The following is a 143,849-nucleotide window of genomic DNA, read 5'->3' as shown; positions in this document are numbered from 1 at the left end:
ACGGGGAAGTAGGCATGCATACATGTATTTATTTCTCTCTGCTCTTGACTGCAGCTGTGATGTGAGTAGCTGCTTCAATTTCTCCCTGCCTTGACTTCTCCATTATGATGGACTGGAACCTGGGGGAGTGAGCTGACATCAAACCTTTCTCCCTGAGCTGCTTTTTGTCAGGGTGTTTTATCATGGTAATAGGAAGGAAAATGGGCCAGGAAAAAAAAAATCACTCAGAACCCACCTCTGCCAAGTGTGTGAGTAACACTCCTGCAAGCACCCCTAATATCATGTAACCAAGGAGCACATTGCCTGTGGCACTCTTCTCAAAGAAGAGAAGAATGTTGCCTCAATCTGACCAGAGAAGTCCAAACAACAGACCATTCTACAGAACACTTAATAGTCCTCAAAGCTATCTAGAATGTGAAAGAGAAAGGTCAAAAAAGTCTCCCTCACATACGGTGGTACAAGCCTGAAATCCCAGAGCTGGGGAAGTAGAGGCAAAGGTGAAGGAGAGCAAAGCCTGCCTTCACCATGCAGTGAGTTCAAAGCCAGCTCGGACAACTTAATGAGACCCTGTCTCAAAACTAGAAGCAGGGCTGGCAAGATGGTCCACTGGGTAAGTGTGCTTGCTGCCAAGCCTGATGACCTAGGTTTCATTCCCAGGACCCACATGATGAAAAGAGAGAATGGACTTGCGCAAGTTGTTCACACACACACACACACACACACACACACCATAACACAAACATGTGCACACTCATAAATGAATAAATAATAAAAATGTAAACTAGAAGTAACAAAGGAGCTGGAGATGCAACAGAGAGGCAGAGCACTTGGCTGACAATGAACAAGAACTTCAGTTCAATCCCCAGTACTAAAAAATAAAAAAGGCTCAGCTCAGAAAGCGCTGGAGTCAGGACAACTAACGCAATGCACTGTGGTTGTTTCTGGGAGGAAGGGAACGTCCCTGGGAAACAGGTAATATCCCAAGGCTATCCAGTCCTCTGCCCATTAAGGTCCCTGTACCAGCATTCCTGTCTTGGTGCTGGTAATCGCCTGGTGACTGTTATGTAAGCTGTGATACTTAGGGGAAGAGGGACACCCAAGTCTCTGCAAATGAAAAATACTCCAAAAAACACACTTCGAACGATATAAAAGTAAAAACAAGCTTTCTCTCTAAACTCAAGCTTTTTGGTGGGCATTTCATTAGTTTGTAACGCCATTTAAAAATGAGGGTTGCCCAAGGATAGTTGGGGACCACGCTCCTTCTAAACAGCTTGTGGCGATTATCCTTAGAGCCTATACCTTTGTGAACACCATGCTCTATGAGCCCTGCAAGCTGCTCAAAACTGGTTCCAAACACACAGCATTGTCCCCTGTCCCGATGGGCTGCCTGGGGTTGCATGTGGCCGCTTGTTTAAGGACAATGATCCCAGGTTGCTTTTAATTTTTTTATTTATTTTTTTGTATAGGGCAACAATGCTGCAGCTGAGTCTCTGTGAAAGAGAATGATATTCTTTCCATTTAAAAAGGAAAGAAAAGGAACAGTTAAAAATACACGTTGGTGCATACTGCAATTATCATGCAGAATAGATGCAGGAACAGTGACACTAACTAAGGGGATCGCGGCAGCTGCCGGCTAATTGAAAGGCATCCTCAGCACTACATGGAGGTGCCCAGCGCTAATTGCTAATTTTGTGTGTCTGTCTGATGACAGAGAATGCACAGGGTAGGAGCACAGCCTGCTTTCTTCCTCATAGCCAGGGAGGGTTTGTCCTCAGCAAGGTGTTCGCTAGGGAGGAGATGATACGGTACGATCAAGGCTTTATTCGCGTGGGGCATGCCTTTGATTCACTGTGGTCATCCTGCAGAAGACAGCTCAATGAAAACTGGCAAATAGACAGTCATTAAAGAGATGTTGACATTAATGGAAAATAAACCACATGCCAGACGGCACTCAGCACTTGAGAGTGTCTTTCATTCTCCGACCCACCTGCTGGAATGTAGTAGCACACACCTCCTATGATCGGACTGCAGAGCTGTGAAGTCCTGGACAAGCTCTCACTGCTGCAGGCCCGCCTCTCCAGACCTGCTCTGCACTGCACCAAAGTTTCATTGATGGGTTGGATGTCATGTCAGAGTGGGTCACACTCCCGATGCTTGGGTGATTGTTACTTTCATTGATCAGGGGACAAAGGTGCTTGGGGCTAAGCCTGATGACCTAAGTTCAATACCCAGAGCCCACAGGGTGGAGGAGACCAAACTCCTGAGAGTTGTCCTCTGACCTCCACGTGTGTGCCACAGCATGCTCCTGAGTGAAGCACACACACATAGGTAGATAGATAGATAGATAGATAGATAGATAGATAGATAGATAGATAGATAGATGTCTTAGTTAGGGTTTCTATTGCTGCAGTGAAACACAATGACCAAAAAGCAAGTTGGGGAGGAAAGGGTTTGTTTGGCTTATTCTTCCACACTGTAGTATATCATTGAAGGAAGTCAGGACAGGAAGTCAAGCAGAGCAGGAACCTGAAAATGGGAGCTGATGCAGAGGCCACAGTGGGGTGTTGCTTACTGACTTGCTCCTGATGGCTTGATCAGTCTGCTTTTTTATAGAACCCGGGACCACCAGCTCAAGGATGGCACCACCAACAATGGGCTGGGCCCTCCTACATCAATCATTAATTAAGAAAATGTCCTACAGCTGGATCTTATGAGGACATCTTCTCAGTTGAGGTTCTTTCCTTTCAGATGACTCTAGCTTGTTTCAAGTTGACATATAACAAGCCAGGACAGACATACATACATACATACATACATACATACATACATACATACATACAGGTAAGTTTTAAAAGTAAACCTACTTTGTGCTGTTTGTTTGTCTGTTTGTTTGTCTGTTTGGTTGGTTGGTTGGTTGGTTGGGTTGGGTTCAGTTTTGAGATAGGGTCTCACTGTGTAGTCTTGGCTAGGTTAGAACTTGCTATTCAGACCAGTCTGGCTTTGAACACACAAAGATCTGACTGCTTCTGACTTCTGGGTGCTGGCATTGAAGGCATGTGCCACCACACCCAGCTGTTTAAAAATCAACTCTTATTTATCCTTCATTTCCAAAAAAAGAACTGGGATGATTTATGGAGCCTCAGCAAAACTAGACGGAAAACCAGAGACATTCCCCCAAGGAACAGAGCAGCAGGAAGGAGAAGGGGATTGAGAGAAAGAGTAGAAGACACGAGGGGAAGAAGAAAAGGAGTAGAGAAAGTGGAGGAGAAAGGTGCAAGGGGGAAGGGAGAAGAATGAGCGAAGAATAATAGATCCGAGTATAAAGAAGAGCTGACATACCAAACTATTCCAGGATGGGGATGGAATGTCTGTCTCACCTGTCCCTTCTCCAGGTCCAGCATCTGTACCCCTGTAAACCTTTCTATAATGCTGCCTCTCCTCCTCCTAAGCCCATCTCTGTTTCTCCGTGTTCATGGATGTAAAAGTGCTCTTACTCCTAGTAGTCAGGAAGGGCCAGTCCCCAGCCCTTCCCATTTTCTGGACTCAAAAATGCTGTGGGCAGTTGGTGGAGCAGAAACAGAGGAGACTTGTCTAGAGGAGCCGGTGGTCCATTGGTTGGGAGGGGGCAAAGAATTGGACATTACAAGAGTATCCCAAGCCTGGGTCAGACATGGAGGCCCATGAAGAGGCCCCCAGAGAACACAGGGTGGCATGAAGGACTGTGACTCTCATGGGAATAAATACCAACAGCTGCCAAGAGTAGAATCACGGGAGAGTATACATCTATGAGGCATGAAAAAACAGAACATGGCAGCTTTTAGAAACCTTGAGATAGGTTTCTAAAAGCCAAAATGTTCCAGACAATGTTTAGAGTTAGGAGGGAGACTGAAATCTGAGGTGGGAGGGCCTTGTGGAAGACACTGAGAAATTTAGGTATGGAGAGAACATACTGTTCTTTGATATCTCTTGAGTAGAGATAACAGGGTCCTTTGGTTTTTCTAGAGTCCGGAGACAGAAGGACCATGTTGGCAAGAAGACAGTATGAGGAGATTGACACAGAATGTTACAGAGGACTGCAGATGAAGAGGTCCCAGAACTGGATCTGTGGGAGCGGGTGTGGGATACAGATTGAGCTGAGAAGGAAAGTGGGAAAGGCACAGGTTCCTGGGGATTTCTGTCACTGTCCAGGAAGCAGTGACTCTTAGGAGAAGGAGAAGGAGTGATCAGCCTACACATAAAGAGACAAGGTTAGCTCACTGTTTAGTCACAGCTTGGGGTGTTCCAAGTCCTGATCAGTTGACCCCTGTGATGAGGAACTATCTCATGGTAGGAATGTATAGCAGAGCAAAATCCCTAACAACATCTGCAAGCATTTGTCCTTATACCTACAGACAAGTGTAGTCTTCAGCCCCTCATCAAGAAAACTTCTCTTTGCAACAGCTGGAGACCATTACAGAAAACACAACCAATCAATAGGCAGAGTTGTGACGCCCAGACCCAATGGGTATGTCTATAAAACACTCTTACACCTGAGGCTCAAGGAACATTTTAAAAGAAGGCATAGAAAGATTGTAAGAGCCAGGGCATCGGGGAGTTTGCTGTGAGATTGTGTCTCTACACCCATGAAGTCTCTCCAACATGATGGCCCAAATGTGAGCTGGAAAAAATGTGACACCAATGGACATGCCAAAGCGGATGGGGAAAATTCCACAAGACCTCAACACTATACAAGGACTATAGGCCACTGGGTAAAGCTGGAAGATGGAGACATTGTCATCCCCAGGGAAGACCAGTGCCAAACAGTCAGCCCTGAAAACATACATGCAAGTAACATTATACGGATTCAACAGATTATGTTTAAGAATGTGTGTGTGTGTGTGTGTGTGTGTGTGAGTGAGGGGGTGGGGGAGAGAGAGAGAGAGAGAGAGAGAGAGAGAGAGAGAGAGAGAGAGAGATTGGATACAATAATAATTATTGAAAAAAGAGACCATGAATTGGAAAGAGAGCAGGGAGAGGAGGGAGCATGGAAAGGTTTGGGGTGAGCAAAGAGAAGGGAGAAATGTTATAAGTATATTATAATCTCACAAATAAAACATGAAAAAGAAAAAAACAAAAGAGGAAAAAGGAAAAGATTTTTAACAGAACCTTCCTGTGACCTAAAGGTCTCCCACCAGACCCATCTCCTAAGGCCTTAGCACTTCCCAGTAGATATACCCTGGGATCAGGCCTTCAGCACACACATGGGCTTGAGGTGCCCAATGTCTGTGCCAGAGAAACTGGCCACACTATCTCTACTTCTTCAGTCGTGGAAAATAGTCAGGACCTCTTGGCTTTTCACACAGAAGGCAGATCGTTGTAGATTTTCTGCCTTCCTGAGAGTATGCTTCACCATGCTCTCCTGCTTTTAAAAGTAAAAAGCTGGCCTTCCCTCGAGAAGTGGTAGATAGAAATACAGGACATACATCTTTGTTGTCCTAAGCCACATCATAGTATCAAAGTGGACATGAGTCACTGTGCCTCGCATTTTCAACCTCTCCTTTGATTTCAACTGCCTGTGGAATGGATATTTCCCAGATACCTTGACATGCTTTACACTTGCAGAGTCCTACTTAGAAAGTGCACAGCATACCAGTATCTCTGCCTGAAATGACACCACCTCTGTGGGTATGTTCCCCTAACTGACAAGGACAAACAGACGTAAGGCAGACAGAGTAGGAGTAGCAACTTACAAGTCCTTCAAGAAAGAAGGGGAGATGGAAACTGAGATCTTCTAGTCATTCCTGCTGAGAATCCTAGGTAGGGTCCAACGTGCATCTCATGTTGGCCTAGCTGGATGAGGTCTGACTGCATAAATTAGCATCTCCCAACATAGCCTCACATTGACTTTCCTTTTTCCCATTTCCTTAGTTCTAATCCTTACAGCCAATGCAAAGTAAGCTAGCAGAATATAGTAGCCTTTTCTAACTCAGTCTTCTGTGGACTCTAGCTGGGGCCCTATCTCTGCAACCAATTGTGCCATCTTACTTTGGGCCAATGTTGGCTCTGTACCCAATGAATTATTGTCACAAATCAAATTCTCTATATCTCTGCAACCAGAGCAATGCAGATGGGTGAAAAAGATGTTAATGAACTTGAATCCTGAACACAGTATGTCCCTGAGAAAGTCATTCCTTTGGGAATGACTAAACTACAGCTAAGGTTTCTTGTGGGGAGGAGTGAGGAATGAGGAAGTATTACATAGAAATATAGACAGAGTCTATGAGAAAGACAGAGACACTGCATAGCTTCGGGAGGCCCTAAGTCAATATCCAGCCACCTTGCTTTATTCATGATGGGCATTTTATACATCAACAAGAGGAGGGGCAAAAGACCTCCCACTTTCAAGGTCGAAGTATAAAGTACCAACAAGTGTAGACCCTTCAAAACATGGTACTCATCCATGCCTTTGGCCAAATTATCCTATTATGAAGCCCTGCTGGGCAAAGCAAGTTCAAACTTTCTGACCTTGAGTAAGGCCTTACTAGAGAGCCTCTGTGGGCCCCCAAACAGTCAAATTTGGTGATGCTGTGTAACAAGTCATGCAGATTCTTAGTGATCTAAGCCTATGAAATTGTGCTCTCATCTTCTACTGGATATCCATCAAGGGAAAACTGGAGGCTCTGCCCATGCTGTCAACACCCCAGAACCAGGCTCATAGAGTAGCCACTGTCTGATTTATGATTTGCTGGGGGGGAGGGGGAATCTAGGCAAAGCACTGACAAGTCTTTGTTTCCAATTAGACAACATCTGCCACTTCTGCTCATGGGTCATTGGCAAAAGTCAGCATCCTGTTCACACCTGAAGAAGATCAGTAGGTGCAATCTTACCAGAGGGCAGAGGGCCAGAAGCACCTGGCAAGGGGTGTTGCTAACCACTACAAGCCTCATTTGCTAGGACATCCTAAGCCTCCAAAGAAAGAGCTCTTGAACTGGGCACTAGGGACACTAACTGGATATTAGGTATGAAAAGTCATTCACATTTTGGTTATCTCTGGTCCATCTTTATTATAGTAGTAATGTTTTATTGATAGATGCATGTGTATTTTAAATACATAGTAAGACTTTTATGAAATAAATACATTTTTTAATTTTTAAAGTTCAATTCATATATTTTAAACCAAGACATTCAATGTTTTACTCAAAAAACTTCAACCACCCTCACTCACTCCTACAAATTCTATATCCCAGAATCATGCATTTGCCTCTTTTGGGTAACTTTATGGCTCCTTCGTCATCTGGCAAGAGGCACTATATCACAGAAATCAATTTCACTGTCCTGACTTATGGAGAACACATCTAAAGGGCAAAAAAAGACTGAGTGGAAAAGAAGAAAATGAAAAGTAAATAACCGAGAGGGTCAGAGTCAAAAAACTGAGAGGGAAGGGAGTTGACAGATTGTGGGGTCCTCCTGCACCTTTGTGCATTGTGGGGTGGTTGGAAGAGCTGGGCAGCCCCAGGGGCCATTCCAGCTCACCATTAGAGACTTTTCTTACTCCTTAGGAAACATGTAAAAGGAGCAACTTAATAGCAGAAGAGTTTGTTCCTGTTCGTGGTTTGAGGTGACGTTGCCCCTTTGAACCATAGCAAGTTCTCTTGGCACTACTGGATAATAGAAGCTTTTCCCACCACCCTATCAGTCCCAGGCTGTGTGCACCTCAAGGAGGAGGTGGTGCTCAGGAGTCAAGGCAGACTTGATACGTAGTAGAGACAGTCACAGACACTGAGGGCCTGTGGGAAGCCCAGGGGAATCATGGGTCTTGCTTGTGTACCTGGAGGGTGTCTGCCCCAAGATGCCTCCTGCCAAGCGCCTTCCAAGGTTCCCTGGTTACTTTCTCCTTCCATATCAGCATCAGAGCATCTGCTCCCACAGCCCTTCCTCTGGTGCTTCTACACCCAGCTCAACATGGAAGCAAGGAGGACCTCCTGCAGGGAAAGAAAATCTTTTCATCTTCCTTTGTTTGGTATCTGGATATATCTTGTTAATAACTGAGGAACAAGGGCCTTCCAGAAACTGCATTTCTTTCTAGGATCTAGCCTGTGAGTTTCCCCAAGATTCAGAATCAGGAAATAAAAATTAGGTCACCTATTTTCCAAACACTTTGTGCTCCAGGACGGGAGATACTCAGAGGCCAGTCCTGGCTTTGGCCAACCACTGGCCATTTGTCTTTGCATGAGTTTGCTCAGTCATAAAATCCAAGTAGAAGATGGATAGAGGCTGCCAGATAGCCCTATCTGGAACTCTATCTCTATGGAACTGATGTCCTTTCACGGATGCCCAAACCTAGGCCCTGTTTACATCACTGCAGGAACTTTGTAAATGCTTTATACCTCATCCTTGGCATATAGCATCTATTTGACCTATTTCCCAACCAAGGAGAAGTCCTTGAAAACAGGTACCAGGCCTTTGGTCTGCCTCCTGTGACTTCTAGGAGTTGACATGTGTGGTAAACACTTTAGCTTATCCTTTGTGACTGTGTTCATACGGTCAGCCTCTATAGGCTTAAGGGTTCCCAACTCATGTTGTCTTTATTGGTATCTTTTATTCTTTCATCACCTCATATTTTTTAAACCCTCCCTCCATCCATTCCAAACACTGTTACAACACATTTGAGTCAAAGGCTAGTTGTCACTAAGTAGGATGTATTCATTTTACAAAGGACTCCACTGAGGTACATCACGGTCAATAACTTTCCCTGTGGCCACCCCTTTAGTGAGGGGTGGAACCGAATTCCATTATGACCACCTGGCCACAGAGCCAGTCTGGAGGCTTTCACCCTCCATCCACTCATTTCGGGGACGCAGGGCTTGGTGAGTACAAAAAGGAAGGAAAATGGAAGAGGAGGAGCAGTGGAGGAGGGGAAGAGGGGAGGGGGAAGGGAGGAAGGGAGGAGGAAGTTCTCTACTCACTCTCTATAAGCCTCCTCCTGACTATGCCAGTTCCTTTTTCCTAAAGGCCAACCACGGTCTCTCTCCCCTCTTTTACGAGGCAGCTATGATTTCATCACAACAATATTCTTTTATTATCCTTGCCAAACAAAAGCCAACATTGGACAGAGGGCAGAAAACATGCCACCTTCTTAATACACATGTACAGTGGGTGAAAAGTGAGATCTGAGGCCCAGGGCAGTGTAGTCCTCCCAGGTGTGGCTGAAGCAAGAGCTCCACCATGGCCCCTACTCCAGTGCATCCACCAAAACCTTCATCCCCATAGCTAACGACCTGCTCTGCCACTGGGAAACCCCACTCCGCCTCGGCAGCTAGTTTCTAACTCCACCTTCCCGGGGTCTTCAGTTCAGCAGCAAATCTTCTCCAATGACTATTGTTCCAGAAGCATTTTCAAAGATGAAATGAAAGCGGTGATCGCCAGGCTAAAGAAAAAAAAATTGCATTTTATTCAGTTATAGAAGGTTATAGAAATGAGGACCTCAGAATCCCTCCCACCGAGGAAATGTGCACCAGATCCAGGCTTCTTCACCTCCCGCATCTTGGCTGAGAGCAGCGGGTCATCCAAGCCGCTCAGTGATTGTTGGCTGCCCTTGAGTAAGACCTCTGTTTGACAGATACCCCCCCTAGAAGAGCTGACCTTCTGGAGAGAGTTGCCTTTCCAATCTGTCAGCCGGTGACACTGCTGAGTGACTCGAGGGTGGCTGTGACTGAGAAGCTCACATGCAGACAAATCCACTGGGAGCCTGGGGTCTGCACGGCACCTGTGACTACTTGCTGTGCTCAAATCACAACAGGGCTGGAGAATGGATGTATGCTACAGACATGGAGTGGGCGAACTCTGGCACCATGTGATGATTTAGATGCTTCCGAGCAAAGAGAACCATCTATCCACTCAGTGATTATGGAAATGAATAAGACAAGCGGAGCGTTCAAACAAGTGGTCCTAGACCATGGAGACTTGTCTGGCTGCTCTAGACATGACTGCATACTTTCTCCTGTGGTTGTTGAGTACATTGTATATGGGGACTCAGATAAATGTCAGAGGGAGAATGTTGAGGAAGCCCACAAACATAATTCTGAGATCATGATTCATGATCACCAAGTACCCTCAAGTGCCAGACATGGTATGCACATTGACGCTATAAACCCCATCGACCCTTGTGCTTCTGTTGTGGTTCAAATGTGAAATGTCTCCCATAGGCTCATGGTGTTTGAACACTTGGTCCCCAGGTGACCACTGCTTGGGAAGACTGTGGAGCCTTTGGGGGTGGAGCCTCACTAGAGGAAGTGGGTCACTGAGGCTGGGCTTTGAGGCTTTACAACCCAGGCCCATTTCCTGTTCACTTTCTGCTTTTTGAAAGTAGAGGTAGTATGACCTGTCAGCTGCCTGCTCCTGCAGCCATGCTTTCCCTACCTGCCACCATGTCTTTTTCCACCATGAAGAAATTATCCTTTTGAATTATAAACTGGAATAAAGGCTTCCTTCTCTAAACTGCTTCTGTCGGGGTATTTTGTCACAGCAATGGGAAAAGTAACTGTCTTAGGTACTATGTTGTTGCTGTGAAAGAGATACCATGACCAAGGCAACTTACAGAATAAAGCATTTGGCTGGGGGCTTGCTTATAATAGTTTCAGAGGGCTAGTCCTTGATCATCATGGTGGGAAGAAGCATGGAGGCAGATAGGCTTGTTACCTAAGAGCTCACATCTGATCTGCAAGTTTCAGGTAGAGAGTGAGAGACTGGGCCTGGCATGGGCTTTTGAAACCTTAAAACACACCCTAGACTTACACTTTCTCCAACAAGGCCACGCCTCCTAATCCTTCCCCAAAAGTTCCACTAAGGGAACTAAGCATTAAAACATACAAGCCTGTGAGGGGCATTCTCATTCAAACCACCACAGTAACTAATGCCATTTCCCGTTGCATAGAGGAGGCAAATGAGCCTATAAGTCTTGCAACTGATTGGAACCCATGTCCCCAGAGTTTATTTATAAGGAAGGTCATTAGTTCTTTCCCCAGATGAGAGAGTTGGAGGGACTTGTCAATGGTCCCATGTGATATAATCAGTGATGGAAGATATGCTTTATTAGATCTTTGCTGCCTCTATACCCAGTCACATCAGTGTCTTTTCACCAGCATTCAGTCTGTGTACAGGACCCTAACACCTAAAGTAGGTATACGTCACCAAACCAAGAGTGAGCTGAGGGAAATCTGAGGGAAATTCAGCAAGATGCTGGCATCTATCCTGAAGCTCTATTTCCACACAGCAGCAAAGAGTCTGGGTGTTGCTGAAGAAAGAAGAACCCAGGAGCAGAGGTACATAACATAGTCAAAGGGTGTAGAGGAAATCAGGGAATCTGAGAAGATTGTGGAAAGGGAGGGAGGAAGCTCACAAGACCGTGAAGGGCTTGACCAGGAATCATGCACAGAAAAAGCCTGGGTAAGTGAGCACTGTGGGTCGACTGGAGTAAGCAATCTATGATAGTCATCAAAGATTAATGAATGATTAAGAGAATGCTAAGGCCTCAGTCCCAGAATTCCAAACCAGAGTCTTCAAAGGTTCTCCATCTTGTGACCAACAGATACCTAAGACCCACTTCAGAAGCATGGTGGCTTGGGATAGTGAGCATGGCCAGCTGGATTAGTTAGTGTTCAGTCTCTGTGAAACCAGTACTTTGGGAGAAACAAGTTAAGAGGTGAGTGATAGTTTGGGCTAATGACTTGACAGTCAGAGCCATGATCATGAGCCAAGCAATCAGATACCATCTTAGAAGCTGGAAGCCAGAAGGAAGCTTCTAGAAGGCATGCAGCTCTACCTTAATTATACTCATCTCCAGAGTTATGTAAGAGTGAATTTGTGCCCCTTAAACTACTATACTTGTAAAAATGTGTCACAGAAGCAAGAAGAAGACCCTCCCCCAACCTTGGCCGCCCACTAAATGGCTTCAGGGATCACCTCAGACTTCTTCAGTCCCATTTCCCTCAGCATTGCTAGAGATTCTGAGAAACCTTCAGAATAATAACCAAGAGGAAATGTGGAAAAATGAACGGTCTGATTCACAAAGAACGGAATTTACTTCCTTCCCGACCTCTTTGCTCTCCTTCCATACACCGTCTCCAAAGAGCAGCATTCTAGCAAGTTCTCAACAACCTTTATTGACACAAAGGCCAATTGAGGAAAAACTAAAATGTTTACAAGCTAAAGCTGTGTTTTTCCCACTGAAGATGAAAATAGCTTTTCTGGGCCCCAAGCATATAATATATGTTTGTACAACACAGGTATCTATTAGGACTGAGCAACACCTGTGGAAAATGGGCACTTCCAGCCTCTAAATTAACATGTGGAAGAGTCATGACGGAGCATTCGAGAGACAGCTTTCTATGCTTTTGTTCTCGGTTATAAATGTCCTGTCAGGGTCTATAGAATGTAGACATACATTTCCCATTTAATCTTCAAAGCACTTAGATCAGAAGAATAATGCCTCGTGTTCCATATCACAGCAGGGGAACTATGGTTAGCAACAGTTAATTTTATGCTTCAGAATAGCTAGTGCAGGGGATTTCAAATACTCCCTACACAAAGATACGATGTTTTAGATGATGATCTGATCATTATGCTTTGCATACATGTACTGGTGCAGAGAATAAGAGACTAAAGGAATCCTCAGCCCTAAATGGGACATCTGTATCACATCCCTCCTCCCAAGGCTCACAGATTATTGCAGAAGAGATGTGAGAATCTGTAAGAGCCACAGGCAGTGGAAGCTATAAGGAAAGAGTGTTTCCAAGACTCGGCATGGAGATTGCGCATATGAACTCACATTGATTGGGAAAGCATGTACAAGACCTACTTTGTCTGGCTTGGCCAGACCAGGAGCATGGGGGTGGGGAGCGAAGGAGCGAAGGAGCTATTGGCAGGTGATAGCCACTGGAAGAAAGTCAGTTTTCTTTAAAACTGCACCAGGGTGCAGATCCTGGTGGGTTGACCGTCCTCAAGCGAAGGCCATACATCCAACAGTATGCGGGCTGCGCCAAATGTACTTGATAGGTTAAAGGAAAAGAACACAAAGTTGGATAGATGTGGAGGGGAGAGGTGAATAGGGGACGGGAGTGGTGAACACCTATTGAAATACATGATGTGAAATTCTCAAAGACCTAACACAAGATGGGGGGGCGGAGAAATGTCAGATTTTTATCCCATAGCTACATGCACTGATTATGTTTATTAAAGAGAGAGAATGAAGGGTGGGAGAGAGAAAAAGAGGGGAGGGGTGAAAAGGAAGGAAAGAAAGAATGAAAAAAAGAAGAAAATAACCCTCAGAACACTCCCTGTTTGGTAGTAGTAGCATGTTCAACTCAGAGATGGGAACAGTGAGGCTTTCTTGAGATTATGAAAGAAGCTGGTGGCATGCCATAGTCTAGATCAGCCAGTCTAGATCAGCCTGCTAGATCAGCCAGTCTAGATCAGCCTGCTAGATCAGCCAGTCTAGATCAGCCAGTCTAGATCAGCTTGCTAGATTTCACACGATGTTGTCGGTTCACTTGGTATGTACCTGGTTCCATGAATCGTCATCCCAGAAAACAATGAAGCTCCCAGCCAAATATCTCCAGGCCTGTGGCTTTTGGTGTCATTTCCATGTCAATTGCTCTGATCAACTGAGCTGTTAGCTTCCAGCACCTGCCAAGGAACCGTTTTCCCAAAGCTTGAAGCTCTCATAGAGACCCCTGCCCCATAACTGTGGTCTAGGGACTGGAGCTTGCCCATGGTTTGTTGAGGGGGAAAGGAGGTCTCCTGGGAGAATGTAGATGCATCCACCCCAATCTGTCTACTGCACATAAAATCAAAAATGTTTCAAGTATCAGGAAACGTTCTCCTCTGTGCACCATGGGCAGCGATCCCTGCATTACCCTCTTTTTATAGCACCTTACTGTGGAAAAAAATAAGAAGAAGAAAATTTAAAACATAGAAAAGCCAGCCCCTTTTCTTTGCTAGGCTCTCTGCTTTTTTAAAAAATGTCCCTTTTCCCAGTGACTAACAGGTGACACCTACCGCTTCCACCCAGTTGTATGGCATGGCCCTTCACAGACCTGAGAGCAAAATCCCACCGGGATGACGTCATCACCAGAACATTTTGGAAACAGGATGTGTTACCCGTGCAGCAGCAAGAAGTGGAGGCTTCCAGCCCTGATGGTGGAAACAGGATGCCAGGCAGATGGAGAAGGAAAACAGCAGTACTATGACCACAGAAGAGCAGGACACACAAAGAGCTAAGGCCATCGGTCCTCAGTCACTGGGCGATTTTGTAAATTTCCTATCACAGATGCTAGAAGGAACTTCAAAACCACTACTGACATCTAGATGAAAGACCTGGAGTTGGTTCAGTCCAAGGGTCACCCATCATGAGCCTCGAGGACTCTACCTATTCATGCACACTCTAAGCATACAGGGGCTCTATGGTCAGAAACCACTACTCAGATTGGGGTACAACATATCTACTTCTCAAGAAGCTCATGGGAGCCCACTTCAGAAAGATGGGGGCTCCCTTCTCCCTCCAGTCCTCTTTCCTCTCGCTCTCTCCTATGATCTCAGGGACAGCAATATATTCTGTCCCCCTTTACTCCCTGTGCCTTGGAGTCCTACCCCACCTTGGGATCTAACCTGGAGAGAAACAACAGATACACGTGTCTCCATAAGACACTGTCCACTTTATACCTTTCTACTTAGACCTCATCCTCATCTTTCACCATCCCAGGCTGCCTCCTCACCTGCTTGGAGCCAGGCTTACCAAATAATGAGAGTCACCTGCAATAAGATATTCCTTCCAAAGCTCCTCTCCCTCCCTGACTCCCTCTGCTCTGTGCTCCCAGAGTGTCGGCAGAAAGGAGTCTTGATTGAAACCTGTGAGCTGTTCTCAGGACCCCTGCCACCTTCTAGACACCAAAATCTGGATGGCCAAGATTTTATTTATTACTTTATTTTATTTGTTTTATGTACTACTTAATGCCTTCTATAAAATACTGTGGTGTTTGCATATAACCTCTGCACACTTCCCATAGACCAAGCCCTCTCTGAACTCCTTTTAATAACCAATATAATGCAAATGCTAAGCAGGTTACTGTACTATATTGTTAGTAAATAGTGACCAGACAAAAATCTGCATATGCTCAGAACAGATGTGTCATGCTTTCTGAAGATTTTAGTCCATCACTGGTAGACCCCAGATCAGAAGCGTGGCAATGACGTTTCCAGAAGAAACTTATGATTATGTGTAAGGAGCAAGGGCACTTCTGAACGTGCTACAATTTGTCAAACAGCCCCCGTTCTCCAACAAAGAATGAACTGACCCAAAATGCCAGGATTGCTAAGGTCAAGAACTCCTGTTCTTCGCTGTGTGTGTTCCTTGAGGATAGAAATTTCAACTATCCAGTCAGCCCCCAGGTCTCAGTGCAAGTTCTGAGCAGAGCCATCTTCCACTGTGCTCCTGTGGCCGGTAAGCAAATGTATGAGAGAGTAAATTTTCACCTTGCTGAAATCCTGTGCATGTTCCACTACTTGCATCAGGTATATTGTCAGACCCATGAATGTGCACATAAATGTACCTGCACACATGCACGGACTACAGAGTCATGCACACATGCAAAGACAGGTATATACATACAAGCAAGTAAGCAACCATTGCGCGCGCGTGCGCGCGCGTGCGCGCACACACACACACACACACACACACACACACACACACACACACACTTCTTCCTGATTCTGAAATCCAACACCCATCTGACTCTAGTCACCAGCCCCCCCGGCTCATCAGAGCATCAGGTCTGCCCACTTTGCCCCACTCCAGGCAAAAATGACCTCGATACAGACACCTAGGTGGAGGCATTAAGTGCTCTCCAGAATTTCACTGACTAGATGGTTTTTTTCCCTCTGTGGCTCCATTATTAAATAAGTGGTGAGCCAAAATGGAAAATGAACGTTTTGCAATTACACACGCAGAAGGCAACTGGATAGCAGGGACAGCAAAATGCCAACTGTGACAATGGCATAATGGCCCAGAAGTGCAGCAGGCAGGTCTGATTCATTAAATCCAGCGGCGGCAGTGGGTGTTGTCATGGAGTGAATGGGGCTGGAGGGAAGGCAGAGGGGGGTCAGACACCAGCCAGCTGCCAGAACCAGCTGAAACAAGCTTGCTCGGGAAGGTGGTGGGGGGAAGGGCCAGATGCAAAGGCACTGTCCTTTCTTCAGTAGCCTTTCCACCACTGGGGACCAGAGGACCCTCCAGAACGGGACAGGCATATCAAAAAGAGACAGGGGACTGATGTTTTCTGTGTCAATTCCCTGTTTTGTTTTGTTTTGTTTTGTTTTGTTTTAAAGGGAGCATAAAGAAATTGCTGCTTCAGTTCAGGAGCCAAATCAAGTTCCAACTGGCCTCACTCACTCCTGCCCTGAATCACCCTACGAGGCTTTCAAAGTTTGGCATGCCTGTGAGCACCTGGATCTTACCTTTATCCTGCTGTTTTCTGCCTTCCAGATAGTCCAGATAGTTTCTGATTGCTCGTTTGGCTCCCCAACAAGGCTCACGCATGTGTCTTCCGTGAACATACTCCAATCAGATAAATCTGTCTGAGGGTTCAGACTTCAGTGGGCAGAAGGCAAAGGTCAACTGACCCCAGGTCACCCCTGATGGGTCTGGAAGTTTGGATTTACTTGAGATCAGCTAAATGAGCCAGTGGAGAAACGGCGAACTTCTGGTGCATGAGAGAGGTGTTTTACTAAGGCAGTCACTGCAGCTTCAAAACAGCGGACCCCACCATTGCAACTGGATTTCTAAAATGTTCTATAGGACAAAGTGAACATTGAATCATTTAATTCAAAACAGACCCTAGAGAGCATTTCTAATGTTACCAACCCCTACCCATAAAGGTGATAAACATTTCAGGCAATAAATATGTTATAACCCTGATTGTATGCACAGTGTATGCTTAAATTTCACTCTGTGCTATAGATGCAAACATTCATAATGTGTCAACTAAAAACAAACAAGTACACACACACATATATCATGTATCTATATGATACATATAGACCCACGTAAATGTATCATACATATATACATATATATTTTACATATACATATATACATACACGTACACATCACATACACACACATATATATGTGTATATATACATATGTATGTATTATATATATATATATATATATATATATATATATATATCAAAGCAGTTTTAAGCCATCAGCAGCAATCAGCAGCAAAGCTCCATCTACATTGCAGATTAGCTTTGGATTTTAATTGGAATTACGGATAAGCCCCTTTGTGCTGACTATTATCTGAGGACAAATCACCTTTTGCATATACTCCACTGATAACCGAATGGGTCTGTGTTAGCAGTACTTTACCTTAATGTATGTGATACACTTTCAACCACATAGAACACAGCATTCAAAGTATGAAATAGAACCATACACCAGATGATTCTGACTGACCCCTCTTGGAAAAGGGGATCTTTGTGCTCTCCATTTTCCTTCTCATTGCTTTTCTTCAAATCTAACCACTCTCCAAGGCACACATGTTCCAGGCCTCCAAGGAATTGGCTGCCTCACCTTCCGGTCTCTACCTCACCAGCCTGCATCATAAGAATTGCCTTGAGTGCTGAACCTCCACACCCAGGCAGCAGCTGAATCAAATGCTACAAAATTACTATATCTTTGTTCAGACAGGGTTTCATACAGCCCCAGATAGCCTTGAATTTGCAACATAGCCAAGGATAACCTTGAACTCCTGATCCTCCTAAATGCTGGGATTACAGGCATGCATAACCATGTCCTATTTTTGTGATGCTAGAGGTCAAACTCCGGCCTTCCTGCATACCAGACAAGCACTCTGTTAACTGAAGCGCATTCCCAGCCCCTCTGGTTTTTGGGAATGAAAAGGAGCCATGCATATCCATGGTGGCTGAAACACAAATCCGGAAACTTGAGAGTTGATGGCAGCTGCATACGGTTGGAGCAGTGAGAATTAGAAAGCGTGTCTACGGAGGAAGCCACAGGGAATCTGCTTCAGCTCTGGCTCCAGCCGCCCTGAGCTCCGCCATAGTCCTAGCCCTGGTTCTAGACACTGCCTCCATTTCCTCGCCATCATTTTTTTTTTCTTGCTTTTTAGACAAGCTCCAGTTGGATTCGTCTCACCTGCACTCCAGCCAACTGTAATTAATTCAATTTGTGAATGGATGTAATTTACAAGCTTGCCTCTTTCACCTCTAATTTCAGAGCATTGCCGTTTCAGCGGTGGCCAGGCCTCCAACTTCATTTGGAGGGGTCTCCCTCAGAGCGAACTGCGGAGAATCGGTGCTTCCAGGGCCTGCCAAGGAAAACAACTTGCTCAGATGACCCTTACCCACTGTCAGCCACCAGCAGAAGCTATCTTTTCATCAGCAGGCCTACAGGTAGCTCAGCCAGGAATCTACTCTGTGGCTGAGTGGGAAGATGTTGGCATCAAAGAGATCTGATGAACAGGAATTACCACTCTGCGTCAGTTGAACTGTACATGTAAGTGACTAATTGCTCTAAGCCTCCATATCCTGATTTCAAAATGTTGCTAATAATAGGCATCTGCCTTCTAGAACCTGAGGGGAGATTCAAGGCCATGATGCCTGTGATCTCACTTGGAAGGCCTCCTGGCACATAAAACTCTGTGTAAGTGACGCTTCCCATTGCCTGGAAAGAATCTAGTCTTCCAGACTACTTAAGCTAATGATCACGTCTACAAGTTCAGACTTTCAGCATGCTCTACTCACAGCCACTTGTCCCCTTGGACTGAGTATTACAAATATCTTGCTATGGTGTTCCTGCTCACAGCATTTTTTCCATGGTGTTCACCTTCCTTGGTTGTAGCCACACAACGGTCTATCAGTCAGCGTAAACTTGTGCTGCAGGAACAGAGGACCACAAAAACCTTGGAGGATTGTAGCAGCCAAGATTTGTTTCTCATTATAGCACTATCCCCCCCTGACCTAAGACAAATATGTTCCAAGGCTCCTACTGGATGCCCAAAACCACAGATGGCACCAAACCCTATCCATACTGTTTTTCATATTCATACCAGCCTATGAGGAAACCACATCTATACATCAAGCCCACTAAGAGGGTAACAATTGTCATCAATGATTAAAAAAAAAAATCCTTATCATAATATAACCTAACAAAATGTATTTGAAACTTAAGGATTTATTTCTGAAAGTTTCCATTTAGTGTTTTCAAAGTATGGTTGGTTGGTCATCGGTAACTGAATTTGGAAAGCAGAAGCACGGATAAGGGTGGATGGTAACATCCATTTGCAAACAGCAAGTAGGAGTCTGTTTCATGCCTCTTCATTCCAGAAGCAAGGAGCACCACCTATGCAGGACAAACACATAGAGGAGAAACACAGGGAACACTTCCACACATTCTCAGGCGCTCATGCATATCACTTCCACTGGATTACCTGATGAATTCTCTTTTCCAAAACATTCCAACCCATGGCAGATTGACTCCAACGACACTGAACCCTAGAGAGAAGGCTGGCTGTATTCCCTCTACATTAGCAAATTACCTGTTTCAATACTTCTGATAACAGAGCTTTTCAATGGTGGACATTTCTCCCCCTTGACATTTGGCTATTCCCAAGGGACATTTTTGATTGTGGGTGAGAGCAGGGACAATGTCGAACAGCCTATAGTGCCTCAAACAGCCCCTCTCTGCCAACAAGGAATGAACTAACCCCAAATAATGCTAAGTCAATGTTTTTCAGATTGGAAACATCATCTCTGGAAGCATCTAGTAGGGCTGTGCCCAGCATACTATTTATTATTATAATGTCTGAGAATGCCTAGGATATACCTTTTTTAGAACATTTAATTACATTTACTTATTTTGTGGCCATAGGTGGGGGTACATGTACCACAGTGTGTGTGTGTGTGTGTGTGTGTGTGTGTGTGTGTGTGTGTGTGTGTGTGTGTAGGTCAGTTTTTTCTTCTACTGTGTGCATCCTAGGGATCAAATTCAGATGGTCAGACTTGGCAGCAAGCATCATTACCTGCTGAGGCAACTTACTAGCCCTGCATGGCACATTCTTAACTGCCATAATTGAGGAAAGGATGCCTTATGTCACAGCATGATGCTGAAAACCTTCTTGCAGAGAATTGACTCTGGCAAATACTTAGAGTCATGGCTGAAATCCCAATTGCAGATCACCTGTATGTTACCCACCCTCTCCACCACTGAACACCAAATTTCTCTGCTTGTGCTGAAGCCACAAACCAATAACCTGCCCTGACAGTAACTCTGGCTGGGAATCATACAGTTCCATTGAGAGAGCAGTCCATGAGTGTTCCTTACCTCGAAGTTGTCAGTCTCCTGAGTCTCGATCCATATGTGCTTAAAATAGCGGTGGCAGGTAGTGTTTTGCTTAGGACCCTGTTTGACGGTTACTTAGAACAGCAGCTCTGGTCCATGGAGCTGTGGATTCCTGTTAGCTCCTTCCGGTTGGTACTACTGGGTTTTGTTGTTTATGGAAAAGCATTTTTTTTAAACTGCAAGGATATTTTCCCCAGCTCCTTATTTTTTTTAACCTGGATCATGACACATGATAGCAGTTAAATCTCTCTCTCTCTCTCTCTCTCTCTCTCTCTCTCTCTCTCTCTCTCTCTCTCTCTCCCTCTCCCCAGAGATGATTTATAATGCTAACTAGAGGAGCAATCCATAAAAAGGAAGTAGCAGTGTGGAATGGCATTTGCTTCTGACACCCAGCTTGCTGCTTCAGAATCCCGTTCCAAAGTGTCTAACTCTCTACGGAAGAAACCAATAAACAAAAAAGGTCCGGGTCAAAGATTACACAATTCAGAATCATTTGAAAACCTTTTAGAAGAGGGATTTCTACATAAAAGGGGAAATACAGTTACACTAAGCCCATGTATGGAAAATATTGCCCCTCTATGTTACACTAGAAATCTGTCAACATGAATATCAAAATCCAATCTTATTGGAGAAGTTGGGTCCGGGTGAGATTCAGCACAGCTGAGTCCAGTTCCACATGCAGTGGGTCTAGTCCCACATGCCCTGGCTCCCTGCCTTCCATCTCCACACACACAAGCCATGCTCCTGTAGATAACATTCTATTTGTTTTCTGTTTCATGCCTCTCCTTTTCAATCTCTTAGGTCCCTCTTCTCCGCACCCACAGGAGGAAGATATCACGTAGTGTTTCCATCACAAGGAAGAGCCCGGTGCTCTCTGCAAATCCCTTCTTTCCACAGGAAATGGATAAACAGTGCTTGCTTCCCAGCCTCTGCCTCCTTCACACAGCCTCTCTCCTGGATGGCCACAACTGCAGCTTGCGTTGCTCTATCGCTGGGCTGGGATTAACATCACTTCCTCACCTTCCCAGCTAGAGTGCATTTTTAGCAACGGGATCTGGCCACACCCAGGACCTTCATATCTCATCTACAACAGATGGGTGAAAGGAATTTTGAACAAAGTCTGTGAGTAGACATGGTGTTTCCCCATAGCTCACTTTTCTCACCTGTCCCCTCTTATACTTCACATTCGAGCCATGTCACGCTACTATGCCCTCACACTTCTATAGCTTCCTTACCTCCAAGTCTCTGTATGTGCTATACTCTGGAGAATTTATGACTTGTTGGAGATGAATCACCCCAGAAACCCACTCTTCTAAGAACCCTTCCCTGGCTGCACAAGGTGTAAGCAAGGGCATGTTGTCTCTGACTTAAAGCACAAAATACATAGGAGCCCTGTCTGTTGATGGTCTGTGTGGCCTGCACTGGTCCCAAATTTTATGGATAGATATACCCCTTACCATCTCTGTATCCTAGCGTGGAACAAGACACAGCACAGCATGGTCACAGAAAGTCATGACTTGGGTGGGCATCACTGTGGCCTGCAAAATGGCGGGTGCAACAATGGAACAGAGACCTGAAGGGTCCTTAGCCTAGAGCTGGAAGCATCCAGAGAGCACATTTGCTCCGGGCAGATGCCTTGATGATCCTCAGTCCTGCTGGTAATTGCTGCCTTTATTGGACAGCTAAATTTGGTCGGGTATAATTACAGGCTAGGCTTCTAAGACACAGTCTGCCATCTCTCCCTTCCCCACCCCTGAATGACACCTCTGATAGGCATCATAGCTTCAAGTTTGACTTCAGAAATAGTCAAGAGCCCAGAGTAAGGTTAAACTTCCAAACACATAGACCAAACCAGCCGTATTACCCTTGGACTTGGGAAGCAGCAAATAGAGTAGAGGAATGAGAGTGGCCTTCCAAAGCCATGGCACTGATCCCTCTGTTGCTCTGGATTCTCTAGGGTTAGCAGCAGGAAAAAGGATGAAGACAGAAGCAGATGTCTTTCTCTTCAGCTGTGCTTGGATTCTGTTTACAAGTCATCTGATTGGTGCCCCCTTGAAACAGTTCCCTCGAGACCAGGCGTAAACCATGTCCTACCTAATATTGATGACCTATTATCATCTTGTTCTGGATGGCCCAGACAGCCCACCTGCAAGCACCATCTTCTGGTCCCTGCACATCCAATAGGCAGCTGTCTTGAATGGACATCTAAGGAAACTTAGCTAGGCATCCTTGCCTAAGAAGCCCACGCACTTCCCAGCACTTCCCATCTCCTACTGAAGCGCCACACATCTGCTACCATCTAGCCACTGTAGGTATCTCAGGCAAGTGAGGTACCAGGGTCTTAGGTACTCTTCTGTCTCTGTGGAATGAAGAGTTTCCCTGTGCTTCCCCTCCAAGCTCTCTCCACATTCCATGGACATCGTTTTGGAGACTAATGTCTTGGCTTCATTCCCCATTCCTCTTGTCCATCTGACCTTCCTACAGAAGCCCCTAGTCTTCGCTGACATGGAATGGGTCCTGCTGTAGACAGACTTGCCATTCTCGCACTAGATAGCAATCCATTCTTAACTCTTCAGATTGGGGCATCATCCATATTCTCAGACAACGGGAAGATGTTTCTACTGTTTTGTGAATCACATTTTGATGCTATCAGACAGGTGGGGTAGACAGAAAATTTGCTTGATGCTTGATGCATGCCTCTTTGGCTACTGAACTATTTCTTCTCCCTTTTCCTCCCTCCAACCCCTCCCAGCTGCCTTTCTTGTACAACTCCTATGTCCTCCCCAGCTCTGAAGTTGATAACTTTCCTTTTCCTTACTTATTATTGTTATATACATTTGTGTGTGTGTGTGTGTGTGTGTGTGTGTGTGTGTGTGTAAATACAACCTACTAAGTCTGTTTTTGTTGGTGGTGTGTATATTATTTCAAGGCAGACCACTCTGCATTGGACAACCAATAAGAGAGAGGAATGCTTCCTAATGATGACATGCTCTGCTGACATACAAGCCGAGGGCCAAAGCCTTTGATTCCTGTAGATAGCCCAGGTCATACCCCTAGCAACAGTAGATAGTGTTTGTCACTTACCAGACTTGCTTTTTTGGTGATCATAGTTTAAAATGCTGGCTTTCATTTATACACATTTATGTCTTAGTTTGGTGTCTAGTGCTATGATGAAGACCATGACTAGAACCAACTTGGGGATGAAAGGGTTTATTTTGGCTTACAGCTTATAGGCCATCATAGAGAGAAATCAAGACAGGAACCTGGAAGCAGGAACCGAACCAAAGGCCATGAAAAAACACTGTTTCCAGGCTTGCTCACTAAGACTCCCCACACCACCCAAGACCACCTGCCTAGGAGTGGCATCACCCACAGTGGGAAGAACCCTCCCACATAAACCCCACTAAATCATTAATAATTAAATCATTAAATCAAGAAAATGTCTCACAAACCTACCTACAGCCAAGCTGATGGAGGCATTTTCTCAAATGATGTTCCCTCTTCCCAGATGGGTCTAGCTTGTGTCAAGTTGAGAAAAAAAAAATAAGCATCATGTCTATTGATTTAGGAATACTGATTCAATATGCTGTAGTATCTCAGGACCATTGGCTGTAGTGTACATAAAAGCACCTGAACCCAAGAAGTACTAGTCAACCACTCTGAAAGCTCCAAGCCTCACTGACATCCCAGGGAAATCCTCTTGCGAACCTACAGAGTGTGTGAGCCACAAGGGTGAGAACTGAAGCATCTGCTTGCTGTGAGGGGAAACGCTCCACTAAGGAGGGATGACTGCGGAACTGATGGGTAGGAGAGCTGGCAAGCCTGGGGTGGGTGAAGCAAGAATGAAGGAAGAGAGGAAGACTGTCTATGTCCTAGCACACATCCTGAAGTCCTGAGATGAGAAAGAGGAAGCTGAGGCTGGTGACTGAGCCCTGGCCCTGCACAGGGCTGACCATCTGCCTGACCCCTTCTTCCCCTCTGGTCATCACTGTGGTTGACCTCAAGCCAGTGACAGTTCAAATAAGGAATATGGTTAAAAGATAATCCAGAGACTAGAATCACACTTCCAGAGACTAGAATCACACTTGAACACCTGTAGACCCAGGTACGATGGTTTCTGAGCTTAGTGATCAAAGTAGATCAGCACAGCTTGCCTTTCTGTACTTGCTGAAGGACAAAATCTGCCTTGATTATGGGTCAGTGCAACAGGGATCACCAATTTACTTCTGAAGAGCCACTAGACCTGGCCCTGTTTCCAGACATTAATTAATTAATTAATAATTAATTAATTAATTAGAAAACCTAGTGTCCCTGGGCATTACAAAACATGGATGTGAAGGCTTCTCCTCCCTGGGGTCAAGAGCCAAGGCTGGCTCCAGGTGCCCTTAATGCTGTGAGTCAAGACATTAGTTGGTCTGTAAAAAGCTTAAGCAATTTTGTAACATCCTCCAGGAGGCCTCAAAATCTCCAACACCCATGAGTCACCCTTCCTCATCATTGAGAGGCTCCTCCTGGGGGGAGAAAAAGGCCCACTGACCATGGCCAGGATCTATGAACAGGGTCAAGGGAAGGGTAGAACCTGTGGGAAGCAAACTCTTCGGTGCAGTTGGCATCTATTCTGTGGCCAGCCCTGTTAAGGCCATGAAAGACATAAGATGAATAAAATGCACTCCTGCCCCTTAGGAGCCACAGTCAAGGAGAATACAGACCCAGGACACACAGATTTCTATGTCAGTGTCTGGCAGTGAGGGATGAGGTGGGCATTCTCCAACTCTGAGCCCCACGATAAAAAATAATTTTGGAGGAGTCAGGTAAACCCTCATAATGCGTGGTGCCGGTAGATAGGACAGATCTGTGGGCAAACTTCTAAGGAAGCTTGCAGCAGTGAGAGGCTGTATCATGTATGGTGCTCTGGATTATAAGCATTGTGTCTTATGGGATGTTCAGAAACCGAGGAAGCCAGACATTTGGGCTGCAGTTTAAGGAGTGCAGGGAGATGATGTGTGTTGGAGAGCAAAGGGACCTGCATCGGCACACTCCCCAAACCCAGCGCTGTGGGAGCTGCAGTGTCTGGCCAGGGGCTAAAGGGTGTGAACCCATGCAGATTACTGGTTCTCTTCCGCAGGGACCGCCATAGGCTCAGAGACGGAGCCAGCACATCCAGCGGCTCTGGAGTGTGATTTTATCAATTTCTACCCCAGCACTACCTCCATACAACCCCAGGGAGGGGACTGAGCCCCTTGCCTAATACTTCCTCAGCTCAGCACAACCCATACAGCTCTGCTGGTTCTCCTTCAGGCAGAGCTAAGAGATGGGTCTTCCTCCACAGCTGTGATTCATCCCGGTTCTTCCCAGTGCCTTACAAAGCATGTGTGCTCCTTCCCGGGTTCCTTGGAAGCTCAATAAGCCCAGTTCTTACCCTTTGTTCCCAATTACCTCTTATTCTGTGACTTTGAATCTCCTCTCACGCTACCCTGTATTGTGAATGTATTTCAGCCACTCTGTCTACTAAGTAAGCTAAGGGATAGAAACACAGGGTGATCCACATCATGGCAACAGAAGAAAGAAGGTGGCAGAAAGAAGAGGAAGTGGTACAAAGGTCCCGAGGCAGAGGCAGGCTCATGCTTTCTAGGAATAGTATGAAGCACCTTCAGTGCGCAAGCATGGGCGCAGCGGGAGAAGTGGGAAACTAAGCTGGACCAGCCTCGCGGGGAGGCAGAGTCCTGGGGTGACATTTTTAGGTTCCTGCTCTAAAGACACCATGCCGGGGGAAGGCAAGGGATGACACGAGACACTACTGAAGAGGTGATCCCTATGGTCTGGGAGCTTGACTCTCAGCCTGCCTGGCTCACAGATCTAGGCTACAGTTCCTGAAGGAACTTCATGGTGCAGGAACATCAGGGGCAGAGTCAGGAAAGTCACAGTACCCAGCACCAGCTCTGCTATGTATGTGCGTCTCTTCTGTTCCAGGCTAGGTTCCAATGTCAGTGTCACAGGGGCCTTGACTCACCTTAATTTTCACCACCTTTGTGTGGGGCCAGGACCTTGTCAGGATTAGGTCTCCTTTTACAGCTAGAGAAACTGAGGAACAGGAAAAGAATGATGAACCCTGGCTTCCTGGTGCATGAAGCCCTTGAACACACAATCCCACCCCAGGCAAAATGGTAGGGTTTAAGGTCAAAGGTTGCTTCTGAATTGTGGCTGTGTTGTCTGCGGAATTAGTTCCTCCAAGGGTGATTGAACAAACCAGTTCCTTCAAGCCACAGTTGGAGTGATGGAGAGAACCTGACAGAGTCAGCGTTCAGAACCTAGACTTGACAACTGCCAGGTCATGTGGAGACGGAAACAACACTAGACCCTTCAGCCCCTGGCATGGCATTGGTACTGAAGATGATGTGGCTAATGCCCTCGGTCTCCAAGGCTGAGGAGAGGTATGGCTCATGACAGATTAAGCCCCCAGAGTCTGCAAGACTGATATTCGAGATAGGATTTGGGTTTAGAAGACCTATGTATGTGCCAGTGTCCGAGGACACTCCCATCTGGTGCATCCTGGGTGTTAATTGGAGCTTCTATACCTCCACTGGGATTGAATGGGAAATACATGACACAGTTTAATTCAGTGGACAAAAGAGGCTGTTCCTCCTTGAAGTCTCCTTTGCTTCCAGGCTTCGGCATCTGGACAAGTTCCTGGGGCAGTACCTGGAGCACTCGGAGTACACTGTCCAGATGGGTGACAGTCATGCAGTCTCTCTCTAATTAGAAGCATCAAGTCTTCTCCTGGCTCCCCTTAGCTTAGGTCAGATGAAAGGCAGGGTAATAAGGTTAAATCTGAACAATCAAGGCAGGGAAGCCCTTTGAAACACCATTTTTGACCTTGAGGAGGGCAAACGCCCATTGTGGTCTCCACTGGGAAGCAGGAGAAAGAACATCAAAATGCCCCCCTACCCATTTGGGTAAAGACAGACTGATATCAAAGGGCATGGCTCCAAGCGGGCTCTCAGGAAAGTTCTCCTTTCCAGTGCACAGTTCTAGAATATTTGGTTCCTATCTTCTGGGTGTACCTGTTTTCAAAAACAGCTTCATTCTGGTTCTACAGCAAAGGGCAGAGATATGTTCTGGTGTCATGGGGTGATGCCCTAGCCTGAAGGAGCTGATACTCAGGGACACTGGATCTTCTCCCCAGTTGCTAAGGAGTCTCCAAGGAGATGAAGTTTCTAGATGTCCACCAAGGGCTGAGCATAAAGGAAAGAGATATGGGGTTGAACTTGGCACTAGTTGGAGTCTAGCAAAGATCCCAAAGATGAGGAAGCCCTACTTTTTAACTATTTTGCAGTCTGTAACAGGTTGCCACTTTATTGGCTGTGGCATTCACTGTCAGGGCTCTTTCCATGCCTTCCAGGGGAGCGCTAACATTTTAAGGTATGCTGGCTCTTGAGTACTTGACTCTCAATAATACCTGCACATCCAATGGATTCCTTGGAAAGCTGCTAGGAGGTCACAGAGGCCCACTCTGCTTGTCTGTATTGAACAGTGTGCCTGGAAACAGCCTTAATCTTATAGGCTAGAGGTACTGCCATCATCCAGTTAGGACACCTCTAAATAATGACCCTCATTCTTCCCCAGAAGCCTTCATCTTCTGTATATTAATGTTCCCGCAAAATATTTTCTAAGTTTCTGTTTAACCAAAGAAAAGTGAAAAGCTAAAACATTTTGTTTTCTCTGTGGGATAACAATGAAGCATAAATGAAAAGATGATTGCAAAGTGCTTAGCATGGAGTTCAGCCCCCAGCACCAGGATAATAAATGTTGGCAAATAGGATTATATATTTATAATGTACACATACAATTTATATGTACTTGTTATAAACATGCCATCCATAATTTAAGGAAACAAATAATTTATGCATTTCCAGGAGTTGCAAAGACTCTCAATGTCTAGTTAGTAGAAATAAATTCTAGAAGCATGCAACGTATCCATGCATTATTCCTGCATATTCATTTAGTTTGAGATTATAGATATTGCTAAGATGTGTGGGGATGGGTTGCATGGGGTGATTTCTGAATCACTGCTCCTTAAGAATAGGGCTAATTATTGATGGTGTAGTAGAAACCAGAGGCCTCAAACCAGACTAATGACTCTTTGCAATGAACACTTGCAAGTGGGGATATACGGACAAAGGGATTTACTGTGTGACTCACTGTGTCACATGGCGGCTTCCAGAATGAGATTTTTAATTTTTTTTCTATTTTTCTATTAAATTTTGTTTTATTTTGGAGGGAGTTGCAGGGGCAGAGGGTGGATACAAAGGGACTGGAAAATGAATGAGATCAAGATGCATGATGTGAAAGACACAAAGAATAAATAAAAAGAGAGAAAAAAAGAATGGGCTAATTAAGTTAGGACAGTTGAGACACTACAACACTGACTGGAGATTGACATGGTGGCTGATGGTAGTGTGGGGTCCTGGATGAGCTCTGTGACCACAAAGAGAAGCCATCGAGAAGCCCAAGAAACCAGAGTCCTCTCTATGACTCAGTTAGTTTTGACCCAATGATGCCTCCTGCATTTTGGCAAAGACACTGTGGGCATATGCAATGTCAACACTATGGAGGCAGGCCAAGAGCTCATAGGAACATACTGGACTGTCTTTGTGACTCTCTGGTCAACCTAAAATTATTGCTGAATTTAAATAATATTAAAAACAATAAAAAAAACACACCATCTTGCATAGCTGAATTAGGAAAGCTGCGCTAAGAAAATATTGCTGTTGACTCCCTAGGCAGCTCTGGGGACCTTAAGTGACTTCACCTTGAAAGGCTCAGAGCTTACATAGTCTCAGCAAGCAGACAACTTTTGAGTGCTGAAAAAAAAAAAATCCTCTAGGCGCTGGCTGGCAGCCTGGGGTCCAGTGAGGAGGCCATTTACAACTGGGTTCATTCTGGACTCTTCCCTCACTGATGTTTGTGCTCTCCTCTGCTAAAACTCTCGTCTTACTTTACTACAATGCAATGCCTTGCCTTTTAGAAGGGGATTTGTGTATTTGAACCTATCTCAATCTCCATGCCAAGGATTTTTTTCCCCCCTTCAATAAATATGTCAGGAAAAACAGGCATACTTCAGAAGTTAAAGATGAATATACTCAGTGTTCCCAAGCAGGTCAGAAAAGACATTCCAGGAAAAAAAAAAAAAAAAAAAAAGGAATACTGGAACTGGTTTTGCAATATGGTAAGAGTTTATTCAGTAAAGAAGAAGTGAAATACTCCTAGCCCAGAGAAAAAAGTGTGTGTAAGTAAAATGAGGAACTGATAGACTTCTAGAGAGCTCATCAGCTAGACAGGCACAGTAGCTCATGGGTGCCAGTTGGGCTCTGTTCTGTGGACCTGAGGACATGCTAGGCCACAGGGAAACAAACTATTAAGTTTTCTTTGAGGCAGGAAGGACTAGCCAGCTCCTCTCACTGCAAAGCTATCTAACCAAGATCAGTTCTCTCTTTCTGTAGCTAATATATAAACCCTAATTATGAGAGCAAGATCCCAGTGGTGATAACATCAGACATAGGAGGGCACTTATAGTCGTTCCCCAGTTCAGTCCTTGACAGCAAGAAGATGGCTTCTGCTTTTCCTCAGAACACACAGGTCAGAAACAGACAGGTCAGCAGCTAGTCTTCAGAATCCCAGAACAGGGACCCTCTCCAAACTGTCTGTGCCTTGGACATTGTAGGTGAAAGATGAATGTGATTTGGCTAGAGGCATTTCTGTCCCATGAAAATGAAAATTACCCTGAATGGGCAAGGGATGGTGTTATTACACATACACACACACACACACACAACACACACACACACACACACACACACACAGAGAGAGAGAGAGAGAGAGAGAGAGAGAGAGAGAGAGAGAGAGAGAGAGAGAGGTATGCATGCACTTAGAAATAGTTCAACATGAGTCAGGGTTAACCAGGGCTTGCTGTTACCAGGAGTCCCTGAGAAGATGCTGGTCACATGAGTTCATTTCCAGTTTCCCTGAAGACTGATGGTTCTCTCACTGTCCCTGCTAAGTTGGGCTGGGTGTTGGAAGCATAAGGTTGGAAACGGACAGAACCATTTTCACTCTGCTTAAGCAGCTTTCAAACCAAGAGCTGCCCACTGCTGCGAGGTTCAAAATCAGCCGGCAGCTCCCTTGCCCTGCTGTCTCACAGGCCTGTGATTTAGAGTCACAAGGCAAGACTCTGTCACTAACATAGGACCCACTGTCACTTCCATGTACACACCTCCAAAGAGGATTTGCTAATGACACTTTGACCATGTGGACAACATTAACAAATCATGTTCCCATACCTAGCTTTTCTTTCATCCCACTTTGAAAAGTCAAATCAAGTTCAGAATAATGAAACAGCCCATGCTTAGATTCTATGTGTTTGAAGTAAAGTGTACTTTTTTTTAATCAAAAGGAATTTTTAATTGACTACAGGAATTGGCTAGTTGAACTTTGTCCATTTGAAATGCCACATTTTAAAATGGCACAGGCTGCTGTCTAGGAGGTAAACAAATGGTCAATCCAGCTACTTTCAGCTCTTGAGAAGGCTTCACACACTGAGAGAGACTTCAGAGAGTGAGAGGACCTTCAGCACCTAGGTTTTTGGGTCGAACAAGTCAGAAAATAGATGAATTGCTCCATGAAACTGCTCAGGTAGATGGAATGAGCTCCTGTCAATCACTCAGCTGTTTACTCAACAAAATATTCGCCAACCCCTGTACATAGGACTGCTTGTACACAAGCTGTCTAGAAATGACCAGCCCTCATTGAATGAATGCCTTAAAAGAGATGAAGAGTCCCACAGGCCAATTCAATGTCACAACACAATAATGAAAGGCATCTTGGAGAGACATGCAATATGCAGAGGAGGAAGAGTGCAAACAGACATGGCCTGCTAGGAAGTGAGAGCATTTATATGAGGGGAATGTCCTTTTACATCTGTCACTTCAAACACATAGACTCTAAGCGTGGTGGGTTGTTTTATTAAGCTGTTTCATTATCCTGGACTTGATTTTTCAAAATGAGATGGAAGAAAAACTGGGTTGGGAACATGATTTGTTAATGTTGTCCACGTGGTCAAAGTGTCACTAGTAAATCTTCTTTGGAGGGGTGTACATGGGAGATAAAAGGAGTTATCATAACTCAACTTGGCCTACATAGACAGAAATTCAGAGGTGGAGGTTCATTTATGAAGGGTATGGGGGGGGTGCGACTTAGTGGAGATAAAGGGCCACGCAAAGGTCCTGAGGCGAAGCTTTGCTTTCCTCTCAGCAAGCTTCAGCCTTGGGCACTGTTCTCCAATGTTGCAGGAAGGCTGCCCACAGCAGGGAAGCCACATCCTGTCAGCTCAGCAAGTCAACAACAAAAAAAAAAGAGCTGCTTTTCCCAGGACATCAGGAAGACCATCCCTGTTGCTGGGGAAAGGATGGGGATACCCCCAGGGGAAGCTTAGGCCCCTCGCCCATTGCTTTATCAGTTGACAAGAAAGGAGATGGATGTGTCAGCTTTTCCCAGCTGTGTATATTCACAAGTATGCACAAGGGAAACACTGAGCAGAGATAAGACAGCGCAGAAGGCCCTAGGAGCCGGAGGCTGCTAAGCTAGACTATTGCAGGAAGTGACGTCAGCATGACAAGTCATGGGAGAGGTATTTGGGTGTGACTACCAGTCTGCAATGATGTCCGCAAACATCTCTACAGGGCCAGGGGTTTTCACAGGGTCCATTGTTCCTTCCTACCAGCGATATGACAAATAATAAAATAGCCTCTCAAGTGAATATGTTTTGATCTTGGTATAATTGAAGGATATTGTTTAAAAGTGGAAATTTAGAGGGGGAACAAGTGGAATAGTTCAATTACCACTTCTTTCTAAAACCATAGCAAAATGCGTATTTCAAATGAGTACTACATGAGTACTACAAACAGCCAGTCTTTGTCTTACCTTCACAGGCCAGGGTAGAGGACATTGTGGAGCCACTCAGTGGATGATGGCATCATCGAAGCCCTGCCCACATGAGCATCATCAATGACATCATCAATGACATCATCGAAGCCCTGCCCACATGAGCAGGCACTCAGGAGCTAGCAGGAGAGGTTAGCTAGCACCTGAGGTTAGGAAACCCAGCACCTCCCCAGGATGCCACCCAGGCAGTACTTCAGGGGTGGGATCACTGCTATATCTTGGACCAGGAGCTAAGGTGACAGCCTCTGATGTGTGTCAAGACAGTCTCAGAAGGTAGAGGACATGGACTGTACTAGGTGGTTTTGGGTATCAACTTGACACAAGCTGTAGAGTCATCAGAGGAAGGAGCCTCAGTTGAGGAAATGCCTCCTTGAGATCCAGCTGGAAGACATTTTTTCATTTAGTGATCAATGGGGGAGGGCCCAGCCCATGGTGGGTGGTGGTATCCCTGGGCTACTCGTCCTGGGTTCTATAAGAAGATAGGCTGAACAAGCCATGGGGAGCAAGTCAGTTAAGTAGCTCCCCTCCATGGCCTCTGCATCAGCTCCTGCCTCTGGGATCCTGCCCAGTTTGAGTTCCTGTCCTGGCTTCCTTCAGTGATGAACAGCAATGATGAAGTATAAGCCAAATAAACCCTTCCTCCCCGACTTGCCTTTTGGTCATGGTGTTTCATCGCAACAATCGAAACCCTAACTACTGAGCCCCGCAGACAAGTGAAGTCAAATGCGAATGACCACAAGCCCCACTCTGATCTCATCATTCTGCTTCTAGAGCATTTTGGAAAGGGCTTCCTGTTAGGATTCTGTACATGCGCAGCTCGCTCGGGGTTGTGTCTGGCGCCTTACGTCATCAGCTGGCAACTTTGTCCCCACCTTAAAAAGCCACACAAGGAGCCCCACGCTCTCGCTCTCGCTCTCTCTGCGCTCCTCTTTCTATTTCCTCCCTGCTCGACTCTGCCTCTCTCTCTCTCTCTCTCTCTCTCTCTCTCTCTCTCTCTCTCTCCACTCCTCTTTCTATTTCCTCCCTGCTCTGCTCCTGCCATCTTTCTGTCTCTCCATGACTGGTTTCTTTCTAATAAAGCTCTTTCTAACTCTGGTAGTCTTAGCCGTGGCTCGTAACTTGTCCACCATGCCTGCAGATCCACCAGCACCGCCCATCCTTTCACTTCCTTTGCATGGGTCCTGATCCCACATAACAGGATGGAGCTGCAGCATGTGGGATATTGGCACTTTGGGGAATTGGACTTGGTCCTTGTCTCAAAACGTCAACTAACCCCAAGATGTCCTTCTACCCGATTTCTACATTCAAATCTGTATTCTTCATAAATTTATTTCTCAGAATAACCTGTGAAGTGGATACTGTAGGCAGACCCTATTGCAAGTGTTACAATTCTGAAAACTTGTCAGGAAGTCAGTCTATACCTGCTAATGTTACAGTTCTGGAAAGAAAGGTATCCTCATTTGTCAGGAAGTCAGGCTATACCTACAGCTGTGAAGGGAGGTATCCTGGATGCCTCCAGCTGTGAAGAGTGAAGTAGCCTGACTTGTTGGGAAGTCAGGCTATACTTGAAGCTGGGGTGAAGTGGGGGATGGTCTCCCTGCAGGATGTAGCAATCCTGCTCCTCTCTGAGAGACAGTCACACCCCACGCCCCCAAGGGAGCTTCCCAAAAGAGTTATCCCTTTCTTCTTCTGCTCTGCTCCCCTAAGGGAACATCCCAGCAGAGGTATCCATTTCTTCCCAGCTGTGGCCCAAGATGTTGCTTCTTCTGCTTCACTCTGCTAAAGTGGAAACCGGTGCAGAAATGTAGCAATCTGCTCTGGCTCCATTGAAAAGTTTTCACTTCTGCTCCACACATACACACACCCCAAGGGAGCTACCTAGCAAAAGTATCTGTTTCTTCTCCTGCTCTGCTCCCAAGGGAGCTTCCCAGCAGAGACTCTGCTCCTCACCAGCCAAAGAAGACCTTCACTCAAGACTCTTTCAAGAAAGATTTATTTGGGAAGAGGGAATCCAGGAGAGTGGCTGCCTCTGCCTGGGTGGAGAAGGACAGCTGCTAACTGAACAGGTAAAGAGCTCCTTAGGGGCGGAGTTTTTCCAGGAAGAAGATTTCCTGCTCAGGGATTGGTTGGTTTTCCTGCTCAGGGATTGGTTGGTTTAGTTGGCCAGGGGCAGAATTGGCTCTGGTTTCAGGGCCAAGTGTGTTTCTTTCACTGGCCCTTTTTAGCCTGTTGCCACTAGTTTCAGGGCCAGGGTGTATTTCTTTCACTGGCTCTGGTTCCAGGGCCAAAGTGTGTTTCTTTGGCTCTGGTTTCAGGGTCAAGGTTCTTCTTTGGCTCTGGTTTCAGGGCCAAAGTGTTTCTTTCACTGGCTCAGGTTTCAGGGTCAGGGTGGGTTTCTTTGGCTCAGGTTTCAAGGTCAGGGTGTTTCTTTGGCTCTGGTTTTCAGTGCCAAAGTGTTTCTTCCACTGGTTCTGGTTTTAGGACCAGGGTGAGTTTCTTTGGCTGGCCCTTTTACCCTACCTACATCAATTGTTACTACAGTTGTTGGGGTCAGAACCTGTGTCCTGGAGGTCCTACCAAGCCAGGCTCAGAGGCCCATCCTCAATAAGCCAAATAAGGAGACAATTAATAGTGAAAAGACAGAAAAATGAATTTGTAGCTAAAAATGAATATTCAATGTAGCTTCTTGGGAGGAAGAAGAAAGAAATCCAGTGACACACCCTGTGAGTCCATCTTCAGGGGCTTGACATGAGGTTTAGATTTAAAAAGGTGACAAAGGGTTGGCATAACTAGGCTGTCCTGGTCAAGGTGTGGTCCCACCCTAGTCACTGCCTGTCATTGTCTCAGCTCCAGCCTCCCTTGCAAGGTAATATGACAAGCTGTCAAAACTGTGTGAAATCTCTCTTCAGGAGACAAGTTCCTCCTCTGCCTGTCTTTTCTTTCTCCCAGCATGAGATCCTTGAGAAATTCAAGTCCTTGGGGACCATTGTCTGAATAATTCAACAGTCAACAGGAGGGGTGCATCCGGCCCTTTAGAATATCTTCATTCCTACTAGCACAGTTATATCATCAGGTGATGGTGTTGACTGAGAAGGAGAATAAGTGAAGTGTTGTTTCAAGGTCTCCACCTACACTTGACCCCAGACTTCACGACTGGGAAATCTACTCTCTCTCCTTCCACCATGGACCATGACTGTTGCTCCCCCATCTCCTTGCACTGGGGTTTAAAGGTCTGGAGTTGACTGTGAACACCAATTTTTTTTTTTTTTTTTTTTTGGAGGTGCTGTTGTCAATGTCTACCACGGAACTTGGAGGCCGTGAGAAGCCCCACATTCAGACATAGGAATGGAGAACTGGAGACCTTGACTCACTTTGGTTGGAATGTACACACCCTTCGTGCCCATGGAAAGGGCTCACCACGGTACATCAAGACTTCCTTTTTTCTGTTCTCAATCCATGAGAGAAACCAGAACAACACGTCTTGGGATGTTCCGAAGGGGCAGGGCTTCCGTGGCCACCCTTCACTCCTTCACCTCCTCCCAGAAGCTGAAAGACTCCTGGGATCAGCCAGCTCACCAGCGTGGCCATGGCCAAAGACACAGCCAGTGTGACCATGGTTCAGCAGACTGACAATCAGGAAAGCTGAGAAGAGGCTACTGTGATGACAAGAATTGCTGAGCAAGACTTGAAGAGCAGGTTGGTTCTGTCCTAATGGGGACTCCAGTGAAATGGGGAGGGCAGTGGCTACATTGAAGAACTTTGCTGCACATAGTAGGTATGCCACCTGTGTGCCCAATTCTGCAAATTTGCATCCCCTCAAGATGGCTCTCCTCCCCGCCTCAAAATGGTTCTCCCGCTCCTGTGCTAGAATGGATGTGGATATGTCCCTACAGAGTATGTGAGTTTGTCCACTCAGAGTAGTACCACAGGAAGAAATGGGAAAAGTACCCAGAGGTTCTGATGGAACACTGTGTAAATAAGACAGATGCTGAAACATTTGTTTTTCTTTGGTTGACTGGCTGTGTTTGTAGAAAGGCCCGGTGGCTCCAATTTGAGAACTACCCAGTCAGCCTCCGGGCTAAGCCAGTCAGTCTTGTTTACTTTGTTTATATCCACCAAATGCCACAAAGGAATGCAGACGCCCCGGAGGCCAGCTGGGTAAGGTTCCCTCCTCAGGGGGGCTTCTTTCAAACTCTTCAGACCTAAATCTAAATGTGCTGATGAGGGGACCAAGGAGCCTGACTTGAGGGGTGGGGAGCTGGGACAGGGGACAAAGAGCCTACCTCCTTCCACTGTGAGCAACACATTTTTTCCCCCCGCAATGTGCCTCTGGGTTCCTCAGCAAGGTGAAGGCTTGGGTCAGAAATTTAATATCCAGCACAACATTAATTAGAAGAAATATTGTCTGAGCTCAGAGGAGCTGGCCATGTTATTAAAATACAGAGCAGACACCGTCTCGCCCCCACGCGATGTCAATCCTGCAGACTGGGGCGAGCTTCCCTGTTTTTAAGCTAAAGGTGGGTGTGTGATGTTAAATAGGGAGCCCACCATCGCAGAACGTAGGTCAGCAGAGATGGCTTTAGCCAAGTCCTGTGGGCTCCACTGCCCAGACTCTTAGACACGCTTTTCCTGTCACACCATCTTTTCCTACACGCCCTCTCTCTGACACCCCCACTCCCTGACATAGCATCTTCCTAATACCTAACATCACTCCCCTACACACCTACCTGCCTGAGTTACTTTTCTGTTGTTGTGAAGAGACTCCATAACTAAGGCAACTCATAAAAGGAAGCATTTAGGTAGGGCCAGCTCACAGTCTCAGAGGGTGAGTCCATTACCATCATGACAGAAATCACGGCTGGATTATCTGAGTGCTTCATGAAAGGATCCTTCCTCTGGAAGTTAAGAGGCATTGGTGCTCTGTCATCTTGGTCTTTGTTGTGCTGTGACCCTGGGCAGATGGCTTTCTTTCTCTCTCTTTCTGTGTCCATCTTGCTTCTTACTGTCAAGGTTGAATTCTCAGCTGTGCCCCTTGTAAGTCCTGAAATGCCTTAGAAATTGCTACTGGGTTTCCAGCCAGATGAAGAAACAGGACAATCACAAGCTTCCCCTACTTCCCACCAAAGCAAGACTCTGTGGTTGACTTGTTATATTCCATTTGTGTGTGTGTGTGTGTGTGTGTGTGTGTGTGTGTGTGTGTGTATGTGTTCATGCATGTGTAGGTGCACATGTTCAGTGGATACGAGGGGATCATCTTAGGTGTCTCTCTTCATGTCTTAGTTACTTTTCTATTGCTGTTAATAAGACATCATGACCAAGGCAGCTTATAGAAGAAACTGTTTATTTGGGGCTTACAGCTTCAGAAGCTTAAAGTCCGTGACCATCAAGGCAAAGACCACGGTAGTAGGCAGGCAGGCATGGTGCTGGAGTGGTAGCTGAGAGCTTACATCTTGAGAACCAACCATGAAGCAGAATGGCAGAGAGAGAGAGAGAGAGAGAGAGAGAGAGAGAGAGAGAGAGAGAGAGAGAGAGAGAGAGAAAGATCCTAACCCTGTGTGTATATTCCCCAGCCCAGGCCATGTGTAAGGAAAGTAGGGTACTTAGTTAATATTGATGGATGAATGGACCCACTGATAGACAAGATGGATGGATGGATGGACAGACCTGTGAGCACATACACAGAGCACAAACCAGGGTTCTTTTGGGGCCCATTTCTATTCACATGCTGGACCTTGCACCAAACTAAAAGTATGCTTCCTCACATTCCAGGAAGCCTTCACAGCACCCTGAGCACTGAATACTATTATTCTTTAATCCCATCACTATTCTGCACAAGTCAGGGCCACCCATAAAGCACTCCTCCATGCGTGTATAAATGGATCTGCATGTGCTTCATACACAAATACACAAAGTCACTAATTTATCTGAAAAATATATAAGAGTATCTGTGGTCAAGATTTGCTCAAGTGAAGATTTTGAGATTGAAATAAAGAACTGTAACAATGTTTGATATGCTGGGGCCACCACAGCACAGCTGCACACACTCACACACACACACACACACACACACACACACACACACACACACACACACTGGAAATAACTCTCTTACTTTATTTCTCAAAGCAGACATCCATTCATGCCAAGGATATGAAACAGAAATCTGTCTTGTGCTCTGCCCATCACCATCTTAGGAGGCCAGAGGAAGGACCAGGCAAGGTGGCAGTGGCTTAGCATGTCTGGAGTCTGCCTGGTTACCAAGTATTTTGTTTTGTTTTGGTTCTGTGGTTTTTCAAGACAGGATGTCTCTGTGTAGCCCTGGCTGTCTTGGAGCTTGCTTGTACACCAGGCTGGCCTCAAACTCACAGAGATCCACCTGCCTCTGCCTCCCAAGTGCTGGGATTAAAGGCGTGTGCCACCATGTCCAGCATCACCAGGTAGTTTTACAAACTCAGGAAATCGTGTCACTTCTCTGATCTTCAGTCTCACCTGCAAATCAGCTATGGAACAGAATAGAAAGTCATGTTGTATATGTTCGACTTTCCATCGTTTACTGGTGCGGAGGTGGGAGCAAGGGGGAGGGGGGAGACTGTGCACAACAACCCATGGAACAAAAAGACCCAGAGACAATACCTATTGTCAGGCGCAGGGACAAGAGAAGCAGGCAGCATGCTGTACCAGAAATAAAGAAAACAGTGAACCTCTGGCACGATCTGATTGGGGATCAGGGACAGAGCAAAATAACCTGCACTAGAGCCTGTCTCCTGCCAGCTGTGTGGCCATAGGCAAGTCCCTGGAGCTTCCTGGAGGTTCTCACTTCATCCTGTAAAACAGAACTAAGATCTGCTATATCTGCCCTCAGGATCTGGAACCAGCCATCCCCGCCTCTGCTTCATGCCCTGTACCTCTCTCTGCTCTCAGGCCTGTGTGTCCTGTAAGCCTGGGGTTTCAGCAGTGGGCATCCCCCTGGGTGATAGAGATTAAAAAGTCAGTTTCTCGATCAGTGAGGTATGAAACAGCCGAATCACTCACAAAGTGCAGCTGGAAATCACAGCCACTGTCTGCTGCTAATGACTGCAGCACCAACAGAGGCTGTGAATGTGCAACATGGACCTGTGTGGCCCCATGCCTTGGTTAGCCATGTAATGTACTAGAATACTCAGCACCAGGGGCCATGACCAAAGGCCCACCCAAGGTAGGAAAAATAAATGATTTTGAAGAGCCTCCTAACATGGAGCAACACACAGCACTGAGAGTGTAGCCTCCGTAGATACCAGACCAGGCACATGGACAGTCCTCGCAGACATTCTGAGCAACTGGAACCAACACAAGTCTCCCTGTGAGGCCATTCAAATACAGCACAGAAAAGGAGTAAAAGCCAGCTTGTGCTGGCAGTGTTGGGAAAGAGCCTCTGGAGGGGTGGGTGGCCATGTGCATCTTCATCTGGTTGCTGACTCCGTGGTATGCTCTGTTTTTGAAAGCTCCGTCAGCTGCATGTGCGCCGAAGGCAGCTTAGTTTTCAACGGAAACAATGTGAGCCAGGAGACAATGGAATGGCATCTTCAAAGCCCAGAAAGAAAATATCTGCCACCTATAATTCTATATAAGCAACTAAAAATATCTCCAAAAGAGAATGAGGCAAAATTTGATTTTAGGACAATCAGAGCAGAAAGGCAAAATAGTGTCTTTTAAACAATAGGAAAACAAACCTAGAAAGCTACGTGGAACTGTGTGAACGAAAGCACAAAGAAAAGGTGGATAGAAGGGAGTGCTGGCTGCATAAAATGATTATTAAAATGCTCTATGGAGTGCAAGCTATACATGGAAGCAAAGTACAAAAGGTAGAAACCAAGCCCATGAGAACGGTGCTGCTAGGTAGGGTTGGGGGTGTAGCACTGGTGTAGAGCACTTGTCTAGCATAAGTGAGGTCTTGGTTTTATCCCCCCATCACTGTAAAAATATTGGGTCACAGAAACACCTCCCCTTCCTCCACATGTAGGTGAGAAGCACATGTATTCCCCCAAGGGGAAAAAAAAAACATTGCATTGACAGGTACCTGTTGTCCAATGCAATAGACCCCACGTGCTTTCCAGACTCAGGTTTGCTGGGCAGGCTGCATCTGTATACTGCTCATCCATGTGAGCATACAGTAAGTCACAGGCAGGGAGGTTCTTCTCCAATATGACACAGCTCCAGGGTCAGTGACTGCAGAAATTGCTGCAGCCACGTCATTAAAAAAATGTAATCAGGATGTGAGGTTGATGCCAGTCTGATATGCTTGGGGTGGTAGATGCATGCTACACTTACCTGTCAATCTGTGATGTTTCTTTTATGTTGTGGGAACGGGATTGTCAGGCTTCAGATATGTCCCCACACATTAATTTGGCAGTGCCTTTCTTCATTCATTGGAAAGAGAAGCCAAGGCCCACAGATGTTCAGTAACTTCCCTTAGATCACAAACCAGGATGGAGTGGGTTGGAACCTAGACCAAGCAGGCCAGCTCGCAGGTCATCCCCAAGTCAATGCAAAATCTCACAAGGCCCTGATACTCATAGCAATGTTCTGGAACATTCTATCCTATGTCTCATTTCTCATCCAAAGAGATAGTGTGATTGAAATGGATACCTTCTAAATCTTGCCAAGCAATGAATTGAGTTAGGTTTCTATTTCCCCCTGTCTCATGAGGTAGTACTTTGTGTCAAGATGCTCTGCACCCCCACACCCCAGGAAGACAGTAAGGTGTAGCTGAAAAAAGAGAGACTGGGAGGGAAAGGCAGTTGTCTGTTGGCATAAGAGGGGAAAGAAGAGATAGTATCTTAAGAATTCCTAGAATGGGGACAGAAAAAGACAGCTCAGCGATTAAGAGCGCTGGTGGTTCTTTGAAAGGACCTGGGTTCAGTTCCTAACATCCAAGTGGCAGCTAACAACCATCTGTAACTCCAGTTACTAGGAATGTAATGCCCTCTTCTGTTTTCCATGGGCACTGCACACATGTGGTGCTCAGACATAATGCAGACAAAATACCCATACTCATAAAATAAAAACAAATAATACTTTAAAAAAGGAAAAGAATTCTCAGAATGGGGACTGATGAGATGATTCAGTGGGTGGGATGCTTGCTGCCACGCCTGATGACCTGAGTTCGGTCCTTAGAACCCACATGATGGAAGGGAACGAATGGACCCACACACACAGGCCATGGCCTGTACACTCTTCCTTTTATAAATACATACATGTATACACGTCTTAGTTAGGTTTCTATTCCTGTGAAGAGACACCATGACCATGGCAGCTCTCATAAAGGAAAGCATTTAATTGGGGCTGACTTACAGTTTCAGGAGTTTAGTCCATTATCATCATGTCGGGAAACATGGAGGCATGCAGGCAGACACGGTGCTGGAGAAGTAGCTGAGAGTTCTACATCTTGATCCACGGGCAGCAGAAGGAGACCATGTGCCACACTGGGCATAGCTTGAGCATATAAGACCTTAAGCCTCCACCATGACACGCTTCCTCCAACAAGGCCACACCCACTCCAACAAAGCCACACCTCCTAATAGTGCCATGCCTTATGAGATTATCAGGACCATTTTCATATAAACTACTACAATATAAATGTAAAAAAAAATGTTTTTTGTGCCAAGTGGTGGTGGCACACACCTTTAATCCCAGTACTCGAGAGGCAGAGGCAGGCAGATCTCTGTAAGTTCCAGGCCAGCCTGGCCTACAGGTGAGTTCTAGGACAGCCAGGATGGTTACACATAGAAATGCTGTCTCAAAAAGAATTGTTTGTGTAAAGAGAGAGAGAGAGAGAGAGAGAGAGAGAGAGAGAGAGAGAGAGACTCCCCCAAAATGAGCAAAGCTGAGTACTTGGGGCTGTGTCTAGTGAGGTCAAGGTGATATTTGCACATAAATGCATACTCGGGTAAGCTGTGTTTCCCTGAACACATCACAAATACCATAACACATGCTATACCAAAACAACAAGGGCCTCCCCCTCCATGTGTCTTCCTACTTCAGGTCCTTTTCATGTACCATCTGATTCCATCAGGTCTTTAATGACTTGGTTTAATGACACTCCTTGGTGAAATGGTTCACAGGTTTACTGCCAAGAGATCGTAGCCCTGCCACAGGCCTGTGCAAGCTCAGCCCACCAGCCAGAAACTTGTTTACCTTCAGGTCACACATAGACTGCCCCTCAGTCTTTGCTCATATGGAGGTGAGGGCACCTCAGACTCTGTTGTCTTCCTCCTACCCCTGGTGCCTCTGCCCATCACACTGAGTGCCATCGGAGTAGGCGCTCCTGTGCCCATGCTCACAGGCATGATGGTAGAGCAGCAGGTGGACTGCGTCCAGAGGGTGGCACACCCTGTTCCACGTACTCTGTGTGTACATCGGGGGTGTGGGGGAGAGAGACGGCAAACACCCCATATCTCTTTTGCATTAGGGCCTACGTACATGCCTTTTCTGCTGTGTTTTCAGCCTGAAAAAGGACGAGGACAAGGGTGTTTTCATGATAAAAGTTCCTCGAGTGGTTAGTTTGTTTGCTTGGGGCTTTGCAAGAGGTGTTATGATGAGGTCAGAAATTAGGACAGGGCCATGCTCTGTTCATCAGATCAGCCCCTGCCCTAACTGCTTTAGACTCCACACAGAGGCTAATGAAATTCTTGTTAAACTGACAAAAAAAAAAAAAAAAAAAAACAAAAAACAAAAAAAACAAAACAACAACAACAAAAAAAAAAAACACCAGCCCTCACCCCTTGTCCTCATGGAGAGGGTTCAGGCACACTGGGCTTCCCAAGGCAAATCCAAATCCTGAGTAAATTACCAAGGGCCTGCATGGGGTTCCTGTCTTCATCCCATTGGCTTTTATCTGTGGGAATAGCACATGTCAGGAGCTGGGCTGTGCTCTGGGATTGCTCTAAGAGGTAAATTCATAGCCCAGCTCTCCAGAAATTTCAGAACAGAGCAGACAAAAGCCAAGGAAGAGAATTCAGAGATCGCCACCAAGGAATGCGCCATGTGCAGGAAAGAGTCATAGCTGAGGCATCTGGCAGGGCGCAAATCAGTTGCAGGGTGATCTCAGAGGGCATTCAGAAGCTCAGCAGGGGAAAGGGAGGAGGCAGATATTGGCTGGGTTCCTAGGGTTCCTGGCTTTGAGTTTTGGTTGGGGGTTATCTCCAAGCTGCATGGTTGCCCTCCTGACCTTGTGTGGGAAGACTTTCCTCCCTTGCTGATAAAACACAAAGGCTGGTGATGTAAACCCTCAGGTGTGACTGGCTGAAGGTCATCCATCCAGCATACAGCTGAACCTATTTTTAAAGTGTGAAGTTCCTGGCACAGGCAGAGTCATAGGGTAATGGACGGTCCAGAGCCAGGTCCAGTAGCTCCTGCAAAAGGTTTGCACTTTATCTCTCAGGCTAAATTACTAAACAGGTGGTGTTATTTACCATGCTGTTTACCATGCAAGAAGCCACGAGGCACATCAAAACCCACTATAAGAGTTTATTAAGGGAAAGGAATAGAAAAGATGTGTATAGGCCTATGGAATGACCGTGCAGAAAGAGAGAGAAGGAATAGGTGGAACCGGCTTTTATAGATGCCCCCCCACCGCCCCACGTATGCGCATATTGGGCTTATATAGCCATAGATTGCATGATCATGGTGCACGCAGATTATGTGATCACCCACGGATTACGTAGGACATAAGGCCCTAGTATGACTAAGCATCTCGCCTGGCTACTGGACGATGCATAGTGGCCATGTAGCTGGGGGAGTGGCTAGGAATTTTAACAGGCAGACCACATGGGTTAGGGCACTTCTTCAGGGGCGAGACAAGCCTAGAGCATGGCTCCCACTGTCAGGAGTCTGGTCTGCAGTCACTGTGCCACTCCAAGTCATGTGTGACACAAGGAAAGACCCCAGACCTCTCTGAGCCTCATTTTCTTTGTCTACAAAACAGAGGTATTCGTGAGAATCTCTCTGTCTCAGGTCTACAGGGAAGGTTCAGGGCGACATGTCTGTTGTCCCACATTGAACTGTGCCTGGAACCTAAGAGGTGCATAAAGTTATGACAGACACTGGGTCCCTTCAACAACCTCTACCGGCCTCGAGGCTCATAGAAATCACACATTTTATCAATCAGTTCCAAATCTCTTGAGTACTCAGTTAACCTATTTTCCACTAAGGCAAAGAAGGCACATCACTGTCATGTAATGTGCCATTTTGAAGAAGGAGACATCCACTGATAAACTGAGTCTAAAGCCTTTTCCGATGGCTACTATCTCAGGACCAGTAGTCTACCAGGGACTGTGCTTCTAGATGTGCAGCAGAGGTAGGAAGGGCTTAAATGAGAGGTTCATGAACTGGTCTTGCTTCTTGTGCCTGGCTTGGAGATTGCTCTGAGTTTTCTTCCTCAACAGTGCTGTTTGGACAGCATCCAATTGCCCCTAGAAAAGCTAGGCTTGTCTTTAGCTCGCCACCCCCTCACTGCATCACCTTGGAAGAGTTCTGTCCTGTTAGTTTCTTTGATCTCATTTAATGGGTGGAAGAGAGACAGAAATTAATAGATGTACCTCCAAGTGGCAAGCAAAAGAAATCGTGAACCCTGGGAACTCCTGCCCACACCTGGAGGTTAAAGAAGCTCCTAAAGCCTGAAGAAGCAGGTGTATGAAGTTACCTGCTATCCTGGGTCCCTCGGTTGTTCACACTCTACCTGGTTTCTACACCTTGGCCCCCTTTTCACCCAGCTTTCCATAGCTCGGCCCCTTTCATTCTGACAATCTCAAAAACTGGTCCTTCAGGCTGGAGAGATTGCTCAGCGATTAAGAACACTGACTGCTCTTCCAGAGGTCCTGAGTTCAATTCCCAGCAACCACATGGTGGCTCACAACCATCTGTAATGAGATCTGGCGCCCTCTTCTGGCCTGAAGACAAACATGCTGTATACATAATAAACAAATAAATCTTAAAAAAAAAATTAATCAGTAATGTTTAAAGAGCCTATACAGAATCCACTTTGAATTATTACTGAATAAATGATTCTGTGGGAAGGATTTAAAGAAAAAAAAAAAACTGGTCCTTCTGCTCCTGCTTACTGAGACACACTGGAAGCCACATCGAGTGGCCTGGACTGACATCCCAAGAACAGCTTTGAGTCCACAGGGATTGAGTCGCAGGAGGAATTCCCTGCAACCACCACCCTGCAGGACGTTGGGGGAGAACACCAAGAGATGGGGTGACCAATGATCAGCCCAGGGACATGAGCTCCAACTCGTCCTCACTCCTCTTTTCCTGCACGCCCCCCCCCCAAGCAAATCCTCCATTTTCATCCTCCATGGGAGAGTAGAGTTTTGTAAAGGAAACTTGGAAAGATCTAGAAGATCCCTCTAAAGAGTCGCTTCCACTCCATTTTTTCATTGTGATGGCTCAGTGGGAGAGGGGGAAGGAAGAAGAGCATGAAAGAGGGGTGGAGGAAAGCAGAAACAGAGAGGGTGGACACTGGACTTCCGGTTGCTATCAAGGAAGAGTGAGGAGTGTCACAGAACAGAGATTGGGGAGGTGGCTTTAGGCAGAGTCCAGAGCCATTTTTATCAGGTCTGCCTCTTTATTCTTATAGCTACACAGTCAGAATTGTGTAGGTTAGATAGCGTTCTGTCTCCCTGCTATAAAGTGTGGCTAGGGACATAGTCATATCCCAGAGTTTCTGCATATGCTGATATTGCTGAACCTGGTGGCCCAGGCTTGCATCCAAATTATTGGGGCAGCTGAGACAGGAGGATCACACAACTGAGTTCTAAGCCATCCTGAGCAACTTAGTGAGCCTCTAACTCAAAGTAAAATATAAAGAGGGGTCAAGGTGGGGAGGTAGTTCAGTGGGAGAGTGCTTGCCTAGCATGTCTAAAGCCTCCAGGTACAATTTCCAGCAACACACACAAGAAAAAGTGCTAGTATTTGTAAATAACCTGAGCCAGTACTGATAAGCATGATCTAAGTATTTATTAAGAAAATAAATCAACACAGGACTCCATGTGCATGGATTTCCACTCAGGACTCTAAGAGGCAAGTAGTTTCTCTGAGCCTTGGTCTCTTCTGCAACAAAATGAAAGGTTTGAATGAGATGCCTGACACTGTGATGCCTGGTGTCATAGGTCCAATGCCAGCTTCTTGATACTGTGCCACGGCACTGTCACTGACAAAGTTCACACCCCCAATCAAGTTACAGAAAACTGGAAAAAACAAAGTTTCTTGTTTTGAGTACATTTATGATTTTGTGTTGGGCCACATCTATAGCTGTCCCTGGTCCCATGCAGCCCACGGACCACAAGTTGGATATGGAGGCATGTAGGGGAGCCACGTAGAGACACAAACCCAATATGTGGCTCAGGGGTCTAAAAACAATTATACAAACTATGTAGGGTGACTCCTCCCAAGATCCCTGGGAGGTTGAGGAGAATCCCTTGAATGGTACTGATGATGAAAAGAAGAAGCGGAGAGGCCATGGGAATTCCTTTCTGTGGTCACAGAGTGAACTGTAGGGTAAATGCACAGTTGGACCCTGCTCAGGCTAAGTGAACCAGTTTTGGTGCTGAAGATGTGCCTAGTGGGCTGTCTACATTATTTTTCTATTACTGTGACAAAATACCATGACCAAGACAACTTATAGAAGAAAGGGGTTATTTGGGGTTTACAGTTTCAGAGGGTTAGAGTCCGTCACTATCATAGCCAGGGGCATGACAGCAGGCAGGCAGGCAGGCAGGCACAGTGCTGGAGCAGTTGCTGAGAGCTTGCCTCTTGAGACACAACCACAAGGCAGAAAGACACTGGTAATTGAAACATAAAGCCTACCCCCAGTGACAGACCTTCTCTAACAAGGCCACCCCTCCTACTCCTTCCCACACAGTTCCACAAACTGGGGACCAAGTATTCAAACATAAGAGCTTATGGAGGCTGTCCTCATTCAGGCTGGTTGTCCTTTGTCAAGTTTTAGGTAATCCAAGGAGTACTTGATGGATCCTACCAAAAAGGTAACAACTGTCCCAGGGTCTGGGGCAGATGGAGACAGGATGGAGAGCAAATGCTTCAGTATAGATTAGGAGTGAGAACTCAACCAAGACTGTAGGAAACTTCAGTTGGGGTGAAAGCCACTGCGGTGTCTGTTCCTTTGCCTGCCACAGACAATGTCAAGTCTGGCAGATGGCAGGTGGCCAGCCCAGGTAGCCACTACAAATTTCCAATGATTCTGGATGGATGAGTGCTTCTTAAGGTTTTTGATCTTTGGCAAGAAGCTGTCATTTTATGATCATGGAGCATCTCATATTTTATTAAATCATTAAATGAGCACACAAGACAAGCAACATGCTTTTTGTCACCTTCAGAGAAGAGCGGCAATGGAGAACAAGGGACCTACACACTCCTTTGTTGATCAGGAGGGAAAGCGGACAAGAGGTCATGGCTAACAGGAGTTGAAGAACCTGGCACCTGCCACATTCTTTTCCGGCCGCAAGTCATGTTTCCGCTAATGTCCTAGCATTTCCCTCAGTCCAAGCTAATGGAATTTGCTATGCATTATTTTGACACTGAATGGTGCTGATGTTATCTCACTCACCTATTATAGAACTAGACACTACTGGTTGATACTCAGCCCAAATCATTTCATCGTGACCTGAGTGCTGGCATATTCCAAGGGCCATGCTTCTGCAGCTCACAGGCATTCCCTGAAAGACAAATATGACAGTCCAGCTGTCTACTTGGAATTAATCACCTTTGTCCTTAAGGTTCCAGCAGGGTTACACTCAGGGATTTGTAGGTTCGTGTATGCATCGATTGCTGTTGTATCTAAATAATGTTTGATTTAGAGTCTTCTTAATTTACTCATGTTGGCACTGGGGACTCATCACTAGAAAAGGAAGTAGTGTCCCCTCACTGAACAGAGCTGCATTCACTAAACCAATACCCTGCCCAGAAGCCAGCCTACTGGGAAAGGTTCTACCACCAGACACTGGAAGAAAATCTCCCTATGAGAGACAGCACGGCCGGGCAAAGGAAGTGCAGGAACCATTGAGAGGCATGGATTCCGTGTCAGGGACTAGACTGACAGCACAAAATGATGTGAAGGAATGGGCCCTGTGGTCAAAGAGGAAGCTGGGTCCATCTGAGGCCCAGTTAGCAGGAAACAATGAGATCCAATAGTGTGCTGGAAAGTCAAGGGCTTTATCCAGGGAAGAACGCAATTGAGCTGAGTCTGCCGAAGTTGGAGATAGAGATAGGATGGAGAGGGAAAGAAAGTGCCCAAATGTTTAGCAGTGTATGGAGCATGGATCAGTAGCATGCACTGAAGCTGTTTCTGCTGGACACAGGATGAGATGGAGTGTATGAGTTACTTTTCTGCTGCTGTGATAAAACATCATGACTAAAGGCAACTTAAGGAAGAGTTTGTTTTGGCTTATGGTTCCAAAAGGATAAGAGTCTATGATGGTAGACTAGAGGTAGGGCAATAAGCAGCAGACTTGGTGGTAGGAGCAGGAAGCTGAGGGCTCCCATCTTCAAACACAAGCGCAAAGCTGAGAGAGTAAACTAGAAGTAGGTGAGGCTTTATCTTTTCAAAGCCTGCCTCCAGCAAGGCTGCCCCACCTCAACCCCACCAAGCAGGGACCAAGTGTTCAAATTCCCAAGAATACAGGGGACATTTCTCACTGGAACCACCTCGAGGAGGAAGGATGAGTGGCTGTCTGAGGGAAGGGACAAGTGCAGAACACAAGAGTCTGCAGACATCCTGCTGAGGAGTGGTTCCCTACACTCCACAGATGAGAGAGGTACAGGGGTCCCAGCAGATGGTTCCATGAATGACTACAGGTACTTTTGTTCTCCTTCTCCTCCTTCTCTTCTTCCCTCTTCCTCTCCTTCTCTTCCTTCTCCACAACTTCCTCTTTATGCTCTACTTCTTCTTATATTGAGACTTGCTAACCAACCTTTCAGTTCAAGAGTTGATTTCCTGTCTTAACAAGAATCTTATGGACATCCACCCCTCATGCTTCCAGCCTGAAGACCCTGTTGCCCACGTGATCCTGTGGCCCAGAAAGACAGACATGCTTGGGCAAAGCAATCAGAGCCATGAGAGTGCATTAAACCAGGACCTCTAATGTCATCTCAGCCAGTAGGCTGAATGTGCTGCCTGGAGCCCTGAACCCTGTCCTGAGTAAGATTAGGGCAATAAGGCAGAGAGTGGGGTCAGCCTATGAGAAAAAGCCAGTGGCAGAGAGGAAGACTGGAAATGCTTGTCGCATAGACTGAACTGTGTTACAGTTTAGCATGCTCAAATGTGGGTTGGGTGAATGATCCCAGTGCCCTCAGTTCTGGAATGTTGAAGTCCCAGTCCTTTGTACAGCCTTTGCTTTTGAACCACTGATATTTCCCCGGCTCTGTTAGACTTCCTTCTTGGGAAGTGATCTCTGTTTATCCACCTCTCGCCACTCCCTCCATCGTGTACATGTATGGAGAGCAGAGGTCAACCTTGGGTGTCATGCCTCAGATACTATCTACCTTATTTTTTGGATATGATCTAACTCTTGCTGACTAGGCCAGCCTAGGTAACCAGCGAACACTAGGGATCATTTGTATCAGTCTCCCCAATGCTGGGATTACAAATAAGCATGGCCACCATGCCCATATTTTTTTCTTCTATTTTTGATATAAAAAGATAATTACAGCATTTCTTCCTTCTCTTCCCTTCCTCCAAGCCCTCCTGTATATCATTCTCTTTCAAATTCATGGCCTCTATTTTCATTAATTTTTGTTACATGTGTATATGTATATACTGAATGAAAGAAAAAGAAAAGGAAAGGAAATATGACTGCTCCTGGGTATGCTAAAGGGGAAAATTTATTATAAATATGTAGGAGAGTATAGCCAGAAGCAGGGACTTCTGGGAGAGTCCAGAGTGGACATGTTCAGACTGAGTTGTGCCATGTAAGGTGGGGGGAGGGAGAACCCAAAGATACAAAGAGGATGAGCAACCAAAATGGTTGAATTATATAGAGAAGGGCAGCTGGGGGAAGGGCATGCCATCCCAGGGATGGAGAAGTTTAGGGTAGGGGGTGGGGTATGCCAGCCAAGAGGTCCCTGTAACAGGTAGGGACTAAGGTATGCAGGGAGAATCTGGTAGTCTGCTTTGATATGTTAAATAGGAACCTCAGCCATTAGATTAGATTTGAAACTAACATTAATAATATAAATATAATATAATAAATAAATAAATAATATAATATAATAATTGTATGATGTGATGTGATATGATATGATATGATATAATATAATATAATAAAATAAATAAATATAATATAATATATCTAATATATATGTGTGTGTATGTGAATACATATATATGTATGTATGTATTTGTAAATATACCCGCTGTCTGGATAATGCTGCAGGCATGTATATGTTTTCAGGACGTGCCATTTGATATTGAATAACTGTTGATGGGCTCTTCCCTGAAGACTATTTCTCCCACTCCAAGCATTCTGTAGCTGTTTGTATAGGGCTGAGGACCTCTCTGGCATATCTATTGTTGTTGTCCTTGTTCTGTTCATGGTTGGGCAGCTAACCAGAGCTAGGGAAGTCATGGATCTTGGAGGAGAACCTACAACCAACACTTTACTAAGCCAGCATAATCCCTAAGTACACTCTAAATATTTATCCTCATACCCACAGATAAGTATAGTCCACACCTCTCACCAAGGAAACATCTCTTTGCAACAGGTGGAGACCATTACAGAAAACCACAACCAATCAAAATGCACAGTCCCGGAACCCAGTTCCAATGGCTACATCTACAAGGTAACTCCCACCCCTCAGACTCAGGGAGCATTGCAGAAGAGGAGGCAGAAAGATTGTGAGAGCCGTGGGATCAGGGAGTTTTCCATGAGACTTTGTCTCTTACTAATGTCAAAAGCTACACCCATAAGGTCTCACCAACATTTCTAGCATTTTTACATGAGCTCTAGACAGCCCACTCAGGTCTTTGTACCTACAAGACAAGCATTTTGCCACCTGATCTATCTCCTCAGCCCACAGAAGTGCCCCCTTTCTTAATAAGTAGTCTCTGCTTCTACCACTATCTACACATCCCTGTCTAAATATTGTCCTAGGATGTACGGTGCTGGAAAATCCCAGTGGATGCTCATCAGATCTAGATCCTTGCCCCTGACACTGGAGGGATCTTAAGTTGTTGCAGAAGTCAGAGGGAGTCTAGAGATTGGGCCTGGGCCCTGCTCCTACTATGGATACCGACTTGTACACAGCCAGCATCTTTAGAGCACTCTGTTTGCTGAAAGCAGGTTCAAAATAGGATGGGGGAGGGAGATCAGCAGAGAGAAAAACTCAGCAACCAGAGACCTTCTTTTACAAAGGTGACGTGGAAAAATAAAATCTGGAAATTCACTTATGTGCAGCAGACTTGGCTGGGTCTCTCATTGTCCTATGAGCATCCCACATATTTACTTGTTGTTTACTGATGACTGTAGAAGGATGCAATCACTTTCCTGTTTTCATAGATAAGGAAACAGAGACTCAGAGAAGTAACAAACCCAAGGTCACACAGCTAGGAAGCATGTGCGCTTGGTCCAAACACACAAAGTCTGGCTTCGGATCAGACACTTAGGTAAGTTGCTGAAGACAGGATGCAGGAAGGCCTGGGATCTGGAGAGAAGGTGGTAAAGTGATTGCTTCCAGCGAGTACCAGATATGATGGGCCTCACTAGGACCACTGCAAAAATGAAGAGGAGGTCTCCTGGCTACAAGCTCTTCAGACAACTTGCAACAGGGAGTGTCATTTCCCCAAACAGAATCAACACAGCACTTCACATAAAACAGCGCTACTTATGAAAGGAAAAAAAAAAAAAACCCAAAACCCAGAACCTTCTTGTTTTGTATATTAATAAATTAAGATAAAGGTAATTGTGTCAGTGTGCATTTAAAACAGAACAGACACCTTTGCTTGGGAGATGGCTCAATTGGTAATGTGGTTGCAGCTTGAAGACCTAAGCTTGATTCCTTGAACTCACATAAAAGGTCAAGTGTGATGGTGCATGCATGCAGTTCCAGTCAAGAAGGTGGAGACGGGACTCTTGCTGGTCAGCCAGTCTTGCCTCCATGACAATCTCCAAGCCAGTGAGAGACCCTGTCTAAAACAATGAGGACAGTACCTGAGGAACAACACCCAAGGTTGACTCCTAAACTCTGACACTACAAGTACACTTAACGCCCCCCACATACAATGTATACACACACACACACACACACACACACACACACACACACACACACACCACACACGTGCGCGCGCAGCACATCATCTATCCATGCAGCATCCATATATAAAAGATATTTAATTCAATTGTTACAAATGTATTAATGTGAAAATTATTTGTTTTTATTTTATGAGTATGAGTGCTTTTGCTTGCATTCATGTATATATGCCATGTTTATGCTATGCACATAGAGACCATAAGAGGATGTCAGAAGTGGTTGTGAGCCACTGTGTGTGTGTGCTGGGAGCTAAACCCTAGACCTCTGCAAGAGTAGCAAGTGATCTTAACTCCCAAGTTTTCCATCCTTCCAGTCCCGGAATTTTCCAAATCTAGCTTCCTTTTGGTCTTTGAACTCAACTTGCAAATCCTTGCCAACATAGATGAAATCTTAACTATTCCCCTTAAGGTCTCCTGTAAGTGCTCACTTTCAGCAGAGTTCAGATAACAAATTCATTAAATGTCCCTCTGTGTTTAAACTGTCAGGCCAAGCCAGAAGATTCAAGCCTAAAGCAAGAAAATAAGGAAACATACAAATGGAGAGGTTACCAGTTTCCTTGAATTAATGAAATGTGGCAAGGTTGGTAATATCTAATTTAAATTCCCTCGATGAAATGCTAGGTCTAAATTAAGGGACAACTCAGTCACATTTGAAATAGTTACGAAGACTAATCTACCTTGAGCCCATTGAAAACATCTTTAAAGACACCTTCCCCAACCCCAGAGGGGTTGGTTCTCGCCCACAGCCATCGCTGTAATTTCCAAATCGCTCTATAAAATTCTGAACTTTTCTAGTGTGGACAGGGTCTTGGAGCTGGAATAAACAAATTGAGCTTAGTACCACAGGCAAGTTCCATCCTGAACTTAGGACTTAACAGCCTGAGGGTTCTGGCTGGAGTGCAAGGGCAGTTTCCTTCCCCTTCACAGACTATTTTCTAGTTACTATGGCAACAAGAAACTACAAGCCCACAAGTATAGATGGGTCTGGTTTTCACACCCTTGGCCTTGACTTAAGTTTAGTGATTTAGCCTCTTGTACCATGCAGCACAGACTCATAATGCCCCCGCCCCATACCCACTGCCTTCAGCACCTGGATACTTGACATAAAAATGTTTATTCAGCACCCCTCAAAGGTGCAGAATTGAAACCAGCCCAAGCAGGGAGATATTAGTGCAAGTGTTTGGGGGAGCCTATAAGTAGTGTCTTTAAAAGATAAAGGGGGTGCTCTTCTCCCCAAATGTCCACAATAAAGAGCTGTCCACAATTAAAGCTAGAACAATTTGTACTATGAGGTAAACTTGTGGGTGGCTGGCATCTTATTTATTAACTCTTGTAGACCAAGGTCGATGAAGTCTGGGGCCCCAAACTATAAAATGCCATACCAACATTGCTCTCAAAACTGAAAAATGAGAAATTCACTTCTACATGACTCAGTAGTTATGGTTTGCATGGAAAACATCCTCCATAGTATCATGTGTTTGAATACTATTCTCCAGCTGGTGGCGCTGTTTTGGAAGGTTGTTGAAACTTCAGACCATGGGGTCTTGCTGAATGAACAGGGTTGCTGGACGACAGTTCTTGCAGTTTATAGTCCAGCCTTTCTTATAGCCCCAGTCTTCCTGCTTCCTGAGCCACTAGGCTGTGAGAAAGCAGTCTTAGAGTTCTGCTGCCACAGCCCTGCTGCCACACTTTACTCACTGTGATGGACTGTGCTCTTCGACTGTGAGCCAAAGGAAACCTTAAGTTGCTTCTTACCAGGTATGTGGTCTCCACAGTGAGAAAACAAAGATGCTCATTAATGTGTCATGATGCCGAATCTTCCTGGCAATCCTAGGTTAACTTCGTCATGCTTCATGTTAGAGGCTGGTTTGCTAGGTTCCAGACACCTAACCTGTGTAGAAAACAGTTCCACTTGACAGAGTAGAAAGTGACAGAGATGTCCCCACTGGTCCTCTGGGTACTGTTTCAGCTACGAAAAGGGAAAGGCAAAGCTTGGTAGACTCAAGGATAGTCAACCTATTCTACTGAGGTTCAACAAAACAAAACACCAGAGAATTTGCTTAAGGAGTTCTTATTTATTTTTCCAGGAACAGCTATAGATACCATCTACATCCCTTTCATGCATAGGAATCTTTTGTTACAGATTTAGATATTTTTTACACTTGGTTTTTGGCTGAAAAAAAAAAAAACGCTACCTTTCTTGTTGGCACAACACAAGCAAATAAAAAAAAACACACACAAAAACAAAAGGAGGAAAAGGGAAAATAGCAGTGTTGAGGCCACTACCATAGACAGATGCTATATATATATATAAATGATTGGAAAATTCTTTTCCCCAAAGAGATGCAGCCAGCCTGGCAGAGACCTGGCACATCTTGGCAACTCACAAACTGTGTACTTTTCCATTCTCATCTACAAAACATTCATAAATATGGTGACAAGCATAATATACATCAGAAAGATACTTAAATTAGTAATGGCCATTGATCATCCGAGGCTCTCAGAATACTTGGCACTGAACTAGTCAATTCTGTGTGTCATCTTTCCCCTTAGAGCAGCTGAGATGCCAGGTTTGAGGACGGAACCGGAAGACTCCAGTGTAAGGGACTGTGTAGATGCTTTCCTTCACGCTTCAGGCTATTGTCTAGACACACTGGTAACAGCAGGGATGGGCTGGCCCCTCTTGAGCCTCAGACTCAGTTCCCCAGGTTCAGGTGCTGGCTGTTAATTGTCAACAGAACTATGACACAGAACACTCTCACCCCTGAGGAGCCCCACCTCTTCTTCTCAAGAACGAAGGCATCGACCTGACAGTTTGGGGCAGATTCCAAATCCGGTCATTTCCTCTTGCCAGTTTTGATTTCAGTCAGGAGAAGATCACAGAACACAAAGGTTTCTATGGCAAGGGCTGCTACACCTCACCTCAGCCGGTGTTTCAACCCTGCAACAGTTCACCCAAAGAGTAGCACAAGTAGATGTGCACACACAACTGGCACATTACCCCTCCACCACCTTTGTCTCGGTCCACCTCATGCATTTGTGCATTTCCTCCGACGCCCTTTATGTTGACTGCTTTTGGGCTGGAGTGCCTCACAGCATCTGACTCCGAGGGCAGATGCTGTGTTTGATCTGTGTTTCTCTCTCTCTCTCTCTCTCTCTCTCTCTCTCTCTCTCTCTCTCTCTCGATGAACCATTCTGACACCCACATCCTCAGTATGCAACTGTCTGTGGCTTTATAAATCATAGTCACAAACTCCTTGCCCCTCCACCTGTCCAGGGGAACAGAGAGAGGATCCAAAAGCTGTATTTGGAAGATTTTTAAAGTATGTATCAGTACTAAACCCGCAGAGACCCTTTGCTATCAGTTCTCTAAACAATACAGCATGGTAACTGTGTTAAGATCTACAAATGGTTCGTTAGAATACAGAACGAAGAACACACAGGTAATGTGCAAACGTTATCCCATTTGATAGAAGGGGTTAGAGCTTCAGTAAGTACTTGGCATCCAAGATGGCTTCCTGGGCTCAGTCCTAGTACATGTCGAGGACAACTGTACCATAGCATGATATTATGTCATTAAAGATAGGCCAGAAAAGACATAGCTTCTTGCTGGCTGTGTGGTGCTGCCTCTTAGAATCCAGGCTCCTGATGATGCAGGGAACCCATCCGTATGGGGAAGCAACAGCATTCACTGGAGGTAGGCGGCACTTGACCAGCCTGGCACTTTGAGTCATCCATGGCTAGACTGAGTGGAGGGTCCTTGGCTACCTGAGTGTTGCTGAGATTATGGATCTCTCAGACATGGTGGGCAGATAAGGCACCCTACTGGGTTGTCCTGATCCCAAACCACAGGACCCAGGGTCACTAGTGGTTGTCTTCTGCCTCAGTGTTCTGAGAGGCTGTTATGTGAGACAGGTAGTTATGAGCCACACACAAAAACAAACAAACAAACAAACAAATAAATAATGAGCATGTGGATATGAGGACAGTACCTATCCAAACTCCTCTTTCCTGAGGTAACATACTGTGGAGATTGACACCCCCATTCTCACCCCCAATGTCAGTTGCATTTGTGATATAGTAACAGAAAACCTTAAGGGGGCATATTTTCTTTAACAGAGCAAGAGAGTCTGAGGTAAGCTTGCCTGCGTGCAATCCGATACCCAATGATGGCCTCGGAGTCAAGGCCTTGACGCTCAGGGATGGGCAAGATCTTTCTTTCTTTGATCTCTGTCATTCTGAACTTCTCATCAAAGAAGGCTGTGGCCTCTCCAGATGGTACACATGTTAAAAAACAAAACAAAGCTGGGCAGTGGCGCTGGTGCATGCCTTTAATCCCAGCACTCGGGAGGCAGAGCCAGGCGGATCTCTGAGTTCGAGGCCAGCCTGGTCTACAGAGGGAGATCCAGGACAGGCTCCAAAACTACACAGAGAAACCCTGTCTCGAAAAACAAACAAACAAAACCCCCCAAACCCCAAGACCCAACAGCGAGTAGTCTGCTGGTAAGACAAAAGTACTGAAATGCAAGCTGAGGTACTGTGACCATTCATGCATTTCTGCTTGATGGTGTAACAAGGATCAGCTCTTCCCTCCTCCTCTCTGCTCCTTCCGGCCAGGGATGTCATAGCTATTACTGTTTCATCTCTATGACCAGACACATGATAGGAAGCAACCCAAAGATGGGGTCACTTTGGTTTGTCAAACCGCCGTTCATCAAGGTGGGGAAACCACAATGGTGAGCAAGACTCTCCACTGTGGGGACAGACATTTGAGGCAACTGGTCAAATCACATCTGCATGAAGGAAGCTCACTTTCTCCTTCCCATTGGTCCCAGAACGCCAGGCCTTGGCATGGTGCCACCCACATTCAGGATGGGTCTTTCCTCCTCAGCTAAACCTCTATGGAAACACCCTCAGACACACACAGAGGGAGTGTTTCTTGAGTGACTCCAAATCCCCGGCAAGGGGAAAATGAAGATGAACATCTCAGTCCCTGCAGTACCTCCTTTGCTTGGCTACCCCTTTCTGGACCCTCAGGTGATCGCATTTGACCCTCAACACCATATCACAGTCCTGCCCAGAGTGCAGAACTGGCCAGTTCTCTACCAGTGGTGGATTTTCTAAAGGATGTCCACTTTCACATCCCCAGCACCCAGGACAGTAGATGGCACACAGTACAGATTTACCACATTTTTTTTAAAATGAAATATTGTACTTCTTCAAGTCTGTCCACTTACTGAGAATTAAACTTATGGCCCAGTAGCTATAAAGGTCCAAGGTCATACCAGAGTCTCAAAAGGTGAGCAGGATTTGGGGGTTGAAGGACAAGTGCGTAGGGGGCAGTAGTAAAAGGCAGGGATCCCAGGCGCCATCCCACCTTGCTTCAGCTGTACACCAGATGGGAAGGACTTATGAGGTTGGCGCCTTCCAGGGAATCAATGGTCCATATATACGGCTTAGTCATAGGTTTTCTAGAAGGACTGAACAGTGCTCTAATGATATGTGGTGTATATGGTGTCGAGGACACTTGGTTTACATGTTAGATGGTATCTCTCACATATTAACAACTTAAACCTGATGTCAGGATCTTCATGTTCTTGGCCTCAGAACTGCTGTCCAATAAACATGAGGAAGTGGCTGAGGGTCTGGCTTCTTGGAAACAAAAGAAAATAGAAAAAAAAAAAAAAAAAGACTATGTCCAAGCTTGGGCACCAGGGGCTGCTTTGGCAAGAGGAACCAGAGAAGCGCCGGGGAGAGGGCTGACAGGCGAGATCAAGTATCCTGGACACCGTGGGTCAAATGTTGTTTCTCCCAAATTCATGACCCATAGGAACCTTGGAATCTCGCTTTATTTGAAAATAGGTTTCTGGAAGTTGAATTAACTAAGTTTAAGATGATGTCATCCGGATTAGGGTAGGTCCTAAATTCAAAGACTGGTAGACTTACAACACACTCACTCACAAGCACACACACAAATGCACACACACACACCACACACACACACACACACACACACACACACACGTGCATGTATGCACATAGCCTTGGGATGCCAGAGGTAGGGACCTTACCTACTAGCCAAGAAATATCAAGGATGGCCATGAGTCAGAGGCATGGGTTGGTTTCTGTCTCATTACCCTAAAAAAAGCCCTGTTCTGTCTATGTGTTAGATCAAACTCTGAGCTTCCTGAATTGCTCTTTTCAGCATCCATGTCAGCACAAATAAGCTCTCTCAGCTGGGAAGGCCCTAGGATAAGGATGCTTCTAAACCATGGTCCCTGGACATCTTACGGCAGTTGGAAAAGCTGCAAAGGCAGTGAGGCCTACCAAGAAGCCAGACCCTGCAGGAGCCCTCTAGACATCCGGGGGCTGGGGAATCCATGCTAGCCGACACTGAAGTGTTCGGCAGCCCAGCGAACTGTGTTGCTGCTAGGAACACAGCATGTAACTTAACCAAGCTAACCTCGGATCTAAGAGTTGGATGACAGACAGCTGAGGAGCACATGGGCCCACACCAGGAAGGACTGCGACTGACGACAGGCTCTGGAAACTTAGACTTGATTCCCCCAGGTAACGGAGATCCATTCAGTTTTAAGGGTTTGGGATTTGGGAGTGACCTGGGAGAAGGTAGGGAAGTCGTTCTGAAACATAAACCGGGCTACAGTAACTCAGTGCTTGGTTGGCTGCAAGTCACAGAACTGTGACCTGCAGTAGCTTAGGCAAAACACCTTTATTCACTCATGCAATAGAAAGTCTGGACATAGGCTTTGGTAGTGTGACAAGGCCTGGATCTACTGGCGAAGTATGTAACTGCCACACAATACTTAACACGATTGACTTAAAAAGTGAAGATTGATTTATTTAGTCCCAAGATCAGGAGGTACCACTGGTTAGGCTGTCTGGAGAAGAAGGCTGACAGCAAGACTGTGTATTTAAATCCCAGGAGGGGCAGGCATAGGTCTAAACAGAACAGAGAGAATAGAGAGGATCCCACAGTCCTTAAGAGCACACTCGAGTGACCTAAAGGCCTAAGGCCCCACCTCTTAAAGGTACAGAGCACTTCTCACTATTGCCATACTGTGATCAAACCTTAACTTGGGATCCTAGGGGGGATAATTAAATGATGAACACCACCCAAACAACAACTGGTCTTCCATTTGGCTTCTTTCATGAACACAAGAGACCTAACAGGGAAAACGAATTAAGAGTTTCCTGTTCAGGCTGGTGAGATGACTCAGCTGGCAATGGCTCTTGCCACCAAGTCTTATGACCTTTTGATCCCAGGGAAGACATGGTAAAGATAATCAACTTCTGCGGGTTGTTCTCTTACCTCTCCGTGAGTGCCCCCCAAACAAATAAATAAACGTTGTAAGTGGGCAAGAGCTTTCTGAGTCTACTCCAAAGATTGTCTTCCTTCCCTCCTTCCTTCTTTCTCCATTTCTTTATACAGGACTATAAATTGAACCCAGACCTCACACATGCTAGATAAGTGCTCGACCATGGAGCCACATATCCAGCCCAGAGTTTACTCTTCAGAAGTGAAGCACATTTTGTCTCCCTTTTCTGATAGCTCTAACTAGTATTAAAGCTCATCCTTAATACTTTAATACTCACCACACACACACACACACACACACACACACACACACACACACACACAGCCAGCAATGAGCAATCTCTCCTTCCAGCTTCCCAAGCTGCACTACTTTGGACATTTCTACAAGAACCGCTTTTCCTAAGAAGCCTTCAGGAATTCCTCATTGAGTAGTCACAAATACCTGACACGAATCAGCATGCTTGGTGGGTCTGGGAATCTGACAGCAATCAGACACCGGTCTGGGAATGAGGTTGATCACACAGGTTTGGCTGGCTCAAACGCCCTCCAGGTTTCCCAGGATTGGAGGGGGTTAACATGCCATGTTCACTACATTCCTTCAAGTGCCAAATCTAGAGGGCTTTTCTTCCCCCGTGGTCAACTCGGTGATGGACACACAATGCTTGGCAGCCTGTGCAGGTTGCGTTGGCGACCCCATTACCTCCTGGATGGGCTGGTCAATTGGATTCCTCCCCTGAACAACGTCAAATATTGAAGGGATCACAGCCAGGGGGTGGGACTGAAATAATTGTCCCTGCTGTGACAGTGGTATCAGAGGCTGGGAAAACAAAACAAAACAAAAAACCCCAACTCACCCAAAGTATTAAGAGATATTCCAGAAGAGAGAAAAATTCACACACTCGCACACACACACACACACACACACACACACGCTGTTGTGCAACTGTTTCCTCCATATTGGAAACTTTCCCTCGAGAGGTGAGGGGAAGCTCATGAAACTCATAAGGAGTTTATAGGTCTTGTGGGGCCCCTCCCTGAGATTACATAAGCAGCTGGCAGTTGCAGGGGAGAGAGACTCTGGTGGAGTAACTATCTGCACATGGTGTAGGGAACTCCAGTGACGATATCTTGCTGACACCCAGGCTCCTGGTAAGTAACCCCATCAACGCATTGGTTCACTGAGCTAAACTTGAATGCAATGATTTCTTCAGGTTGTCAGTGACTGCTCTATCTGGGTGTGGATAGTTTCTGTGCATCTCCCTAGGAAAACTAATCACACACCACACACACACACACACACACACAGAGAGAGAGAGAGAGAGAGAGAGAGAGAGAGAGAGAGAGAGAGAGAGCGCAAGTGAGCCAGCAACAAGCAGTTTCTCCTTCCAGCTTCCTAAGCCGCATTAGTTTGGACATTTCTACATAAACCACTAAGGAGACTTTAGTAATTCCTTATAGCCCTGAGACCCAAGAAAGTACCACTCAAAACACAAAACAGCACGTGCTGGCCCCTCGGCAAGCCTCTGGCAAGCCCCGTCACCCTGCTCTTTTCTGCACAATCGCCCCGTGGGATTGGAACCCATTAGTACTTTTCCACTCTGGTGTGCCAACAAAGGGGGAAGGGGAAAGAGAAAATCAATTTCCTCAGCCATCAGACAGCTGCTGCTCTGAACTCATGGGGAGGTGGCAGTGTGCACTAAATCCATGTCAGGGCTCCCCAGGAGACCCGCTGTGCAGGCACTCCCAGTAATGACTACTTCCAGTGGTTCCCCAGCAGGGCATGTTGGGAGATATGATCAGAGTAACAAGAAGACATGCACCCCTGGTATGCAGCCTGTTTCCTTGCTTCTGGAAATGGTCCAGGGTGCTAAAGTGCTGCGTGCATGGAACATCACAACTCAGAAAAAAAAAATGAAGAAGAAAAAGAAGGAGATAGGAAGCTTGTTACCTAGAAAGAAGTTTGTTGTACCAGGCAGGGAGCAGGTAGATTAAAAAAAGGTCCCACCTGCATTTCCTTACCAGAAGTAGATGCATTTTGTGTAGATAAGGTAATGGTTTCATGCACAGTCACTATAGTTCATCAGAGTCATTTGTGAAATCATCCAGGGACCCACTAAGAATCTGGGGTGGAAACAGCTGGTGTGGGCTCTCCACAGCATAGTGTAACAGCTAGATGGCCTGGGGACTATTAATTTGCCTAATCTAAACCTCCCTCCACAGAACCCATTAGAATATAATAGCAGCCTTCTATTCACATAGTATGGTTCCATTTTCCTAAGTGATTCCCTATGCGCTCATGGTTCCTTGCAAGAATGTGACCATTAATTCATCCAGCACTTCCTTACTACCTTGTGAACCACAGGGAGAGGACTGCAGTCATCAGGAAGCAGTGTTCCTCAGCCAGACAGCCTCGTCAAATCAAGAGGCACACAGCCAGCAGATACAGCCTTGCAAACCACAGGGCGCTGTTCTTGGCAGTGAGGCCCCGCTAGGTGACCATTTAAACTGCATTTGATTGAGAGTCGCCAGGGTGTGCGTGCCTGCTCCAAACTGTGTCTCTAGGTACCAAGAATCTAAGTGGACCACACTAGATATGGCTGGAAGATGCTGAGCTATGGAGGGACAGTAGCTGATATGATGGGAACTCTGCCCTCCTCTCCCATACACACAAAAGAATTCCAGGTGCTGCGGTCTGACCAGTGTCTCAGAAACAACAATGCTTACAGAGAAACTTCCAAGGGACAAGGACCTCACCCCCTGTCTAGCATGGAAACCCAAATCAACATAGGACAGCAGGGCAGAGGATCCAGCACAGGTCATAGGCACCTTGGAGATCCCTCTCTCAAATTCCCTGAGGATACGGGCAGTCAAGTGGCAGGTAAGGTCCCAATGAGGCTTAATTGAAGGAAGGAGTCCTTGCACAGTACTCCCCAACCCCCTGACAAGTGGAACTTGTGGGTGTCTAGTCGCCCCCTCCTTTTTTTCTGGTAGTTTATTTTCTCTTTGTTTGCCTCCTTTCTAATCAATTCTACTTCCCCGGGTCTTACACAATGCCTGCACCCTATCTAGGCAGGTCAGGAGCACAGTTAAAACCCACTCCTTCCTCCTTCCGAAGCGGACTTGGACTGAGCTCTCAGACAGTTTCAGGAGCTCTACATTGCCTGTATCCACTTGGTCAGCACAACAACCCTAGCAAACAGAAACCGGTGACTAGGACTATTTGCAAGTGAGGACGTTAAGGAACCAAACCTAGGAAAAAGAGGACATCCCAACCAGCCCATGATCACACAGTCGTGGAGAAGCGCAGCAAATTCGCCCCTACATTACAATCTCCCTCTGATGAGTGAACAGCTAGGCAGCTCTAGTCTCATCCGCTGCAAAGGTTTATCCCTTGAAGCAGCCTCGACTGAAAACGGAGACTCCTGCACACCCTGTCTCACCTCTTAACATTCCACGAAAAAGTTTGCAGAAGAAATAGTCCCAGTGAGAGGACACGAACTGACAACCCAGATTTTATAAATGCTTTTTAAACCTACTATTTGGGATCTACGACCCGCACCCGGTAAATTCCGTATCCACTAGCCTCGCTTCCCAATTAAAACAGGGAGGGACAGAAAAGCTGCAAGCCTAATCCCCAAAGCAAATCCCCAGCCCCAAACTACCTTGGGGACCGCTCTAACTCAGGTTCTCACTTAGCCCAGCTCCGGACCGCGCTGCTGCCTGTCCATCCACCAGGGTAAAACCCGCGGCGAGCAGGCAGGAAGGGTGGGGGATGTGGATGCTTCGGCGCCGGACTCCGCGGCTCCGAGTCCGGGCTGCACTGACCAAGGCTCTGGTATCCGCGATCCCTAATCCCGCCATGCCCCTCCCCCAAACTCCCTAAATCCCACCTCGAGTCCCACGCCCTTAGAGGAATTGGTGGCTCTGCCGGGTCACCCGTAGGGGGATCGCCACCTCTCTCCACTGCGCACCCGACTGGGGCTCTTCTGGACACCTCCAGCCACATCTTCTCGGTGCATGGCCATCAGCTCGTCCCCGGGGTTGACCCCAGGAGCTTTAGGCCGCTCGGGAGTTCTTCCCTAGCCTCGCCCGCTGTTCCCGCAAAGCCCCTCTCCTGGGGCGGTGATCCAGTCCCTGCGCCGCCTCCTCCGGCATCTCTCAGGCCGGCCCGGCCTCCACCCCGTCCGCTGTGGTCCACGTGGCTCGGCAGAGCTATATTGGGCTCGCAGGAAGCCCCAAGCAAGGGGAAAGCCGAGCCGAAGCCGGCGGGAAGGGCGGAGGGGAGCCGGGGCTCCGAGGGGCGGGCGCTGGGCGGAGGAAGGGGAGGGCTACGAGCCGCGGAGGCGGCTGCGGGGCTGGGCGCGCCCGAGTCGCCGCTTGGTCCCAGCCGGCGGGCGAAGGTGGCCCCTCCCCGGACGCCCCGCCTCCGACTCCCGTTACACCCGGGGGAAGGTGTTCCAGAGGCCGCTCCCATCCTCACCCCGCCTCCCGCTTCCCCGGCGCTAGCCTCCGCCGGCGGAGCCCACTATGCCAGACACTTTCGACACTTTGCAAAGACAAAGAGCCCTAGACCGGAGGGAGGAGAGAGGAGGAAGCAGAAGAGGAGGTAGAAGAGGACCCGGAGGTGTGAGCTGCCCGGGGTGAGTATCCCGGACACATCTCCTTAGATACCTCTCCGAATCTCCCCAGTGCCCCCTAGCCAGGCAACTCCGGCGTGTCTCCGGCATTGGGTGAGTGCGCACCCAGCTGGTCGCTGTCCCGGTGCCCCCGGGTCGGCGCCCCTTTGCGAGTTGGAGCTCGGGAAATTCCGCATGTGTTCTCTGAGTACAGAGGTGATCGTCCGGACCCCGGAACCGAAGGGGTGGGGAAGGGGCTAGGAAGGTATGACAGTGGAAGTGGGACCGAAGACCCTTGGCGCCAAGAGGGAGACACGAGGAGGAGAGAGATCTCTGTCTCAGCCACGGCCACCACGGTGGTCTCAGGAAGAGTGTCAGGGAGGAGACTCCACCTCTGGGGTTCCAGGCTCTTTGGTGCTTACCGGAGAAGCCTCCCGGAGCTCAGTGGGGAGCCTACGGTGATTGTGGCAGAGATTGCCAGAGCGGCCACGGTGACATTGCACTCAGCACCGCAGTGGATCCTCGTCCGGGCCGTGGGTAGGCGACTCCATCAGGCGCTGATGGCCCACACTCTCTAGAGAAGCCGAGGTCTTGGCTGGGACACTGTAGGGACGCTTGGAGCCGTTAGTTATCTAGACCAGAGATAGTGGGACAGTATCCGGATGGAGTCTCCCAATCCGCTGTGAGCAGGCGCAGACCCGGGAGGAGGCTGTTGGCCCCCAGGACACCTCTAATCCCGCGCTGCTCCGGATCTCCGGGAGAAGTTGGCACTTAGGACAGGACAACTGGATGAGGTGTGTTGGAAAATGGGTGGATTAGCATGGGCAGAGGGAGCACAACGGTGGCAACTCGAAACTTGGGAGTCCGCCCCAACCCCGTTAGGCGCCGCAGCTGCCAAGAAATAATGTGGCAAAAGTTAGCAACTTGTCTGCATCTCTATAATGTGACCTGCGCAGGGCACGGTCCGCCCCTTTGATAAGTGTGCCTGGGTGGGAAAACGGTGACACCAGACAAGACGACTTGGTTCGAGTACTGTTAGCTCCAAATCGGACCTTTGCGCAAGCAACTTTCAGCCCTCGGAGTTTTTGTTTGTTTGGTTTTTTTTTTTTTTTTTTTTTTTTTTTCTACGCGTGAGTGTTTGAGCGTGACCTTGCGGGAGGCTGCGCAGCTGAACTAAAGATGGGCATTGAGTCAACCGGTGCCCCCCTCGTGGTACAGGTAAGGCGTCTTCGCCTTGCCGCATGGCGGGGTCTCTGGAAAGAGTGCCGGACCCACTGTCCCCCATTCCCCGTCTGCTGGAATCTGGAGTTTCTCCAGCCTCTTGCACAAGGGTCCTAGCCAGCCAGCTCCTACGGCCAGTAGGAATTGGTGGCACTCCATGAGAGGACGTGCGCGCCCAGGGGCGCGGGAGTGGGTGGGGGCTGGGCTGGCCACGGCATCTCGGAGGTTGAGTCCCAGGACACATCAGTGATCCCGAGGACTGGAACAAGCTCGCTCAGTCGCTACATCAGGCATTAGCCTGACTTTCACTGTGTTTGTGGGGAACCCTCTCCTCTCCCAGCTTATCACTGCCGCGCGTCCCCATGCCCTCACGGACTTGTGGTGAGATGAAGCACCCACCCCTCTCTGCAGCAGGTGAGGGGTGCTCCCCAGAAGAAAAACTGTTAGGAGCAGGGGACCGGGCTATGCAGTCTTTGCCGCCGCTCCTGGCACATGGTAGGTGCTGATACAGTACTCAGTGAAAAGGCCTCTAGGACGGAAGGCGCTGGCCCTCGGAACGCCCCTCATCCCTTACCACTACTACTAAATTTAAACTCATCCAGTGGCTTCTAGGAGCGCGCTGAGCACCTACTACCTCCCTCGCTAAACCGGTGTGCATGTTTCTGGAAACTGCGGGCGGTGTCCCCTGGTTTTCTTTCTTGGATTATGGCCCAGAGCGCCCCCAGGTTTGAAAAAGAGAGATGCACTGCCCCCTGCTGACTGCTTGGGAAACAACGGCTAGGCTAAGCTGTGAGAAGAGGAGACCAAAGACTGAGCCTGGCGGGGCCCCTGAGCCTCCACGCACTTCCCCTTCCTGCCCCAAACACCAAAGCCTTGTCATTTTCTGAACTTCCGCGACTGGCTGAAAAAAAAAAAAAAAAAAAAAAAAACCGAAATCCACCATTCTGTGTCTCCTGCGTGTGCCTAAAATTGGATGTAGAAGGATGGAGACTTTCGCTGTAAACATGTGATTGAGCCTCTCAGAGCCTCAGTTTCCTTATCTATAAAGTGGAGCCATTACTACAGGCTCCAAAATGAGCCCTGCGGAATAGATACTATGCATAACTGTGTGTAGATGTATACTGTGCAAACATATGCTTACAATATGCTTGTGCGTGTGAGCGTATGTGGACACGAGCTGACCAAAGGAACAAAAAGTGAACTTCTTCTCTGTCCTTTCTGACATTTCCTCTTCCTGCAATTTTTTGTTGAAGTCATAATGACCAACAAAACCAGGGCCTGGGCTTAGCAGGGGCTTCCCCACACTGGCTTCGCTTTAGGCAGGAACATCCGACCAGATCTGGAGCTAGAAAACAGGAAGTGTTGCTGGAGTTGACCACGGGGGTTTCTTTAAGGGTGTGAGCTCCATTCTTCTGGGCTCTGCAGCCCCAAGTTGACTTTTTCTGAGCTATTTGTAGACGGAGCTGGGTCTAACGGTCTAATCTGCAGGTGCCAGCTGCTACCACGCCCAGCCCACACTGCTCCTCAGGTTGGGACCTCTGTCGGGAGTACTTGATTCCTCTCAGGCTTGGGAAATTATCCATGTATGGGCCTGGAAGAAAAGGATGCTTTGGAGGTCCTAGATCCTCAATACAGCTTTTTGACAAATGAATCTCCATCTCCTTCCCCCAAGCAGCCTGTCTTGTCAGGACTCTACCCTAGAAACAAGTGTCAGGCAGACCTCTCCCCCAAAGGACTCTCCAGATGTTTGCCTTTGATACCCGCCCCCATCAGCTTTCCTGGCTACAGTTGCTGACTCAAGGGGTTTGTGTTTGGACAGAGCTTTGTGGAAGCTAAACCTTAACTTTTATCCCAAGCCCTTCCCAGTCTCCAGAAAGCAAACAGAAAAGAAAAAAGTAAAGTCCATCAGTCAACTTGTCCTTGTACAATGGCCTCTTATCAACAGATATTTCCCAAGATCCACATAGATATCCAAGACCTTGGCTACTGTGGAGTGCTATGACAAAGTCCAAATTTTTAAACTAAGCATATCAAAAGGTTAACAATAACTAACAGCGAAATAGAACAATTATAACAATATTCAGCAATTAAAGTTACTTTAAAGCCTATCCATTTAAAACTTCGAGAATTTTCTATGTAGTATTTTTTGGACTTCAGCTGATTGTAAGTTACTGAAAATTGGGAAGTGAGACCTCTGGCAAAGGAGACTTCTAGAGTACTTTCCCAACGGCTGCTTTGTGCATGGAGAGCTGGCCTGGCCAGAAGAAATCCACAGTCAGACTTTCAGAACCCTCTGAGCAGTTGCACATGACCCACATGAAAACTGCACTTCCCATCACTGGCCTGAGAACCCGAGAGCTTGTCTGTTCTCATTTGGTCAGAAGAACTCAAACCAAACGTGACCCCGGTGAGAGCCGGCCTTGGAGTCTCAGTGCCAAGGCTCGATTGCTTTGCAATGAGGCACCCAAGCTATTCCGGGTCCTGGGTCTCGGTTTCACTCTGCAAAACAAGAAGCTGTGGTGCCCTGCCGACAGTCACCTGGGGCCTCCTTGTGAAGATAGCCCCCACCTCCTCTATGCTTACTTAGATTCTTCCTCCGAACTAGTTGGCGGCTGGAGGAGACTGGAGCATGTTACCTACCCCCAGTCCACAAGCCCCTCCCTTCTCCCTGATAGGGTGGCTTCCTGTCTTTCTGAGTCCTCTCTCTCGGGGCTCAGCTCTCAGGGCTCAGCCCTCTCTCAGGTCAGATGTTTGCCAGCAATTCTCAACGCTGGGTTTTGAGATGAGTTCTGACACCCGACAGTGCATTTACTGTGATGTCTTGGGGCTCCTGTGTGCAGACTGCAAAGACGCCAGGGTGACCTCCTTGTCCACGAACGGAAAGTGACCTTAGACATTATTCTGTTCGATCCCTTTGCTTTAATGCAAAACTGTGAGCCCCAGGGGAACAGCACCAGAGTGGTGTGTTAACCTTTCAAGCCCCCTCATCTCCAAACCCACTCATTTCTATCCACTCACATCTTGATGTTCTAACTGGAGACCCAACATCATATATCATTGGAAAGTCTGGAAGTCACTGCTTCTTTGCTTACATTGGCAGAGATGGCTGAATTGCTTTGATTCCATAGGAGCCGGTGTTTATGGGGACTTTGTTTTGTTCCACATACCTCACAGGGTGCTGGAGATACCAGGAGTGGAAAAACACACGGTCCTTGAACTCTTGCTGTCCCAGAGGTCTCAGTACTCTGGGAGAGATGCATGGGATGATAAAGAGTCAAGCCGTGTGTGGTACTTATCACAACCAAAGCCACTGGTGCTGAAACGGCCACCAGATGGTGGGCCCCTCTTCCTTGAGGGGTCCACAGAGGGAATCCTGGGATGGTACCAAGCCTCAAGAGTGCAGGGTTTCTGCTAACTATTGGTCTGTTGCAGAACAGATGTCTTTCCTTGAATGGTGTCATGCAGATATCAAAAATGTTTTCCACCCTGGGTATGCAAGAAAATAGAGCTCCTGAGATGAGAGGCTGCCTCTGGCTTCTGCACAAAGAGGTGAGGGAAATGAAGGTCGCAGGAACTAGGTGATTGGGCCTCAGTTTCCTTCACTATGCCCTTTTCTCTGGCTGGTTTATATGCTAGAATGGTTAGAGCCTGGGGGGCCCTCACTGCAAGCTTCTGAGAGTATGATGATGGGCCTCGGCATGCTTGTGTGGGAAGCTGAGAGGTTGCGCTGGATTTGCTTTGAAAATACATCTTAATGCTCCGTTGTGAATGTCTGACTTCACACCTGCACACATTGCTCCCGTGTAGATTTGAACAGCAGATTTGGGAGGTGGAGTTAAAGCCTGGACCCAGCAGCCAGAGGTGGGAGGAAGTGCTGGCTTTCAAGGGGGCAGGGCCACAGGTCAGTTGTGTGAGCAGGTCAGGCCTTGCACCTCTGTGCTCCACGTTGAGTGGGGTGCGTGGGCCTCCCCACTGGACTGTGGGGATATGGAGAAGATGAAAGTGTGGATTCACTCATGGAAGTTCCAGAGCCTCCAAGTTCCCGTTGAACTAAGTCTATCGGAGAAAGAGATTGGGCCGGGGCATGAGCCTGTTCTAAATGGTGGAATGGAGTTCAAAGTTCTGGGAAACCTTGTAAAGAGGCAGCTGATTTTAAAGAAAAACAGCTCCTTAACCTCTCTGACTGTTCCTCATGCTGCCCCTAGAGGAGTCTGCCTTTCTCATTCCTTTGAGTTGTATAAAACCTTTAAAAAGCCCTTCTTCTGGGCCCCTGGCAGTGTGATCAGGATCTGTCCCTGGTGCGTGAGCCGGCTTTCTCGGTCTCATTACCTATAGTCGGACACTTTGCTCACTCCCGATAAAGCGGGGAAGGGGCTCCAACTGAGTGTACCAAGCTTAGCTGTCCCCCCCATAGGAGAAATTAACCTGTTGGAGGAAAGGATAAGGGGGGTAGTGGGGGGAGTGGGAGAAGGGATGAGAGAGGGATCTGTGGTTGGTATGTAAAGTGAATTAAAAAAATAAAAAACCTCTCTTCTCTAAAGAAGAACAAGAGTGCAAAATTACAAAGTGGTCAGAACAGGGACTGAGAAGCGGCCCCAAAGCACTGTTACCAGGGCCAGTAGCCTGTTTCCAGAACACTGTAGGTTGGCCGGGAGGAGAAGGATAACTTAGACTGAGTTTAAGGTGACCAGAAAGGACTGCGTCTAGCCACCATGATCCTGGAGGGGAGGTATGATGGCTAGTTTCAAATGTCAACTCGCCACATCTGGAATTAACTGAGAAGAGAGCCTCAGTTGGGGGACTGCCTGGATGGGGTTGGCAGTATTTCTTTTTGTCTGTCTTTATTGCTGGTTGATATAAGAAGACCAAACCCCCTGTGGGTGGAATCATTCCTTAGGCGGGGGGTGTGTGTGTGTGTGTGTGTGTGTGTGTGTGTGTGTGTGTGTGTCCTGAGCTATATGAGGCAAGAGAACAGTAGATGAAAATTAATTAGCCAGCAACACTTATGCATTCTACTATCCCTGCTTTAGTACTTGCCTAGCCCTTGCCTCAGTGGTGAACTGTAGATGAAAATAAACCCTTCTTGCTTCTGTGTTGCTTTTGGTCAGGGTATCACTCATGGCAACAGGGAGGAAAAGAGAGCAGGAAGGCTCTGGTGTCAGGATGTTTCCCAGGACAGAGGGCCAATCCACGAAGGGAAAGCTGGTGCCTGGGACTTAGAACTCCAGGGTCTTGGGTTTGTCCCGGCTCATATGCTAGACCTTCCATGTCCTAAGTAGGAGACAGCAAAGCAAAAGGCTCACCTTGCCTCTATTCCAGGAGTTAGGAGGGGCCTAGGAGACAGAAGTTTATGTAAACATGTCTTATTTGCCCCTCGAGAAGGATTTCAGTAGCATCTACTTTTTCTTAAGTGTTTAGTGTATGCCCCAAAGTATGTAGTGTTTTAAACATCTTGACATTTTGGGATCAGACAGGAAATTGAAGTGGAGGGTTGCATGAAGGACTTTTTCCCACCCCCAGAGGTTGGGGCAGCCCTTGGGGGAAATCAGCAGGAAATGGCAGGGTACCTTCTCTGCCTCTGAGAAGGAGGCACAGGAAGAGGCTGGGATCCAGGAGAGCATGGCAGTACAAATCTGCAGAGGTTCTGGGGAGAAACCATGGGCACTGGAGAAGAAGGACAAGCACTTTGTCCTGGTCCAACCTGCTATGTACAGCCTCAAGCTTCTGAAAATGCAGCCACCCAGAAGCCAAGGATGCAAGCAGGACATGGGACAGGGAATTGAGGCGGTGGAGGGTGGAGGGGGGGTGTCTTTACAGTATCCGCCTGAGAAGGGAACTGGATGGAGTCTGAATTGGGTCGACTGAGGAGATCCATCCCACATCTGCTGTCTCAGTTGACTCTGCCGCAGCCTGAAGCAGTAGTACTTGAGTCCAAAGATTCCCTGACTGTCAGTGAGAAGCCAGAGGGTAAATCCCTTAGGTGGAGGCCACAGAGTTCTTAGAAGTCTTGTTTAACCCATTGTATCAGATTGCCCCTGAGTCTATCAAAGATGAGATAGTAGCAAGGTCCTTTATTCATTTTCTGTTGATAAAGCAAAATGCCTGAGGCTGAGAAATTGTAGAGAAAAGGTTTATTTAGTTTATAGTATTGGGAGCTGAGAATTCAAGCAGCATGGCATTGACTCTTGGGACCTTCGCTGGGCCAGGTCCTAGTGAACACCATTAAGGGCAGTGCACACTAGGAAGAGATAACCAGGAGTCAAAAAGGGGAGCTGGAATGGGGGTGGGCTAGTCTGACGATCTCCCACTAGGGCCCCACCTACCTTCTTTTCACATTGTTTACTGGGGACCAAGTTTCCAGTATGAATCCTTAGAGGACCCATTAATACCACATCCACACCCTGCAGACCCTCAGCTTGTCTTATCTCTTCTCACTTCTCAATGGGAGATCTCACCTCAGCTAGATACTCCGTTCACGGACCAGATCACTCACCTGTTCCTTGCCTCAGTTTCCTCTTTTGTCACATAGATATACTTTGTACAACCAATATGAAAGCCAGTTTATGGTGCTAGGGAAATTCCCAGGAATCCACAAGGTTGACCCCAGCTTATACTACTAGCAGTAGTGGAGAGGGACCAGAGCTGCCCTACCATGGTAATCAGATCTGTGACTATCCTAACTGTCATCATAGAGCATTCATCCAGTAACTGATAGAAGCAGGATGCACAGATGCACAGCTAAGCACCAGGCAGAGCTCTGGGAGTCAATGGAAGAGAGAGAGGAGGGATTATATGAGCAAGGGGGCGGAGGGGCGGGGGTCAAGATCATGACATGGGAAATCTACAGAGACAACTGATGCAAACTTGTGCAAACTTATAAACTTTAGAACAACAGCTGTGGAGCCTGCATGGGACCAAACTAGGCCCTCTGCATATGGGAGATAGTTGTGTAGCTTGGTCTCTTTGAGGGGCCCCTGGCAGTGGGATCAGGATCTATCCCTTGTGTATGAGCTGGCTTTCTGGAGCCCATTATTTGTGGTGGGAGTCCTTGCTCAGCCTTGGTGCAGGGGGGAGGGGCTTGGTCTTGCCTCAACTGAATGTACCAGGCTTTGCTGACTCTCCATGGGAGGCCTTACCCTTTTGGAGAAGGGGATGGAGGGTGGGTTGTGGGGAGGAGGAATGAGAGGGGGATCTGTGGTTGGTATGGGAAATGAATAAAAAAAATTCTTAAACAAAAAAACAAGTTTATTTCTTAATAATTTCACTGTACATCTTTGGTTGTAAGAATTGCCCAACAAATGCTGGAGGTTTTGTGTATGTGTGCTTGTATATGTTTGTGGTGCATACATCTGAGTGGGTGCATGCCCATGAAAGCACATGCAGGGATATTTTTATGCAATGATATTTTTAGGCAGTGGTACCTTCATGAATGAAAGCAGGACATGGGTTATTTTCCTCTATCATTCTCTACCTTATTGCCTTGAGATGGGGCTCCTCACCGAGTCAGAAGCTAACTGTTTTGTCAAGGCAAACTCGTGAGGTCCACCAATCTCTGATCCCCAGTGCTGAGGTTACAGGTGTGTACAGTCATGCTTGGCTTTTGACCTGGGTTCTGGGAATTCAAACTCAGGTCCTTCTCTGAAAAAAAGGAAGCCTTTTTACCCATTGATCCATCTTCCTAACTCCCTAAATGCCAGCTTTTCACTCCTGAGGAGGTTAATTTCTGGACAGGTTGGTGTGGGCACAGGTTGTGCCCCCACAATGACATTTAAAAAACCCATTCCAAGATCACATAATAAGACTGGAATATTTGTATGTTAAAAATGTCTTCTAATTAGTCTGGGGTTATTTGGAACTTTTTATTTTCCTGATTCTTTCTATGTATGTTTTTGTTTTATTTTTTCCTCTAAAATACTGAAGTTATTCAACCATATAAGTATGAAAGGTTTTTTTTTTTAATTTGTTTGTTATTTTTAATTGTGTATATGTATGTGTCTCTGTGTGTAAATGTATGTGCACATGAGCACAGGTGCTCACAGAGGCCAGAGGCATCAGATCCCCCTGGAGCTGCAGTTACAGGTGGTTGTGAGCCTTTTAATGTAGGTGCTGGGATTTGAAGTCAGGTCCTCTGAAAGAGCAATATGTTCTCTCCCATCTATAACTTGAAATTTTTAAAGAGAATATAAAATAAGGGTTAAAAATGAAAATCAGGGCTGGAGAGATGGCTCAGTGGTTAAGAACATTAGCTGTTTTTCCAGAGGACCCAAGTTCAATTCCCAGTACCCACATGTCAGTTTATAACTGTCTGTAACTCCAGTTCCGGGGGATCTGACACCCACACGCAGACATACATGCAGGCAAAACACCAGTCAATGCTCATAAAAAGTAAAAAAAAAACTCGCCAGGCAGTGCTGGCCCATGCCTTTAATCCCAGCACTCGGGAGGCAGAGGCAGGCAGATCTCTGTGAGTTCGAGGCCAGCCTGGTCTACAGAGCAGATCCAGGAAAGGCACAAAGCTAAACAGAGAAACCCTGTCTCAAAAAAGCAAAAAAAAAAAAAAAAAAAAAGTAAAAAACTCAAAATCAATTTGACCTGAAATCACATGCCTTTAATCCCAGTAGCTGGGAGGCAAAGGCAGATAGATCTCTGGGTTCAAGGCCAGCCAGGACTATATAGTAAGGCATTTTCTCAAAAATAAATAAATAGATAGATCTATCTATTTATTGAATATATTCATTATATTACATTATTATTGAATAGAACATTAGTTCCAAGTGACTTGGTAGAATTAAAAGTGACATTGGGAGGGGACAGCTGGCATGTGCAGAGAAAGTACTTCCTCTAAATTTCACTAGATACAGTTAAAAAAAATCTAACCCAAATGATTAGATTGTGATAGATTTAGCTTCATTGAAACAAAACAACAAAAACCCATTTGAATGCACCAGGCACTAATGAAGCCAATTGGCTAAAAGTTACCTCCATGCATATTTACTTAGTAGAGAGCTCTTGAGAAAAAAAAAAATCATTAAAGTATGTAAGTAAATAAAACAAATAAATATTAAAAAAAATAAAAACAAAGCAAACATGTGACTTTTCTAACTGAGATGGAACAACTCCAAAATACTCATGTGTCATGCTCAACGGGCCCACATGAAAGATGGCAACTCATCTAATTGGCCATTTACTTTTTCGGAAATAAAGGGGTCAGTGGGAAGAAAATACAAACACAACTCTTTCTTTAGAGCCAAAGAACACTAGCTGAGCGCTTCAACTGAATCTTCTGATTTCACTGGTCATGTAATGAAGGACTCTTACATGGGACCCTCCCAGGCCTTGGTGAACTGTGGCTATCACAGGGCCTGAAAGAGCCTCTGGGGTCTGAGAGCTAAGACATCTTGGGAACAAAGAGCCCCGGCTCCCTCGGGCTTGAGTATCTGTACCTGGGTTACTTTCTGAGTGTGGCATTTCACAAAGATTCTTCTTACTCTGCTGATAAACATGCAGACCATGGAACTGTGAGGTAATAACAGTCAGGGGACAGCTTTCAGATTTCTATTCTCTCCCTCCACTGGGAGGGTCCTGGGGATCCAGCTCAGGTAGCCAGACTTGGTGGCAAAGTCTTTACCTGCTGAGCCATGTGACTTGCCTTAGATCTCCATCTTTTTTTCTACAAAGTAAGGAGACAAGGGGTCTGGGCTTCCACCTGGCCAGAGAGAGCCGTGATTATCACTCAACTTGCCCTAGCCTACAAGCAGGCTCCCTGGTAGGAGATTCTGACCCCTCTGACATCGCACCCCTCATCCTCACAGCAGCCTGGGTGGTCTCTGTATTTTTATTCTAACCTCATTTCACCAATTCAGAAACTGGAAGCTGAGAGTCAGAGAGATTAAGACACTGATGTAGATAGCGTTCCGTAGCCAAAAGCGGTGGACTTGGAATTTCCTGGCACTTTCCAAGCCCAGTAAATTTCAGAGCCCAGATCCAGACTACATGCAGTGTACTTAGGAGCATGATCCTGTACCCTGCAGCTGTGCATTGTAGAGATTTGGGGGGTTGGGGGATATGGGGAAGCAGAACTACATCTAACAGGACATCAGCTCCCAGCCCAAGCCCCCTAGATTTACCCCATCAGAGCCATGCTCCTTAGTGGCCATGGACTCAATGCTTTGACTACCTACCTAGTCAGATGGAGGTCCTGAGTCTCCCTAACCCGGGTCTAAGACCAGCAACCTCACCCTCTGGTAGACTGGTGCTTGCTGTCAGTGTACCCCAAGAGGCGCATTCCAATCAGGCTTCATGGGTTGACTTGATTGGTTCTGGACTCACTTGTCTTTGCCATCTTGACTTCCATCTTGTGCCTCTAATGCCTTTTTAAAAAATTTTTATGTTTATTTATGTATTTATTTGTTTGTTTGTTTGGTGTTAGCATGCACTGAATCCAGATAGCCTGTGGTGCCTGGGGACCTAGTGATGCCCAAGGCCATGGTGAGTCTCCCAGAACTGGAGACAGGACTTAGCAGCAAGGCTAAGCATCTAGTTTGCAAGCCAGCCTGAGAATGTCCCCCAGCTTCCTAGCCGAGCACCTTGGGAGGTCGACCTGTTTCAAGTGAACTGAAGAGTGAAAGCCTGTGACTTTGAAAACCCTCCTTTTAATAACATCTTCACAAAAGACAGGAAGATGTGCTGTGCCTTTTTGTGGAAGATCTGCTAATCCCACCACCTGGTGGAAGGTCAGAGGGATAAAGCCTGTTGCTTGGGAAATATATTAGCTGCCACAGCCAAGAGCCGCTCTGTGGGGTGCAGAGCTAGAAGTTTCAAAGGCTAATCTTCAATGTAAAAAAATGTGGTCTTTGGGCCAAAAAGGAAATTAAAATGAAGTGAGAAGATAAGACGGGCTGTTAGTTGTCCTTTCCACCCACTTAATAGGAACTTGGGATAAAAAAAAAAAAAAAAAAAAAAAAAATACCTTCCTGGAGCTGGCACAATGATCAGTGGGTAAAAGTGTTTGCTTCGGGCAAGCCTGAAGACCTGTTCCATCTCCAGAACCTTCGTGGAAGGAGAGAAATGACTCCCAGAGAAAAGTTGTCCTCTGACTTCCACAACATATGCCGTGTCATGTGAATGCTTGTGTCCACCCCCCCACCCCCCACATGCACACACACTAAATTAAAACAAAACAAAACAAAACACTATCTTCTGTAGTGGAAGCATTGGCTCTGACATAAAACCTTGTGCTGTTTCCCTATCTGTATCTGTGACCGAGAACCGACTGAAGGAAGCAGCTGTGTGCCCAGAAGTACGTACAGGATTTTACAGGTGAAACTGATCCCTATGCCATGCCAAACCCACAAGGCAGAGGAAGCAAGCCCTGGAGGCTGTGGAGAGAGTTTGGAAAATGGACAAGCAGAATATAGCTAGAAACCATCCTTGGCATGCAGTCAGAGAGGTTTCGTCTTTTGCCCTGAGCTGTGGAATCCTAACTGTTACCTGGATTGAGTGAGGGTGCTGTGAGTTGATGTGATGATGGCAAGTTCCAGAAGTTGCACGCTCTCTTAGAGTTATGAAATCCTAACAGGTGCCCTTGTTCAACCTTCTCCTCCCAATAGTTCAATTATTCAGCTGCTGAGTCACTCACTGATTCATCGGCTCATTTGGTAAAAGTATTCGCTCTGCCACTTCATAGCTGTGTGACCTGGAGCGAGGCGTGCTATTCTGTGTTTCCGTTTCCGCATCTGTAAAACAGAGGTCCTCATAGTAAGCGTCTTCCAGAAGGTGCTAAGCGAATGCCAAGGGAGCTGCTACTCTGGAAGTGCTTGGAAAGGGTTGCTGGAGCCGAGCTCTGAGTGACACCCTCATTCAGCATCGTAGTGCCTGTTAGAGCTGTCTGGCTTAGCCACTTTGGGGCCATTTCCTTGGCTAAACTCCCTGTGAATATCCTGGCCGGGCTTGCACACTCCACATGTAGGGACCTCTCTGTCCACAGAGGCTCCATGGGGTAGAAAACCAGGCCTCACACATCTTTTGAAAGAGGGGGACTTTCCAGAGGAGGCAGCAGGCAGGGGCCCTCCTGGGTTTAAGACTTCAGAGTGTGTTGGTTGACATCAGAGGCAGGAGAGAGGGCCCAACAGCCTCAGGGCTGCACACTTCATTCAGCTCAGGCCAGACCCTCAGGGGTGTTTGCTCTGCCCCTTTAGTGGTAGTATCCTTCCGTATGGTATCCCTGTCTTGACTGCCTCACACATCAGAGTGGGCCTAGGAGCAGACCTCATGTGGCTCTGCCAGGCTGCCACCCCACTGACCCTTCTCAGGACGCTTCCACACCCTGAGCGAGTCTGTGTTGGCCTTTGTGTGTTCCAGCCGGCTTCTGTCTTGCCCCTTATCTCTGTAAGCACCTACCAGGGAATGAATGCACTGGTTGGCTGTTCTGGTTCATTCCTTTCTCCTTCTGGTTAGGGTTGGGGACACACTTGTTATTGGTGTTTTCACAGTGAGAGGCTGAGGCATGGAAACCAGTCAAAACCCTAGTCTCCAGGGCAGGACAGGCAGTTGGGGCTATTAAGTACCTTCTCTACCAATTTGTCTCCTAACACACTCAGTCTGAAGGGGGGTGGGCAGTAATTCCGTCTCTTGCTGTATTGAGGTCCCCCCCCTCATTTCTCTATACATCTCTACCTCTCTGCACATCTCTACCTCTCTGCACCTCATTTTTTCAATCAGATAAGGATCAGAGACAAACAGCCCTCCTCCCCCATCTACTGAGCTGTACTGTTGAGAACCAAAAGTTGGATGGTGGTGGTGGCACTCCAGGAGACCTGCACCAGAGGCTAAGTCCAAGGTTTCCATGATCACAGGCAAAGCTTTCTTCCCTCCCCTCCCTCCCTCCCTCCCCCTTCCTTCCCTCCCTTTATTTCCCCATTCCTTATTCCATGTTCTCCCATTCACAAGATTGGCTTCACAAAGCTCCTCCTTTAAAGAGAGGTTGGCTAGAAAACATTGCCATGTCTCCTCTCGCAGCTCCCCAGCATCCTCAGGAGATGATGAGGACATACCCTGAGCTGCACCTGATGCCCAGAGAAGAACAACTCAGGCTGCTGCCACTTCTTCTGGAAACCAGCTCAGGTCAGGAGTGTCCTATTCGGAGTCTGGGACTAACTCCATCCCCATCCAAATCCCCGGGGAGGAGGTTGAGGCACCGAGGTTCTAGACCGTCCGCCTGCCTGCCGGCCAATAACAACAGAGAAAGGCATGCATCCTTCCTTCTTTATGACCACTGTTCTCACCTGTTCTACCTTGCAGACAAGAAAAGTCAGGCTTAGGAGGTAGGAGCAGTCAGAGGATGCTCAAAACAAGATTTAGAGACTCGGGTGCTGAAGCTGGGATCCTGCCCTGCTGCTGGAGGAACAAATGGGCTGTTTCACTGTTCTCTTAGATGGGCTGCCTGGCCAAGCGGTCTCTACCCACTTTCCTAGCACACCAAAGCCAATGTCAGCAGAATGATTAGGTAGGGTGGACACTGTACTCAAGGTGGAGGTCATGAGCTGGGGGATGAAGCAGGTTTCACTTCACAGCTGTGTTTCTACACATCTGTCTTTGCAATTGGAGTCAGGGTAAGGCTCAGGTCTCAATGTGAATGTTGGAGTATCCTATCCAGCAGAGCCCTGGCTTCGAATTTCACCTCCACCCATTTCTGTGTGGTCTTGAATAAATTATGGAGCTACTTCATGTCCTCAGTTTTCCACATCTCTGAAATAGGGGTGGACTAGAAAGGTTCAGAGTGATATAACGAAGGTGGAGAGAAATTATGCACATGACGTGTTTAGCATGGCGCCAGCCTCCCTTGCCAGGCTCAACCATAGCCACTATTGTTAGTGATAATATTTCTCCCTCAAAGTAGCCAGACCTCAGCATTTGACTTTCAGATTCAAAAATACACATCACTGTGAGGAGTCCAGTGTGGGGAGCCTTTTTTAGATATGGAGGCTTCAAGTTAGAAAACAGCACTCCCAAGCTAAGGAGTCTGTGGCTTCTTACCTGAAGTTGGTCCAGATTCATGTGAGAGTGTCACTTTCACACCCAGAGGAGAGCTGCCCTCATGTTCTCCGGGCAGCTTGCCTACACCCTCTGCATCAGCCTGTGGCACCTACACTGACTTCTAGGTCTCCCCTCACCCCCAGCTCTCGCTAGCTTCTCTGTCTGCACTTACTCCTCAGAAAGTCACCCCTTTGGCACTCAGATGCAGCCAGACCCTCATCATCATGTTGATCCCATTGTCCAGGAACATCATGTCTGGGACAGGACTCTAGTTAGGAAATGACTTGTCCGTTCATAGTCTCCCGCAGGGTAGAGAGTGATACGGCTCCTTGTGTCTGAGTCTGAGTCTGTGTCCCCTCCCTCCACAGTGCACTTCTGGAAGGCAGTGCCCAAAAGCCTACTGGTGGTCTCACTAGGGCAAAGTAGTGCGTGACACAGCCCCGTTGAGCCTTATAAATGGTCACATGAAGCCGGGCGGTGGTGGCGCACGCCTTTAATTCCAGCACTCGGGAGGCAGAGCCAGGCGGATCTCTGTGAGTTCAAGGCCAGCCTGGGCTACCAAGTGAGTTCCAGGAAAGGCGCAAAGCTACACAGAGAAACCCTATCTCGAAAAACCAAAAAAAAAAAAAAAAAAAAAAAAAAAAAAGTCACATGAACTAAATTATGCCGGTTCTGGCCTGTACAAGTGAGTTTTGCTATGCATTGGTTTCTATTTTGGATTCCTGACTGTGCTAGTCATATGAGCAAGTTGCTTAATCCCAAGCGTCCATATATATTCTTGCTCAAAATGATAAAAAACTGACAGTACACACACACACACACACACACACACACACACACACACACACAATGAAGGACAGTTTAACCAAGTGCCCAAGTGCCATTCAGCACTTAAAGACACCACCTCCTATTCCCACTACTGCTTTGTTTAGTTTTATCAAAGTGATTTCATGTTCTTTTTACATAATTTTAATTCTTTGGATTTTCTGTTTTGGTTGTGCATTCATGTGCATGCACCTCTTTGTGGAGGCCAGAGCTATCACTGGTTGTCTCCCTGGATGTATCGACACTTTAGTCTTTGAGACAGAGTCTCCCACTGAACCTACAACTCACTATTTCAGTTAGGCTGGCTGGCCACCAAGTCCTGCAGACCTGTCTGTCTTTGCTTAGCACTGTGGTTACAGGCGTACACTACAGTGCCCGGCTCTTATGTGGATTCTGAGGATCCAAAGTCAGTCTTCATGCTTGTGCCGAAAGCCCTTTACTCCCTGATCCCTCTTCCAGGCCCCCAAGCTCTTGTTCACTCATCTACTTTCCCACACAGCCCTGCAAGACCGTTGAAGCAGGCGTACTTCGCATCTTACCCACCAGTAAATCTGAGAAAAGCTGCTTCTCTAAAAATCACACACTTGACTGGATTGCCCTTCCCTGGGGCACACCCCAAAGCATCCATGCTGTGTCAGAACATGACATGCCCCTGGCCCCATGAGTAAAGAGTCCTGTAATTCATAGATGCAGCGATCGTATCGGGCCAGACAACATTAAAAGTTATCCAGACAATCATTTTCTGCTTGGAGGGAAAGAGTTATGATTTATTAAATGAACTGTCTCTGTCTCTCCGGGAATGATGTTGAGTTTTATTTCCAGTTTCCTGCCCTACTCTGAGAAGGCACAAAATTGGAGAACAGTCTCTTGTGAGATTTACTGTATAATACTGTGCGGTAGAAAGGCATGTCTGGTGTCGCACGGGGGCTGTGAATGGTGGATGCACTAATAGGGTCAAAGAAAGAATGACTTACAGGTCCAGGGCAGGGAATAAGAACACAGAAGAACATAACCATGATTTGTTTAGCTGGAATTTGCTCTAATCTATGCTCCGGTTAGTCAGTAAATGCTTTTCCTGTCTCTAACTGTCCTGGTTGGAATCCAGCAGCTTGGGTTGGTACTCATGCTGCCTGGGAGATGGACAGGATGAAGAGGTGAGTTGCCTTGATCAAGTTGACATGACCTGGAATGTACACTCTTCACTCCACGGACTCAGTGAACCAGCCGGGTAACAGAGGGGCCAGTCTTCAGCCTTGAGGAAGCCACTCTCTTGGAACTTGGATTTCCTGTCTGTAGTCTTGGGAAGTTGTTCCTGACCCCATAGAGAACAAGTATTATGTCTGAGTTTTCCTGGGTGTGAGGCTCATATGTGGAGTGTCTGGACACCCACCAGTGATGTTTCAACGGTGAGGATTTAGTTGTCATCTCCGTTGGAAGTCCTCCTGGAAGCTTCAGCCTGAACAAATAGAGGCATGCCATCAGGGCTTGGTGGGGACAGAGGTGCAAGGTGGCCTCTCAGCAAAGTTTTTTTGGGGACTTGTGCTAAGAAATACGGGCATGGGGAGTCACAGTAATGAACTGGCTATTCTTGGCATCAGCAGCAGGTTTTCTCTGTGTTTGAGACCTCAGTACTAGGACAGCGAAGTTGAGCAGCTGAGACTGCGGGACGTGATCAGAGCAGATGCCCAGAGGTGCTTTTTGTTCCTCAGCCCTTTGAGGAAATGTCTGAGAAGAGCCACCTGAGTGGGGAGGTTAGTTTGGCCCATAGTTGCTGAGGTTTCCATCCATTGTGGCTGATTCCATGGCAGTGGGCCTGCAGTGAGGCAGAACCCGTGGGATCATGGGACAAAAGGAGGCCACTCAGCTCAGGGCTGCCAGGAAGCTGAGGGAGATAGGTGCAGGGGAAGAGAAAGGTACTGCCTTTGAAGGAACACTGCCAGTGACCTCCTTCCTCTGACCAGGCCCATGTCCTACTTTCCATCATCTCCCAATAAGGGCATCACATTGGAAATCCATCAGTGGATGTATCCTTGGATAAAGCCAGGCCCCTTGAGATCCATTCACATCCCCGAGTCTCATCAGCTGATACCGGAGCCTTTGACCTACAAGACTTCAGGAGATATTTTGGATTCAAACCAGCCGTGTCTAGACCAAGGAAGGAACTGGATCTGGGTGGGTTGCATTGCTTTCATGAGATCCCTGGTCTTAACTTGGTGCCCACGGGTGCCAGTCTGTAGATAGAGGCTCAGTGGGAAGCAGGGTTCCATCTTAAAGTGATTCTCAACTTTCTCCCTTATGTCTTAAGAAATAGAACAATCAAATATTATCTTCAGGGATGCATATATATATGTGTGTGTGTGTGTGTGTGTGTGTGTGTGTGTGTTGTGTGTATATTATGTACATGCAGGCCTTTCTGTCATGATGTTTTTCAACTGTTCAGTAAGGTATAACCTATATGAAGGTCCAAACTCAAGTACAGGCATCTATTACAGTGTAAAGTAGCCCTATTCCAGTTGATAATTGGAGTTTCATCTCTTGTTCATTCATTCATTTAACAATCACCAAGTGCCTCCTCAGTATTGTTTATAATTATAATATATATAATTATATATTTATATAAAATATATAAAATTGTATATGCATCTAATAGGTAACAAGAGTGGGTGGGGACACCCTGCTGGCCAAGTATGGCCCCTCCTCCACCAAGGGGCTCCTTCTAGGGAGAACAGTGACAGCAGACTGAGGAGAGGCCTGGTGTTGAGTAAACCTGTGCTGTATTAAAAAGTAAATAGACAATAAGTGGGTGAAGCAAAGGGAACAGTGGGCAGCCCAGGGTAAGGAAAAAAGACCTCTAGGTCAGCTTGTGTTCATGAGACCCAGGGTTTGATCCCCAGCACTGAAAAAAAAAAAAAAAGGAAAGAAAAAGTAATAGTAATTAACTTCCCTATATACCACACTAGGAACTCTGAGGAGAGTCAGACACCCCCTCCCTTCAGGGGTTAGTGATGCAGGGAAGCATTTCGTAGAAGTACAGATGCCAGGGGCTACAGTGGCAATGTCTCTGTCTGGGAATCAGCAAAGGGATCCTGGGAAGTGCCCTATGTAAACTGGAATGTGAGGGGTGGGTAGAAAGGGCAAGAATAAAGTAGATTGTGCCAGCCAGTGAGTTGTGGAAATCAGGTTAAGGTCAGCAAGACCTATTCTAGATACTGCTGAGAGAGTCGAGGCTTCCTCCAACAGATGCTAAGAGGCAAGACTCCCTCCAGCTGTTGCTGGAGAGCAAGGTCCTTCTAGCTTTTAATGGTAGCCAAGGCTCCCTCCAGCTGTTGATGAGAGAGTCAAAGTCCCCTCCAGCTGTTGATGAGAAGCAAGACTCACTCAGTGGAGGTTGTGGTGGCCAGATGGTCAAGGGGCTGGGGCTGGGGCTGGTGGCCCCTCCCCTGCAGCTCACTCAGGATAGAGCCGGAAGGAGAAGGTTTTGGTTTTTTTTTTTTTTTTTTTCCACTATTGAGACTCTGAGCCCTTCTGCTTATGTCCCTTCCGCTGTCTTCCCCGTAAACATCCTGCCCCAGCAGCAGCTCCTGACAGACTGTTTATAGTCAACACCGTATGTGGTTTCCAGAACTAGACCTAAGCCTTTAGACACAGCTGGCTTCTGTTGATCAGTTATCTGCCAATTCTTCACCTGAAACAGCTCTTGAATCTCCTCCCACTCCTCTAGTCCCAGATCTTTCTCCTCACCATCATCCGTAGGCTAGCTTCCTTCCTAATTTGTCATGAACTGCTATGGAGAGGTATAGGGTGGGTACATGATTAGCAGGGCTTCCCGGAAAGATACATCGTCCAAACCTCAGGGCCCGATCCAGCCCACTACTCTCATTTTCCTGATTCTGGGTGGATGCATACTTCTGATCTACTTAGTTTGGCCGGGACTCATTATATCTGACATCCTTATGAGCAAATCTAATGTTTACCTGGGAAAGCGGGGGAGACCAAAGCCTATCCATGATGGTTTATATATCCTCCCTAGGCCTGTCCCCGGCCAGTTAATGTGGTGGCAGAATGAGCCCCTCCAGTGAGGAAGTGGATTTGTTGCATGAATACTGTTTTGGGTGTATGTATCCTGAGGGTGGAACCTGGGGCCTCCTGAATACTGAGTATGTGCTCTACTGCTAACACCCCAGTTCCTGTCGCATTCAGTGTTTGAGCCCTTGTGCTCCATCTGCATCCATTTACTACCGTAAAGTCAATCACAGGATCAAAACGTGGAGAAATGGCCTCCACTTGTGAGAGAAGGCAGAACCGCTGTGAATACCGATGGTCTGGGAAAATTGGGACCCTTTCTGCAATGGTGGCCATGGTGGGACAGTGTAGACGGGTTCCTGCTCTCTACTGCCCTTGTTGTACTAGGCTAATTTGCATGTCTCTCCAAATTCATAATATGGGAATCTTTGGGACGATGACCTTGGTGATGTCAGGAATGCGTTTCAGAGCTGGAGACCAGCAAAAGCCCACTGAGTCTCCACTGTTACCCACTAATTATTCAATAATCCTCTTAAACTTTCCCAATTGCATTGTTTTTCCTGGTCCTTGTGGACCCTTCTCTTAAGACTTATAAAAGTGACATCTCATCAGGTGATGGTGGCTCATGTCTTTAATCCCAGCACTTGGGAGGCAGAGACAGGTGGATCTCTGTGAGTTCGAGGCCAGCCTGGGCTACAGAGTGAGTTCCAGGAAAGGCACAAAGCTACACAGAGAAACCCTGTCTCAAAAAAACAAAACAAACCAAAAAAAAAAAAAAAAAAAAAAAAAAAAAAAAAAAAAGGTGACATCTCAAGTGTGGTTGTGGCTAACATCCGATTCCCCTTTCCTTTCACATCCTTCTTGCAGACCAACTCGGTCACTTTCCTCCTCTGTTCTCCCAAGTGCCCCTTACAACCTGTGTCCCATTGCCTGGCAAGCGGTGTCTCCCACCCCTTGCAAGCAGGAGGTCTGAGTTGGTTGTTTCGTTCTCCTAACTCTGATCATGGGACAATAGTGCTGCTGGAATCCCCTGTATAGTGGGAATGTTTGGGTGGGCTAGTCAGTGAGTGGAGTCCTTGTCATTGACTGGAGTCATATCAGAAAGGCCTCAGATGGGATCTAATGCCAACACTAACTTGTACTTCCTCTCTGTGTTCCATTTTCAGACTTGACTTTGATGAACTGAAAATGCCATCAAGAAGGAACTGGCACCTGCCGGGGCTGTGCTGAGAACGGTTCAGAGCTGTGCAGCCGGGCAGTTGTGTCGGTGAGGCAGAGGCAGACAGTGGCCCAGCCTCCTGAGGTGAGTGACTGATGTCCCCCACATGAGGGAGATGTGCTGTCTTTTCCAAACTCACCCACGAGGCTGTGCTGTGGGATGCACTGGGCGATGAGAAAAATAGGCTGTCTTTTCCACACTTGGAATTATGTTGAGGGATTGGATTGGGGACGAGACATGCGCTGTGTTTTCCAGGCTCTCCTGTGGGTTGTGTAGCAGAGCAAGGGGAGGTGCCCTGTTTTCTTAGACTCTTTGTAGTGCCTGCCATGGGGAGCATTGCCCACAGAGGGGACACATCCTCCCTGTGAAGTACAGAGTGTGCTGGCTTCTCATGGAGAGAGAGCTTTGCAGTTCTCGTGGAAACTCACAAGAGACACCTGAACTGTGAACATGCTTCCATGACAAGTGGCCGTCACTACAAATAAGGCCTGACCTGTCACTGCCGCATTCTACATCCAGTGTTATGTGATGGCTCTGAGGACAAACCTGATGAGACCCACTTGCTTTCTGTCCCGGGCAGCTAGATCTGAAGATGGCCTGTCTGTTCTGTGGAATCAGTGTTCTGTCAGTGCCTTGAAGCCTCTCGGGAGAAGGGTGTGGCAGCCACAGTGAGGTCCTGCGTGTATGCCTTCCTACCCTACCTTCTAAGCCGAGCACTAGCAAAGATGTGTATATCTGTGTAAGACAAACACGCGTTTATCCACTTATAAATACACATCCATATCTGTATACATCATTCAGGTTATTACTGGTAACTTTTCTCCTCACTGACAAAAGCAGCTTAAGAAAGGGCTTATTCTAGCTCACGGTTTGAGGTATAGTCAGTCTACTGTGGCAGAGAAGTTATGGTATCCGGAGCGTGAGGCAGCTGGTCACGTGGCATCCACAGTCAGGAAGCAGCGGGAGATGAATGCCGGTCCTCAGCTTGCTCTCTCCTTCTGATTTAGTTCAAGACTCCAGCCCATGCATGGGTACCACCACGATTAGGGTAGACATACCCATTCTCGCTTCAACTAATTCAACCTAGAAGCTCCCCCCACCCCAATAAAGACATGCCAGGGTTTGCTTCTATGGCAGTTCTAAACCTCATCAAGTTGACTTATCTGCATAGTCACCGCATCAGGAGTTCTTGCTGATGAAGCTGGAACATCCATGACATTCCAGTCTATATTGATATTAAATGGCTCAGTACTACTCCCAACTACCACACTTACCGAACTGTCAGTCATGCCACGTTGCACAGCCACGGAGAGCGGCCATTCACAGTGAGCACCCGTCTTGGCCGCTGTGCTCGGATGGAAAGGCGCGGGAAGGCTTCATAGATGAGAAAGAAAACCCAGAGCAGGTGGTGAGTGTCACAGACACGTCCCTTCTTGCTGTCACCAGATACCCGACGGAAGCGACCAAAGGGAAGGTGGGTTTATTTTGGCTTACGGTTTAAGGGGACACCTTGGTGGTGGAGACAAGTGGCAGGAATGGCTTCCGCTCTGGCAGCAGAAGCTTGCTCACATCTGGGCAGACCGAGAAGCTGGAGAGAGTCAGGGCAGGAACTAGAGCTGAGCTGTAACCTGTAACCCCCCCCACACACACACACACACGTACTCTCCACCCCCACCTACACACACACACACACATACACACACACACACACACACACATACCTCCCACCCACACACACACTGACACATACACACACACACCCCCATACACAGTGCCACGACTTCCTCCCATCAAGCTGTATCTTTCAGAAGGTTCCATAGCCACATTTGTTTGTTTGTTTGTTTGTTTTTTGTTTTTGTTTTTCGAGACAGCGTTTCTCTGTGTAGCTTTGGAGCCTGTCCTGGAACTCACTCTGTAGCCCAGGCTGGCCTCGGACTCACAGAGATCTGCCTGCCTCTGCCTCCCGAGTGCTGGGATTAAAGGCGTGCGCCACCACCTCCCCGCCTCCACAGCCACATCTTAAAGGTTCCATAATTCCCCAAACAGAGCTGTGGACCAATGATTCAAATATGTATGACTATAGAGACCATTTCATCTCCAAACTTTAACAATGGTATCTTAGTTAGGGTTTCTATTGTTGTGAAGAGACACCATGATCGTGGCCACTCTTATAAAGGAAAACATTTAACTGGGGGGCTTGCTTACAGTTCAGAGGTTCAGCACATTATCATCATGGCGGGGAGCATGGCGGCATGCAGGCAGACATGGTGCTGGCTTCATCTTGATCAGAAGGTAACAGGAAATGGTCTTAGGCACTGGGCATATCTTGAGCATAGGAAACCTCAAAGCCTGCCTCCACAATGACACACTTCCTCCAATAGGACCATACCTACTCCATACCTCCATATTAGGAGGTAAAGCCATACCTCCTAATAGTGCCACTCCCTGTGAGTTGATGGGGACCAATTCCATTCACACTACCACAAGTGGGAAAGTGTTTTTTCCCCTGTGCTTACAGGTCTCAGGCCCTGGCAGTGGCCATCTGGACCCTGTTGATGGACACCTCTCCCGTATATGACCCATGTATATGGTCCAGAGCTCCCAGACATGGTCTTGTAAAGGAAAGCACACAGATCACACCTTGCAGTGTGTGAACACAGTGTGAACGCAGCACGTGGCTTCTTGTCCTGAGCTCAGAGAGGGAGAAAGACTTGAGGATTCTCTTCCCTTTTCCTGGATTTACCTGGTGGAGCTGCATGAGCAAGGAAGCCTTAACTTAAGCACTGCTGTATTCCCAACATCACTGGACAAACACTAGTTTCCCTCATGTATCCACAAGGGTTTCTGAGTTCTTGGATGTGCCGGGTGCTGTTCTAGACCAAGACATGGAGAGCTCGCATCCTAGCCAGGAGTGGCAAAGTGGAGCAAGGAGGTGGGCATAGAAGTGGCAGGATCATGGGCAGAAGCTCACGGTTATGGGGCCCTGCAAGTGTGTGGGCACCAGAGGTCTGTGCAGGTGCCTGTGGTGAGCCTGACCCCACTGCTGATGGGTGAGAAACACTGGAGAGAAGACCAGGACCGTCTATCTCATGACAGGAGTGTCTCTTCCTTCGTAGGGACTGTGGCCCTGTAGAGAGCCAGGCCTCTCCCCGCCCCCACACATTCAGGCAGGGTCACGTGCATGAGAGCTCTCAGGGCTGAGTTATTTCCTCTAAAAACAACAGACTGTGTTATCAGCCAGACCAGAGACAGCCTGCAGACCGGGCTCCCAGTAGCTGAGATAAGAGGGCATGGTGGCGGTCCCCAGATCCTGACCTGGGTGGAGTGGACCTTGGGGAATTTCCTTTATTGATAGCCTTTGAGAAGAAAGTGGCAGTGTCAAGAACAGGTGCCCCTTCCCTGGAAGAGGGGAGACACAGTGGAGGGGGCATCTTTGCATGTCCAAAAGGCTGTCGGATGGCGAAGGAGCTTGTACAAGGGATTTAATGCATGAAGCCAGTGGATGAGTGAGTAAAAAAGAAGATAGCCTTTTGTTTCTGTCTGTGCTCACTCTCCTGGAGGTGAAAGGAGTCAGCAGGCCTTAAACCCCTGGCATGCTGATAACCCAGGCAGGGAGAACTAGATAGATCCACCGGTTAGTAGCAGGCACAGGGCGTAGTTCTGGCTTTGTGGAGCCTGAGCCATGTACAGTTTGAAGTTCTCTGTAAAGAAATAATATATTAAGTCATAGATTTAAAATAAAATATAAGCCTTGATAAGTGGGGTGCTCTGGGGATGGGGTACCACTCTCCTGGTGTGGGCCAGTCTCCGTCTCCAGTGGATTTGCAGCTGAGGGACTATCAGGTCTTCTCTCCTGGGTCTCTGGAGCCTGTAGGTGGGGAACAGGTCATCAGCTAATGCCTGGACATATGCTCAGAAGGAAGGGCATTGGAAGGACAGGAACATCCACACTAGTGTTTGGTAACATGGGTGTTCCTGTCTTTATTTTCTGGCTGATGAGATGGGGTAAAGTCTTTTGTTCCCTTTGTGTTGATGGGGTGTTCAACAATACAGTCTGTCTTCAGGCCAACTGTGGTGGTTTGAGAATGACCTGGCCCCCAGAGGTTCATGTATTTGAATGCTTAGTCACCAGGGAGTGGAACTGTTTGAGAAAGATTAGAAGAATTAGGAGGGCCGTACTGCAGTGGCATGCACCTTTAATCCCAGCACTCGGGAGGCAGAGCCAGGTGGATCTCTGTGAGTTCGAGGCCAGCCTGGTCTACAGAGCGAAATTCAGGTCAGGTACCAAAACTACACAGAGAAACCTTGTCTCAAAAAACAAAACAGAAACAAAAAGGAAGGAGGAGGAGGAGAAGGAAGAAGAAGGAGGATGAGAAAGTGTGGCCTTGATGGAGGAAGTATGCTGCTGGGGATGAACTTTGAGGTGTCAAAAACCCATACCAGGCCCAGATCTCTCTCTCTCTCTCTGCCTATTGCCTTCAGATCAGCACATAAAATTCTCAGCTATTGCTCCAGCACCATGCCTATCTGCTTCTTGTCTTGATGATCATGAGCTAACTCTTAAAAACTCTAACTCTAATTAGATGTGTTCTTTCAAAGGAGTTGCTTTGATTGTGGTGTCTGTTCATAGCAACAGAAAAGTAACTAAGACACTGACCTGGTGATCCCACTTCTGGGCTGTATCCTAAAGACCAGCTGAACTACAGAAGTCCTGAGCTGAGTGTGGGTAGAGCATGTGGGAGTACCTCCAAAGGCTTGGTTGGAGGTCATTTCTCAAAACACATGGTCCATCAATGTGGGAACAAGCTACGGATAAGCCAGGTGCACCCCCACTTATCAAGAGCTTGTATTTTGTTTTAAATATGTGACTTTGTATAGGGTTTCCTTACAGATAACTCCAGACTGCATAAGCCTTTTATGGAACAGAGGCACCGGGTGGTTGAGTAACGTACCCCCAGGCACATACATGACTGAGCTGGGCTTTGAAGTTGCTGTGTGTTTCCAGAGCCTTGCCCACCAGCTCTGTTGCCTCTCCAGGATCCTTGTTTCTAATTCTTTTATAGCTTCTAATACTCAGGAAAATAGCCTGAATGGCCAAGCTCAGGAACAGCATTAAAGAAAATACAACTTAGAATGGAATCATTCACCATGAGTCCATGTAGAGTTTTTCCTAGGACGCTGGGATGTTCCGGCTGTTAGATGCTAAGGGGGAAGCCCCATGTACGTACAGAAAACAATGAAGAGTGAGGGCTGGCGATGTTGAGTTCTGGCTCTGGCTTGGATACCCTCAGTTGGGCTTGTGACAGCAGGCTCGTTTGCCCACACATCTGAGCACCTGTTCCATTGTCCTGCTCCTGAAGACACAACAGCTTTTCAAGGTCGGGGTCAGGGGTGTTCCTGCACTTGTGGCCTCTCTGTTGTCACCTGCCCCTTCCCTCTTGCAACACCAGCCTCCCTTAGATCTACCACTTTCCCTCATGGAGGAGCGAATATTTCCAGCCAACCACTGTGGCCAAGCCCAGTGTCCCAGGAAGAGAGGGCCACCAGGGCATGAATTCACAGTGCTTTTAGAAGCCAACCACACACATGGAGTCCTTTACTCTTCATGAATGACCAGCTTTGGGTCTGCTCACACCTAGATGGTAGGTATTCAGGCATATTCAGATAATCTTAGCCCCAGACATGCGCCCGTCTGTGTAACCTTCAGAGCAGTAATTAGTGTGGTCTGGGTGCAAATCACATCTCGGCTACTCACCGAATCATCCTGACCTCAGTGTCCTTCCCTGTGAAATGGGCAGAACCGCTAATGACAGCCTGAATTAGTTAATATACAGAAGAGTGCTAAATCCTTCTAGATACAGCACACTCAGATGGCCAGGAGGAGACAGAAGATTCATCATGCGATGTTGATGGAAATATAGCTCTTGCTCCAGAGGGAAGCAGAGTTTATTCTGAGCCAAATATAAGTGACCATGGATCAGGGACACAGATTCAGGTTGCCTCAAATGATGTGGTTCCCCATCAAGCAATAACATGGACTCTGTAGCCACAGAAAAAAAGAAAGTCATAAAAAAAAAGTTTGTTTACTCAAGATTTCAGTGGGAACATCAGGTAGGCAGGTGAGAGCAAACGGTGTGGAATCTCTCTGCTATAGACCTCAGAGGCTGTCCGGTGACGTGCTTAGCCTTTGAGATGGTGGAAGCTCGTGGTGTATTGATACATACTAAAGGTTTCACTTGACATTAAAAGAATGTTAGTTTAGATAACAGGGGTAGTTGAAAAAAAATGGATATAAAGAAGACTTGAACATAGCCCATATTTGCTGTATGAGACAGGGTCTCATGTAGCCAAGCTGGCCTGGAACTTGCTAGGTAGCTGAGGGTGACCTTGAACTTCTGCTCTTCCTGCCTCCGCTTCTCCAGTGCCGAGATGACAGGTGTGCACCACCATGCCCTGCTTCTGCAATGCCAGGGATTGAAACCATGCCACGCTAAGTGAACACTGAGTTACCACCCGAGTTACACCCCCAGCCCAGGCCGTGATATTTTTCTCTCTGACGGCAACAGTTCAGCGACCCACAATTACTGAGCACTAATTAGTCTGCAAAACCTTCAACATAGGTGTGGCCTCTTTTTTTTTTTTTTTTCTGTGAACTTGAGTCCACAACAAAGGGGTGGCCGTGGGTAGAGGTATAGCTGTGAAGTCCTAGGTCTTGTGACCAGTCCCCATGGGAACATACTGTGTCTCAGAGACTTCAAATCCCTGTGGTTTACATATCCTCTTCCTCGCTGGGGGACATCTTCCCCTGCCTCCTAATGATCATTCATCATCTCTTCTTCAAAACTCAGTGTATGCCGATGCCCAGTCTTCTGGGAATCGTCCCTTCCCATTTCTTTCCCACCCCATCTTCAACCAGGCCTCCTCCTCTGCCATCCCCATCTGTTGTCATCCTGGCCAGTCCTGAACAGCCCTGTGCAGGCTCCTGAAGAAGCAGGGCTGGTGTCTCCTCTTCCTTGTGAGCGCTAACCTGTACAAGTGTGGCTTTCCTTTCCCGCACTGAGGCGGGTGATGGACCAGGCACATCTAGACATCCCCAATGCACTAGAAAATGCCATCCAAAGCCAGGCTGTTTCACACTGCTCTCAGTACCACAGGCTGGCCCACCTGCTAGATCCATAAACACAGCACCCGGAGTGTACTGAGCTGAGTGGGTGAGGGTCACGCAGGTCTCCCGGGGATCTGTCTTTCCTCTTCAACCTCCTCAGGTCCCAGCTACCCTGTGACACCACCTCAGCCCTAGTTTGGGGGATGGAAAAAGAAGACCCTGTATCTTGTGGGCTTGGGGTCTTGACTTTGGGAACCTTTGCTCTTTCTGGATACTGGCCCAAATAGCCGCCACTCACATGTCTGCATGCCTCCCACTTTCTTAAGCAGACACAACCCAGCAGCCTTCAGCCCTTTCTGAAATCAATGACTGGGTGAGGAGGAGGAGGAGGAAGGAGAAGGGAGGGTACCAGAGACAGCCTGCCTGAGATCCACTTGGCAAGCCTTTGTGCTCCATCCCACAGCACGTCCAAGAGGCTGTTCGGGGAAGACACGTCACTGTGTTGCTCAATGGTTTTTGTGTAAACACTTTTTCCAAGCACTAAAGTTACCCTCTGTGTCGAGCGAGAGTAAAGGCCATCAGAAAAAAAAAAAAAAACAAAACAGAAAAGGGACCTTTAAGGCACAGACTTGCTTTTCTCTTTGTCAGTTAGGACAGAATCTGCTCCCTGCACGTAGCAGCCTCTACAGATGGGCAGTGTGCTCAAAAGAGGCCTGTAGGAGTCAGGGACCATCTCTCCCCACCTTGAATCCTGTGCTTGGGTCAAGGAGAGTCACTCTGAGAGTATTCCAGGAATCACCTTGAGTAATCATTGTACTTCGTGGTTGTTGTGTAATATTCCAGCAAGCAGCTGTAGAAACTGGGAGTTTCCATCCTTATGTGTTGTTACATATTTATATGCCATGCACATCAATGTATATATCATGGTCATGGTCACTGTCACCAGCCCTGGGATGTTGTGAGCATTTTCTTTTATTTGAACTGCGTCCCTGGGATGAGTTCCGGGGAGGGGTGAACCACTTGAACTTCTTTGAGAATTTCTGCCTCCTGTTTGCAGTTGTGACCTTGCTGTGGAACAAAGCCAGGAAGATTGGGAACAAGAGCTGGAAGATGATCCCAAGAGGCTGAGAGAGAGACAGGGCAAAAGCCAAGGAGATTCCACAGCTGGGTGGCATCGTGTGACAGGCAAATGGATCTTTTTTTCTGTGGGGCTCAGTGTCCAGGTCATAGAGGAACAGGAGCAAGAAGAGGTCAGGCAAAGAAGAGGCAGGAAATGGGGCGGAGGGAGCTTGTTTCTGATAGGAAGAGAAGCCATTCTCTAGTCTTGCACTCTTCAGAGGCTACTGCGTGGAGGGAGCAAGATGCCTGCCAGCAGTTAATGAGCTACACTGGACTGTGACCCACTTTGGGTCAGCTTGGGTTGTTGACACTCTACAGGGCAAAAACAGCACAAGCATGGCTCATGGTTTCTAAGTGTGTGCCTGGGCCTGCAGGCCATGTGTACCTGGTGACAGCACTTCAGGGCTCCATGAGATTGTGAGTACCTTTGGACCATGATGGAGGGAATGCCCACATTCTGTGGAAATCCGGGGCTTCCAAGAGTCCCGGCATCCGGTGGAATCCAGATAGCCCTGTCTCCACTAAATGCCCTGAAGTCCAGAAAGACTTTGTAGTGTATGCCACACTTCAGCTGTCATTGGCGTGGATGTGAGAAAGAGTAATGGAGAGCGGGACATCAGGGGTCCTTCACGCACCGCACACCCAGCGAGGCCTGGAAGCTGTCCCTTGTTCTAGCTGCAGGAGACTTCCTGCCCTTTGTAGGCACACCATACATACTGCCACAGACACAGGCTTGCCTGTGGCAGGAAGGGCAGCTGGGAACACCAGCCAAGAGGTCCTCTTGAGAAATGGCGTGCCCGGCATGTGGCATGGCTGCGTAAGGAAGCTCTCCACTCCGCTTGTCATAGGCTGCCCCTCCACACTGCATCTGGATGGTCCCAACTGTATCGCTGGAGTAATGCCGATCTGTTAATACGCACTGCACTAGATGAAAGTATTGAAGAATTCTTAAAATGTTCATTTCATTGTCCCCAGAGAGTAATAATTGGTTATAAGGTGGGCAGCCACAGCATTTTAAGGAAAAAATGCTTAGAAATCAATTTAGTGGGGAGAGCTGTGTTGGGCAGGATCTCGCCAGTGTTTGACTAAGGTGACACTTTGAAGTGCCAGTCTCTGCCTTTGCTTTCATCTGTCTCGAGATCGGATGTCATCTGCTGTCATCTGCCCCTGAGGGTACGAGTGAGAGACCAGGAAGCCTGGTGTTAGTGTGGAATGGTTCTGACTATGAACTCCACAGAGGGGCTGTGATCCTTGAAGACCTCTACTTGGAGCGTCATCCAAGCTCCCCTCCACCCTACCTCCTCTCCTTTGCAGTCCTGAGGATGGATATAAGAACAACAGGAACATGGCCGGTCTTGGGTTCGGTGGGGAGGGGCCATATCCCTCATCCAGCTGTAGTGAGTCCAGTGAACGCACCCAGCTGTTGACGTTTCCCTTTCTCTATAAACTGAGATAACAACACCTACTTAGAGGGTAATTATGAGAGTTAGCAAGTTAGTAGTATAAAACTCCAGGAGGCAAGGAGATCGTAAATGCTGCAGAACTTGTATGTATCTGTGCATGTATTTCTACATACACATACACATTGTATGCATGTGTATATATATGTGTGTGTGTGCTTACTGTACTCATGTACTACATGATATGCATATACATAAGTACTATATAGTATGTGCTACTTTATACCATTCTGTTATGCATATCATATGCACTTACAAATATATTAAATGCACTATGCATATACTAAAGCCAATTTAAACAAATCCCACTGGTCACTCTAGCAAAAGTCACCCACTCCATGTCTTTTCTGAAATTAAGAGTATATAATATAACTGCCACCAGCGTGTTCAGACATGCTGTACAGAATGTCACTACCGAGGTGGTAACTGATAAGAGCCTGCTCCCCTTTGCTTTCTAAATGTCTCTTTAGGCTGGTGACAGCTCCTGACTGACTGGCTGTCTTTGTCTCCTGCTTCTTACTGCTGTTTCTTCAGTGTCTGGATACTGTAGACATCGGCTCAGGAAAACCCAGCACTAGCCCAGGACCTACAGAGCCAGGCCTGGGAACACTTCCCCAGGGCTCTCCGCCTGCATGCCCACAGTGTGAGCTGTGCAAAGGTGCACATGCCTCCACTCGTGAGACTCTTTCGGACAGGAAGCAAGGCTGGCCTTCCTCTTCTGATACAGCTGCACCTTGGGAGAAGGGAGGGACGTCCCCAGAGGCCATTGGTGAGGTCCTGAAGTGACACATGCCTGAAGACATTCTGTGAAGGCCTGTGCTGGAGAGCCTGGCCTCTTGCTGTGTTTTCTCATAAGGTCAGCTAACAATGTCCATTGGAGAGGCGGGAGGGAAGACAGGGCTCTGACAACCAGGTGCTTCCTCACTTTTACAAACCAAATCCCTCGGGAAGCCCCGGTGATCTTCAGGAGACTCATGTGTTACTGAAGAGAGTCCAGAGAGTTCCTGGCATGCAAGAATGTGTGAGGAACAGACCATGAAAGCATTTGGGGCTGTTGACTAGCAGGCTAGGAATGAGTAAGGCCATCAAGGGAGCAGAGCTGTGCGGCAGAAGGGGCCATTGTGAGCACTGGGGACCCAGGAAGGTCCCTGGAGAACAGAGCTAGTCGACAGCAGCGCAAGATCAGTAGATGAGGCAAAGAACAGGACAGTGGATGGGGTCGAAAAGGCCATGGTGGCCACTGGTGATATTCTGCCTATACAAAGACGACACTTCTCTGAGTGTCAGCAGCTTTCTGGGGTCTTTGAGTTAACACTGTATCAGAAACTGCCCTCAACACCTCACCAACCTGGGCCTATAGTGCCCTGTGTGGACTTGGCGCCTCAAGATGGGGGCTTCTTCCATGTCAGCCTGCCTCCCACAATGTCTAGGTCTTTCTGTGAGGGAGACAGCAGGCAAGTCCTGATTTTTATAAACTAATTTCCTTTAGGAGCAGCTCCGCACTGTCAGCCCCTAGGGCCCTTCCCAAGTACAATCCCCTCAAAGACTCTCATCCCGTCCCCAGATGTACCCATGTCTCTCCCTCATGAGAACCCGTCACAAGCCAGCTGCCATATGCCTGTCAGATTTCCCCGGTAGGTGCTAGATTTCCCAAGTTCTGCCTCAGAAACTGCAGCCCATGCCCACTCCACCAATATTCTCTGCCTTACTGTGGCCAGAGAGACATAGAACACCATTCCTGGGTGGCCCGTTTCTAGCAGCTTGAAGCCTATGAGAACAGGGTTGGGCCCCAAGCCTTGCCTGCCGCGTGCTTCGTCTGCTGTGGCCACATATTGTCTCCATCGGGTCCCCAGAGGCATCACTAGCTCACTCTGCAGCGCTCTCTCTTTGCACAGGCTAGCGTCACTGCCTTACCCTGTCCCTTCACCCCTAATGAGATCACTGCAGGCTCAGCTGCCTCACTCCCTGACTCCAAGGAAGTCCTCATGCCTCCCTGGACTGGGCTGTACTTGGGACCCTGGCTAGGGAGGCCAGATGTGGTAGTACACTCCAGCTTTTATGCATGCTTCAGAGTAGAGTTATGTCGAAAGACAGTGCAGTCCATAGATAAGGTTTTGCTGACCAGACCTTCTCTCCTGGTTAGGTTGATTAGAAGTGGCCATAACAGTACACAGACAACTGGGTGTGGCTGGGCCCTAGTAACAGACACCTGCATTACAAACACAGATAGCGGCCATATTTAACCTTTGTGACCCAGTGCACCTCTTCTTACTCATGCTTTATGCCCCCATCGCTAGACAGAGACACCTCCAGGCCCTAGACAATGCTGCTGCCACCATGGCACCCTCAGTGCCTTGCACAGGGACTATATAGTCTGCTCCCCACAGTTGACTGCATGAATGGGTCAGTGAACCAGCGCTTGTCCTGTGGGTACCATGCCTAGGGAATACCAGCCTAGCATAAAGGCTGAGTAGGGATGGCTGCAGCCTTCCAGGTTTGGGGTTAAACTAAAGCTCCTCTTCATATGCAATATTAAATCCTGGAGAGGGTTGGCCTAGTGCCCTAAGCTGGCTGGTTAAGGGGATTCAACCTCGGCTGCCAAGCCTCCTGTGTCTGGGAATGCCATACTCCTTCCTGGCAATGGCCCTGGGTTTCTAAGTCCCCAGCCTTGCTCGGGGCCATTAGGATTGACTTCTCTGCAAAATTGTGATGGGACTGGGACTCAGAGGTACTGATGCTCCCCCAGGGGAAGCTATTCCTGCCTTAAGACAGTCTGGCTCTGCATTGGCATGGGGTGTGGGGGGGGGGGGCTGGTTCCCAGTCTTCACTCTGCAGTGCCTGTATGGGCCATGAGCTATACTAAGGGCTCTGTGTACAGCCTCTTATTTAGTTGCCATAGCAACTTATGAGGTAAGTGGTATTGTTTTTAACCCTCTTTTTCCAAAGAGTAAACTGAGTCACAGGAAAGTTCCTTGTTTGAGGTCACATAGAAGCTGAGAGCAAGCTGGGATTTGTACCTGGCAATCTGATGTCAAGATCTTTGCTCATAGTAACATGTTGCTACACCCCGGAAAGTACTCAGAGCAGCAAGGAAGCAGGGTGATCTTTCTCACTCTCCTACCTCCATGCCCTTTATCTGGATGAGAATGCTGCTGTATGGAGACGGAAGTGATTTAGATCACACAGCATGCAGAGTGAGAAACTCCACATATCTGTTTCAAGGCTTTGTCCCCCAAAGAGAAGCTCGTTTTTGATTGCGGACAAACAGGCAAAAGCTCACCTCTCTTTCTCTCTGCTGGCAGTGAAACAATCCTCTCAACCCGCCCTTTGCTAAAATGCAGGTAACAGACAGTATATACTCATCTGAGTGAGCCTGGGTGCGCCCCTGAGTCTCCAATCATCAACCCCAGGATCAAGATGGTGCTAGTGTGGGACTTGACGAGTCTCCCCACCTCTCTGGCCCTCAGTTTTCTTGTCTGGCCAGTGGGAAGTCAGAGCCTGGTTGCCTGGGTTGTTTCTGAGAACCGAGCTCACAGTGTGTCTGTAGCGCTACCATAGCTGAGCCCTGGCCCTCCCCACACACATGGCTTCCTGTGCCTCTCCTCCTTCCTTCCCTGTGTGGTTCCCTCAGTCCTCCGGGAACCAAGAGGACCCCACCTTCCATGCCAAGCTGGAATGCTCATGTAAGAGCCTTCTGAACTCGTAGCCCTGTGAATTCTTAGTCCAGGAAACCACGATGGGGTATTTTTGTCCAGAGCCCTGGCTGTGAACTCATGCTTGCCTGTAATCATAAGCCTTCATGGGATTCTCTACAGCCTGAAGCCCAGAATTCTCTCTGTTCCACTCTGACTTTTATTTACATCCACTAGGCCCCAGGTCCTTGGAGATGGTGTATAAAAAGGCAGAAGTCTGGGTAGAAAGAAAGCCATGGGCAGCTTGAAGCAAACCATGCAATCAGACAAAGTTAATGTGGAGGCCTCCCGTGGGAATTTGGTGGCTCCGGATGGCTAGGGAGCCTTAACAGTCTTCATCAGTTCTTTCCACCTTCCCACCTCCTACTCTAGAACAGCCTGAAGGCCCTGGGTGGTAATGAACAATATCTGAGGGAGAGGATCTGGGTTGTCTAGACCTGGGCTGTCTACAGACAGGGCTGGGCAGGGTTGTTGTGTTTGCAGATACGTGTGACAGAGAAATCAACGCCTCGAGCTGGTCCCAGCCTTCCAATTCAGTGCTGCTTCTCCATAGCCAGGCCCACTGTAAGAACCTCAGACGCGATGGGTGTGTTTTCCAGTCTGCCTTTCAAGGCTGTGTCAACTTCAAGCAAGCCCGGCCCTTCATCTTCCCATCAAGCCCCTTAACCCTGGTGGACTTCCAGAGCCATCGCTGCTTACTTAGCTCTGTGCTGGCTGGGAGCCATTTGCCTTACAAGTTGTGTGCATAATCCCACACATCGGATCCCAGGCTCCAAGGAGAAGAAAACCTAACCTCTCTGGGGCGCTGATAATCACCTGCTGTTAACTAGCTTCCGGTTGTTCCCGTTGGCCATCTTTGTTTACCTTCGCTGTGGTGAAGACCTAAGGGAGATGATTTTAAAGTGGGAAGGGTTTCTCTGGGCTTACGGTTTCGTGGAGTTCAGTCCACTCGTGGTGAGAAGACTTGGTAGAGCAGAGCAGTTCATAGGTGGCCAGGAAGTGGAGCGAGGGCCATACCCTCTCCAGTAGTATGAGGGAAACCTGCACTCCCAACGGGTCACTACCAAGATGCCCGGGCTGGGATTTTGAACCCAGGTTTCAAGCACTCCTTCCTTCCATGTGGAAAGTACCACGGGAGTTTGGTCAGAAGGCAGATGGGCCGTTCTTTGCTCTGTCCCACACCTGCTGCGCTGCCCCGGGTAAGGTGGCTGCCTCCTCGGAGCCTGAGATGTTCAACTTTGGCATTCAGTCACAGCACACCCCTACAAGGACAGACAGCAGACCAACTGCAGACTCCACCTTGCCAGTGGACCCTGCTTTGCGGTAAAGAGACCTCTGTGCTCTGGAACACACCCTGTCTCTGGTGGGTTTGGGCTGGGATTTGAGGGCAACAGTTGGGCTGGGCTCCTTGAGGCGTCTTAGGATGCAGAGCAGCATCCCATAGCCTCTGTCACCAGGCACCTTGAGTTTTGATTTTTAAGTGTTGCAGGGGCAGCATTATGCTCAACTTCCTGGGGTATCCTTCACTGCTCCATCAACTTCAAGCTGAGCCTCTGAAGGGGATCCTAGGCTACCTCTACCCTGATACTCAGTTTCTGGAGTTCTCACTCAGGTCAAGGTCCTTAGAGTGGGGACTCCCTGTCCAGCATGGGCACTACCAGTTTTCAGTGTTTTAAATTGGTTAAACAGTTACATTTTCCAGTCAGAAAATTGCTCTGTGGGCCCTGAAAGAAATCTTGAAAAGGTAAGAGAACTATGAAAGCCCAAAACAAAAAACAAAACCAGTAGATACCCAGATTCTCATAGGCTGCCTTTTCCAGGAAGTACTTGCCAGTCCCAGTGTTTTAAACTCTTTTGCTCCCTAGAGTTCTGATTCAGCAATGGTTTCTTCATAGTTGCCTGACTGTGCACACTGCTCAATTCAGTAGATACTTCCGGTGCTGTTGGAAATCCTAAGGGTGTTTTGAGGATGCTGCTGCTGCATAGTCCATCTGATAACCTATGACTTACCTACCTGGTGACTCCCTTTTTTTTTTTTTTTTTTTTTTTTTTGTTGTTGACAGAATCTTTCTTATCCCAGGCTGGTCTCAAATTTTCTACATAGTTGGGGCTAGCCTTGAAGGGCTGATCTTCCTGCCTCCACTTCCTGAGTGCTGGGATCGCAGCCTGCACCATACACCACCTCACCCCATCCATTTGATTTCCTCACAGTAGCATGGGTAGAAGCACTCTGGCATGGTGCTCTCTAAACTGAAACGATGATAAACATCTCCTCACACAAAGATGATGGTACACAAAGCTGTTTCCTGGAAGAGGTTCCTAGGAGATTTTCAGGATGGAAGGGGACAGCCTTTTTCTAGGCTTTTCATATCTTGGTGACTGTTCTTTTGTGCCAGATGGAAGACCTGGCAAGGACCAGGCCTCCTGGCAGGGTTTTTTTTTGGCTCTTTTGTGCTGAGTGGGGACCAAACCCCAGGTGCTCCTGGGCTCAGCAAAGGCAGAGCTGGGCTCTGACTCAGCATCCCACCTTGATGACTTGGCTGCTGTGTGAGCCCTCATGATCATATCAAGTTTGTCTTAGGGCTGGGATGACTCAGAGCTCTTAGAAGGCTGACCTGGAGTGTCTGGGCACAGAAGCTTCCAGGCCAGGAAAGGAGCAACCTCCAGCAAGATAGGATTCCCTGAAGAACGACCACAAAGCATTGCCAGCGGGAACCTACCCCTTCTGAACCCTGTTTCCAGTCCTATTCTGCATTCTTCTTCAAGGGCCTTAGGGTCATCCAGCCCGACATGCATTCCTGCCTTCGTTTACTCTCTGTCTTTCCTAGAATCTCAGCTTCACCTAGTGGTCAGGTTTGTTCCTGCTGTGGCCCTCCCTCCCGCACCTAGGACATCACCTGACCCAATGTAAGGGCTCAGTCTTCCTGGATAGAATCAATACAGAATGAATAGGTGAAGTTGTGGAGACCCACACGGGGTCCCCAAATGTGATGGTTAGCAGTAACAGTCCTCCACCTAGTTCAGTTTTTCAGTTCCAGAAGTGTGCTGTATGCCTTCTTAGACACTATGAGTGACAAAGGGTGGTGGCCATCTCCTTGTTTCCTGATTCCTGCCACTTTGACGCCGTATCAGATGATGCTCTAGCAACACAGTCCCATTCTATTGTAAATGGTGTTATAGCAGTACAGTCTCATCATTGCTGATGTCATAGCAGTACAGCCCCATGTCATCGTAAATGGTGTCATAGCAGTACAGTCTCATGTCATCGTAAATGGTGTCATAGCAATGCAATCCCATGCTGCTGTAAATTCTTTACAGGCAACCATTTTTCTTCTTTGAAAATGTATGGCAACCTCCTGGAGACTGCTTGATAATTTGGGCAGCTCTGGGATTCTGCCAAGTGGGAAATTGCTGGGATACTGCGCAAGCCTGTATGAAACATGCCTTAGTACTTCCAGAGGGTTCCTCAGCATCGCTAATGCCCGCCCCCTGCCTCCCCTTAGTAAGGATGAAGTCACAGCAACACGTCACAGCCTGCCCGTAGCATCCCCGTGCCTTCTGGTTTCCACCAAGCTGCTAAGTGTCACAAGATGTCACCTTCTGTCTTCATTTGCCTTTTTCCAGTAGCTGAGGAGGGCTCTTTGCCTCCCCTGCCTTCCATCTGGCCTCAGCTTCCCTCCCACCCCACCCACTTCTTCTTGTCCTTCACAAGTTAACTGGACAGATTCAATCCAACTGCTCTTCCTCTTCCGGGCTTAACAGGCTGAAGTAGGGTTTACAAGCCCGCCTCTGAAGTCTCGCATTCCTGAGATGAAAGCCTGTTCCAGTCCGTACAGGCTGTACAGTCTCAACCAGAGGCCTCCACCTCTCTGAACTTCGGGTCTTTACCTGCAAGCTGAGGGTTAAAGTAGCACCCGCAGGGAGAGTTTTCTTGGATGCTGGGAGGCATACCTGACACATAATACAGCTGAGCAGGGGAGGAGAGTTCCGACCTGAAAGACTTTGCTTTCCCTGCTGGGCTTCTGGGGTGGTGTGCCTCACAGCAGGGACGTATCTATAGTCACAGCTTCTGCCTAGCAGACTCCTGAGGAGTCACCAGCCTTCCTGGAGGAGAGTGTAGCATGAAATGCTGGGTTAATTCGACTGCTTTTATTCAAGTCCCTTCCAACCCTGGAATTCTACAAGCCGGAAATTGCTAGGACGGAGCTCCCCGCAGGAGCTTTCCTAAGCTTCCCAGCTGGACCTTGATTCCTGGCCGAAGGTAGTTATAGGAGGCCTTGCTGGTGGTAGAGCTATGGGTGTGCCCCCAGGTTCTGTCTTTCTGCTGGCTGCTGAGTGAGTCCCAACATAGGGAGGGTGATCCTGCCTGCAAGAGAGGGGCAGCTTCAAGCTGAGTGTTCGGTCTGCCCTAAGGATGATCAGGAAGGAGAGGGGTAACAGGGCTGCCCAGGGTCACAGTGTTGCACCTGTAGGGGCCAGATGGGCAGTACAGGTGTGATGGGTCTGGGCGAGATAAGAGGGAGCGGGGGCCTGAAGTGGACTGGCGAGAGCCTGCAGGAGCTGGTGACAGGCAAGGCTGCTGCTCAGACCCCAAAGGAAACTGGGGCTCCTAGTATCCCCTTCCTCTCTCAAAGGCAGCCAGGATCTGGGCTCGTACGTAAAATGTCAGCCACTCGGTTATCTCATTTGCTGAGTAACGGGGGGCAAGATAGAAACTTTCCTCAACTGAGCTCCATAATGCTGTGTGAGGAAACTGAAGCCCTAAAGTCAGGCGATTCCCAGAGTCCTGGGGACAACAACCCAGGCCCCTTTGTGGAGAGCTCTGGAAACTCTGTGCTTGAGTCCACCTGAAGGTTCTGCTCTGGCCCCCATTCCTGAAGAGGCTACCCGAAGAGCTCAGATTGGGAGGGCTATGTAGCCTTCCTTCTGCATGGGCAGCCCTATTGCTGAGCACGGAAAGCTAGACCTGGAATTGTGGGAGCTATGGACAGTTCTCATTGACAACAGAGTATGGCTATGACTCTGTGAGGGCCACATTATTCTCTCTCTCTCTCTCTCTCTCTCTCTCTCTCTCTCTCTCTCTCTCTCTCTCTCTGGCGTGGGGGTGGGGGACAGCAGAGGACATTGGACCCCTTGGAGATAGAGTTGCAGGTGGTTGTAAGCTCCCAGACATGGGTGTTAGGAACTGAACCGGAGTCCTCTGCAAGAGCAGCAAACATTCTTAGTCACCGAGCAGTCTCTCCAGCCCTTGTGCTGGCCATTTTGGTCATCACTGCCTGGTTAACGTCACAGTGACCATGGCGTCTAGTAGAGTGGCTCTAAGTTGTCCAGGAAAGAGATAGAGAAATGCGGGTTGTGTTCTTCTTCCTGAAGGATGACATTTGAGGAAGGAATGGAAGGAAAAAGCCAGAGTTTCAGCCGATGCAAAGGCCCTGGGGCAGGCATGCCCTTAGAGAGCCGAAGAGCAGATGTGAAGCTAGTATGGCTGGGGTTGGAAGATCAAAGGATAACGTGAGGGCAGAGCAGAGAGAGGAGAGCTGCGGAGCACCAGAAGGGGAGGACCAAGAACAGGACACAGTCTTCAGGAGGTGGACAGTCTGTTTTCTCCATGATGGTGGCACGGAACTTACTCTGTGAGACACACCCTCCCACTAAGACCAAGACAGGACAAGGACAGTGGAGGAGTCCAGAAAACAGAGACACCAGAGGGAGTCACCTCATTCCAAAAGGCACCTACGAGGGCAACGGTGGGTCACCTGTGCTGTGACATAAATAGGGTTTTCCTCAAGGAACAATGTAGGCTTCTCAGGGGGCACCCACCAAGGAAGGAAGGAAATGTGTGACATTAAATGTGTCTGTCTTTCTTTGGTGGCTGAGGATGCCCTGCCAAGGCGGTACCAGAAGCCTAGAACCTGCACTGGAAAGTCCAGGAGCCCAGGACTTTCCAGACAATCAGGTACCACACTGGGTCGCACTAAGAGATGGAGCTCTTCATAGGTTCCTCACGCTGTGCCTCTCCTGACCCCAGCTCTCACCTTGTTCTTGAAAAGTGTGACCTCGGGGGACATTGGGCCTCCCGAGGCTTGAAACACTTGCCCAATCAAACACCTGGTCCTTCGCAGCCCCAGTGAGACCACAAGGGGGATCCTGTCTTCCCTCCATGGAAGTCACCCGCCCTTCCATCCCCTTCCTTCCTGAATGGCTGAGAGTACTGTTGAGAGAAAAAGAAAAAAAAGAAAAAAAACTTTCCTCAGAGATTCAACATACATACATGTCTATGCACCCCAAATAGGGAACCATAAATAGACCAAAGTATGGATCCCGTCAAAGTCCAACTTGGTGACCCTGAGTTTTACTGAAGTTGCTGCAGGAATCTGGGTGAGGAGTTACTTACAGGAACAGAAGTGTTTCAAAGACAGTGGCGTCACCAAGGCAAAATAGATGACAGCCATAAAATCTGGAAACCTGGAGCACGCCGCACGGCCTGCTGTGAGTTAGAGAGCGTTAGAGTTGCTCCGAGCCTCTTCCAGGCAGCTCTGCTGGACTCCGCTTCTTCCAGTGGGGTGGCCTTGTCTGAGACTGACCCAATTTGGCTTTGCATAGGTTTCTCTGGGTGGCTGTTTTCCCATAGACTTTGCCATGTTTGGTGACCTGGGGACATACCACAGAACCAGGCCTGAGGAGCTGGGTGGAGCCTTCATGTACCCCATTTGGGGAGCCCTGTCTCCTTCCTGGTCTCCATGGCCTCTTGTTACAATGGAGGTGACTGTGAGTAGTACCAAAAGTCTGAGTCAAAGGTGAAGCATGGCAGCTTACAGTCATATGTGTATGTAGGCATCAGCTCCAGAGCCTGGAGACCTTAATTCAGGAGCTGGCACTGTCCTCACAGAGCTGTGTGAATCCAAAAGGACCTTCACCTCTCTATGCTTGTCTAATGACAAGGAAGAGATGACAGGAAGTTACCTATCCATAACTCATCTGCAAGGGTCAATGGATTAGCCTACATAACATGTTTAAAACTGCGTACACCTAAGTAGTTAACATTTGCTAGCATAGGAAGTCCCAGGCATACAGTAGGTGATCAATAAGTGTACCGTCCATCTGCTGGTAGGTGAACCAGAAAAGTCTCATTATACTCTTTTTTTTCTGTTTTTTCAAAAATTTAAGATACCAGACACCTTGTCCCCATCAACCTCATTTACCTGAGCCTCCAACCCTCCCACCCCCACTCCCCGTTTTTGCTTTTCTGTCCTCAGCAGATGGTGGATAGACAGGAATTTTTATAAAGTGTTTGTGGATCTTTGCAAACTCTTGAGATGAGTGCAGACTGCCAAGATGTCCAAGTTTAATCCAGAAGCTTGAGAGAAGGCTGGAGATTAAAGAAGGAAACGGAAAGGCTTAGCCTTCCTCACCCCTTCTCTGCTACAGTGATGGGCACCTATGTTTATCCCTTCAAATCCCAGTTGGAAAGCTCGCTGCTGGGACTTCGAGATAAAGACCCGGGAGCTGGCCACCTCACGCTCTGCCCTCTTCCCCATTTCAGCTTGGGAAGCCTGCCTGATGAGCAGATGCACAGCGAGCATCTGTGAACCCAGCATGGGATGCTGTCCGTGCTGATGAAAGGCTGGGCAGATTTGCACATCGCCTGTACTGCACTCTTACTACGGCAGCTTTCCTCATCCCAGAGAGCGACTGCAATTTTAGGCCCAAAGTCACATCCCCTAGAAGCTCCAGTGGTCTCCGCTCAGCCCCACCCCAATACGCCTATGAAGAGTGAGAAAGGCTGAAAAGCAGAGAGATTTCATCAGTGCAGCTTGGAAAGATAAAGAGATGGAGAGGTTCAGTGACCCCCAAGTTGGCTTTCTGCAGGGGTCCTGGTATGAGCTTTTCTCCTGTGTGAGATGTAGTCTCACTCATCATTGTCTCAGCTTCAGTCATGCAAGGTGATCGATAAGTTATTAATCTCTGTCTTCACTGCCTTCACCATCCTTGCCCAAGGGGACCAGTCTGCTTTTTCCAGATGAGCTGCTCCTGGGTGCAGCCTCTCCTTCAAAGATAATTGTTCTCTTCTTGAGGGTGGGCTGTCTGCCCACAGGCCTTGCTATTCCTGGAACTCAAGGTGATGACGGCAGGTATGGGCCATGACTTATCTTTTCACCTCCATTTGTTCTGTTTTGCTTGAGAGTAGATCTCAGTTAACCTAGGCTGTCATCGAACTTGTTTTTGTAGACTAGGGTGACCTTGAGCTTCCATGCTCCTACCTCCACTTATGCAGAGGTTGTGAGTGTGGATCACCGTACCCAGTTTGGGAGATGCTGGAGATCAAACCCAAGGCATGGAGCATTCTAGATAAGTACTCTACCAACTGAACTACAGTCCTGACCCAAGTACCTATGTTCTTAAATCGGGATGAGATAGAGAGGTTAGAGGTCACTGGTTTCTAGATGAATCCTCCTTGAATAATTAACCTCCTGAGCATCAGAGGTGATAGGCTGACTCAAAGTAAAAGAGGCCATTGCAAAACACAGGCAGATATGCCTGGCTTTCCCCTGCATGTGGGCCCAAGCGAAGAGTCAGAATATTTGAGCAAGAGAAGCCTCTAAGTGCCTGCTAAAAGAGGTCACTACTGAAGCTCTGGACACTTTACCCATGCCGTGTACTCAGCTGGTTCATACAGTCTTGTCTTCTGAGCACAATGAGCCTCTTCACAGCTCAGCTCCATCTCCCAGCATCAGTCTCAGGCCCTGCAGGTGCACCCCACCACGGTAGCCAACCTTTTGCCCAATAAAAGATTAAGGCAATGATGACCTGCTTCCTAGCTCGGGTCCAACGTGGATCCTCACCTGGAGCCAGATAAGCCCTTGGATAGAGCTGGTCTTCAAGAGGCCACTGATCTTTTCTTTCTAGGACTTCCTCCATCTTGGCATAACAACAGCGAGCATAAAAGATGGGCTTGGCCTGGGGACTCCAGAGTGTACAGGTTCTCAAGGTCAGAGGAAAACAGAGAAGGGATGTGAAAATGGGTATGCAAAGAGACTTCATCCTTGAGTAGTTTGATGGGAGAATGTCCCTGAACTGTCTTATGTCAGTCTACAATCTGCTCAGCTTGCCACCAACCCCACCCATGCATTGCGGGTCCCTTCCACTTCGAGGTTTTCTGACCCTCAGTCTTCCAGGTCCCTGCTCTCTGTGCTTTCTGTTTTTGTTTTTGAAGACAGTGTGTCTCTGTGTAGCCTTGGCTGTACACAGTGCCCTGGAATGCACTTTGTAGCCCAGACTGGCCACGAACTCACAGAGATCCAACTGCCTCTGCCTCAGAGTGCTGCCACCACCGCCCAGGCGTCTCTGTGCTTTCTGAATGTCTCACTCCGGAACTCAGCCGGATGTTCTTCTGGGGCCCCGACCCAGTCCTCTCCCTCAGACCCCCACACGGACTCAGAAGGTCTTCACCAGGGATCAAGGTGTCTGTTCTGTTCCATTCTTAAAGGTGAAGAAACAACTCACAAAGAGTTGGTCATCCAAAGAAAAAGGCCACACAGCCAGAGAGCTGTAGGGCAGAGACCTCACCCAAGGCATTCATCCTGAACTTTCCTAGGACCTATGAGTTTTACCTGTGACAGTGAGTTGTACAGCAGCGTAGGCTGTGACAGTAGTCACTAGCCACCAGGCTAATAAGCACCAGAAATTTGCTGCCACCAAGGGACTCTCCTTATATTTATTTTGATCAAATTACTTTATTGAATTAGTAGTACTAATTGGCTCATTGATTAGTGCAGCCAAGGAGCTGTTTTAATTCTAAGGTTGAATTTTAATTAGAATTAGCTGCATGACACCAGCAGCTTTGAAGCACTGGAAGAGACTGTCAGGCCCGCTAATGGATCCCTCCGCTGGCAGATGCTGCAAAGACCCTAGCATCTGGACCAGGGACAAGGACTTCATGCGATGTGTCACAGCAAGGAGGCCGAGCTTCCCATTTCCCATCCTTCTTCTTGCCTCAGAGACTCGAGACTTTTCTATAAACCTGTTCACTGTTTCGACTCACAAGCATGCAGGAAAGATTAGATGTCATCTTTTTTACTGAACCATTGCCAGGAACAGAAATGGGCCTGACGTGTACCGGGGACCTGGTAATGCTTTGCCAAGAGACCCCTGGCTTCTGGCGCAGCACAGGAAGCCAGTGGACTGGACCAGTTTTGTGCTGAGGATCTTGCTGTAGAAAAATCTCTCTGAACTTGGAAGAGTCTTTCTCATGCTCATAACTCAGACCAACCTCGCATTGTGTGTCTTGGTTCCTCCCAGTGGAGCCTGAGGTAGGGGCTCAGTGCATGTGGAGTGTTTCCAGAGGGGTCCTGGAACAGGGCCAGACAGCTGGAGCTGCAGAGCAGGTGTGTGCTCCCAGCTGGGGCTAGCCTTGACTCTGATCCACAGCACAGGGATGGCTCCATATGGAAGCAAGGGACCAGCTTCCTGGGTTGGTGGGTTGGGAAGGGAAAGGCATTTCTCACATGAAGCAACTCCTGTTTGATAGGAAACTTGAGCAGCAAGTAGGAGCAGGCAGGGTTTGTTGATCAGGAGCCGGGCAGGGCATTCCTCAGGTTGCAAATGAATCCAGTGACCCTTGGGGTCACTACATTGGACAGGCAGGTTTCAGGTGTTCGTTTCTTTGGTTAGGTTCCAGCTACCCCAGATCCCCTGGGTCCTGTGGATTGTTCTAGAGATGTCAAGTGTGATCACTCTTTTCCAGGCAAAGGAGGAGTTGGAAGTAACTCAGAACTTGGTGCATTGTGTAGAGTTCTGGCAGCCCACTCATGAGGGCGGTGACACTTGACATGGGTCTGAAGGCAGCATGGGGGTGAGGGTACTTGCCTCTCCTGTGTGAGCAGAAGACAGCAGGATGGTGCTTGGCTGATCCCAGGAGACCAGCATCCTCGTCCAAATTCCCAGGCTAGCCCACTGTATAACCTTGAAGAAAACATTCCCCAGTCTCTATTTGTCCTTTAAGAAACAGATGGGAATGGGGGGGGGGTCACTTGCATCCCACATGTGTCTTCCCACCCTACTGTTCCTTCTGTGCCTCTGTGTGCCTAAAGATGTCAACTTCCCCTTCCCGGCTGCCCTCACCCCATCTGAGTGCGATGTGAACCTCCCACCCCGTCCCGTGGGCCCCAGAGTAGCTGCTATAAGCACATGTGAATACAACTTCGATTTAGATCCAGCCCCTTGGTGTCTGTCTTCAATCCTCACACATCAGGCTGTCATCCTGTCCGTCTCCAGCTCTCCTTTGTTGGGCACAGTGCTGAGGACTCCATGTGTCTCTCAGCCAATCCTTGCAACAGTCTAAGAACACGCATACACCTCCCATTACATCACAGACCCCCCCACTGCCTCTCGCCCACTCTCTCCTAGAAATCAGGCCACACCCTGCTGCAGCTCTATTAATTTAAGAGCATAAACCCTGCTTTGTTCTCAGGAATTCAAGGTTCTTTCCTTCAGAACCTCCATCATGTTATATGTGGACACTGTCTCTCTTTCTCTCCCATTTCAAAGCCCAATCATAGCTGCCCATGGTCACAAGACTCTCTCTCTCCCAATAAAGCTCTGAAGGGTAATTCTGTGTGGGCTCTTTTCTGTGAACCTGCCGTAATGATTTTATTTATGATCAACACCACTCTTATTTTGCTCGTGAAGGCAAAGGATCAGAGAAGTGAAATGGCTTTATTCATGACCACGGAGGTGCTTAGTGTCACAGTGGATAGAAGCACACCCCCTGACCCCCCCCCCCTGTTCTTACAAACCAAATACTTGGTGGTAGAAAGTAGTCATTGCAGAAGAGACTCTGGATCTGTAAGCTGAGCTGTGTAACAAACAATACTCTATGCTTAGCTCTTGTAGAGGATTTTGCTCATGTAACAGGTGAATGAACTATGTGAGCTGCAACCATGACTCAGTGTTGCTCTGGGAGCTTTCTCAGCCTTCCTTAGGTTGAAGGCCTATTAACATATCAAAGCCGACTCTGGCTGCCACTCTCTCTCAGCCTCAAAGTACCTGCAACAGAGTCCTGGCTCCTCTCAGCACTTCTCACCCTACCCCTTACTCTAAACCTCTCCAACCTCCTCCCGGTACCCCCCCCCCCCGCCTCCCCCCAGCCAAGCTTCACGTCCCTTTCCTCATCTTCTGTTTTATCTCCTTCTCCTCTTCCTCAAGTGTTTCCTCTCTCTCTCTCTCTCTCTCTCTCTCTCTCTCTCTCTCTCTCTCTCTCTCTCTCTCTCTCTCCTGATGTTCCAGTCTCTTCTGCTGGCCATGCTCACTCTGGAGTCTTCCAGATGCCTCTGGCTGTGCCCTCCCTCGTAGGTACAATAAAAACCTCTTCCTCAACCATAACTAGATGCGCTCATCTCCTCCTTTTCCTTCAGGCATCAGATGTATGAAATGAGAACATGACCACTCTAAGATATAGTTGAGGAGAAGGTTTTTATTGTAGATAGGAGTGGGAGAACAGCCAGAGGCATCTGGAAGAGTCCAGAGTGGGGAGAGAAAGTAGTAGACAAACATGGCTAGTAGAATGGACCAGACCATGATGGGTGGGGGAAGAGGAGGAAGAGAGAGGAAGACAAAGAGAGAGAGAGAGAGAGAGAGAGAGAGAGAGAGAGAGAGAGAGAGAGAGAGAGAGAGATCCAAGAGAGCATGTGACTGAAAAGGCAAGGTTGTATAGGAATGAGAAGTTGGGGGAAGAGGGTGTCTTTTGGACTTGACAGGGACCCTGAACTTTTTATGATTGGAGAAGGCAAGCTGACCACAGGCGTCCATCCATCAGTCAGTCTCTTGCTCTCTGTTCTTGACTGATGCTGATGTGACCAGCCCCTTCAGTTTTCTGCTGCCTTGACTTCCTCTCAGTGATAGGCTGTAATCAGGAATCATGATCCCAATCAACCCATTCCCCCTTAAGTTGCTTAAGTCAGGGTGTTTTATCATAGCATCAGAAGATACACTGAGATAGGCGGTGATCCTGATGATATGGTGTTCTTTGAAATCCTGGTGAGGGCCGGGCGGTGGTGGCGCATGCCTTTAATCCCAGCACTTGAGAGACAGAAGCAGGCGGATCTCTATAAGTTCGAGGCCAGCCTGGGCTACAGAAGAATGTTCTCAAGTCAGAGCTTCTTTCTGCCTCCTGCCCCAGTGTGACCCATAACAGTTAAGTTTGTGTCAGGGGCCTATCACGCTGTGTTCACCTGTGGCAGCCTCCACACTCAGCTGACTGTAATTCCCACTTCTACAGGGAAATAATAGGCACTAATAGGCACCGGGACAGTCTTCCTTCCTTGAAGGAAGATTGCTAAGACTCTAAGCAAAGGAGCTGCACGTCACATATCCCACATGATGGACACACATTAACTCTAGGGCAGAACATCTGCCTTCCTCTGTTCCCTGGGAATCAGAGATAACCTGAAGGCAGGCACGTACTATGGGCTACTTATCAACTACCCGGCAGGGGAATCCCTCCCCCACCTTTGAAACCTGTCAGAGCCCCTCCCCTATCCTTTGCTGGGTTTCTGTAGTGCCAAGGACTCACCCAATAAATCTCTTTCCCAAAAGGACAGCCTGTCTCTGGACCCCATTTCTGAGACCCTTAACAACAACTTGATGCAGGGGCCGGGGTCAGAGAAGTTACGGCCTTTGACCTGGGACCTTAGCTCCAGCCGAGGCTCTGTCCTCATGGTCCCTCAAGTGCAGCTCACATTCTTCCCATGTGGCATCTACTGCCCTGAGATTAGGGTGTGTGCGGGGCTCAGCCTCTATTCGTGGGCCCACAGGAAAGGGCTATATATTCCAGCCATATTCATCCCCCTGGGAGTAGGAGGAGCTGGACCTGCCAGCACCCCCAATAGTTCACACTCTGGGGCAGGTGCTCCACCTTTAACACTTTGGAACTGAAAATAGTCTTAGAGGCCTGGTCTCTAGAGCTTTGCTGTTTCCGTTTTAGACAGGAAGTAGAGACATGGCGGCTCTCTCTCAGTCTAGTGCTGTTTTAGATACTTGTGTGTTCTTCCCTGGCACTGAACAGTTAACAGGGCCGTGACTCTACTTCAGAAGTTCGTGTTTGCTGTGCAAACTGCAGGAAATCCCTCCTTGACCCTACAGCATCCATCTTCCTGCCGGTGATGCTGAGCTTTTGTTTCTGTTTTTCAGATGAAGACACTGGGACTCGGAGAGGTCAAGGAACTCCTCTAATGTGGTGGCACAGCAGGTCAGCACTCTATTTCCCTTGACTCTAGAAACTGTGCTCTGCGTTGTCTGGGATGGGGTTGGGCTGACTGTCTCCACCGAAAGCTGAGCTGTGGCTTTGGCCAATTGGTGACCTCACGCAGAACTGTGGGCTTACAGGAAAGTGCTGTGGGGCTTTGAACTGAGAAGGGGGTTGGTTTGTGGTTAGGACACTCCCTAGCTCCAGGGTTCTGATTTGAGGAGTGAGTCCTAGGTGACTGGCAGAAGTATATCCACCTCCCTAAGAAGCCCTCTGAAGACCCAGCTCTCTAGGAAGCAGGACGCTGAGCATCAGAGAGGCCAGGCGCCTCCTCAAGACGGCGTCACATCCTGCCTCAGCCACAGAGGTGCCCACAGACGCCTCTCACCCTCAAGTGACACTGTCATGGGTGGTTGGACAGTTACACCACCTGGTTATTTTTGGTTACTTGCTTTTCCAGAGGAAGTCCCTCCCAGGAACCGATAATTTGTTTGTCCGGGGTCAAGCAGAAAAGGCAAACTCCAGACTTAAGGCCTCTGGGTCACAGGCTGCTCTGTCTGACAGGTTCCTCCCTCCCCTTGTGAGCCCAGTCAGAAAGAACCTGGTTTCCAGCCCTGAGTGTTCCCCAGTGACCCAAGACACCGTTTCCAACTGGGGGCCCTGGGCAAGGCAGACTAGTGAACTCCCAGGTCAGCAGGGGACACAAGAAAAACAAGTAACTTGAGCCCTGGTGCAGTGCCATCTCATGGTTAAGGCATGGGAAATGCTGCCTACCGAGCCAGAGGAAATGGCAGCAAGGTGACTTTAAGGGGACCAGGAGGGCCTTTGGGCAGTCACGAATGCAGTGAGGGCTTAGGGTGCCTGACGGCTCAGTTCAATCAACTCCTGCCTCGCAGATGTGAAGACCCGAGTGGGGTTCCCACACTCACATTTTCAAAAGCTGGGTATAGTGACACGTGCTTGCCACCTTAGCACCAGGGACAGTGAGATGAGCAGGTCCCTGGGGTGTGCTGGCCAGCCAGCACAGCCTAATTGATCAGCTCAGGTCCCTGTTTCAAAGCACCAGGTGGATGGCTCCTGACAAAATTGACATCTGTCACTGACCTTTGGCCTACACGTGTACCTGTGCACACTCATGCATCTGCACATGTGTGTGTACCTGAGCAGACACAAAATAACAAGCAAAGTAGATGATGCAATGAAAGAACAAGACTCTGGGGTTTAAAAAAAAAAAAAAAAAAGACTGTCTACACAGCAGTGTGTGCAAAGGCCCTGAGTCAGGCAATGTCCTTGGTACCCCATTGCCCAGTTCCACCTTGACTTCTCTGTGTGTTCAGTACCCGCTCCCCACCCCCAACACAGCCACCACTCCCCCTGTTTTCCTCTGTCTGTCTTTTCCAAGTGCCTGTAGGACCGGGAGGGAACAAGAAAAATCAGACAGTTGAATGGGGCTGGACAAAGGTGTCTCTAACAGGAAGCTGTTTGCTCGTCCTTAGTCCAGTTGCTCTCAGTGAAATTTGACATTGTTTCATTTCGTGGCTTTGCATTTATTCTCAAGATGCCTTTCAGAGATCGGGCTGTGAGCCCTCGGCACGTGACTGTGTCAGGCCTGTGATGTCAAGTGGAGCAGGAGGTTCCGTTCAGAAAGCAAGGCTGGGCCGCTGTGGGGTGCTGGCCTCCGGGAGGGAGGCCCAGCAGGCAGGGCCTGGAGCTAGAAGGATGCAGGGGCATGACCTCTATCCAGGTCTAATTCTCCAACAGTGTGGAGACACTGGCACCGGCCAGGCACCCGCTGTACAGTTCCTACAGCTGCTCCTACTGTAAGGGATGAGCTGAGAAAGTCAAGGACCCCGAGTCCTAGCCTCAACGTCACCACAGACTGGTGGACATCCCTAGGCTGGCTGCATCCCTTCAGATGCTAAGGCAGGGAGGTAGTAGCAGTGGGGTGCTTCTCTAACCCTGAAATGTGACAAAGCTTGTCTCTGAGGTGAGCAGCGGTGAGCAGGGGGGTACAAGCCCCCTGGCAGCAACCCCCCATTTTATCTCCAGGCTTCGGGCTCTTAGCAAAGAAAACCTGGGAGCTGCAAACCCTCACACTGCCTAGGGCTTCCAGGCTGGACCTTGGGACCAGCTATGTATCCCCAGACCCTCCAGGAAGTGGGGATGCAGAGGCTGAAACTCATTTGTCGGAACAGTTGAGCGGTTCTTTCCTGGGGGCCCAGACAGACTTATTAAACCTTCCATAAACTAAAGTTTCATTCAGCTGGAAAAAGGACAATCAGAAAGCCCATGCTGCCTGGATCCAGGCTTGGAGCACCTGTAAGTATCTCATAAAGGAAGGGACCAGAACTCCAGCTCTGTGGAATGCAACCCAGCCTTGTTGGGGCAGGCTGTGGCTCTTGTCAGCGAGCCTGCTTCATTGAGCATCATCGGAGTGTCCCGATCCATATGCCTGATACGAAACGGACCCTCATGAAGGCCAAGGACCCACCCAGTACAGGACTCCAGCACAGACGCAGACACTGTGTATACCCTTCCTAACAGACCCTGGAGTAAGAAGACTGCTGTGTAGACAGCAGTAGGTGCAAAGGCCCGGAGGCAGGGAATGTACTTGGTACCCCACTGCCCTCTTCCAGCTTGACTCTGTGTGTGTTCACTTCTCAGCCACCACAGCCACACTCCACTCTCTTTTTCTCTGTCTGTCATCCCCAAGGGCCTGTTGAATTGGACTGTGGCAGGGGACAAGAGAAATATATCAGTCCAAATGGGCACAGGACAAAAGTGTCTCTAACAGGAAGCTCTTTGTGGGGATCTTTCATCCTAACAGACTTTCCCTACTGGGCAAAGTGCTGACAGTTCTCGGCTAATTCGTTCTTGCAGGCTCCAAAATGTAAACGTTTAGAGATTACCCCTCACTGTCTTGTGTGTGTTTTTCCCCCCAGTATCTGCCCGGAATCCATTAGTTTACCGTGGTCCTGTTGATAGCTAATTTTGTCTTTTTCAGTCAGGTCGATTTTGCCTCTGGTGCCTTATATCCAATAGCCCAAGCATCCTGTGGAGCTGGAGACCCCCCCAAAGCTCCAGGGAAGGTGGTGCTGAGATCTGGGGTACTCCATCTGGGAGGAGCCAGGGACAAAGATCTGCTCTGTCACCAAGATGTCACCTAGAGTGATTTTGTTAATAAAAATATCTGGACATGTAGGTAGCAAAATAATGGTGGTGTATCATCTCAGACTTGACTTTTATCTCACTCATGAGGAAATGCAGCTACCGAATCCCTGCTTCCTCGAGGCTTCAGAGGACATAGGGCTCCAGTCGTACTTTCTTAAGTTCTGAGAGGCAAATAAAGGCCGGGACCAAGGCTTGCACATGCAGTGTTTTGCGGTATGAAACAGGAACCTCAAATGTAGGGTGCCACCGTTTTGCAATAGAGGTGCACATTTTTACGGTGCCTGCTGTCCAGGTGACTGTTAAAGGCATCCCTGGTCACTCTTCTAGGAGCACAGCTGGAACAAAGCCAGAGCTGGGGGAAGGGCGGAGAGGAGGAAGTGGCGGATGCTAAGCTTCAGGTCCACCCTTTCTGCCTTGCACAGCAACCCTTTTATGTTCCCTAGTTACTGTGTGACCTAGAACACAAAGGTGAAGAGATGCAAAGGTGATAGAGACAGTTTGTCCAAGAAGCCATCATTCGCCAGACCCAGCATCCTGCTTTGAATGGAGGAGCAATCTGGTGGGGGAAGAGCCCCTGGGCAGGGCAGAGAGACTGTGCAAAGTCCCCGGGCCTGTTGGCTTGAGGAGTCCCATGGGGTCTGCTGTGACCCTAGAGAGCAGGAAAGGTGCAGCCAGACAGGAAGAGAGCCAGCTTGGGTGAGATTCATTTTTTATGTTTCTTAGTCACTGCTTGTCTTCCTGATGACAAAAAATAAAATAAAATAAAATAAAATAAAATAAAATAAAATAAAATAAAATAAAATGCATTCTCCCAGGGCAAGGCCTCTCTCTTTTATGTACCAGTTATCCCAACACATATCACTGCAGGGACAGGGCAGAGCTACAGCAAATACTTTCACAGTGATGGAACTAATGCCTTTATGGGAATTCAAGGTGTGGTAAAGTAACCTTTAGATTTGTAAATACGTTTCATTTATTCTTTGAGAATTTACCTCTTTTGATCATATCTACCCCCCTCTCCTTGAACTCTTCCCAGACCTCCCCACCATGTTTCTCTCCCAATTTCATATCCTCTTTTTACATTTTTAAAATGTTAACTATGTTCAATAGTTTTGCCTTATTTGGATGGGTATAAGACCATCCACTGAAGCATGGTTGACCTACCAGAGGTCACACCCTGCAGAAAATTGTCTTCCCCTCCCCCAGAAGCCACCAAGTGCCAATAGCTCTCAGCTAGAGGTGGAGCCTCATGATCTCTCTCTCTCTCTCTGTCTGTCTGTCTGTCTGTCTGTCTGTCTGTCTCTCTCTCTCTCTCTCTCTCTGTGTGTGTGTGTGTGCATTTCTGTCTCTGTGTATGTCTCTGTCTGTCTATCTGTCTGTCTGTCTGTCTGTCTGTCTCTCTCTCTTTCTCTCTCTCTCTCTCTCTCTCTCTCACACACACACACACACACACACACACACACACACACACACTGCATTGTTGACTGGCTTGATTCTGTGCAGGCAACCACAACTGGTATGAATTAATGAGTACAGTGGTCTTGCCATGTCTGGAAAACACTGTTTCTCCTCTGTCTCCCATTGCCTTTATCTCTTACAGTTTTTGCGTCCCCTCTTTTGGAATATCCCTCAATCTTTGGAGGGAGAAGGTGTGATAGAGCTGTTGTATTTTGGTGTGATATAGATGTTGCATGTAAATATGTGATGTAGATGAACACTCCACCATCACTTACTCTCTACACTTGACCAGCTGTGTGTCTCTGTATTAACCACCATCCAGTGCAAAAAGAAGCTTCTCTGATGAAGGATGAATGATATGCTGACCTATGGATATAAAAACGAGTATTTAAAAAGTAGTTTGATACTATGTCTATTTACCAAAATAATAGTAATAAGTTTTTCCTGGGCTTGTGGCTTCCCCAGCCATAGATTCTTGACCAGATCTGAGTTTTGATCTGTGGAGTGAGCCCTAAATCCAACCAGAAAGTGATTGGTTACCCCGTAGCTGTGAAGACACTTTTGCGCTGATGGCATATCTTGGCAGGATAGTCATTATTGTAGCTCAGAGGGTCACTTAGGTAGGATCTTGTGGAGGTGATGTGGGCTGGCATTGAATTCCAGGAGTTGAAGGGTTGTGGAGCTTTTTTGGGGCAAAGCACAGCGCGGCAAACAAGAAAGCAGGAGTCTGGGGATAGATTCTGTTTTATGTTTGGGAATTAACCAGTCAGGCTGTAGGTAATTCCAGATTCTGGCAGAGGACATGACACTTGTAGATCAGGGAGAAGGCCCTGCTGCCCAGTGGGAGAGCTCTGCAGGGATATACTATGGACCTTGTAAATGGTCACTATCTGCACCCATAGGGAAAGCCAGTTCACTCCCACATAATTCACCCTTACAAGGTTTGATTATTCATTTTCTTTACTGAGAATGATGTTGGGTCTGAACTCCAGGGTACAACACGTAGACCCACACACTCACACGCACTTAACTCATCTGTGCTTGAAAATGTCAAAGTCCAGTTTTTCCACCTGTCAGTGTATTCCCTGACAAAGGGAAGGATGGACCAAGAGAGGGGAGGTGACAGGGGTCAGCACATGGAGCAAATGTTAAGGGAAGGAAATGTTAAGGGCTGCGCCTACTTAGATCTCTGTCTTATTTTACACAACCAAACAGTGCCCCTCTGTCACATAGCTGTGCCCCCATACCCATGTTCATGTTCTCAGGGGAAAGATTTGTCCCTTGAATTGTCTAGATGAGGCATTATGTGGAAGAGGCCTTGCAGAGGGCACTGACTGGCTACATCTGAGAGCCAGATTCAGGCCGAGGTTTCCAGCCCCAACTTGTGTATGTTTCCCCACGCCTGGAACATCTGTGCCCTCCTGCCCTCCAACTCTGCCATCTCTCTGAGAGCCAAAGGGAGCTGTCAGACTTTTCCAGAGCAGCCTCTCGTCACTGGTGCTAGGAGGAGATGAAAGGATACCTGTATATTTTAAAACAAATGGACCAGAATATGATGCTCTTAAAACTGCACTCCCCATGCAGAGGTCCATTAAGAGGCAGCAGGAGATGCACAGTCCAGACCTCTCACCCCTCCTCTATACTCATAACAGGTCACAGGGCAATGTCTGTATTGAACACCCACCTGCCAGTTGGCTGGTCCCACTCTCTCTGCACTTCCAGCCATCACTGGGACTAGCTCAGGGTGCCTCTCTCCTCCACGCATGCTTACTCAGTTAGACGGAGGGTGTAGCATCTGTGGTCACTTTGGGAAATGCAGGACTGGGTGGGATGACCCTCACCTTCCTGCATGGACACTCTGGGGCAGGAGGCTGCTATGCCCCAGGAAGGGACCTAGCACAAGACCAGACCTGAGAGGCAAAACCCAGCAGGAAGAGCTTGGGCTTTCCAGCCACACTGCTTAGGCAGCCTTTTAGCTTAACTCATTTTTTTTAAAAAAAAAAGATTTATTTATTTATTTATTTATTTATTTATTTATTTATTTATTTATTTATTATGTATACAGTATTCTGTCTGCATGTGTCCCTGCAGGCCAGAAGAAGGCACCAGATCTCATTACAGGAGGCTGTGAGCCACCATGTGGTTGCTGGGAATTGAACTCAGGACCTCTGGAAGAGCAGTCAGTGCTCTTAACCCCTGAGCCATCTCTCCAGCCCCTAGCTTAACTCTTATAAGTTGTTCCACACTGGGGCAAGTGACTTCCCCTTTCTGGGCTTCATTTTCCTGATGTGCAAAGTGGACACACTGACAGGTTGATTGGATAACGCAGAATAAGCTCCTGGTGCTTGGCTTGAGGCACAGAAGTGCACAGGGAGCCAGAGAAGGGGCAGACAGGGTAACATCCTTCTGGAGGCCAAGGCCTGCATTTTCCCACTCCGAGGTGTTACATTGTCTCATGCATAGGGAAGGGTGGCAGGCTGTGGTCCTGCAGCTGACCCCAGACCTGAGGGCTGATCTCTTAGTGAGTTCTCCCATGAAACCTGAAGCCCTGTGATCATGTAATGATTGATGAGGAGGCTCCTCCGTGACCACACACCGCACCAGGGATCCACGGTGTCTCTGGCCCCCAGCGTATGGTATCCATCACAGACATGGGCAGGAGTCACGTCTGGCTTGGACTGGGGGCTTGTCACTCACAATGTGGCAGTGAGTTATAGCCTCAGCCCTTGCTGTCTCCATGTCTCCAGTATACAAAGAAAAATTAGCTCTGAGCTGCAAGGCTGCAGTTCCCGGAGACACCCAGGAGAGCAGGCTGCATACTGAAAAGAGGTCCCCTGTGCTGTCCTCCCCGGCACAGGGCTGCATGGCTGTGTTCAGGCTTCTCTAACAAGGGTGCACATGGGGAGAGACTAACAGTAGCATTTCTCTTGTGGATGTGGTGTCCCTGTCTCCAGGGCTAATCTAGGGCCAGGAAGCACATTCCATGATCCACTAGTCATCACGTTCCCTGCTTATTAGGCCTGCCAGCCCACACTGCCTGGCAGGCCACCATCTATTCCGGTCTTCACTCCAGACCTCAGGAGGGCTATCCAGCCTCTGCTGCTGTTTGAATCCTCTGCTTCTACAGTGCTGGTCCTTAGGCCTCTAGTCCATCCAGCCTGGTACCCCAGTAGTCCAGGAGGATTGCTCAGCAGTCCCCTGCCTAGGGCAGTCAGTGCTCCTCATTTCCTGAGTTTGGGGGAGGTGCCAACAGGCAACTTGGATGTGGTAAACTGCCACGTGAAAGGGTGGCTCTTTCTTATGAGCCTTTGTTCGACTCAGGGACTTAGGCAGCTAGAGCTATTCCTGTGGAAATGAAGGGAGTATGCAGAAAGGACCCTCTTGGAGTCACATGTCAGCTTTCTGAAGCTCAGCTCCCAGCAGCCTGGCTGCCCCATCTCACTAACGTGAGCTCCTTAGAAGCAGCTGACAGCCCCGGGACACTGGAGGGGGGGTGGTCCTTAAGCTGCCTTTCCTGTGCTCTGGTTACCATACCATCCAAATCCGGAACACCCTTGGAGGACCTGTGTGCCTGGGTACCCAGACAGCAGGCTCCTGCAAGGTCCCACTCTGGTTCTTCACTTCTCATGCTGTTTGCACAGGCTCCAGGTAAAGCACCCTTCCATCCACATAAGAAGATTTGTGGACTTAAATTGCTTTTGTGCTGCTGAGAATATGAAAACATAACCTGACCGCTCCCCATGTGACTCTAATCCTGGTTAATCAGGCTTCTCGGGAGTCTGAAAACTGCTTCCTGAATGGTCATCTGTGTTTGAATGGAGTCTTTCCTCCCCATCCTCCCAGCAAGGAAACTGGCCAGAGGACAGGTGGGAGAGTCAGGAAAGAGACTCGCAAGTGTAGCCAAGGGTTCTTCCACCTGCCAGCACCTCTTGGTTATGGAGAGATGGATGAGAGAGTGTGCAGGAAGGGACAGGGAACATGAGGCCCCAAAAGAGATAAGCTTCCTCGGTCTCTGAGATGAAATAAAACTGCTCTCCGGCCTCCTTTGGAGTGGCCTGAACTCTCTCTGCACTCTAGCCTTGTAGCCCTGACCATTCTCTCACACTGGCTGTGGCTCCCTTTGGCCTTCATCTCAAGTCTGCCCTTCCAAATATTCCATGACTAGGCTGTGTCCGCTGGCTCAGACACTCAAAGGTACCCATTTCTCCACAATCCTAACTGGTCCCATTGCCCACACCACACGCTGAGGTGACCCTCCATGTTGCCCCTCTTCCCTCATCCAAAGCAAGCCTCAGATGTCGGCAGAGCCACTTGCTCCAAGGAGCACTCACTGGTCAGCCATTTCAGTGTCACTTAAGTCTTTATCGAGGCCTTCTGGGAGGCACTGGCCCCTCTGAGCAGATTTAACACAGGGACCCGCCCGCCATGATACTTCCTGGCTCTGGCCCCAGCCTTTGGCTTCATTATCTGGTGGTGAAGATGACACACACAGGTGTATCAGCTACTTTTCTGTGGCTGAGATAAAACACTGTTGACCAAGGCAACTTACAGAAGAAGCGTGTATTTGGGATTCCAGTTTTAGATAGTTAAAGTCCATGGTGGTGGAGCAGAGGCAGCAGACGACAGGCATGGCAGCTGGAACAGAAACGAAGGGCTCGCGTCTTGAACCACACGCAGAAAGCAGAGACGGTGAACAAGAATTAGGGCAGAGCCTTAAGCTCTCAGAGCCCACCTCCAGAGACATCCTTCCTCCAGCAAGGAGGTGTCTCCTAAGCTTCCCCCAAGCGGTGCCGCCAATTAGGGACCAAATGTTCAAAGCCAGAGTCTATAGAGGACATTGCCGTGCGAGCTACCACAACAGCTGTGTTCAGAAGAGTACGACAGGGTTCCAGGGAACAGGGATGACAGTGTGACACTGAAGGGCTGGCTTTAGGAACCAACTCAGCCCTTCCTAGCCTTGACCCAGAGCAAGCTCTTTTAGTCGAGGGCTTTTACGTCATTGCAAAATAGGATATACGATGTTAAATGGGGCTGATTGTTCCCACCAGTTCCGTGTGGTTTGGGAAGAGCCCAACTTCCTCCTCTACGAAGCAGGGTTCCAGGAACCTGCTAAGAGACTCTGCCTGCTTGGACGTCACATACTAGCGACTTTTCTCATCGCCATGACAGAATGCCTAACAGAAGCAGTTTAAGGAAGGCAGGCAGGTGTATTAGCTCCTTTTTGTTACCGTCAAGTACCGTGACCAAAAGCAACTGATTCAAGAGTTTATTTTGGCTTGTCATTCCAAAGGGAAAGCCCATAATGGCTGCAGAGGCATGGAGCAGGAAGGTGAGAAATCACATCTTTATCCAGTGCAAGAAGGAGAGAGAGAACGAGGGGTGGAGTGAGGCCGTAAACTCGTAAAGCCTGCCCTCTTTGGTGATTGACTTCTTCCAGCTAGTCTCCACTTTCCAAAGATTCCATAACCTCCCCAAATGATGCCACCAACCAGGGACCAAGTGTTCAACTGAGTAAGCCTCCGAGGGACGGTTCTCATTCCAACTGTCACATTCCACGCCCTGACTCTCACAAGGCTCATGGCCATCTCATAATGCAAAATGCGTTTAGTCTAACTTTCTCCCCCCCCCCCCCCCCCCCCCCCCCCGCTTATAGAGTTTATTAGAAAACAAAGGACAGAAAGTGTGCAGGCCTGTGGTTAGTCTAACTTTCAAAGTCCCCATACTCTCTTTCAACAGTTTTAACACTGGTCTGTGGTTCATAGTGTCTTCTGAGACTCAAGGCAACCTCTTAACTGTCACCCCCTGAAAAATGAAAAAGCAAATTATATACTTCCAACATATAACTGCACGGAATACACGTACTATTCCAAGGCGAGGATAGAAACACAGAGAGGAAGTACTGGACTAAAATAAGATCAAAACTAAGAAGGGTAAACACCCCAGATCCTGTAGCTCAATGCCTGGTATATGGGAATTTAGTTCCAAAAGGGTTAGATGGCTCAGCCTGCACCCTTCACGTTTGCTATCTGCAAACATGGACCTTACTCTGACTGGTTCCATTCTCTCTCTGTGTGAAACTCCTTGACAGCCGTTTCACAGCGTTGGCATTTCCAATATCTTGAGGTCTCCACAACAACTCAGGCTTCCCTTTTATAGGGTCCCACAATGGCCTCCTAGGGCTTGCCTGCCTCTCGGGGCTGTCCTCTGATTGTAGAATCCCACTCCCGTTACCAGTTTCTGAATGAGTTACTTTGGGTTGGTGTAATAAAACACCACAACCAAAGTGACTTACAGAAAAAAGGGTTTATTTCATTTATGGTTCCGGGGAGCGGCGAGGGAATCCATAATGCCAAGGAGAGGCATGGCAGCAGATGGCCACATCAGAAAGCTGGGGGGTCCCGTCTTTGTATAACTGCCTGCAGGAAGCACAGGTGAACCAGGAGTAGAGAGTATAAACTCTCAACAGTCCACCTACCTATACCGATGGACTTTCTCCAGCAAGCTTCAGCCTCCAGAAGGTTCCATAATCTCCCCCAAACAGTGGCACCAACGACAAACCAAGTATTCAGATACATGAATTATTTTTCATTCAAGCCATTATTAAAAGGTTTGTTTTGGCTCACAGTTGGAGGGGAGCAGATCATCTCAGCAGGGGTGGTACAGTAAAAGGATCATGAGTGGTGGAGCACATGGCTTCCACAGTCAGGAAACAGAGTAGTGAATGCAGGCGCTCAGCAGACTTTCTCCTTATTCGGTCCAGTATGGCGTCACCTATATTCATTGTAGGTCTTCCCAATTCAGCTAAGCCTTTCTAGAAAAATTCTTTCGTAATAATCCTCTTTTTAAAAAAAGATTCGCTTTTATTTTTATTTTGTGGGTGTGTGTTCATGCGTGCGTGTGTACCCATACAGGTGCCTGTAGAGGTCAGAAGTCAGCATCAGATCTCTCAGAACTGGAGCTGCATACAGGCAGGTTTGTGCTGTCCCATACGGGCTCTGGGATCCGAACCCTGATCCTCTGCATGTGCAGCAAGTGCTCTTAACCTCTGAGCCATCTCGCCACCTCCTTCCACCCCTATAAGATTTATTTTACTTCCATGGTAAATCCTATATTCAGTCTACTTGATAATGAAAATGTACACCGGGTGTAATATACACAGTCTGTTAGGTGGTAGGTCTGTCTGGGATGGGCAGACTGAGTAGAGGTAAAATGGGAAGTCAGGCAGGCTGCCAGGAAAGGAATAAATAGGGACATAGCCTCTGGCTGCCAGGTTTGCTTTGGGATGTTCTAGGGAGCTGTCTGCAAGGTAAGCACTGAGGAACTGAAGTGAGAGCATGGACCAGTCATTTGCAAAGTTGAGGGAAGGGTGGGCCTCAGGTATTTGGGGAACCTGCTCTGGTTGGGACCCTGAGACCAGGAAGCCAACCCAAAACACAAGTCTACCTTCAGCCTTTAGGTAGGGAAGTTCCCCTAGTCCCATGCAAAGCCACCTGCAGCCTTCGCCACTAAGGTTAGGCAGAAGAAAGACCTGGCTCTTTCTTCTGTCTACCCAGGCATCATTGACAGACTGCCTGCAGAGCTCTCTGGGCAAGAAAAGCTCAAAAAGCAGGGTTTTTTTGTTTGTTTGTTTTTTTAGTCCCAGGCCCTCCATCACTGGAGATGGAGGTTAGTGTGGGGTATGGAGCCCCTGGCCACCCCCATACTTTGACTTTAACTACAGGAGCCTAGAATTTTTCTGGAAGATTTCTGAATATCTCCACTCTCCAAAGTTCCCCAGGAAGTGGTAGGTGGGGGACATCTTCCGGAGGAAGTTAGTCACCTAGCATCAGTAGCAAGAAGCCTTGAGTTGTCCTCAGCAGCAGGCTATGAGTGATGCAGGAGCTGGGACAGGCTATGGGTGGTACAGGAGCTGAGGTAGTCTATGGGTGGTGCAGGAGCTGGGGCAGGCCACATTTCCCTCCACAGCTGGACTCCAGGCAGCAGCCTCCAGCTCTGACTCACTGAGCCATGGGTTTTCCAAATGAGGGATTAAAGCAGAAGTAAGACACACCCCTGCCTGAGAACACAGCAACCTCAGATCTTGCTCAGGGGCCACTATTTCCAGGTCCAGCATCTTCTTCCTGGAACTTCTTGCTTAGCACAGAGTAGAGGTGCCAGACGCAGGGAAGGAAAGGGGCGTGGTGTCTAGACGTTTCATTCCCAAATCTGAGAAACTGATAATGAGGACCGAGGTTCAAGTTCATGGTTCATTTCCTAGTGTGTAATCTTAGTCAGGGGCTTTCCCACTGAGTCTCCATCCCATTATCTATGCATTGGTGGAGATAGCTTGTTTTAGTGCATGTTAGATGCCGGGAAACTCTGCTCTGAATTTCTATAGGCCCTTAGAAAACACCACACACACACACACACACACACACACAGAGAGAGAGAGAGACAGAGAGAGAGACAGACAGACAGACAGACAGACAGACAGACACTAAAAGATATGTGATCACTCTGTCCTAAAGAGCAGATCTGGGTCCAGAGACTTACCCAGGGTCTCTCAGCAAGGAAAGAAAGGCTCAACACTCACACCCAGGTCTAGCCATCCACAAAGGCTATGCTCTAGTTATAGTCCAGTGCACAGGGCTGCTCGGAGCTCTAACAGGTGGCAGCTGGGACCCTAAATTGCAAAGCACCAAGAACAGGTTGGCCCCATCCAGCACTGCTGCCCAGAGCTATCAGGGTGATGGCCTCTGATTCAGGAGGTGTCACAGGCTCCAAAGGGCAGTACATCTGTACTCCCAAGCATGGGGGAAAGGAATCTGGAGGGACGGGACAGTGAGAAAGTGGGAGCAGAGCCACCATGAAGGAGCCCCTGGGGCAGTAGTTCTCAATCTTCCTAACACTGTGACCCTGTAGGTGACCCCCAACCATAAAATTATTTTCGTTGCTACTTCGTAACTGTAATTTTGCTTGGTTATGAATCATGATGTAAATAGTTTTGGAGATAAAGGTTTGTCAAGGGGTCGTGACCCACAGATGAGAACCACTGCCCTGGGGTGTCAAAACTAGCTACTAGCTCGCTGAATCAGCCTCGGAGCTCACAGTGACCGCCCTCACAGGTTGACTGTTTGCCATGTCCCACACACCGTATGTTAGGACCCCTTTCTCCCTGGACCCCAGGAAGCACCTGGAGGAGCTGAGGCACCTGAGGCAGGGGGTTAGTTACCCTGACTCGTATTCTTTGATGCCTGGTATCACTGAGTCCTTTAAGTAACCTTGTTTGAGACAGTCCAAGTATCTAGTTGGGTTACATCTTACACAGGAAGCATCTGGGATTCAGGGAAGAAAAGCATCCATGACTCGTGTAGTCCACGTACTCGGTGCCCTGAGCTGGTCATCTTTGTGCCGGTCATTCTTTCCACACTGGCCCGGAGGAGCACCATTCTATTCTCTGGATTCAGGAAGCAAGGGTTGGTTAGAGACGGGAAGGGCCCAGGAACTGTGGTGTGCTGTCTATGACTGTTTTCACTCTGGTGCTGTTGGCCAGGCTCCACTCCATAGTAAGAATAGATGGCACCCATGCTTGTTGACACCCATGGGTGACCTGCTTGTTTCTGAATGGAGACAGAAGAGGAGCGGATGGGGGGTGTAGAGGGAAGGCAGGGACAGGAGTAAGGTGGGGTCAGGAGGAGAGGAGGCAAGGGAAACCAGTCAGGATGTAAAATAAATGAAGAAAAATGTAATTAATAAAAAATAAATAAAGACAAAGCGGCACCAAGTATCCACTGACCAGGACAGGGCTGACGAGCAGTTTAGCGAAGGCTCTTTCCTCTCTCTAGCATGTTGGAGGCCTTCCACTGGCCCAGGTCTTACTGAGCTTGCGGGTTCTGCCTCTGAGCCAGTGAGCCAGAACCCAGAGGCTTGGAGAGGCTCTGCCTTTCGGTGATGAGAAAGACAAGATTTGGCCATGAGTCATGGTGGTTGTGAAAGGAATGTGTGACACGGAGAAAATAAAAGAGCTGTTCCTGGGCCCTTCTGGGCAGGACAGGGGCTCCTGAGGCCCCAGTGCTTCCTTTGCCCTTCCTGCTGAGCCTCCTGCCCAGGTCTATGGAGAGGGCAGATACGCTGGAGCTCAGGAGGGCCTCTCGTGTCTGACCCATTCTCCCACCAAAGACCAGAGTGGCTGCAAAGTGAACTCCAGCCAAGGCTTGAAAGGTGGAGATGCCTGAGGGACGGGAGATGATGGAGGGTGAAGATGGGAGATGGATGGAGATGAAGCTAGCTGCCTCCTGCATGCTGTGGGTGCTGACTCCCAGGAGGTAGAGTCAAGACCAGCAAGGAGCCGAACAGAGACCTGATTGGAAGGACAGACAGATGGATTAAGTTCATCGGTCACTGAGCCAAACACTGAGAGGCTATGCCCATGGCAAACGAAACATCTGGGGAGGGAGGGAGGGAAGGACTTAGGTTCTGAACTATTTTCCTTCATTGGAGGGAACCTGCTCATATGTAGATGACATAGTTTCAGAGTTTAAGAAGCAGAAAACAGTAATTGAGAGACTAAAAAGCTGAGCTTCGAGCTCCTGACATTGCATTAAGTATTATTATTATTATTATTATTATTATTATTATTATTATTATTTTATCTGATAAAATACCTGCCAGGAACAACTTGAGGGGGTTAGATGTATTGTGGCTCATGATTTCAGGCTACATCGGTTCGTCATGGTGGGCAGAGCATGGCAGTCCGAGCCACTCATATGGCGGCGGGAGTGTTCGCATAGCAGTGGTATACTCTGGTGGACGTGGGGCAAAGTTCAGGCTAGAAGCAGGAAAAACAGGTCTATCAAAGCCCTCAGGAAGCCCCTGAGGCAAGTGGAAAAGGTGTGGAGAGAGAAACAGTGCCATATCAAGGCCACCAAGTTCCATCTTCATTTCTTCCTCTTTTTCTCCACAGATGCTCGTCAACCTCCGTACCTTCTCCGAGATGCCCTTTCAGTTCCCATCCCTGGTGACAGCCTGGGAAGCACAAAGCTCTCATTAAGGATTGTCTCAAACCGCACTTTTTGGAGGAGGGCGGCCAAGCAGCGGCCCCACATCCTGCACCAAGACCTTTCCTCAGGTCCTCCAGGGGGTTCACGCAGGCTGAGGATTACACCTTGATCCCTTTTGCGTGGGGGAGAACATTGCTGTTCCCAGGTTTCGTTGACGTCAGCAAGCCACATTTTCGACTTCGCTTGGGGTCTCGAAAGAGGTAGACCACGCTGTTTACCGAAAGGAAGAAGCTACAGCCGCGGCTGCACCTCACAGACTACCCTCATGTGCCACACGGAGCTATCCAGAGCACAGGCCTAGGCGTGTCTCCAACAGGCTGAAGTTTTCCCTAGCTGCCTCAGAGGCCTCCCCTTCCTGCTCCTGGGTCTCTGGGATCTCCTCAGCTCCAGGCAGGGTCTCCCCTCTGTCACCCTCCCAATAACACAGAGGGCCCGGCAAAGGGTTGGAGATGATGAACATGAGGAAGAGGACCCTCAAGTGGCTCACCTTCCTCGTGCTTCTCGTCTTCCTCACGTCCTTTGTCCTGAACTACTCAAGCACGGGACTGCACGCTCCCTGGTTCTCCAAGCAGATGGTCCTGGGGTTCTCAGACAACTTGCGCAAGCTCATCAAGGCCCAGCCATGCACCTGCACACGCTGCATCAGCCAGGACAAGGTCTCCTACTGGTTCGACCAGCGCTTCAACAAGACCATGCAGCCGCTGCTGACAGCCCGCAATGCGCTGATGGATGAGGACACGTACCAGTGGTGGCTGGTGAGCAGAGTAGGGCCTGGGAGCAGGGGGAGGGGAGATAAACGCTAGGTCTGGGGGACCCACCAAGCATCTGGCAGCATTCAGAGTGTCCTTTTTTTTTCCAGGCATCCCTTCGCTCAGTGACTGTTTATTGAGCAGCTATTATGTATAAGCCAGAGAAAAACCCTACTTGCTTTTTTCCTCCTGTGGCTCCCATAACAAATCACCATGGACCTGGTGGGTTAAGATGTCGGAAGTGATCACATGGCACAGTCCTGGAGGCTAAGGGTCTTTACCCCCATGCCTTTCTCCTGCTACTGCTGCTGCTGACCATTTGTGGTACCCCTTGGCCCACATCTGCAGCACCCAGACTCTGCTCCCATATCTCATGATTTTCCCGTGTCTCTGGTGTCCTCTCCTGGGTCAGGCATGTGGCTTTGGCTCTAGTGTGCCCCCTGATTCAGGCTGGTCATACCTGCCACCAGTAGCATAACTAGATCTTAGCAAGGTGATGTGAATGAGAAATGCAATAAATACCACGGTCCTCCGTGTCTGGGGATTGGCCCTGACCCCTTCCCTCATACCTGAAGGTCAACTAAAGTCCCAATCTCACACACAGGAGGTACCCAGGGAGTACCTGCAGAATGCGTGCATGAGCTTTCTTCCTGACTCCTGTCTTGGGATGGTGGTGGCTGTCACTAGCCACCTGTGCCTTCAGAGTTAGTGGCTGGGTTTGGTGGCCAGGGAGCCAGCCTACCCAGCCAGAGGTGATGGAGCCAAGCTGACCATCCCCTCGGTTCTCTGCCCCAGAGGCTCCAGCGGGAGAGGAAACCTAACAACCTGAGTGACACTGTCAAGGAACTGTTTCGTGTGGTGCCTGGGAATGTGGATCCCGTGCTGGACAAGAGGCTGGTGGGTTGCCGACGCTGTGCGGTCGTGGGAAACTCCGGGAACCTGAAAGACTCCTCGTATGGGCGTGACATTGACAGCCATGACTTTGTGGTGAGGTGAGCACTGGACCCTGAACCCGAGCTCGGGGAACCTCAGAGATGTGTGAAACACCTTGGCTCAGCTCAGAAGAACAAGATCCCGGGCCTGGGGCCCCAGTCTGACTGACCTCTGGGTCTCAGTTCCCCCATCTCTCCTTAGCAACGTGGCATGCAAAGAGAAAGCCTTGGCTAGAGATTTCCAATAGGCTGGTGACTTAGTACTTAAGGCCTATTGAGTGGGCAAAACTGACTGGCAGCCAGTGCTTCTGTGGCTCAAATCCACACCCAGCTTTCAGTCTAGAACCATGAACCAGAAGCTTTTCATGTCAGCTTTGCTTCCTCTGTCCCCATGTGGAATTGGCGTCTCAGGAAAAAGCACCATGTCTCCCTTGAGTTTTTCCTCATCCCTACTCAGAATTGTTCTGGGGCAGAGAGAATAATTAGAGATGGGACTCAGTATCCCCCAGACAGATTATATATATACATAGACAGACAACCCTTTCCTGGCTTTCACTGTACCTAGTGTCGGTGGGAATGCCCATGATGAGACACAAAGTTGGGTTCAGGGTCAGGCAGACCTGAGTTCAAAGCTGTAGCTTGGTAGACAGCTTGTCTGGGCTCTGGATCATTAAAAGGGTGCACCTAGTAGGTACAGTTATACCTAAGAGGTACCCATGATACAGGTGGTTGATTATGAGAGGGCAAGACCCACCACACTTGCATATATATATAAAGCCTTGGCCTCTGTTTTAATGAACAAGGAATGGATCTTGGCCGTGTGCATGCTAAGCAAGCTGTCTTCCCCTGACTGAGTTACCTCGCCCAACACTGAGTTGCTCAGGCTGGCCTTGAACTTACCATCCTCTGGCTCTTGCCTCCCAAGTAGCTGGGATTTCAGACCTGCTCTACCAGACTTGTCTAGCCTGTGTCTCCAATGTTCCCTTTGTTCACATGGAGAAACTAAGGCCTAGGGAACCAAGAAGCTCACCCGTGGTTACCACATGGGTGGCTCCATCACCAGCATCCTTAACATGTGCCCCTTTTCATCTCCTCCCAGGATGAACAGGGCACCCACCGTGGGCTTTGAGGCAGATGTTGGGAGCAGGACCACCCACCATCTTGTGTATCCCGAGAGCTTCCGGGAGCTGGGAGAGAATGTCAGCATGGTCCTGGTCCCCTTCAAGACCACTGACCTGCAGTGGGTAGTCAGTGCCACCACCACAGGCACCATAACTCAGTGAGTTTCTCTAGTGACTGCCCTATGCCCATCTGTCTCCTGCCATGGCTCACCCCTGCTGGACCTGTCCCTTGGGATTCCTCTCCTCCGTGCCTCCTGGTACATATGGGGCTGCTCCTGCCATCCGTCTCCTTGGTTGATCCTACCTGACTTGTCCAGCCTCCGTTCTGAGTGCCCCTGGCTGTGGTAGCTCGGCGTCCATCCTCAGTGCCGAGATCCCTTTGCTAATAGACTGCAGCCAGCACAGAACAGGCAGGGGCTGCTGAGCACATACTTTGTGGATCAGTCAACACTGGCTCTCCAAGAGTAAGCGCTGCCATCTGCTCCCCAGGCATGGCGCCTATCATTTGAAACTTGGCATCTCGTTTGGTCCTCACAGCAGTGTTTCTCATTAGCTCTGGCCTCCAGGGAGCAACTACGGCTGGGCCAAACCACTTGCCCAACACTGAACTTGACCCAGAGCCCATGCAACCATCTGGGTCTAAATTCCTCAGGCCCTGGCTTTTCTCGAAGGAGGAGTGGCTTCCATTTCCAGATGTCCGCATAACTCCTGGTCCTGGCCCAGGTCTCTCAGGACTAGAGCCGGAGCCAAGAACTGCGGGTTCTAGGAACTCCATGCCTCCGGGGGACAGAGTGTAAGGAAAGGGCTCAGCAAGAGCTGGCTTGGGCCAGGCTGCCTGCTCAAGGTGCTCCCTGGTGCCCAGGCACATGGAGAGCCTGAACTGCGGCCGTCACATTCCACGTGGTAGTGGATCTGACACCTTGATGCTGTGGCTCATGTCTGCCTGCACAAGCTGGAGACAGCCATAGGTCACCCCTGTCAGTTCCCCAGCATCAGCCTGAGCCCCACTAATGGGCACAGATGTTCTGACTCTGGAAGATGGAGACAACTAACTATCCCCTAGGCCCCTGAAATCTGTGTGCTTGGAGCAAGTCCCCATTCTGGCCCAAATCAGCCAGGGTCGCCCCCTGGTGCTATTCTGGAGCTACTGCAGGAGCTGTGCTCCCGCAGGAAGGTGGCTTCTGAGAACCTAAGCCTCCCCTACCCTCATAGGGCTGTGCCACTCTCCAGAGCTTCTGGTGCCCAGGTGCCCCCTCTCCACACTAAATTCCTTCTCTTTCCCGATCCACAGCACCTACGTCCCGGTGCCCCCGAAGATCAAAGTGAAACAAGAAAAGGTAAGTGGCAGCCTAGGACCCTCTCACTTTGCCGGCTTCTTTTCCAAGATTTAGTGCTGTGGTGGCAGGATTGAGCTACACAGAGTGCCTGGGCCCTGGCCTGATGTGGTTGCTGGCACCCGTGGAGCTCCACCGCTAAGGACAGGTCCTCATAGTGGGTCTCCTCATAGTGGGCACGACCTGGGAACGTGCCACAGATGTGAGTGACTCTTCAGGAGTTACCCAAACCTGCTACAGCCAACCCAGGGTAGCACCAGCCGCCCAGCTCTCACAAGCCCCTGGAGGGCAGGGGAAGTGTGGGCTGCAGGTTTTTAACTATTTCTGGAAGCTTCGCAAAGCCAGACTCACACACCTCCACCTTCCCACACCTCCATCTCCCACACCTCCACACCTCCATCCTTCCCAGCAGACCCCTATACTGCACTGGCCCAAACATGGGCCAGAGCAGGAACATGTGTGAAAAACTTACCACATTGGATCTTTGCATACACTGTCATACTTTATAGGAGGCTCAGAAAGGCCTGTACTCTGCCCAGGGACACAGCCTAGATCATGCTAGGACGAGATGAAGTCCCCATGTGCCTGCAACAGGCTGCCCTTGGCCTGGAGCACCACAATCCCAGAAAGAAGCCATATAAATCTCAGTAGGGTGGGTCTCTTTCCTAAGACCATAATGCCCTGAAGGAAAGCTTAGAAATGAAGAGCCCTCCAGAGACCTGTGAACCTTTTCTTTCTCTAATGAATGGGATAAGGCCGCCTATTACCCTTTACTGCTCCCAAAGTCCCCATCAGTGTCCCCAAGGCAGTCACAGGTGATGAGGCCAAGGCCATGCATGGCACAGGGAGACCTTCATGGCTGTGTAACACTGAACATGTTGCTTAGCCTCTCTGAACCTTGGTGTCTTCATAACAGGGAAGGAAAGCCATGCATACAGTTTACCTTAGGTCAGAGATGCCAGCCAATGCCAGGCAGAACAGGTGGCCCACGGGTCTGTTTTTAATGCATGGGACATTGTCATGATCCCTCACACTGCTCCCTGGAGCACTTCTGGAGCCTTGGGTCACACTCCCTGCCCCCAGAGGATTTTTATTTCGACACTCCCTTTCAAGGCTTCCTCCCAGTGCTGTGACACTGTTTGGTGCTTCTTTATCCTGGTAACGATGCAGGATATCTCTAGCATCCCCAGCATGAAGTCCGTAAACACAAGGATGTTTGTCAGGGCTCTGCGTGACCATGTCCTATGGCCACAGCAGTATGGTGCCCACTAGATGCTCTGTGTCTTTCGCTGGCTGTACTCACCCAGTCCATTCTCTCTGCAGATCCTGATCTACCACCCAGCCTTCATCAAGTATGTCTTTGACAGCTGGCTTCAGGGGCACGGGCGGTACCCATCAACCGGCATCCTCTCGGTCATCTTCTCCATTCATGTCTGTGATGAGGTATGCCAGCCTATGTTCCTGCAGGCTACAGAGACAAGGGCTATTCCCCCACCCCCTGCCACTGCCAAGTTTCCATGGGAGTCCAGGGTAGGGGCACGGGCAGAAGATAGTTTCCAACTACATCTATCCAAAGGGTCTCTGGCACCTGTGTTAGCAGGTATGTGGAAGAGTGGCAGCCATATGATATCGTTCTCAAGAGCAGGAATAATTCTGGAACATTCTGGTGAGGGTGGCTAGGCTCTGATTCAGCTCAGAATGAAGAAGCAGGCTCTAACCAGCTTAGACCGGGAGAGCTACACAGGCCACAGTTACCACCCTCAGGTTGTTTATTAAAGCCACAGGAGGACCAGCATTCAGTACTTGGGCCACACCCTGACTCACTTCACCAGAATGTCTAGGAAGCTAAACAGGCATAAGGGGCTTCCACTTCGCACCAGCTGTGAGAATCAGAGCGGGACCCTCAGAGACACTGCTCCCATCTCTGATCTCCCACCCAAAGAGCCCTGCTCTGTTGTGCATACCCCTCTCTAGCTCCAATCTGTCTTCCACCCCACAGCTAGATGCTGTACCTTCCCTTAATGCTCCTCACTGGTCACCATCTGCTCACTAGCTAAAACCCAACTCGGATGTCCCCACCTTGAAATGACCTCCTGTTACCTTGGGTCTACAGCCTTTCCACAGTGCCCTGGGAACCCTGAATTTAACACACACACACACACACACACACACACACACACACACCCTCTAAGTGATATCCTGTCTATGACTGCCATAAGTCATAAGGGTTGAGACCTAATGGATATGTCCCTGATGTCCCCAGTACCTGCCAGGTGGCATCTAAGGAAAGTAGGCCTGCCTGCATTTGACATGTCCAGAGATGTTAGGTGCAGACTAAGTAGCCACTGGTGTTTGTCATGCATGTTTGGGCCCCAGCCTCAGATGCTGGCCTCAGAAGGAAGGATTTGAAATCTGTCACCTACCTTCTGTGTTCATGCTTCTTGGCCTCCTTTCCAGATGGGAAAACGAGGCTCCGAAATGACGGGGTGTATCGAGAGTCAGCTTGGATGAGGGACAGTTTGGCTGCCTTCTCAGCCCCTCACCTTCTCTCCAGGACCCCTGGGAGCTCCAGGGCAGGCCCAGTCCCCCTCAGGACTACCTACCTGAGGTCACCCCAAGATGCCTTTGGGCTGGAGTTGGACTTGAGCCTTACTCAGTTTGTTTTGGCTTTCTAAGAAGGTTCCTCTGAACCATTAATGTTTACCATAACATTCCAGGGACAACCGCAGACTGCCTTTCCTGAGTGCCCCACCCTGCCCCCATGCTGATGCTATCTGGGTCTCACCTTGCCTTCGCCCCACAGGTGGACTTGTATGGCTTCGGGGCAGACAGCAAAGGGAACTGGCACCATTACTGGGAAAACAACCCATCTGCGGGTGCATTCCGAAAGACGGGGGTGCATGATGCTGACTTCGAGTACAATGTCACAACCACCCTGGCAGCCATCAACAAGATCCGCATCTTCAAGGGGAGATGACGCTGCGACCCACTAAGGATGGACACACCACGTCTCACCTCTCAACTTGCAGCCCCAGCATCTCACTGGAGCCGTTGTGTTCTAGAAGCTTCCAGGGCTGAACTTGGGGAGTTCCCAGGCTTGCTGGCAGCCTCTTGCACCCTCATTTTGGTAGCATCTATTTAGCAATGTTGTCCAACTCTCCCAGGGTACAGAGCAAGTCTCAGGCCTATCTAAAGTGGGAGCACTTCCCCAACTCTTGTCTCCTAGCTGGAGGAAAGTGGGAAGATACGGGAACAGTCTCTAACATCCAAATAATGACAGTTATTTTGACTTCTGGGGTGGGGGGTGGGGAAAATTAAATCCTGAAGATTCCTATGTTCAAAAGAGTGGGCATTTCCTGGAAGTCATTTAGAGGCTGACGCTGAACTGTGGGCCTCAAGCTCAACTCAGACTCTGGCTGGGATGTTTGGGACCGTTATCTCCAGAGCAGAGGCCCAACTGGGCTCCACCAGCACTGGAGCAAGATACTGTTCTCCTTTGCATGAAGCCTGGCCTGTCACATGATGTGACATCCCCATTGTCCCTTTCTTCCAAAAGCTCACTAATGATGGCTGGGCAAAGCTTCTGATTCCAGAGGTCTTCCATAGAAACCTCGCCTTGTGTTACTGGCGGGTGGGAAGCCCTCTTCACCATCCTGTGTGATTATCCTCCGTGGTGATACGGATGGCCGGAGCAGGTCTGACTACTTCCACGTGCCTTTGAACTTGAGGAAGAAATGCATGCGTTGACTGACGTGAAGCAAAATCCCCAACTGGAAAAAGGGGGGCCTCCACCAGCACCCCGCTTTGCTGCATAGCTCAGAGTCTCTTTCCAGATGATACTCTGCACCACTCAGAGTGTGCCAAGCATGGGATGGGTGCTCACTTCTATTCCCTCAGTCTGGGATGGGTTCAGGACCACTAGCAACCAGCATCCTTCCCTGGGTCCTGAACACTGGGCTAAGTCCCTAGTAGCCACCTTCCTGGAGTCCTTGGGGTCCCAATGGGGGCATCCTAGGACCACAACTGAAATGCATGTACCTCTTCTCCTCACTCCTGTCTGTTCTCCCTCCTTCCTTCCCTCTACCAACTTCCTGTTATTTATTGATTTGCCAATTCAGCTGACTCCATGCACACTCTTTCCCATTGCTGCTCACAGTACTTTTCTTGCTTCGCCTGGCAAGTGGGAGCAGGAATAGAAAGGGAAGCCTCTGAGCATGCTGGATGAGTGTGTTGAAACATCTGGACTCGGGGCTTGCTGGTGGCAGGCCCTGTGGCACTAATGAGCCTTTGTGCAATCCATGTCACGTCCCTTTCGGGTACAGCTGACTTGCCTTCTTCCTTACTGCAGAAGGGACTCCCTCAGGCTGGGACCTCCGGCCTCACTGATGACCCCTTGGTGAGGGAATTGAGACGAGGGTGAACAGGCACTGGGTGGCAACTGTCACCTCCTTACAGATGTTCCGTAAGAGAAACCTCTGTTTCTGTCGGAAGCATTCGCTAAAGACGACTGCAGCTTCATCAAGGCAGAATATGAGAGAGGTCTCTTGAGGCTTGGGAGATGTCCCCCTGCTCAGGTTCCCCTCTACAATAAGAGCTCAGGGGCCTCACTCAGGGGCCACACACACAGCTTTGGGCCATTCACAGGCATCACCAAAGAGCAGACACCAAGATTGCCGTTTCCCAGGAGTCTGTCCTGAGTGGCTTTGTTGTAGCTTTTGTTCAATTCTCCAAGACTCAGAATCCAGGCTCTTAATGGAGGAATATGATGTTCTGCTTTAAAGAAAAAAAAAATCTTTCTGACTTAAGATCCTTGGCTGAAAAGGCTGAACACTTGTGAGGTCCTTGCTCTGGAGAGGCATCCTCAGAGGTCCGAGTGTGAGGAACTCAGCAGACCTTGTCTGTGCGTCAGTGGGTCAGTGCCTAGGACAATTCAGAATTAGTAGACACTGGCGTAGGGGTGACAGCTCAGCTGTACCTGGGTTCTACTGCGTGAGAGCAAGTGCCTGCCTTAAGTGTAGCCATTTCTAGTCTCCATCTGGCTCCTCCCACTCCCCCCCCACCGCCCCACCTCCCTTCCTTTCTCTTTCCCATAACCCTCAGCCTTCCCCTGTGCTTCGCTGGCTTAACCATGGGCTCTTAACTGAATGAAATACAGTCCACTGTGGCCAGAATTAAGTGCACCAATTAGTTTAAGGTAATTGTAGCTTTCCTTGGGGTGTGGGTGGCTGAGAACAGGAAGGGCCCTTCCCAAAGAGAGTGGGCTGGCTGCTGACAGCAGAGCTGGCCCTGGCCTGCAGTGCATGAGCTGATCAGGAAGCTGCTAAGTCCAGGGGCACCAGGGGAGTCTCAGCAGCACCCCAGACTACTAGCCTGCCGTGAACCAAGAGACTGGTGTTTCTTGTGCTGGTGGCAGGCTTCCCCTGCCTGCCCTCAGCCTCTTGGGGAGAGAGAAGCAGATCTGTAGCCTTTAGTTCCCAGAAGAGACAAGCCAGAGAAGAAAATCCTTACAGTGATGCCTTTTAGGTTAGCTTTTAGGCATTGGATGTCATCCACTATTCTGTGTGGGCGGGGCTAGCGGAACAGACGCAGGAAAGTATAATAGGATAGACTAAGGAGGCTAGCAACTGGCTAGGGCCCTGAAGGTCTGGCGATTGCTTTAGGGCAAAGGGCATAGAAGATTACAGATGGTGCTGCGGTCTCCAGTGTGGCCACAAGGGGATGCTAGAGGCCCATCTCACCTTCTGGGAACAGGGCCTCCCTGTCAAATGTGGAAAGGACCACAGTGGATAATTGAGAACCCAGAGGCTGGCTTTACCTGTGCCCTTCAAAGTAGCCCCAACATACAGAGCGAGCGAGAGAGGCCCTGGGTGCCCACTGTCCACCAGAGAATAGAGTGGCAGCTGCATGCCCTCAGGCAGTTGGCAGCTAAAGCCACGGCTTCCGTCCTCGGTCACCGTGGCCTGGCTGGTGAATTCTGAGATAACGTCAGCTTTCTTCTTGTTTGTCACACTCTCCTGTGCCCCGGGTGAAGAAACACAGAGGGTGGGGAGAGATGGCAGAGACCGACAGAGCAGTGGCTCATGCCTTCAACCTCAGAATAGAGTAACGGGGTGTGACCCAAACAGCATGTGGCCTCAGCCAGGTCCAGCCTCCAGCCTGCTTCCACTAAGGGAGGACCCACGTCACCTCTCCAACCTCTCTGCTCCCTCAGCTTTTACCTCACTGCTCCTCCTGCCCTGGGTCTGCCCCATGGCGCCAGCTTTAACCCTTTCTCCAGAGCCTCATCTGGATCTTGTTCGCCCTTCTAGGTGGACGTGGGTCCCCCCGTGTCCCTCCAGACCCCCCCCCCCACACAATCACTTTATCCCTTTCCCCAGAATCTCACCTGCGCCTTGCTCAGCTCACTCTAGTAGGTGGATGCGGGTCCCCCCCTGTACCCCCAGACCCCGCGCACAATCACTTTAGCCCTTTCCAAGGTCCCTTCAGAGCCAAAGTTCTCCAAGCACTTTCGCTCCCACAAGCTTTCCTTTCCTTGCTTCCTGTGGCCCCGGTGTCACCCATTAATACTTTGCTTTCTCATGCCTCCTCTGTCTTGTAATCCCCTGATTGGTCTGAATGCATTTCCAAGGACGTTAGCAAGTCTGCCTTCCCCAGCCCCCTGCTCTGTTTTATTTATTGTTGAATGTTTCCAATGATCCAAATCAAAGTGAATAAAAAGAGCTATTTTATTGTTTGGGTGTGTTCAGAGTTCTGCTTTGGTGAAGTTTCTATTCGGGGGCGGGCGGCGAGGTGGTTGTCTTCAGTCCTGAAATGGCTGCATGAGTCATCATCCTAGGGTCCCCTGGGATGGTTGCCCTCCTCAGAGGGGTTCAGGAGACAGAGTGGAGCCATCCCCTGCTGCGTGACTGTGGCGAGTTACCTAACCTCCCTGAACCTCTGCTGTCATCCGGCAGACGGACTTGACCTTGCCAATCTTCAGAGGGGGCTGGGATCAGAAGCAAAACATCCCAGAAGGCTGAAGTGGACACAGGCCAGTGGATGTGTGCACAGAGGAGATAGCCACAGCCTGGGAGGAGCACAAACCAGGTCTGAAGTTGATACAGTCACTCTTGGATTTTTAAAGAAATGTTTCCAGAAGCCTTGAATTGGAGCTTTGCCACGAGACTGGCGTGTGTCTGTGATACCTGGCCCCCCATGATAGGATGACACTTTACAGTTTCTATGTCACCTCACTTGTCCTGGCTGCTCTTCTAACACAGCTCACCACAGCTTGTAAACAGGAGAAGGCAGAGGGGAGCCTAGCCTCCTGGTCCATCCTGCTGCCCTAGCCCTGAATTCACTGGACGCCGGTTCCAAGGCAATATGTATGGATGTCTGCACATCGTCCCTAGAGCCAGGCAGTCTGGGGGTCTACTGCCTGGCCATGTAAGGCTGAGCAGATGCTGAGCCTCACTGTGCCTGACCTCCATAGATAAAGCTGGATAGTGATGAGCTAGAGTATACACATGTATTAAGCACTGAGTTAGCACAGTCAACAGGCTTAGCAAGGAACCCAGCACTGGACAGAGGAACTTCAGCAGCACCAGAAAGGGTGGCCAGTCTCCAGCCCTGTCTGACCTTCCCCCTGCTCCCTGTGTATCCCATCCCTGCCCCCTGCCTTCCCAGGCTTCACCATGCATCTTCTCCATCTCTAGAATTCCTTTTCTTCTATCACTTATGTTTCTTCACCAGGGATCATGCTTATTCATTATCAACACACACAGATAACACACACACTCTACATACAATTACACACCAATATGTGTGTATATATATGACATACATGAATAGACACAACACAGACACAATACACACAACATATTTTACATACTCAGTGCACACAGATACAACACATACCATAACGAATCACACATCTCACACATACAGTACATCAACACATCATAACACAACACACCCTACACATACACAGTACACCCAAAAACACCATGCACCACACACATTATAACACACAACACATATACAAACAACACAGCAAACACCATTTCACGTACACCACACACATATACATATATCACACCACACACACACACACACACACACACACACACACACACACACACACACACTTGATCAGAGACTCAGTGCCCTTAGACCAGCTTAAAGTTTCAGTTGCACAATGGACGAGCAGCCACAAGGTGGCAGCATACCGTAGCTGGTCCCTGAGGAGCCATCCCTGCCTTTGTCCCCTGTACACCGTCCATGACAGATCCCAGGCCCAACTCCTTGTAATGTGGGTAGTATATGCACGTGTGTGGTGTATATGTGTACAGGTTGCTCACGGATGCCAGGGGAGGAGCTCAAGTGTCCTGCTAGCCCACTCTCTACCTTATTCACGTGAGCACAGGGTGTCTCCTGAGCCTGGAGCTAGTTTGGTGGCCAGCAAGCCCCAGCCAGCCTCCAGTCTCTCTCTACTTCCCACTGCTCTGGTGCTGTGGACACAGGATTGTCACACAGATGCCGAAATCCACACTCGGGTCCTCATGATGGCACAGTAAGTACCCTTACCCACTCACCGTCCCCCCAGCCCCTCGCAGACCTTTCTGTTATCATTCCCTGAACCGTCCAGTTTAACAACTATCCACACAGCTTTTCCACTCCTTCAGGGTTATAAGGAATCTAGAGAGGGCTTAAAGTATCAGGTGTGTGGGTGTTCCGTGAAAATGTACAAGATATTTCAACACCGCTGGATTTCAAAATCATCAAAGTGCTGCAGTAAGACCCCTCCTGACATACAGGGACAACTGTGTCCTCAGAGGCCCGTCACTTGCCAAATGGCAGTGGACTGTAGAGGCCCAGCTCACCTGTGCTGGGGAAGCTGAGTAGGGGCTTTGAGACACCTGAGAAGGTCAGGGTTCCATGAGTACTATTGAAATGAAACATTCTGCGGGCTGTGGGATTCTTAGCCTTGAGCTCTTAGGCTCAGGCTCATCTGGGGGCCTCCTTGGCTCCTTTGGACTTTGAGACACTCTTCCCTTCATGCTTTCCAATGTTTGGACTGGCATTGTGGAATCATTGTCCCAAGCAAGGAGCTCAAGTTGATCTGGGTCTGCCCATGAAAGGACAGTCTCTTACCCAAAGGGAGCTGTGGTAGGACCAACCCAAATGTCCTGGGGGTCAGAGGCCTGCATCCAGAAATGGGCCTCTGTAGAGTAGGAGGCCTGCCACAGATTATGATGTGAGTAAATGCAGCCTTGGTATCTGCTCCATCTACCACAAGAGCATCAAGGGCAGTGAGCCCTAGAGATAGCTGTGGGCAAGCCAACCGCTCTGCCAGAAGGTCAGAAGCTCTGATTGGTTGATAAATATAATGCTGATTGGCCAGTAGCCAGGCAGGAAGTATAGGTGGGATAAACAAACAAAGAGAATTGTGAAAAGGCTGAGTGAGGAGACGCCAGCCCACCAGCCAGGGAGCAGCATGTAATGGCACACAGGTAAAGCCACGGAACATGTGGAGACATATAGATTAACAGAAATGGGCTGAGTTTAAATGTGAGAGCTAGTCAGTGGTAGGCCTGAGCTAATAGCCAAGCAGTTTTAATTAATATAAGCCTCCATGTGTTTACTTGGGTCTGAGCTACTACAGGTCTGGGCGGGACCGGAGAAAACTCCAGCTACCAGAAATGAGCCTCTGTAGAGTAGGAGGGCTGCCACAGTTTATGCTGTGAGCAAATGCCGCCTTGGTATCTGCTCCATCTACCACAAGAGCAGCAAGGGCAGTGGGCCCTAGAGATAGCTGTGGGCAGGACAAGGGCTCTGCCGGAAGGTCAGAAGCCATGGTAACAGGCAGATAGCCAGATGGCAGTCACACGATAAAAGCAAGAAAGTGCCATTGCTTATGGCCTCTTCTATGCATCGAGTTGATGGGGCACAGCACCTTGAGGAGGAAGCGCATGCACAGGAAGACTTGTGGGACGTTGAGTCAGAGGGTGGAGCCAGCAAGCACACCAAAAGTGAAGACTGGGGCAGTGCGTCCCGAACACGGAGCATGATGCTTGTGACATGGGGGACGAGGACTCTGGGTGGTATTCCTAGCAGAAGAACTCTTGACACAAAGCAGACTCCACCCACAGCTGCCCAGGTCCTCTGGCCTTGGCTTAGAGTACCACCCAGAGTGCTCTGGGGTGGTGGCCACCAGAGGGTGCAACAGAGCCACCTTTGTGAGGATTGCCTGCTTTTGAAAGCCACAGGAGAACAGGCACTGGCCTGTGGACAAAGTCAGAACTTCAAAGGACTTCGCCATAGAAGTGAGCAAGTCCACGCCTTTCAAATAAGATCACTATCTCTGTCACTTAACTAAGTAAACTCGTCAAGAAAACAGGTCTGGGCCCAGTAGGAGAAAGCCGAAGTCGCAAGCCAGTGTGGACAGGATAGTAAGTGCTCCGTGCTGTCCTC

General features: G+C 48.4%; 1 protein-coding gene and 1 long non-coding RNA gene across 8 annotated transcripts; one reads left to right on the top strand and one right to left on the bottom strand.

Annotated features, from left to right (window-relative positions):
- Nucleotides 1-9,034: 9,034 nt before the first annotated feature.
- On the bottom strand, nucleotides 9,035-16,985 carry LOC119086360. Its single transcript, XR_005089627.1, has 2 exons — nucleotides 16,489-16,985; nucleotides 9,035-9,406 (listed from the first exon to the last, which is right to left on the bottom strand). It is a non-coding gene; the product is annotated as an uncharacterized LOC119086360 (long non-coding RNA).
- Nucleotides 16,986-64,406: 47,421 nt separating this feature from the next.
- Nucleotides 64,407-140,130, top strand: St3gal1 (ST3 beta-galactoside alpha-2,3-sialyltransferase 1). 7 transcript variants are annotated; one of them, XM_028876002.2, is made up of 10 exons: nucleotides 64,407-64,677; nucleotides 78,892-78,996; nucleotides 85,923-86,059; nucleotides 113,539-113,596; nucleotides 129,165-130,016; nucleotides 130,806-131,002; nucleotides 132,042-132,221; nucleotides 133,355-133,400; nucleotides 134,721-134,840; nucleotides 136,201-140,130. In XM_028876002.2, the coding sequence occupies exons 5-10, from the start codon at nucleotides 129,711-129,713 to the stop codon at nucleotides 136,372-136,374; spliced, it is 1,023 nt and encodes a 340-aa protein (XP_028731835.1). In that variant the 5' UTR covers nucleotides 64,407-64,677; nucleotides 78,892-78,996; nucleotides 85,923-86,059; nucleotides 113,539-113,596; nucleotides 129,165-129,710; the 3' UTR covers nucleotides 136,375-140,130. The 7 variants fall into 7 exon arrangements, with proteins under 7 accessions (XP_028731835.1, XP_028731834.1, XP_037053410.1 ...); XM_028876001.2 differs by lacking the exon at nucleotides 78,892-78,996; XM_037197515.1 differs by lacking the exons at nucleotides 64,407-64,677; nucleotides 78,892-78,996 and adding an exon at nucleotides 65,341-65,447.
- The last annotated feature ends 3,719 nt before the right edge of the window (nucleotides 140,131-143,849 follow it).

Source organism: Peromyscus leucopus, chromosome 20 (assembly GCF_004664715.2).
Source record: "Peromyscus leucopus breed LL Stock chromosome 20, UCI_PerLeu_2.1, whole genome shotgun sequence".
Classification (NCBI taxonomy): domain Eukaryota; kingdom Metazoa; phylum Chordata; class Mammalia; order Rodentia; family Cricetidae; genus Peromyscus; species Peromyscus leucopus.
Note: the sequence above shows the minus strand (reverse complement) of the source record. Positions and strands in the feature narration are given on the sequence as shown.

Excerpts from the sequence above, each read along its gene's own strand:
- St3gal1 (XM_028876001.2), top strand. The coding sequence starts at position 129,711 with ATGATGAACATGAGGAAGAGGACCCTCAAGTGGCTCACCTTCCTCGTG. Across the intron at positions 131,003-132,041 it reads AGCCATGACTTTGTGGTGAG|GATGAACAGGGCACCCACCG; the intron begins GTGAGCACTGGA and ends ATCTCCTCCCAG. Across the intron at positions 134,841-136,200 it reads CCATTCATGTCTGTGATGAG|GTGGACTTGTATGGCTTCGG; the intron begins GTATGCCAGCCT and ends TTCGCCCCACAG.